This window comes from Tympanuchus pallidicinctus, unplaced genomic scaffold (assembly GCF_026119805.1).
Source record: "Tympanuchus pallidicinctus isolate F22 unplaced genomic scaffold, pur_lepc_1.0 scaffold5, whole genome shotgun sequence".
Taxonomy (NCBI): domain Eukaryota; kingdom Metazoa; phylum Chordata; class Aves; order Galliformes; family Phasianidae; genus Tympanuchus; species Tympanuchus pallidicinctus.
The window spans coordinates 30182030-30326208 of NW_026294769.1; the positions used below are offsets into that span (position 1 = coordinate 30182030).

Consider the following 144179-nt stretch of genomic DNA (forward strand, 5'->3'; position numbering starts at 1 on the left):
TAAATAAAGAATGCCTACTCACTGACACCACACTGCAGTTAATGAGTTTGTTCCCAAATTTTGGGTGACTGTCATTCCTTTGTGAACACCCTGCTCTCTAAATACAGTTCTCACTTCCAAGCAGTTGACACGGTCACAAATTGGCCATAGAAATTACCCAGGGCTTGAAAGCAAGGCTTCGGATTCACCAAGAGTGCTGAATTTTCTGCAGGCTGGGGCTGCTCAGAAAAGACGATGTTGCCTCCTAGGGAAGCATTGGCCCAGTTCTCTGCCAAGAGCTTGCAGACCCGGCGTTTGCAGGGCTTGGACCTGATGGTCCCCAGATGTCCCTTCCAACCCCTACCATTCTGTGATTCTGGGACCACCTGTTCAAGTCAGAGCAGATCCCAGCTGCCTGCTCACATGTAACTACGAGTTATTCCCGATTCAGCCATTCATTCTTAATACTAACGGAGACCTGTATAGAGACCATTTATTCATGCCTTCTAAATGAATGTAGAATGGTCTACAGTCAAGCTGAACTGAAGGCATCCTCTCACGTATTGTAACCTTTGGCGTACCGGGTCTCATCCCAAGCAGATGTAAATCGCTTACAGAGTTTGGGAATGGCGCTAGAGGGTGCTGTGCTGAAAGAGAAGAAACGGTTTGTATCTGCAGGAAAACCTCACCACCATGACAGCTGCTATCTCCTTTTTCCTTTTCTTTCCTCCACTGTCCCTTCGGCTTCCCATGACAGCTTTGTGCTTCTTTCCTTAAGGCGAGGATCAGCTGAGAGATGCTGCTGGTCTCTTTGAATCTTACACAAACTGGCATGAGGAGTACAGAAGTAGAGTTCAATGTGGTGTGTGAACAGCAATGGAAGTACAGATTACCTTGACTACGTTACAGCACTCCACTTTCCTGTGCTGCAAAACCATAGGGGTTTGGGTGCTCTAGATGAGCGCCCAGAAAACAAAGAACAAAGTATCCAAAATACACCTCCAGCATGCAGGATGCTTCCTGCACAGGGCTGAGCAAGGCCCAGAAGGGATTGCCGTAGCTGCTATGTGCAGTGGCATCTCCTGGGGCTGCTGGGGGCCTGGGGCATGGCACTCCCATCACGAAATCCCCTGTTCTGTTTGCCTCCCGTGTCACAGCAATGACAAAGATGCACTGGTAGCAGTGTGACTTCTAACAGAGTGAGCTGTAAAGCGTGAAGGCAGGCTGAAGAGTGACCATCTGGTAGGTGTTCAAAGTTGCATACATAGTATCTCTCATCTCAGTGCCATTGCTTGCCTTTTACAATCAATATGTCCGCAAACACTAATTTTCATTTTTAGTCAAAAAAGCCCTTCTCCTTGCCTACTTGCATTTGTTTGTACCACACATGAAAACGCACCACTGCCATTCAGTGCCTCATGGAGAAGCCCTTTCCTCCCTGCTCTGTAGCCTTGGCAGCTGCTGCTGAAGCCCACCTGTGGGAGAGGCTGCACTCATTTCTTATTGCTCAGGCTCTTTTTTTTTGTTTGTTTGTTTGTTTTGCCTAACTCTTAACTTTATTTTCCTGGTTACTTCAGCAGGAAAAAGGAGGCTTGAAAGAGGGACTGAGAGAACACATTTTTGGCTTTGGATCAACATTAATGAGCATTCAAGGTAATACAATAATGGAAAATTTAAAAAAAATACTGAGTGAATAAGAAAACAATCACAGAATAATCTGGACATCTAATTTACTCACACTGTGTAAACCTACATACCTTCACCTGCATGAACAGAGCCGCATTGACTTATGCCAGCTCTTCTTAGCTTGCTCATTCTATTGATGACTCTGGCACTGAATTCAATGAGGGTGTGCAAAGCACTTCTGTGAGAGAGGAATCAGCAGTGGCACAGATGAAAGAAAAATAAAAGGTGACAAGAGACAAAAAAAAAAAAAAAAAAAAAAAAAAGAAGCAACAAAAAACCCCAGCTGTATTGAAAGTTGCAGGGAATTGCTTTTTTTTCTTCTGGAGAGCAACATTGATATTCAAGTAGTAATTTTTTTTCTCCAAAAATATATCCTCACACAGTTGAGATTACAAGCATTGCTTTTCCGAACACCAGAAACCTGTAAACCTGTGGTGGAATTTGTTATGCAAAATATTCCTGCAGATGGGCCCCTTGCTGAGGGTAAGGAGTGCTAACAGTGGTATAGCGGAGCACACAAACTGTGATTTGCATGTCTAGACTTCTTTATTACAGTACTTTAGTTGCAACCTATCCTAGACAGACAAGTCAACTTCATTTTACACTTCATTACGTCTGGCTTCTTCTTTCCCAAGCAAAATCAGCATTTAGAAAGAACTGTGGAATTCAACCTTGGCACATACCATCACCTGCAGAGCTTTTTAGGGACCTGTAGAATAAGCCCATTTTTAATACAACCCCTCCCTCCTTCCCCTGGTCAGTATTTATTCACAGCAGCTTTTATGTAATCCTTCTCATACTCATACAACATGGAATTACAAGATGGGACAACATCTTTTAGGGAAGGTTAAGAAATCATTCAAAAAAGAGGTAGCAAGTTACAGAAGGTGGAAAAGCAATATAAAAACAAACCGAGGCCGCTGAATGACCTGGCTACAAGGCCTTCTCTATTGCTCTAGATATTTCTCTGTACAGGTATAGGAATACATTGTGTAAGATGCACATGATCACCCTTACTTTTTTTTTTTTATTCTCAGTACACAACAGGAGTTTAAAGCAGGTCATTGCGGTCTCATGTATTGCTTTGCAATCTAACAATGCTGCAAGCAAATCAAGATCTGGAAGTTCATCTTTAGCCTGCCTCACTGGCAGCTCTGGAAATTGCTGATATTATCAATACAGCAAGCTCCATATAGGGGAACTTTCTGAAATTATGTCATCTACTTCTGCTGATCTGCATTTCCCATCACTGAGACCTTTCAAGGGCATACAGTTGCACGCTGTCCCTACCAGCCCACTCTTCTGCAGACCTGAGTGAGACCCAGGGAGATTCCAGAGAGCCTCATGGAATGCACGTGCTGTTTGGTTGTTTTTTTCCTTCTGAGCATGGTTCCTTACACTGGGTTCCTTCCCCTCAAATGAGTGGGATTTCTGCACCAGAAAGGATGAAGCATCTTTACACCAGAACCTTCACAAGCACAAGGCATGCTGGAATCATAAATATAGGCTACTGCAGGCCAGGAGAATAAGGAAACAAAAAACTTGGAATGGTCTTTACTGTTTTACATCGAACAGAAACAAAATGTTCCCCACTCTCTCCTAGGCACTGTGATGCAAATGTACTTTGTGCTAGAGCTCATCGCAGGGTCTTGAACGCTCAGAACCACGTATAAGCTGCAATCAGGAGAAAACACCATGCCAGTCGTTTTCAGAAGAGTCCTTCCATAAATTACTTTATTTCTCATTAAATGAGCACAGAGTCATTACCATATTAATAACAGATATGTTTATTATTACATATCCATCAGTGCGGCTTTCAATACCACTTGAAACATGCAAATCGTCCTAAGGACGAATCAGTTTTCCAGTGCTTCTTATTTAATACACAACTGCAAAGCCATTATAAATTACTGAGGAGGTATTCGGTTAAGAAATAATATAAAATAAAACCATACTGCCCATATAACCATGAATGCATTCCTGCTACAAAGCAAGAGGCTGACAGCATTTACTGACATTCCTGAATTACCTGAAGCTTTTATGTTATATGCTTTTTATTTTTTTTCCCCATTGCCTGCACATTTCTTGCCTTATAAACTAGAACCAGTCTTTCTTTGTAAGAGGAATTCCCATTCAAAGATGGTCTTTAATTTAGAAAATGCATCTAGCATCTACAATACTTCAACCAATCCAAGTTCAGTAAAAACCACTGATAACACAATAGGTTTGTTTAGAGGTTTCCTTTGTTATTTTTTATATTTCTACATTTATTGACATGGCAATCATACAATTAACTCAAATTAAGGCACTAAAACGACAACGTAAAACCCAGTAAAAGTGTTCTAAGAATAATTTACATTTCAAACAGTGCATACATGTTTGTTAACTTAATGTATGTTATCTCTTGAATTTGTAAAGCAGTACAGTATTCAGTTACAGAAATGATGTACCCCAAAATATGCTTCCAAACTCGGTTCTTTTTCCTGTTAGTTTCTAATGCCTCTAATAGTAAAATAATTCAGTATGGCTTGGCAAAAATGCATAGATTAAAGGCAATTACTTGGCTTTCCCCCCCTTTACAAACCTGCTGAATCAGTATTTTGAAAAGCATAAGGTAAGATATTTAACACTTGGATCCGTTCCAAAGTGGGTGATTAGCATTAAGGCTGTTTAGAACTCTGCAGTGAAGGCACTGAAGTTCAAGTGATAAGGCTTCATTTGTAAGCTAGTTCTGCAGTCTTCAAGAGCACAACTGTTGAGTCCTGAAAGCAATTGCAGTCCTTCTCATTGAGAAACCTTCCTCCTCTACTCAGTTTCATATGCTCATCTTGACATAAATATCCCTTTCCGAGGGTAAACAGTCCTCTTCTTTCACTGATATGAAGAAAGTTGGCTGCATTTCATTGTGATTTACAGGCTTTTTTTTCTTTTTATATCCAAAAAAGGCAGCACCTTTTTTTATACACCTAGCTAAGCTTTATTTGCTTTAACTTGCATTACACAGTAATAATTAATCTAATCTACCTTTAGGCAAACCCGCAATTAAACACCCTCAGTGTGCTTTTGTGCCAAAGCAAGGAGGAGACAGTAATAGCAATCTTAACCCTGAAGCCTGTGATAGTTATGTTGGAAGGAACAACAGCCCGTCTGCACTGCTTTGTGTGGTTAAAAAGCTGTTTTTCAGACCGCATCCCATGAGGTTCCATTAAGCACTGTACACGTGGTTAGCTGGAACAAAGAAAAAGAACAGACAATTAATAAAACATACTTTAAAATTTGCTTCATAACATTCTTGCAGGTTTGTTAAGAACTTCCGAGAAGAAATTTTTTTTCCAATTGCCATGTATGATATTAAAAACATACCTACACAACCTTCCCAACTATTCTTCACTTCTGACAACATCAGGTGAACACAGACATCAGACATGATAACGTTACTGCAGCTTTACCAGTAAACTGTTCATAGCACACAAGCATATTTGTGGCAAACATAAGTGGCCTTCGTCCTCTTACAGGACTAGAAAAGGACTAGAGCACGCGCATGCAGTTGCCAAAGCTCATCTGATGCATGGGAAGTCCATTTGAAACATGCATGAATTTCACTGGGTGCCCAAGTCCAAGTACATTACAATAAAATACCTCACCTGTGCTGATACAATGTGTATAAATTAGCCTGCTGTAAACTAGGAAGTGTAGTTTCAGATCTAGACGCAGCACTGCAATTGCCGGCAAGTTCATAATGAAGTTATAATCCATATTTCTTAGTGATTAAGTTATTAAAAAATAAGACTAAGAAATAACTTATGTTCCAAGTTCCCTTTAAAGGGTCTGGTGCAATTCTCCACGATATCACCGCCCATCAACCACAAGGAAAGCCAGATTGGACCTAAATGAAATATCGTAAAACGTTTTAAAGGATGTCTTAAGGTCTGTACCCATCAATGAGACCAGACTGCGCTGTTACCGTCTGCCAAGAGAACAATTTCCACATATTTAGCAAAAGCTATGATCTCATAGAAATCATCACTGCTTCCCTTCTCTCTTCCTCTCACTCCCTAAGTAAAGAGGTCAGGGTCAGAACTGCAGGGTGCAGTGTCTTGATCTACCTGAAAGGACCTCCAGTTTCCCACTTCCATCTTCCTGACTCCAGAGGAGTGCTCCACCCTCTTACCCACCTTCCCTCAGCTCAGGCAGTCACGGCTCTTCCCAGGGGGCTGATTCCACTCACCAGCTCAGTGAACCAAGCCTATGGCTTTTTTGACAGTCAGAACTGTGCATCTTTGTTCAAAGGACCAAAAAGGATCATTTCAAGCACCTACCCAGGAGCAACGATAGGAGAACAGGGAAGGAAGACTGAAAAAGGAAAATTCTCCTTTTAGAGGAGTCGTCCATCATCAGCATCAGCGGAAACAGCCTGCTGGGTTAGCTCAGCTACTGTCCAATCCCAGGTTAGTGCTCAGTATGCAACACCTTCTATATGTGTATGTAATTACATAAACATCAGGAGCACCAGAAGCAGACTTTCCTTAAGCAGGGAATTCTCCCTTCCTAAACATACAGAATATAACGTGCAGTGCTATGCAGGCACAGGGTGGCCACGACACATCGCAGCAGTCGCTAACTGGTTCATCGTCAGCAGCAGCATCAAAACTGTCTGAGGGTTAGAAAACCATCCACAACAAAACGGCACAGAACAAGTTCCTATCTCATCTTTTTCTAATACTTACGTGGTAGGTATCTTTTCCTTATCTGCTCACATTGTCTGCAAACACCACACAAGCCCCATTTTGTTGCAGCTAACCCAGTATCAGCTGCCTCCTTCTGTGCTGGAATGCAGCATGCCGCAAAGCCACCCAAGCAGCTCCTCAAGCACCAGTGAGCTGTGCGGGTGCCCACCTGCCTCCTGCATACATCTCACACGCAGCACAGCCAGGCTGGCAGCACACACGTACCTAGCACTCTTGCTGGCCAACAGCTGAGCCTCTCTAAATTGCTTATGCTCAATATTCCTCTTCCTCCATACTTGGTGCCTACAATACGTAGCAGTAAAACAGAGCTCGCTGTAGATTAATTACATGTTCTGAGAAACTATTTCCATGTTAAACATCAGTAAAAAACAAAATTCCGAGGTCAAACATCAATTACACCAACAAGTTTGCTGAGGGATTCAGGCCAAACTCTTGGAGAGTCACACAATTGTTATCTGTTTGATTCACATTGCAGCCTGCGCTCCAGGATGTTGAAAAGATCAGGATACCGTGTGAGTATTCATTTCTGAGTTGTGAGAATGTGAAATAAAGAAAGGGAACTTTACAAGGGCAAGGTTTGGCAGCACAGGGCAAGAACAAATATACTCAAATAACAGAGAATGATTTCCAAAACGTCAGGATCATTTCAGTGTTGTTTTAGATTAGCCCAATTAATACTGCTTAAAGATGCACATAAATGCCATATTACAATAATTCTTTCCAATTCCATTTCAACTTTTAAAGAGAAACCTATTTTATGTTCCAGGAAAATAGTAAAAATGCACTTTTCTTTTACTGACATCAATCATTCTTTACATTAAAGGCTGAGAAATGTCCCTTACAGACAGAAATGAAGCATAACCTGCAAGCAGGTATTTCAAATAGAGTTTATGCTGAAAATTTCACATCAGTTGATCACATAAGAGCCCCTTTGTAGGAAGTCTCTCATGGCAACTGCAGGGGTGGGTGGCAGCAGAAGGAGGAGCTGAAGTTCTGCTCTAAAGCAGCTGCACAGGACACAAGACAGCGATACACATTTCAGAAAGGAAAAACTAAGATACTAAATGAAAACATTTTCATTGCTTTTCTCCAGTTTTCTGACAGTTCAAGGCCTAAAGTAATATTCCTGGTTAACCTTATCTTAAGGATCTTCACTGAGCATACCTGTAGCCCAAACTATAATCACCTGTGTTTTAGTATGAATTTCAGGAACAAGAAAACCACCACTCTTTGTAGCTTTTCTTTTATACTACTCGCCTCTGAAGGTGCATGCTCCATAATACACTTAATGCCCCCTTGTGCACAGAAGTTTGCATTTAACACACTTCATGCAAGGAATGTTTGGCAGTGCTTCCAAATTGATGTCCTTCAATCCAGAATGACTCTTTCCTTAATTTCCACTTCAAACTGTCCACCTACTGACTTATTCTTGGAGAAAGAAACATGCCATACTGTGTGAGGATGAGGGTTAAAAAAAATGAATTTACCATGTCCTAGCATTAAAAAACCCACAATTTAAACCTGTCTCTGGTTAACGCATACGGTCACAAACAGCTTTACTAACAACTCATGGAACAGTAGAAGACAGGAAATAAGAGAGCAAGGAGAAACGATGAATTCTGTCTATTCCTCTTTCAGGATTTGAGCACAGCTTTAGACAATCTGTTCTACAGTCTTCACTATGGCATTATTTCACAATTTCCTCTCAAATAAGATTTTTACAAACAGATACCTGTGTTTTTTAGTTAAAAAGATCACAGCCTTCATAGTTTCTCACCTCGTTTTTCCAGAAGTATTTTTAACAGCTTTTCGGAATGACTGGTTTGCTGAGGATCTTGTAGACATGGTTCTAGGAGAAGCACGAACAAAAGTAGAAGGCGGGTTCTTAGGGATCTTCTTTACTAAATGAGTTACCCATTTCTTCTGTTCATCTTGACAGGATGCCAGCAACAACATATCTCTTGCTGAAGTTACGTCGTAACTCACTGTGAGTAAAAGGCAGAAGATGAATTCCTTATCAGAATGAGAAATATGACCTACCAGCTGTTCCACCAGACAGCATACCTGGTGGCACCAACATACACACCTGGAATGGTTCATATTTTTAGAAGACAACAACCAGCAGGGGAAATTACAAATATTATTTCAATGTTTGTCTCCGTTAATATTCTTGACTTCAATACTCACATAATGAGACAACTTGCACTGATTTCAGGCTTATGCTAAACAGCTGTGTGGGTACCTCATGACTGACTTCCAGAGCACGTATCCCAAATACTCCATTTCACAGGAGCACAGAGAGGAAACTTTGACCCCAGTCTGTGAAGTGGCTGAAGAACCACTCTTCAAAGGTCTCAGCACAGCTTGGTGATGTGGTCACTGCATTGTCCCCAACTCAGCCAAGTATCAGCTGACAGAAAGAATGGTTCAGGAACCAAGTAGTGGACCAGCATCTGGGCAAAAGCCCTTGTGCTCTCACAGCTGAGCCACATTAGTTACACCAAAGGCCTCCCTGCAAAGACTTTCTCAAAGCTGCCTCTTCATAAGAGGCTGATACCTTTGCATGGTGCAATTAACTCCTCCTTTTTATCCAAGTGGTCTCTATGGCACTTCACATGGCATCTTCGACATTCCAGGGCAGCTGGGGGCTTGAAGACATGCCAAAGAGGTTTGGCACAGGCCTCGCAGTTGGCTGGAAAGTGGTATATTGTTGGAATAAATTCATGGCCTTTATGATTTAGGAAGTTTGTCTTCTCTGCAGGCTGGACTGACTCTACCTCCACATCCTTCCTGCATTCCCCCTCATTAGCATACAAAATCTGAAAAAGGAATACTGCATGTTACTGTTGAAGCACTAAATATTTCTATACAGTTTCTAAAAATCACCGAATGTTTTCTTGAAAAGAACTGAAACAGGAATGACAATTCACTTCCTTTTTACCTGGAATATTTTAGGAATTTCTTCAGTTTCTGCTCTATATACATCTCCTTGAGTTACAGGTCGGACATGGAACAGCTTACTAGATAAAAAGAAAGACCAAACAGAAAATGTGACTATAATAAAATTGCTTTCAAGTTCTTCCAAATCTTGTTTATACAAGCAAAATTACATACTTCAAGGCTGCAATATGGTTTTAGGAATTCACTAATACCTTATAGATCTTGCCTAGTAGAGTTAGTTAGTCTTACCCAAGTAAAACCGAAACATTTCATAGCATGGAAAGAGGATGATGTTACAACAGGTTCAAGACACACTGTGGCAAACTTAGCCGTGAAAAAGGCTTTCCAATTCTTTCTTAGAACACTCCAAAATCTGTACTATTACTAAAAAAGCATACTGATAACCCTGGATGGAAGTACAGTTTGTTGTTGGGTTTCTTTCCCCTTTGTCATGTTATCAATTCAGAAGCAATCAATGCCAGAAGATCATGAAGATCAATCTGGGGCACAAAGTGTTGAAAATACTGTTAAAACTGAAACAAATGTCATCCCACAATGGACAAAGATCTAAGGTCTATCCAGACCAACATTCTCTTTTCAACAGACAGTAGCCATAACAGACGTTTATGAAACGAGAATAAGAAACAGCTCAAAGAGAAAATAATGGTTTGTCCTGTTTACAAGCAAATGGCAGCTTAAGCGCACCCTGATTTGGTGATTCCTTCCTGACCCTTATATTCTTAATCACTGGTAGACTGCTTCGTGCATTTTAAAGCCTTCTTCCAATTACTGCTCTATGAGGTTCTGTAACATTCAGCTGTTCAAACATCATAGCCAATCATGTAAGAGTGATGGGTTTCAGTGATGAAACATCCTTCCTTACGTACAACCAACATACAGGGGAAACTATTTATTGTTCCTCTTTAATAGAAATTGTCTGGAAAATTTAGAAATGCTTTGAGCTTGGTCAACACCAATCTCTCCTCAGACTGCAAGAACAAGTTATGAGGCAAAGGGATGAGACCTAAAACCAGAGAGCCTGTACCTTACTTTGGTGTGCCCCATGATATCACAACCTGCATTAGAAAACAGCTATTTGAAGTAACAGGACAAACCAGTCATTAAAATATCGGGGGGCTGTGCCACAACTTACCACCCATCCCATACTTTAACCAGCACAGATAAAAAGGTAACACCAAGTCACAAAAAGAGAAAGAACAGGCAGGTTCCACTGTTTCTGTCTCTGTCATAATAAGCCTCATCTCTTCTGCAAAAATAGACCAGTGAATGCAGAAAGACCCACACTATCCTGTGATTCAGTTTTTAGCCATAGCAATACAAAAAAACTCTAAAACACAAGATCTTCCATTAAAGATAACAGCATCCTGAAATACATTTTCCAATTAGTACAGGAAATTCAAAATTATTTATGGAATTTTGATTCCAAGATGACAGATCTCTTATCAGCTTGAACACAGTGCTCTCTTGTCAACACAAAGCTAACAGTAACTGTACTTACTCTATGTCTAGTACCATGGATGGATTAGACTGGTCCTTGTCCTTTTCATCATTATAGAACAGTATCTTTTTACTGCTCACCACAACGTACTGGGAAGAGAAAAGGTAAAAACAAGCTAAAATTGAATGCTAAAAAGAAACATTTATCCAGTTGTATTTTCCTAAGAACATGAAAAACCTTTTTTTTTTTTTTTAAACTCAGTCTTTTCAGCTAGTATGAAGTGATATTTAAGTCCTCACCAGAGATACTTCCGACAGCTGAGCAACACTACAGCCACAGTGATTGTGTACTGCCATGGCAGAACTCCACAGTGTCCTTAATGACTTTGGGAGTCTATCCATACAGAACTCAAATTTCACTTGAGACTGCAAAGTTGATATGAAAAATTATTGCAATCCTGAGCAGCTCCTAGAATGCAGAGTATCACTTGTTGATACGCCGCAAACACCTCCTGTAGTCCAGAGACCTGCAGGACTAACTGCTGCTTTGCACCAAATAACTGGTAGCCTGAAGGAGTTAGCAACTGAGCTCAGAATCTGCTTCCTATCTAATGGACTAAAACAACAAGCAGCAAAAGTAAAGCAGCACTAAGAGCGAACAAGTGATAGTCTGATATACATTCCAGATCTAGGAATAAACCGAAACAGTAAAGGAAAAGTTTGCAGAGGAAGAGAAATGAGCATTCTTTTGCAGCATTCCTCTTTCCTCTTTCCCCCAGTATGCCTGCCATCCCCAAAAGCCCATTTATATTGTCCTCAAATTAAAGCACACAGACACCTTCCCAGTGCTGCTCCTAATCACACAGAATTATAAAAACTAGTTCAGATGACAGGAATGACAAAGCACGCTGCCCAGAGAAAACAAGTTTTGTAACCCTACAAGCAAGTAAAGGTCAAATACCTCTAACCTAAGCACTTCCCAGTGAGCTCAGATCTGTAGCATCCACTGCTTGTCACTCTTCACTAGGACCTGCCAGGCCAACGTCTTTGCTACGACTGCCCATAAGCAAAAGCTCAACTATCACCGTGGCAGTCCCCTCCCCTGTAGTTTCAAGCATTTTAGAATATATTAAAGGTATATGTATGAAAAAAAGGATCTAAAAGACTGGTCCAACCATATTCATCTCCACAATCTAGTATAATACAACTCAAAAGTAAGGGGAAATAAGAGAATACACAAACAATTCATCTTGAATTCCAGTTACTGGTAGGTAATTGAATGAGTTTCTGCATGACAGCAGTACTGACTATTCTGTAAATGCTGATCACTCCTCCTTACAAGAGGAGTTTCCTCATTACACAGGAATGAGTCTGACTTCATGATCTGAATATGAAAGTGACCTTAGCAAGTTCACAGGAAAGTGTTTGACACGTGTTCCTCAAGCTGCACATTTCAGCTGAGCACATCTCGACTACTGATCTCAAGCCCTCAGTCAGAAGTCTTTAATACAAAGCTTGATCAAGGTGACTAACTGAAGTCTTCATGGTGCAAGCCTCTTGCAATCTGCCCCAACACAGAAAACATCTGTGCTTGTACTCTTTTGATCTACTTCAACAGAAAGCTGATGCCTTTTTTGCCTTTGAAGTATACAACTCTCCTTTCACAGTAAGAGAACAGCCTTAAAATGACTACTGCTAACAAATGCAAATTCTGATTACAACAGAATTCAGTTATCACACTGCTGACACTGTTTCAGATGCAGTGTAGTTCAGCCAAGAAAATACACACTCCAGTCAATACGGCCCCTCATTCAGCAGCTTGAAACTCAGCTTAACGAATCCTGTCAGCATAATTTGTTTTACAGAGGCAACCACCTATAGCTCAAATGCCCTCAAAGTGCAGGACCTATTTTTTAAACTAGAGGAGCATCAATGGAGTAACTGACTGCAATATCTTGCATGCCTGAAGAAGTTCCAGTCTTTTAGTGGAGAAGCTGAGTTTATCTCAAGTTTATAAATTTAATCATCCAAGGGTGAATGAATATTCTAGAAGACACGTAGGGATGTCTGTAAGATATATTCCAACAGAAAAAGGATGTAATATTTTAGGCAATTAAGAACAGAATGAAGTAATGTGTTTTGTGCCAAAGGAATGCCAAAAGTCTGACAGCAAACTGGATAAATCAATTCTAGAACAATAAAAGTCAGGCAGCCTTAGATATCAAACAAAATTTCTGATACATCTTGCATATCTGTTTTTCTGCTACATCACTTTCTTTCTCTATATATGCAGTATATACACGCTGGAATACTCTCATTACTTTTTTTGCTTCTTAAATATGAGCTGTAAAACCAATTCCACCCTTACTGCATGCCTAAAAACAAAACAAAACAACAACAACAACAACAACATTTTTCAAGGGAGTTAGGGAAGAAAAAAAGAAATCCATCTGTACCTGTTTCTTCCAACCGTGCCGCTTTATATTTCCCTTGTTTGGTATTGAAAGCCAACCTTCAAGCCTTGATTCTAGTTTAAAAAAAAACAAAAACCAGTAAGTAACTGTATATATTTATGTTATTATTTATATTAATTATATATAGTAAAGCAAAATAACACAAAGCAAACTATTACTAGAAAGGAAAATGTACTACATGCAGTAATAGGCAATTACCAATTCAGCAAAGCAGAATAAAAAGCACAGCTGAATAAAAGGAAGATATAAGCATTTATTTCATGCTCCATCACAAGCTAACACTTTATCACACAGTTACTGCAGAATAAAGTGAAGCTGCTTTCCTAGATGTCGACATTTAAACACAATGTACATTGTTTGCAGAGGGTCAGGCCACAGAAAAGACTTGGCTTTGGAAGTGTGTTACAGCTCAAATGGAGGATGATTCAGAAATTTTCAGTGTAAATACCATTTAACACTCACAGGGTCTACATGAAAATATTCAGCAGGAAAATGCAGCGAGTAAATCAGATCCACATTTCCCAAGGGAAACAAAAAGAAGAGTGCACAAGAGCAAGCAAAGCTACACAGGTGTTCCATTACTCACAGAAGATAAGCATAGGAGATAAATAAATAAGGAATGCAGGAAGAATCAACTAGATATCAGGAATAAAAGACAAGCATTTTATTCAGATTTTCAGTGGACAGCTTTTCAAAAATTACTTTAAAATCTTATATTTTGCTATCATGAAATTAGCAATGTAACAATTCTACAGAGAAAGGTCACAAGAAAAACAAGTCTGCCTGACTGACAGCCCCACCTGGCATTAAAACTAGGTATGGAACAAACACAGCTTTCCAACATTATTCCTACAGCATGCAATATTTAAAAGTGGACTATAATAAAGAAATAAGACAGAATCACGTCTTTATCATTTCTCAGCAGACTACAGAAAAGTCTCAAAATACTGGGTAGGGACAGTGAACTGCTCAAATCCTATCTGGAGAAAAGCAGAACCCTTTCCAACCAGAAATCTGCCTGGAACAATTAAGACTTTTCTGCCTCTTCTGCCCGTGTAAGACTTGCATTGAGGGCCTGAGAGGCCCCCCTCTCCTCCTCCCCTCCTCCCAGGTCTTAATAATCCATGGCTTTAGAAATGGAAACATACTGTCTGTAGGCATCACAGCTAATGCTCACCTTATGTTGAGTATTTGGTCCTTGACAATTTAATTTCTGTTTTTAGCATTTTAGAAATATGCTAAAGGTGAAGTCCTCTTTTGAAGAAAAAAAAAAAAAAAACACCAAACCAACCTGATTACCTGCTGCTAATGAACATACTACAGTGGTCCTAAAGGAACACTGCACATTTCGGGTAATTGTGCCCTATGAAAATTTGGAAAGATCCAATAATGACAGATTTTAAAGAAGCATCAGGTACTACGTTGTTTATACAGATACCATGAGGAGGAATATTTTCCTAAGCTCACTTCTATTTCAGTACATCCTGGAAGAAATTTCACATGCAGTAGAAAGTGGGTATGTTATTACAAGTGAATTGGTTGACATTCTTTTCTGCCTACTATAAATCTATTCTAGTGAGCAAATACTATTTGAATGAGAGAGAATTTCTGAACTGTGAATATCATATTGCAGTCAAAAATATTTTCTGAATGTGCTCCTTTTCAGCAACAGCTAACATGAGACTGGAACTAAATGTACTCATGAAAGGGCAGATGAGCTATTCTTGTTCCAGCCTTGCCACAAATGCTCATCTTGAGTAATATTTACAGTGCTTTTTGATTTTCCTTGACGGAGTTAGCTAACAACTGCAAATGCCCATCTGGACATTTTGCCAATATCTGATCCAGACAAATAATATTTATGAGTGTTCTGATTAAGTAATTAAGAAAATATGAGCAACCCAGACTATGAAAAAGATTTTTCCAACTTTGTCTCTAAAAAGCAACAGGAAGGAGTTAGACCTTGAAAATACCTGATGGCCAGCTGGACCCAAACAGAATATGAAGAAAAAACATCTGTGAAAACTATAACTCTTACACTTCTCTCTCAGTGCATATTAGAAGATGGATTTGCATTTTAAACATCTTCATGGCTAATATTCATATTGCCACAATAGTGACTCAGGATGATAAACAGGAGTTCTAACACTAAGTTAGAATTAGAGAAGACAACAACTGCTAATAGTGATTCATGAGCTTTTGTAGGTTTTGAGCTGAGTAATACAGGTGCCTTCAGGAGCAATACAGTATTTTTTCCATGTTAAGGAATTCCTGCTCCTCAAACTCCACCCATAACAACAAAGTGAAAGATTACTCTCTCACTAACTCCTTCCAACCAGCCCTTTCCATTTGAATTCTTACCACATTTTCATTTAAACCTCACCAAGACAGCTGGATCAGACTTTGATAGCTACCTGTAGGAAAATGTCAAGAAGTCATAGCTGTGTCCTGTATTCCAAAAAACTGTTGTCTGAGGTGGTTCATGTTCATTGCTCTATTCTGTCTGTGTAAAATACCATGTAATAATATGCATCAAAATATTCCTTCAGTTAAAACTGCCAGACGACTCAGCTTTAAGTTATCTGAACCTCTGAACAGGTTGCCCATAGATGTGGTAGATGCCCTGTCCTTGCAGACACTCAAGGTCAATCTCGACAGGAATCTGAGCAACCTGACTGAACTGCAGGAGTCCCTGTTCATTGCAGGGGAGTTGGGCTAGATGACCTTTACAGCTCCCTTCCAATTCAAACAATTCTATGATATTGCAATTCAGATGAAAACAACCAATTCAGAACAGGTTAAAGTGTCCCATAATTGTTAGGAAAAAACCCTTGAAGTTCATGCTTGAATTTTGGCTCTGCAAAATACTTTTTACAAGTATTGAGGCTTGGTAAGCCTAGCCAGAAGGAAGAGGCATTCTAAAGGCATAACTGAAATGCACATTATTCCAGCTGCTTCACCAAGGATTCTAACACTGGAGACACTAACTGAAACATGAGTCTAGTTGAAGGCCAGTAACAAGCAGAAGATCCCAGCTCCACTTCTTCTTGACATCTTTACTCCACAATACAGTTTGTTCATTGAGTGCATCTTAAGTAAATACACTGAAAACACAAATCAGTGTGGAGTGACTGACTCACCAAAGAGACAAAGCCATCCAGGGCTGACAAGAATCTCATCAAGTTAAAAAGGAGAAGAGTAGATTCCTACACCTGGGCAGGAACAACCTCACACACTAGGACATAGAGGAGGGCAGGACTTGGGGATCCAAGTGGACACCAAGGCTGTGGAGTTTCCTCCCTGGAATCTTCAGAAGTCACCTGGACATGGTGATGGATGGTGGCCAACTTGCTCTCAGTGTCCTCATTTGAGCAGGAGATGGACCATGAGACCTCCAGAGGTCTCTTCCAGCCTTAACCTATGATTCTGTTATTTCCTCTTTTATGGCATGGGGTATGTACACTTTAAAGACTGGCTTTCTTTTCCTGCTTACAATGCTAAGGTAAATGCTAGTTGAATGCTAGTTTAGTTCTTCTGTGCTCTCTACTTAACTCACAAAAGTGTGAAATATGATCACACTAACATCACAATCTCCTTAAATTACCTCAATTGCTTCTTATTCAAATTCTGATAAACTCAGAGCCTCACTCAAACAAACAAAAAAACCCAACGCATTCTAAGGACAAAATCAAAACATATTTTAAAAACATACATGAGATGTCCTAATAACATAATATTAGTGGTCCTACCTGTATGAAATACTAACATCAGAAGCACAACTGCAGTAAAAGTAAGAGGCATGTGGAAAGAAAAGGGCAAAAAATGAAGGGAAGCGAAAGGTTGGTAAAGTAGAAATTGAGGAGTAAAGAAGACAAAGGGAAAGACTGTAAGAAGTTCCAGTAATCATGCTATTTTAATTAACAGTGATAAAATTATAGCTGATTTGTTACAACTAAGTAAATTTCTGCCCACAAATTCAAAGTGGCAGCTTGGACAGATACTTAAAAATGCACAATTGCAAAGGGAAAACTGGAAACAACATACCATAGCGTGAAGCAGACAAAGAAAGAGCTATAAACTGCTATAAACTTCCCCAGATCTAGCAGAGTGTCACACTGACTTAATATTAATTTTAAGGAAATAGAGAAGATGTTACCAGATGGAGGCAAGCGATGAGGGTTTGTTTTTTTTTCAGTATATTACAAAACAGCCATTTTGCTGAAAATGGTGGAGAAAGTGCTGATTATTACTATCCCTATCTAGGGATATAGAAACGTGAACATACTGATTACACACTGCAAATATTGAGGGGTGGGAAATCACCAATGTTAACAGTGGGCCTCCAAATACAATGTCTGCAACTGAAGCTACATGGGAATCACCAGCTTACATTTGATATTCTTCTAAACTGTTGAATCAGAATACCATACTCTGGTATGCATTATAGACATTTCTACAGTTTGGTGGGTTGTTTTTTTCCCTTCTGCACAGACAAGTGTTGCCACCAGAAGAATGCTACATGACTAACAAACAAGATCAAGGCAAGTTTACACTCAAGATATAAAATGCACTATGGAAATATGCTGGCCCTCTACTGGATTCACTCTACACTGCAAATTGTAGTTACTATGTTCAAACAGCAGTGACAGCTATATTCCTTCCACAAAAGTGGAAAGTTAAGGTAATACTGTGCCGTAAAGTACTTAGAAGACTAAGTGTGAGCAGCTGAGCCATGAAGCTGAAAAATAAATTCAAAAAATACAAGTAGAAACGTGACACAGAAAGATAGTCACAAGGTATTTTCAAGAAGGTAGTGACCTATTTGAAAGACTGGAAGAACAGACCTTCCAAAATTGTGTATATGCACAGAAAACAACTACTTCAAAGACATTTTCCTCTTACCTGAAAGATTTCCATCAATTTCATCTGGCTGTAGACTAGAAACGCTGGTGGAATCCATTCCTTGCTGGAGATCCAAAATTTTCCTTCGTAGTTGTTCTATGTCACTCTCTTTACTATCCAGCTGCATCTGTAGCTCATTCCTATATGTTGATTCTTCTGCTAGTTGCTGTATTTGTATACACATACATCATCACCAAGGTATCAAAAATATGGGAGCAAAGTATTTAAAAACAAAACCTTACTACTTCTTTTTGCCCCAAAATCTCTAGACACTTTTGATAGCACTTACATAAATTATTATCATAAAAATGTTCCTAAAGTCTAGGAAAAAAGGCTAAATATCAAAGACAAAGCAATACATTGAAGTAAAAAATGTTAGTAGAACTTATAACAAAAAATTTAATCTTCCAGAGAAAAACCATATGAATAACATACTACGCAATATTCAGTTTTCATAATGTACCAGTCTCTCCCAAGGTTACCAACTGAGAAAAGAAAATGAATGAGAACAACACAGCTGCACTAAAATTCTAGTCTAGTACATCAGGAACAGAACTCCTTTTCTCAAGTGCACTGAGAGCTGCACGTTTTCCCTGGGCAGAGAGCTTCATAATGTGACAAAAATGAAGATCATTTTACCGCTTGCATTTCATTAAGCTCCTTCTGGTATTTCACTACCATCTGATTGAATTTCTCTTTTTCTTGATTAAGCTCCAGTTGTAGCTTTCGGTTTTCCTTGTCTTTCTTCCTCAAATCTTGCATGCTTGCTTTCTTTCTATCTATTTTAAAATCTTTTCTATTCATGATCTCAGCCAGTTTGTTGACAGCCTGTTACAAGAAACAGATAAGTCAGAAAAGTTATGTATGAAAGCAAGTGTCACATAAACCTTCCAAGTTTATCTAATTGGAGGATTAGCAAAAATGTGCAAGTCTTCATGATCTAAGAACAGAATGGGAGAGGTGTACTTCAATAAATCATTGTAACTAATTCCAAAACTGAAAACATACCCCTAGGGATACATTAAAACGTGTACCTCGGTTACTGTATTTCTCACACCAACACCCAATTCAAATAGCAAAAATGGAGATAAGAGCTTGAAAAAGATAAACTCTCACCCCATTCCAACTTCTCCAATCATCTCCACTTGTTTTTAAAAAGTGTAGACCTCCCAATACCACTGCAATGTAGTTGGTACAGAAAAAGTAATCTCTAGCCCCTGAAAAATACTTCACCAGTATTAATGGTCCTTACTATACTAGTAATAATTCTGAAAAGCCCTCATAATCGATTTTATTTAAACTCTAAATATCAGTACTATACATCATGATTAGCACTTGGGCTGGAGGAATCCCAGGCATCCATTCAGACTGGAAGGAGCAGTCCTTGAGAGCAGCCTTGTGAAGAAGGGGGTCTTGATAGATGAAAAACTTAACATGAGCCAGCAGTGTGCTGTTGCGGCTAGGAAGGCAAATGGCATCCTGGGCTCCATCAAAAGAGGAGTGGCCAGCAAGGACAGGGAAGTGATTGTCCCCTCTACTCTGCTTTTGTGAGGCCCCATCTGGAATACTGCGTCCAAGTGTGGAGCCCCCAGTACAAAAAAGACAGGGAGCTGTTGGAGAGGGTCCAGAAGAGGGCCTCTAGGATGATCAGGGGACTGGAGCACCTCCCCTATAAGGATAGGCTGAGGGAGCTGGGCTTGTTCAGCCTGGAGAAAAGAAGGCTGCGGGGTGACCTCATTGCAGCATTTCAATACCTAAAAGGGAGCCTACAAAGAGGAGGGAAATCAACCCTTTGTGTAGGACAAGGGGAAATGGTTTTAAGTTGAGGGAGGGGAGATTTGGGTTGGATGTCAGGGGAAAATTCTCTACAGAGAGAGTGGTGAGGTACTGGAACAGGCTGCCCAGAGAGGCTGTGGATGCCCCGCTCTTGGAGTTGTTCAAGGCCAGGTTGGATGGGGCCCTGGGCAGCCTGGTCTGGTATTAAATGTGAAGGTTGGTGATCCTGCATGTGGCAGGGGGGTTGGAGATTCGGGATCCTTGAGGTCCCTTCCAACCCTGTGATTCTGTGATTAGCATTAAATTAACAAATCCCAGGCACTAAGAACTAGTTGCACCAAAAAAACAACAACAACAAAAAAAGTTGAAATATATCTGACATGCAACATCATTTTTACTTTATTAGTTACGTAAGACTTATACCTGTGTCTTCAGAGTTCTCTCATTGTTGATACTCTTCTCATATTGCATTCTAATATTGTTAATTTCTTCCTCTTTTTTCAGCTTATATTCTGTTAAAGTAAGATTCAACTTTGAGATTTTAGGACAAGGTAAGTATTCCTAAGCGTAATCACATAAAATTGTACCATTCCATTTCCCCTTATTCCTATTGCATCACCTAAAAAATGATAAATGTTACTGATCTGATAAATGTTACTGGTCTTGTGCTACTACTCCTATTTACCGATGACACCAAGATGAAATACTATAAACAACCTATCTATCCCACCTGCAATCTCCTGATTTTTCTCAGGGTTTCTAAGCATTTTACTGATAAGAATTCTTCCATCAAAGATACAAGCACTTAATGAATAATTTTCAAATACTTAAAACTAATAAACATGATAAAACTAACATATATACATATAAACTGAAAATTTTCTCGCCCAGTCCCTGCAAAATCCCTGCTCTTATAGAAATGCAGAACAAAAGGAAAATATTCCTGCTTACATAGTGTTTAAAACACCATTGACATCTCAACTGATAAGGTCTTTCCTCTTACAGTTAACAGATACTAAAATACATGTTCTGATTACACGTTCCTTGCTCAAATGCAGAATCACAAGCAGCTTCAACAGTGTATTTTCCACTTATTCTGAATGCAAGGAATTAGAATGCAAATCCACCAATAAGAGCATAATTCTAAATTAAAAGCTGTCTTAAGGAAGTATGAAGTATCGATGCTGTCTTACTGCACGTTCCAGAGACAGAATGAAACACTTCATTAAGTACACTGCATGCAAGGTGAAATGAGTGAAACACCACTTTTCCTTAACACTTTCCATTCACTTGAGGTAGGGCTGGCAGAAAGAAGTTGGACAGACAGGGTAAGGAAAAGCTGTACCAGGCAGGCATTCCTGATAATGCCTGCAGTAACCTGCATTCTAACTTGCTTTAAAAACTGAGGCAAGCAGAGGCAGCAGCTCACTTATTTCTGCCTGCTGAAACTGAGATTTTAATTGTTCTTAACAACAGAAAGGCAGCGTATGGGAATGGAACAAATACGGTAGAGTAGCAATTCACATGTAATTTCAAGATGACACATTTCCCATCAAGTCACTTCACCACTATGGAGGACATACAGGAATTTCCCATTTTCATTTTCACCCGTGCTTCAAATTCATTTGTGCTTCATTACAAGTAATTTAAGACTCCTAACTTAAGATGACATACCTTCCTCCTGTTTCTTCATTTTTTCACTGATCTCTGAATTTTCTTTTGTTATTAGATCAACATCTTTGGTTAACGTGCTGTTAGTTTCTTCCAGCTAAATGAAAACAAATACATTTTAAGACAGAGATATTGTCATATTTATAAGATTATTTTCTTAAATATCCTTAATCTGTAGCAGCCTCTTACTTGGGATGTCTTCAGGTGTGTATTAAAGAAAATTGCTTACCTTTCAAAATTGAACTATAAAAATGATACATTTTTTCTAAGTTGCCTTGACATACCAGAAGGTTCTAGAATACAACTGGTCTCACAAAGCATCTTTTTAAAAATCCTCTTTATAAAACTGAAAATACTCTAGCATACAATTAAAAATTCAGTCAAAAATAGATTGCAGTCATTGAATGTGGTGGTTCACAATTAATTTTGTGGCACTTCAGAAAAAACAGTATCCAGAGGGCAGATCCAATGGATCTAGAAAGAAAAGCAGCAGACAGATGATAGAATTCCTGCATTCAAGGCCAGAGAAGATTCAATGAACCAGTTGCTAAATAACTGATGTTTATAATGAAAAACAGGCAAAAATCAGTACGAAAACAAAACTAAATTTTGTCTGAGTCAAAGTATATAGAGGTAAATATTCAAACAGGTTTGCAAAAAAAAAAAAAAAGCAACTGTAAAGAAAAACCATTATGCTTTGAATATGTTAACTGCCAGAAGGCACAATCAAGATCACTTTGCTAGCTACTTAACGAGTATATGTTAAAAGCATAATCAGAGTATTTGAAACCAGGAAGAATACTGACAAGAAGGTACTATTTCTATGCTCTGCTAACACACTCTAAACAGTTTTTAAGAAATTGTTCAATTTTGGAAAGTCAGAGCTCTTAACAGGGCACAGACTGTAGGTGCAGTTAGTATTACTTTTACTGCCTTCTTGTAGAGATCTAACATGTAGCAATGCTAGGAGAAAACTTTCAGTAACTGATCCAAGATTAACAGCCACTTTTCCAATCCCAAGATTCTTAAGAGTATCTGCATACTGCCAAAGGGGACAATGGTGACAGAATAGCAATGCTATATAAATACATATATATATGTGTGTGTGTGTGTGTGTGTGTGTATATATATACATGTGCACACACACACACACACACACAGATTGCTACTTGAAAATTCAGTTACAGACATTTATAAGCATGATATTAATACTCAACAGCTATGCTATAAAGTATCTTCAAAAACTGCAAGGGGAGTGAGAAGGGGTTCTTTTAAATAAATGGTTTAGCAGAGGGAAAAATCTCAAGATTTCCAGGTATATATACATATTTTTAAGATTAAGCAGTTTTACAGTAAGATTCTACAGTACACCATCTAAAGTTTTTCAAAAAACTTACACACATTGAGCAATGACAGGAATCGGCTGGAAAAAGCTTAATAACTGAATTACAGACATTGGCTTCATGTACAGTATGAGCTCATCTCAGATTCTCACCGTCTGCATTTCTTTGGTAGTTCAGACGATGGGATTTAAATGTTTTAATTGTCTGAGTTCAAAGCTCAGATACTTAAATAATCATTAATTATGCCCACAGGACATTACAAATTAAAATAAAAAGATTTTTCCAGTTGGATGATATATTTAGGTACTATTTAGTCATGTAATTTACCCTTCTTATGATGCTGTCCTTATCTGTCATTTCTTGCCTATGTCGTGATGCTGCTTTTTTGCTCTCCTGACTCAATTCAAAATACTGCTCTTCAAGAAGTGCCCGTGCCAACTGTTCCGACTCAGCTTTGGTTTCAGCTAAATCCAGCTGCGTAGTGAGTGTTTCTCTGTAAAAAGGACATTCAGATTTTGCTTTTCTATGCAAAACATTCCGTATTTTCAGGAAAAACAAACAAATGCAAATTATACTGTTCAGTTAGTTATCGTTATCTTAGTTACTTAAAAATTTGATTTTAAAACAGAACTCTGTGTGCATGTTATATTTTGACGAACAAAAAGCTACAGCAGTCAGCTTACTATAGTTCAACTACAATTTCAGTCATCCACAAAAAAACAACCCTTTGGAATTGAAGTTTCACATTATCCTGTCTTTGAGGAATAATGCCTGTATTAGCTGACACGTCACACAGGATTACTGCTCATGTGCACTCAGCTGTTTGAGCAATAAAACTACATAACATTTCTGAAAATGTACAGTGGTTCTAAGGAGGTTCTGGCATGAAGAGTTGCAAATTCTGTCTACGGCTTGACAGGCAGTTTGGCATGCAAGCTGCTCTCACTAGGAGTGCAGGCAGAGCACTCATATGCGCTTGCAAGGAAACCTATGTCAAGCCAGTCTAGCACCCAGGAGTCAAAGGTACCCAGCAACAGGTGACATGGCTCACACTGTGGGAGGAAGATAAAGGCAGCAATACACTGCTGCAGCGTGGGCTTCAGAACAGAGGTCTTTCCTACACTGCAAAATGTCATTTATGCTGTGAAGAAAAAATTGCTATGGAATTCACTGATGTGAAACAACTGTAGCAGATGTGGGCCTTTCTATAAAAGGTAACTATCAAAATATATTTAGAGTTTGTGTTTAATCCCATTTATAAACACATAAAAAACATCTGTAGCAAACACAGGATTGTGATGTAGAGAGAGGGAATAAATCGAATCCATGAAAGCAGGTGATGGAAGAAGTCTCTCCTTCTCTTTTATTTTGTTTGCTTGTTTTTAAGTTGGATACTATTCCTGACAACTTTGCGAAGATACATATTCTACTCTTATATTGTATTTATTACCACATCCTTGTTTTCTTCCTTTCTTATCTGATCAAAACACATCACTTACACTGCAAAAACATTCTCCCTTTAGATTGCTTAGAAATGCTAATGCTAAAGCGCAGTAGGAGAAATTCTGTTGTGTGGGTGAGGCTAAATCCCCTTCCTCATAATAAACAGATATTCGGTAAATTAATAAATTGGAAAAAAAAGCTTAGGATAATTCTTTACTCATTTTCTAACTTTGAAGACAGTGTATCACAACTAACAAAATGTTGAATTAGCATAGCTGGTTTGGTTTTAAGTAATCAGAGTAAGCTAAAGTCAGAATTCAAAGTATTTTCATTATTTTTTCCTTAAATTATCCTCTTGCAGATAGAAATACATTAAATACTAATGAGGATGGTGTAGTAATCAAATCAAAACAGTTTCACAAACAAAAGGACAATAAGTAGAGACTGGAATATTTTTTCCTAAATTTTACATCCTCCAAAATTCCTAGAAGTCAGCACTCTTCTTCCAGCCGTTATGCTTCAAATCCATACAAATATCAATTGCCATATTTATCTGAATTTAAATATGAATTTATCATATTTATCATATTTATTGTCAGCATAGGCAATATCGTGTGTATTTGCCATCTTGCAGAGTGTTACAGAACAGTTCTGAAGCCTGTCTGTTTTTGAAAGAACTAAATATTTCACATCTGATTCTAATCTTCAGAATTTAAAAAGTTAGTATGGAATAACTTATGCTATTGACAGAAACAAAGGGCATACTTCTCATTTTGCAATTCCTGCATTTTTCTTTGAGTTTCTTTATTCTTTTCATCAATTTCTTCCTTCAGTTCCTTAACCTGAGTTTTGTAAAGTGTCTGTAAAAGAAAGCATAAAAATAAAAGAATCATTATTCAAATTCCATACTGTAATTCCTCATGGTTTTGGTACCTGGATGGTTTTAATTTGTCAAACCAACAAATGACAGTACTAGCTTTAATAATAATCCTCTCTTCCACTCCTGCCCAGTATGCTCCCTTCCAGTTACTCTCACATTGGGAAATGCTGTGATTAGGTTAGTTTTCAGTTTTCCAGTCTGGCTTTCTACATAATTGTACAACCACATCCACTGACAAACTGGAAGGCTGGTGTTTGGGCAAGCAGCCTTCTTGGAGACTGGCACCAAACTGCATCCTCCTCTAGCATCACTGCCCCAAAACATCAGTCAAACTGAAGCTTAATCCTGTCCTACACTTTCATCTGTTGTATTCTGTTTGTATCCATGCTCTTAGACTGCAAATTTTATATACAGATTGATTTTGTCTTAACTAATCCAACAGAGGTCTTGTCTATGTGAACGACTTTTGTTCTTAATCACTGTATTAACAACATCAATAATTCAGTACGTTAAAATTTGCAGCAAAGTATTTTGGCCAAGTTTTCAGACTGTATTAACAGTATTTTGTTTAGACTGTAAGCTTGTGAAAAAAAACCAATAAAACACCACACACTGGATTTTTCCCTATTGGCAGTACATTATGTAGAAATGCACAAAAGCCTGGAATGTATGATAAAATCACAGTGACACGCACTGTGGTAAACACCAACATTTTTTTACTGCTCCTCCAAGGAAGAACTGAATTTAAAGAGTTCTTCCGAAAGTAAAATGTATCTGTGTGTAATCACAAATTATTTAAAGTTTTGGCATTACAGAAGTTCTCATCTTACTGTTTCTGTTCAAGAAATGGAACAGACCAGACTCAATCCATGAAATACACATATTGGCTCCGTGGGCTATGCAATAAGGCTCTTCCATACAGTTTGGGGACTGAGGTGCAGAGATGCTATCTTTTTACAAAGATGAGGGAGAAGTGCCAAATACTACCAGATCTACGGTTTTTATACATGTGTATAGTAGATCAATTTCACAGAATATGTTCCAGTAAATATTAAGATTTTGAGCTCTTCATGAAATTTGCATGTGTCAGAAAAATATCTCTATCAAGATAACTAACAAATAACATAACAGATAACAAAGCAACTACTCCACTGAATAATTAAGATAATCGAGTCGTTCATTATACTGTAACAGAAAATTGGACAAGCGAGCAACTAAAAGGGAACATACAAAACAGACAAACAACATGTCAATGTTCACTAATTTATTGTTCATTTTTGCAACTCAAGTAGATTTTGTGAACTGCTGATTTATGTCAGGTTATTGCTGTTCACATTTTAAAAACTTAAATATGCCTAACTATTCAACTAGCCAGTTTCACACAAAAACGCAGCATTCAAAATTCTTTGCAAGGCTTACCGAAAAATACTGCTCTGCTTCAAGCTGATCCTGAAGCTCACGCATTTGACCTTCATTTCCTCTGTACTGTCTTTGAAGGAAAAAAAAAATGGAAATTGTGTAAGCCAGTCAATAACCAATAGCAAAGGCTAGTTCTAACCAGAAGAGTAGTCAAAAATAATTTTATATTTGTGTACGTATTATTTCAAAGATGAAGAGTTTGCTTCATCCTGGTCTTGTGATTTAATTACATACTTTCTTCTAACTGAATAATGATGGCTTTAGCTATGTAAACTAGAATAAAAGTGGTATGCTAAACAGAAATATTGACTGTTGAGTCTTACTTTCAGCTGAAGGAAGCTACGATAGAAGCATGATTAACAAGAAGCATTTCAGTCAGATTAAGAGTCGTAACAAACAGGATATCAGGTAGATAAAGAGGAAAAAGTTGTCAGCCTCCGTGTAATAAGATAAGTTCCATACAATTAAATAAATACCATCACATCTGATCCTTAAGGAAGTCAAATCTCAAAAAAGAGCATCCATGTCCTGATGTTGAACAAGCCAAGATTTACTCTGTATCTCAGCTGATAACAAAAATATTCCGACACTGAAGGCTACATATAGAAATGATAACATGCAGCTAAAAATATTCTTTGTTTAGGAAAAAATGTATCACAGAACATTTCTTCAATTAATAGGAATGAATAAAACAGTATATGTATAATTAAACAATTTTTCCACTTTACCTCAGATTTTCACTTACTTAGCAAGTTGAGCCAACTCAACTTCCAGTAACCTTTTTGCTTCCAATAACGTATTGATTTCTTGTTTCAGTTGCTTCTCAGAACCCTTCAAGTTATCTGCTTCAAAAGCTTGCGCCTTTAATTCATTCTGTGCCATTATTCGCTTATTTGTCTCTTGCTCTAGCTGAAGTGACAGATTCTTTACCTAAATGAGAAATTATTTCAGTTTAGAAGTGTCTGCTGAACAGCCAGTTGTATAAAGTTGAAAGCTTAATTTATGGATTACTCGTCAAACAGTACTGCCTAAATGCTACACATGATATAATATATGAAAATATCCCTAAATTTCCCAGTATTTCAGTCCAAACATCTTATTTCTCATTGCAACTATCCCTTCTTATTTTCTTATTTATAAAGAAAATTCTTAGCAACAAACATTCTACTTACTTCATCCTCCAGTCTTTCCTTTTGCTGAAGAAGGTGTTCCAGTTTCTGCTGAGACTGCTTCAGGTCGAAGTCTAGCATGGAACACTGTTTTTCAGCCTGAACTATTCGATTCTCTGCCTTTTCTCTTGCCGCTCTTTCTTCCTTTACTTTTTTTTCCATTTCTAAACAAGATTAAGGAAAGAAAAACAATGGAAATGAATATGTAGCATCTGCAAGAATCTTTTTATATACACAGTCTTAAATACCCTAATATTTTTCAGACCTATCTGCTCAGCTATTCAGGCTCTTCTGACATTAGATGAACTGGTTAGTGCATAAAGACTTCCTGGCTTTGTTGCAAGCAATATTTTTTTAAGAAATATTAATTTCAGTTTGCATTCAAAGCATCAGAATATTATCATGACAACTGAAAGTAAATAATGAAAGTGAAATCCAAAATGCAGGCTCTTGAAGTGATCACTATGAAATGTTATAAACAAAGTTTAGTTTCCAAGAATGGGTAGTACGGGGAAAGAAAGGATATGGTACCATTCAGATAAGCTTTATGAAAAGTTACAAACTACATGTGCAGACTCCAACAATCTTCACAAAGACCTTATAGTCAACTGGGATGACATGAAACCTCTTTCATTCATGGACATATACATATACAAAAAACTCAAACACTTTAGACAACCTTAACAGAACATCAGTATTTAATAAAGTTACACAGGAATGAATGCTCCAGGAGATCAGTCTTGATAATAAGTTCTTTCAATTCCAGTTAACATTAGCCAACATTATAGGATTCAATGGCATTTTAGAAGCCAAAGAAGGTTCTGAATTGCAAAAGCAGTAAGTTAATCAAAACATTAAAAAGCAATACATTTTCTTACCATGCAGGTATCACATTAAATAAAATCTTTTAAAATTTGTCGTTTTCATTATGTTTAACAATTCTGAACTCTTTGTTTTCACATCAAGGATTAAACACTTGTGTAAGAGTACCACATTATCAGACTGTGCATTTTAAGGTATTGTAGCCAAAATACTATGAGTTATCCCTCCCAAACTTGCAGACTAGACTTACCGCACATTGCAACTGATTTTGCCTCCTCTATTGACTGATGTTTGTCAGTTAATCGAGCTTTAGTCACTTTGTGTTCATTTACTTCCTGTTCTAAGCGGTCTTGTAAAGACTTGAGTTTGTAGTTCAAATCTATCTCCAAATTATTCTTTTCCTAAATATAAGAGAAAAAAAAAAAAGAGCTATAGTAGTTCTATAGTATCTGAGGAAATACTTTCTCCTTTTTCTTTTTTAGTGTTATCTTGTTGCAAAGAAATAATCAGTGTTGCACACTTATAAAGAAAGCCAACCGACTTTGGCTCCATGCCCTGGAGAAAACTTCATTAGTTTTATTTATTACTGTGTAAATTCATAACATAATGAAAACTCTCCACTTGTGTGACTAGTAGTCACCTAAATTGGAAACATTTCTCAATCCCACTGACAACAGTAGAGCAGAAAGGAATTTTTATTACCCTCACCTGCATGCAATTACACTATTTAATTATTAGGAGCCCCAGCGCCTAACCAGTAACTCACAAAACAAGCACAGCAGATGGGCACTGAGAGGCAGGACTTGCCTTTCCATCACTACTTCATGCATTTCCAAGTGAGAAAGATCACTTCTTACAGCTTCCCACATAGGTAATTATCTCTCTGTTTTATTTGGATAGGCCACACAGTACTGCAAGTCTTTATCTGACATCAAAACAGAGAACTAACTACACAGCCTAACTGAAAACATGACGCAGGATTTACTGTTTTTCTTCTTTTTTCTCTACCTTGGGGCAAGGACCAGAGATGCTAGGGGAACATGTTGCTGCTGTTCTCTGGAAAAACTCAAATGGCTCAGCTCTAAGTTGACTAAAAAGGCCCAGCACTGATCCTGCCAAATTAAAATCCAGTAAAAACTAGAAATTTCAATCACAGATTTTACAAAATTTCAATTAGTAGATTTTTAGAAGGCAAGTTTCTGCAGCAGTGGTTAGGCAAACAGAATAAAAATTACTTGCTATTGGCAGAAGCTCTGGATCCTTGACTGATTCATGACAAACATGAATTATACTCCTAAAGCTACAAGTGAGAACAGTTAAGGATTTGTTACACTTACCACTCTGAGCAGACTATAAATTAGTTAGCACTAATTAGTCTATCTTTTTAACAGACTGATTTACAGCAAGGACATAACAGTAACGTTGCTAATTTGAAAATATGCTCAAAGCTTTCAAAGAACATTGGCCTCAACATCATTTTACCATACCTTTTCTGAATGATTAAGCCTATCTTGAGCTTGTTTTCTTTCTGCTTCCACTCTTTCAAGATTATTTTTAAGGTTTTTCAATTCTTCTTGTAAAGTTGTAATCCGAACTGTCAAAAAATAAGTATTATTCAGTATTTGTTACTAAACTTAAAAAGATAATCTTTTCAACCTTCACTGATTTTTGAGACCATTAAACACTTCCAACTTCTTCATATATACAAACACCACACATTGTAAAGGAAATTGACCTTATTAGTTACTGTTAAAAGCAATTCCAAGGGAAAAAAAAATCACATGCAGAACTTGGTATCTGCCTTCCCTATTTTTCAAAATTTCTTTCCATTAATGTTAATTCTGCTTGTGCCAGACAACAAATACCTTTTCTGCTGTTACCTCCAGTAAAGCATAAATAAGGCATATTAACAAAGGCAACCTTACATGGATATACAGTGTTAATGCAGTACGTATTCACCTAACTGACTAGAGCAATCTTCCAAGAACAGATTAAATATTTCTTCCTAGCATCTACCACAAGACCCTATGTGGCATTAGAAGTTTATACACTGAATAGCAATTCATAGTATGCATTTCTAGACTGCAGATTTTGCACTGGTTTCTGCACTGGCAACAGTGCAGAACATTTCACTTAATTTTTAAGTACAGGAAGAAAAGACATGAGATGGAAGAAAAGAACGTCTTCCTGAATGTTATCTTTGTGCATTCAAAATGTGCTTTTAAAACAGCCATGTCAGTGTTTGAAATACACAAAGTTATTCACATGTCACCAGCACATATCTTATTGCATATACCTTATCTGTACACCTTTCAGAATAAAGATCCCTTCCCTGCAAACTCTCAAGTTAGATGAAATCAAAGAGCACATTTGTAAGTGCACAGAAGTCTTCAGCCATTTCGTACTTCTTGCTTGCATTAATAACAGGCTGCACCAGACTACACTCCATAATTTCAGAGGAAATGCACACTAATTAAACCGAAGCAGCTTTTTTATACTTGAAGCACAGTAACTAGGCAGCATGATTCTTGGTATTTCTTAACCTGTACCAGAGAAAGAAAAGGTTGACCTTAAAAACCAAAAAAAGCCCTCAACACCTCTCTCCAGTCTATACAAGTAAGCAGAAGATTGTGCCTCATTGGAAATGATTCTCAATGCTGCCAGCAGATGGATTAAAATGGCAAGTAAGGAAGCAGGCTCTGCTAGCACAGTCACAATCATGAAACAACATTATCTGAATAGCCTAGTACTAAGAATCACAAGTATACATGGTAAAAAGTTCCAAGCATTCAGATGTGTATTCCTAACTATACTTTTCATCTTACTTATGAAGTAATATAGAAACATAAGAAGAAAAACATAAATTTAACAACAAATTAAAAGGTGTGCCAACTTGGCTGTTGTGCCAAGATGGTAAAATGCAATGTTGGGTCTTCTCTAGTACTACCAGCTTTTCATATTCTTTTATTGGTAATGCACTTTTTGCCCCATAATCAGCGGCTTCCCTCAGAATGTTCTTTTTGATATCCTCCCTCCCAAGAGCCACTCAGACACAATCAAATCTTCATGAATTACTCTATTAAATCACACTGCTCACTGACTGGCTTTCCCCTTCTTCATGTAATTGTACTTCATAAGCAGGCTTACAACTTCTAATTATAAAGAAGATTTACCCTGTAGTTCTCCAATCATTTCAGATCCATGACTTCTGTCCCTTCGTTCTGATTCCAAAGCTGCTTGCAGTTGATAATAATCTTTCTCCACCTGCAGTTTTGCGCTTTCTAGAACTCTGCACCTTTCCTGCAGTTCTCTATTCAGTGATTCTACTTGACTTAATGACTTGCTCATTTCTGTGTTACCCTTTCTCAGTCTTACTGCTGTTTCTGATTCTGTCCGTAGCAAATCATTGGCTTCTTCTAGCTGTTAGAGGAAAAATAAAAGAAGATTCTCAAACATGGAAATTTATTTATTGGGAAAAATTTTGTTTTATATGAATGCACAATACTGCTCCTCAGATTTAAGAAATTATGAAAACAGCAAACAAACAACATACTTGTTTTTGTAACTGTGTTATCTTCTCATTTGTAATTTGTGAATGCTGGCTGATTTTTTTCAAGTCTTCCATTTGATCTTTTAGCGTAGAAACTAAAGAGAAATTACACCATTAATAAAGCAGATTAATAAAATTCTTTAGTTTTTAAACAAACACACTCGAACATACAAGTCCACTGACATTTAAGTCTTTTGTTAGCCTTTTTCTTATCACAGAATAATATAATGGTCTGGGTTGAAAAGGACCACAAAGATCACCCAGTTTCAACCCCCTGCTGTGTGCAGGGTTACCAACCTCCAGACCAGGCTGCCCAGAGCCACATCCAGCCTGGCCTTGAATGCCTCCAGGGATGGGGCATCCACAACCTCCTTGGGCAACCTGTTCCAGTGTGTCACCACCTTCTGAGTGAAAAACGTCCTCCTAATATCTGACCTAAACCCTCCCTGTCTCAGTTTAAAACCATTCCCCCTTGTCCTATCACTATCCACCCTCGTAAACAGCCGTACATTTTTAGATCAAATTCCATGTCTGCAGAATAACAACATGCTGTAGAGAACAGAATTTGAGAATAAGACAAAAATAACATCCCGTTAAGACTCAAGAAAAAGCACTCAAAATGTGTGTTCTGCAGCACTTAAGACGTTAACATTGTAAATTATTAAACACACCATCTACCTCATCTGTTTCAATGTTTGGACAATGTGACATACCTTCATTTTCCACATTCCGTCTCTTTTCACTCTCTTGTTCAATTTTTCTTTGATAGTCGTTTATCTTATGCTGCAGTGCCATCTTTTCTTTCTCAATCTGGGACACTGTTAATTCTAGGTTCTTTCTTTGATTTCCCTAAAATTGAATACATTGGAGTTTACATTTTAATGAATGATACCTAAAGCAACATCTCTGCAAATAATCAGACAAGGAAACTGACGCATCATTTTCAGTGGATTCATTTTGGGCTCCCTTGAAAAAAGTTTTTACAAAAGATAACTATTTAAAGCTCCTACATCACAAATTTATCAAATTACTAGAAAAATTTTTGTTAGCACGCTTACATTTAAGTAACCATTAAACCGAATATTAAGATACAACGTAAGGACTCAAGAGAAAATCTGCTGTAGACTATTTTTTAGAATAATTGATATTGATAAATGTCAAAAAACTGCAATGATCAAGTCTAAGTAAAACATTTAGCAGAGGAAACAATTCAAATCAGTGCATCAAGAAAGAAAAAAGATTTTGAAAGTGTGAACAAATAAATACATATTTTCCAAAGCTATGTAATGAAGTGAGATAATTTGGCCTCAAATTTAAACTGAGAAAAAACTTGAATTGTTGAAGTATATCCGTACTCTTCATCCAGCTAAGAATGCTTCAGTGAGAAAATACCTTACCTCTTCATCCAGTTCTTTCATTATCTTGTCAAGCGTTATGTTTGAAGACCTAAAAATGAAATGATTAACAAGGATATATTATGTTTTTCCAGTTAAAAAGTTTCCAGTCATCACTGAAGTGCTGCATTTGAATTAATTCTATTTTGTTGTAAGTAATTAAAAAACAAAGAAAATATTTAATCATTGCAAGAGGTTCATAAAATATCTTAAGTATTTATAACTTCGCTGCAGACTTTAGGTGCCATATTTTGTCCCTAGATCTGAAATGTAAAACAGTAAATACAGAGAGTATCATTAAAATTGGAACATTCTCATGAACTGCTAAGACTACCTCTAGTTTTGAGCTTCCCAGATAACTAAAATGTTTATTTCAATAGTAATCACCTCACTATCACATATAAAACATTTAAGTAGTATTATCCGAAAGTCTCAGTTGAAATAACTTATTTGAACACAGAGAGCAAAGTTAAGCACACTATAAAACTTTCAGTTAATAGATAAAAATCCCAGCGAATACATTTTGGCAACTACAAATCCCTCTTTAGAGAGATAACAAAGAGGACTCAGACAAAGTCATCTGCCAGCTTAACAGTAAGGAGCTATCGCAGCAACGTATCCAATCAACGAAATCTACAGTAAACAACAGGCTGTCTCAGAAAATACACTGTTGTGCTCTGAAAATTTCATTAGTGCTGCAGGAACTGCTGCACTTACTGACTATATTTCAAGCAACATGTGTCCTACTTGTATGAAGAGATCAGAACAAGTGAACAGTGAAGTGGTGGTTAAGTAAGAGACCAAGTCACACAGCATACATTCACACAGGACCATTTTGGTGATCAGTTTCTATTTAAGTGGCTCGTACAGCTACAGAGTTCAGTCCTAAATCTCAAGCATTAATTCTTCCCGTATCCTATGCATAGCGTAGCATTCTGGCTTTACTCAGGCCTTCAGGAAAGGACTTCAAAAAGAAAGCTAACTGAAAGAAAGTAGGTGGAATGACTGAGTAAAAATTTCTAGTTACTACAAAAGAATATTCCCACCTGTTTGATCTTAAGTGTACCTGCAAAAAGTGGGCAAATTTACACAGAGCTACTTCAACATAGCAGAAACAAGACCTCTGGAAAGAAAATCCTTGGTCTCACCTGTCAGTCCCAGGAATTAAAATAAATGGGATTCTATAAAAATTACCATGTATTTAGATAGCAGAGACAATGTTAATAGTCGATAGGTGGTACATTGAGTATTTTACTCTTCCCCAAAAATGTTCTTCATTCCACTAAGGCATCTTAATTCAGAAGAACTAGATAAACTCAAATTTATGAGTGTTCAGAAAATGTTTTAAATGAACACCAATGAAAACAAAGGATTTCCTTGACACTATAATCAAGAAAACCATTCAAATGTTGCTTTGGAATGATTTAAACCTGCACCTGGAACTCCCTTGTAGGAATACAGCACAATAATGTTATTCTGGTAATCCCTAAAGTAGTAATACAGAATTGAAGCGTTAGATACATTAAAATTACACAAAGAAATCAAATTCAAAGTCTCACCTGCACTTTTGCTCCATTTCATCTTTCAGCTGCATTTCATTATGTAGCTGCTCTTCCAAATCATAGATCATCTTCTGCATATTTTCCATCTTTAAATATATATATTTGTACATGAAAGAACACGCATTAAATTCAAAAACTTCAAAAAGGAATTTCAGTATATTCAGAACTACTTAACACTATCACAGTCTACTCACTTTGAATTGAACACTATGTTTTTAAGCTGACTTACTCTTCCCTTTCCTCCAAAAAAATCAAAGTTAGTTACAAGAAAGAATATAAAATTATACACGAGTAAAATTTTAAGTCTGTGTATAGTTCCATCAAAATTAATGGGACAAAGTCAGGTCAGGTACGCCTCGTTTTCCGTATTTTCAGAAGTATTTTGTTAAACCTCAATTCCTTTTTCTAGCATACCCTACTAAATGTATTTTGCAATGCATCTTCAGTTCTCAGTTCAGGAAGCAGAACCAGGCCCATCAGTTATTAGCAGAGGGGAAAATGCTCTTAAATATTAAGTCGAGAGATTTTTTTACAGATAGCCTTGTACTAAGGTTTGAAAATAGTAACAGGCTTCATATGTTAATACAGAATGGTAATTTGCATTTACTGTTTGCCAGCAAAACAAATTCTTGAATTCATTCTTTCCATGCAGTCTCAAAATATCTGCCTTCTACTGGATTTCTGTGCACAATAATCTCACTCCAACATCAGCAAGATCCTCAATTAACAAGATGGTATCAGCTTCAAGGAAGCTCATTAAGTCAAGTCTGTGCTGATTCACTCTAAACTTTTCCACTGATCTTGTAAGGATTTCAGCCTTATTTAGCTTTCCCACATTTCTCTCAGCTGTTCTGAATAGCACAGAGAAAAACTACAGTCCTAATCCAGACTCTCCTCAAAGCAACACATGAAAGCAGTTCTGACACTCGGCTGTCTTATTTCTTCTTCTAACTTCACAAACTCTGATAATTGCCCAATTCCTTTTTGCACAATCTTCCCAGAAAAAGGAGAAACAGAACAGCTCCTCTGATGTCCACCTCTTCCACTTTTTTCCCCCTCAAAACACACCTAAAAAATTAGAACTGCACACTAAAACCATAAAGAGAAGTTCTCCTTCCATTCTTGTTTCATAGCAATAGTAAATGTCCTCAAACAGGACAGTCTTCTGTTTGGTCCTAAACTGAAGACACAGCATGCCTTAACCATATTAAACAAGAAAGCTACCATTGAGATAATTTTTATCTACTTGCAGGCAAGTGTTCCTCTTATTCCTGTTTCCAGTCTTTACTCCTTTCTACTTCAGTAGGAAAAAAGCAATGAGCCCACTTTGGTACTCCCAAGAACCAGACACCCTTTCTCACTTCCTCATTTTTCTTCCATCCATGCTCTGAAGCCGAAGTTTTCAGAGGAACACAGATATGGCAACAAGGGACTAACCAGAAACCACATATTTTATGTACTGACTACTCCACGTTCTATGTATTTACCTCTACCTACCAGAAAGCCTTTAGAGAACAAGGAAACGTTGAACATTGTGTTGAGGGACATGGTTTATTGAGAACTATTGGTCATAGGTGGATGGTTGGACTGGATGATCTTGTAGGTCTTTTCCAACCTTGGTGATTCTGTGATTCTGTGAAATGCTGGAAGTAACAGACTTCTCAGCACCTACAAAGCAGCTTTGGAGAACTAACTACTGGTGTTATATACGACATAGAACCATTCAGAAAAAAAATGGTTGTAGGCAAAAACCACTGTCAACTCAGAGGAAGAGGGAAGGAGAACTGGTGCACAACACATTTATTCCACTGGTATTAACCACTGAGAAACAAAGCCAGACTATTTAAAGGCAAGCTCTCACTCAACCGAAAAGGATCCACAGACAATACACAAAAATAAAGGATCAAGAAACTTTAAGATAATTGCTCATCTACTTCTTGGTTACTCATTTTAACCCATAAAGGAATTACATGCAATGGAGGAACAGTTCTAAAGACTTTAGGTAACTGAAGCATTTCTGTACTGACCCCTCATAGTTTGGACCTCTATTGCTTCTTCTTACTTCTATCTCTGGATACATTTATAGGATTACATTTATCTAATCTTACTGAGCAGTCACATTACATTAGTGCAAGACCACAGGCTTCAAGAGCACTTTTGCACAGTCTGATATCAATAATCTAAATAATACCTTCAGAAAAGCCTGGGTTAATTGTAACTTAATATAAAAGCATTCCCTTGTGTCTTACTCTCTGTTTACGGCAGAGATGCCAAGAAAAATCCCTCTGAAGTTGCCATATTTAATTTATTTTTTAAACCACCGAAGCATTGTGCATCTGCTTTTGCCCCCTGAGCAATGAAGAATATCAAAGATCCAGTGCAAAAATATTTGTTCATCTCCTTAATACCAGAACCACTGAGAGGATTTTAGGGTAGCACTAAATGAAAGTAAATAATCAGATCTTAAAGAGGTTTGAAATTCAGCTAAAAGGATTTCAATTCCATTTTTCTCTGACTTCATGGTCTGATTTTATGAAATTTTACACTCCTGATTTCTGGCATTCAGTCCCTCAGACAAGATGCTCAGTACTATACCATAAATACAGATAGTTTACATTGTGTTATATTTCCAGAATTAATTATTGTGCTAACCATGTGTTAACATTACCGTTTTCATTGCAGCATGTAATGAAAGGAAAAACAGCTGAGAGAGATAAAAATACCCCGTAGTAAAGATTTAACATCCATTTAAACCTCTCTATCACCCACATCCTTCCAGAGCTTCCCCTCCCAGAACTGTTAAAATCACAAGACATTCTAATAGCCCTCACAGTTCAGACAGTGCTCTAGGAATCTTTAGCTAAACAGAGGTTCACACCACAGTGTTTGCAAAGTCCATTTAACTACTATCTTTAAGGTCATCCCAAGCTCAAAGTACATCTTTAAGTATCTACAAATATGTGAAACTCTAGCTCTCTTTTTAATTTTGCCTCACTAACAGTCATACTGTTAGCTGATGAGAAAAGCAAAATTTATGGAAGATAAAAGCAGACGTAAAAAAATCAAAATAGATTAGTGTTTAATAAATTCACTTAGTACAATAAAATAAACTACTAGTTCCCTTGCCTTTTACAAATTGTTAGGAGGTAATACTATATATCACTAAAACACGTATATAACAAGTTTAAGAGAAAAGAGAACATGCATGAACATCACCTCAAAGGAAACGTGCTTCTCTTTGACTCTAAATGGAAATCGTAATAGAACAAAGCACTAACAAAGTAAATCAATCAAAGCCAGTAAGAGTTATTTAGAGTCAACTATCGTTTTTGTCAGCATTTTATACTGGGAAAAAAAAAACCAACTTAAAAATATGAAATGGAATAGCCTACTTTATACCAAAATATACAGAATCCATGCCTGCCTTGCTCCTAAAATAGCAGCTTACCTTCCCGGTAACAAGACTGCCAAGATGCTTAGGAAGCAGTCACCAAAAGAGCTCCTGAACTTTTATGCTCTTTTCTTCAGATAGGTCAGCTGCTATATAAACAAATGCAGCTTCTTGGTGCCCTGAATCTCAAAAGCTTGTGGGGTACCCTTGAGAAGGAGCAGACACCCAAGCTTGGGAATTTTATTCGAAAAAGAGAACTGCTGCATTGCTGCCTCATCTGCCACCTCCCACTTATCCCACAGGAAGCTCCAGTGGGCTGCTGGAAAGCTCAAACTTCCTATCACAAGCAGGTCTGGATGATCCCCATAAAGCCAGTGTACAGCTGGGATAGATACTGCACTCTAAAAATACTGCACAAACACTTCAAAATTTCAAAAGACAAACTCAGCAAATCTCACTTCACATGAAGAATATGCAGCTTCAACCATTTCATTCCCACTCATAAAAGTTAATGTTTTAGGAAGAACTGAAATTCAGTTTTTCCAACAAATTTAACAAGCACAGTTCAATGCCATGTATTGCTCTCCTCTATCTCGAAGCACTAAAACAGAGGCAACTAGAAATCAGTTTATAAGCATACACGGAACAGACTCTCTGGTATATAGTAAAGTTTAAAATCAGTGAGACATACCACACTTTTATCCATACTGGAGCCTGTTCTGTTATCATTGGAATTTTCTGCAGAGACAGATAAATACCTGCAACAACATTTTAAAAGTTATTTTAAGAATTGTTTAAAAGGAAAACGGAAAAACGGAATATAATCACACTAAAAATAGAACCCTCTGATTTTTTTTGTCCCAAAATCTAGATAACCAAATAGTAACATAATCGGATTATTTATCATACTTCAAGATTCAAGCACATTTAATTGAGCAAAAAATAAACCAAAAAACCACACACACAATTAATTGCAAAAATTGGCTTCAAGTAGAAAGAAGAAAGTTGCAGCAGAAGATCTCTTGAAAATAGAATTTCTGCCAAGTATTAATACAACCATTTTTTTAAAAAAAAAACTATTAAAAAAATCTTTGCTTTCCATGGTTACCATACTCTCTCTGGCTTGCATCCCATAAATATTTATTCCAGCACTTCTGAAACAAGTAGTAATGAAGCAAACTGCAGAGATCGTGTGCGCATAACTTCCAACAAAGTCATTAGAAGTTCCACACACAAAGTTGCCCTGGAATGTTATTTCACAGAACTCTTTTCTAAAAATACCACAGATGTCTATTTGTAGTGATTCTAAACAGTCAGGTAAATAAATACAAGTGACTGTCTGATAGTTACTCCTGCATTTGGTGTGATATTCTTGGCCTGATAAATGCTGTAGAGACACATGAATGATTTCTCAACTATATCAGATTGTGTGAGAAAGAAATCCCCAGCACATGAACTAAGGAAGATGGAAGCATCCTCTTTTTTTTTTTGTTGTTCCACATGAAACAAAACCCCTTCAAACTATCAAGGAGGGTAACATCAAAGACATCTGCAAACCAGTCAAATTAAACATCAGGACTGCTTACAGATAACCAAATGACAAAAAGAAAACATGATAGTTCCCTTTAAAAAGGGATTGAGTGTCTCAAGTTCAAGAAGCTATCATAATTTGCACACCAGGGGCTACTGAGCAGGAAAAATATCATACTGAAGCAGTCACAGTACTAGAGAAGAGTAGGAATAACCTCAACCCAGAAGGGAATGCAAAAGCTACAAATTGCTATAAACTGTTCTCAACTAGTATTCCAAAACCTGTGCTATAGGTGAAGTTCAATAATAAAGAATCATGTTTTCTAGTTTTGAATCAATGAGATTACAGCTGTAGAAAATATTTTTTACTAAATACCTTATGACTTCCTTCAGTGACATAAGTCAGATCATCTTCTTATATCCCCATTTCTTTTAACTCTAAGCATATGTCAAATATAACAAAACCAAAGAAAGTGGAAGATGCATGCAGTAAATACACAGTTTAATGTTTGAACTATTTTCAATATAAAAAGGGAATTAAAATTAGGATTACAGGTCTAGCAATTACAAATGGTCATTTCAGACTTTTCAAAACTGTCACAACAGAGTATTACAGGATTCGTATCACTTCCAGAAACTATTTTAGTTCCAATAAGTATACAACCTAACAATAGCACTTAGTGGAAGAGTTCTGTCACGACAGTAAAACAATCTTTTAGTCTCTGAATTCCTGGTACTGTCCCCAACCCAACAAGGAAAGGGGAAGAGAAGAACTTCAGTTATCAAGAGCCATCAGTATGCTATTTCACCTTCTTGATAATATGTTCCAAAGTCTTCCCACAAGTCAAAAATTAAGACATTTTTTTTTCATTATAGACTGAAGTCAAAACAATAGGTAAAATTATATGACTGTTGAACTCACACAAACTGTCTGCAAAGCTTGTTTTTACTACATTAAAAAATCCAACTCACAGCTGAGATGGAAAGAATTTCACCACAAGTTTGGAAAAGTGGTTCCTCTTCTATCCAAGGCTGAATAACAGATTTATTTTTCTTTAAAGCTTTCCTATCCTCAAATGCTAAGTCTAAAAACTAAGTCACATTTCTCTGGCACGTTCTACTAGAAGTCTTAGTCCATTTTAAGTGTGACTGACACCCACGACAATAAAAAGCTGCATTCAAGGTAAGAAAAAGATTTTTTGAATGTAGATATAGCTATCTATAGAGCCTATAATAATAATGAATGTTGAAGTACAAATCAATGTAATTTCAACTGATGTCATTTAAAGTTTTTTAAGGAGCAGCAAAAACTGAAACATAACTATCTCACACTGTAGTTGAATACTCTGAATAAGATAAACTACCACAGATAACAGGGAAAAGAAAAATATTTTCTTTCAAGTGACCCACAGAGAAGTTCAGACATTTTAATTTATCATAATACTACATAAGTGATGTGGAATCCTTGTATAAAACGTAGGAACTTTTCAACAAAAGTGATATTCATATCCCTAATTCGTGATGACATGGATATTTCAGTGCCCTCTAGGCAGCTTTATGGCAGCAACAGATGATAATTATTCTTGCTCAGTTTCTGCTGCACCACACTGCAACATTCTTAGCAGAGAGTTAAGATATTCACAAAATCAGTGTGATATTTAAGATACTGATGACTAGAAATATTAGCTATCAAAGTGTCAAAGTGTAATTTGTTAGGATTCTGACTCATTAGTAAGAAATCTGTTTGGCTTCTATTTATATACTGCTAAGAGTTAAACTGGAGTCTTGACTAGAGAATACATCACCAGATTGCTTGTTTGTACATACCGACGGTTGCTGTAATACGTAAATCCAACAAAAGGAAGCTGGTTGCCCACAAACGCTTTTGGAATGGGAAATGTTTCTTCCTCTCCTTTGTCTTCATCAATATCATCAAAATTACTAGTGTCTATGTCACTACTTAAGTCGGGCACAACTGGTGCTACAGCTAGGAAAAAAGAGGAACAATTATACCGTAATAACCATTTTATCATTCAAGTAAAAGTTAAGAGTTTGGGAGGAATGTCTCTTTGGTTGTCTAAGAAACCTCATTCCTTGCTACAAAGTAAGGAAGACTAAATTCTATTGAAAAGAAATATGGCAGTTGTTTTGCTAACGTGATACATTAGTAAGCCAGATCACAGTGTCTGAGAAAAGCATTATACTTACTGTCCCTGAGAGTCTCCCAAGCCCACTGATCATCTTTGAAGAAAAGATGCCGTTTAATCTCTTCTACGCCATTTCGTCCCAGTCTCACTTCCCTGTGAAGAGGTGCTTTTTTCAGTACAGCATGTACAACATAAATCATTCCAAAAGAAAGATTCACTCTACAGCATATCTCACAACAAAGTGAAAATAATTACCTCTCAAACTAAGGCAAGAAACAGACATATCTCAAAGCTCTCAGATATGAAAATAACTACAGCAACACCACAGGTAACTTCAGAACAAAAATCTGGTTTAAATCTTGTCTACAAGAACTCCTGCTGTTATCATTACAGACAGACTAGACAGCTTTCAAGGAGTTTGTGCCATTGCTTGAATCCCACGTAGTTCAGCAAATGCAACAGTCCCCGTCCTTTGTAGCACTGGGTCTCAAGCGAAGGCTATGCTTATAACACTAAGTAGTATGGGAACAACTGGAGTGCATCTGCAAAATTAGAAAGCCTAACATCCACATTTCATCCAGGGGGCTTCCTTTGGGTTGTCTCTACCCTGATCCTGTGGACTGAATGCCCACTAGCAGCTGGGATTGTATTAGGGATGCTCACAAAATGCACCTTTTGCTTCAGCTTCATCCCAAAGGACCCCCTGCCTCTTATGACACTCCACAACACAGCAGCTGTTACTAAGAAATATTTATAGTCAACCAAGTTTAGAAGGTAGAAGTATTCACAGTAGCAGCACTTCCCTTCCACCACTGTACATGATAGCTACCACAAAGGACAGCAGCAAGCACTGGGGATTCCTCTCCCAGGCTGAGACTGGACAAAGTAAAACTAATGATACCTGCTTGTCCAGTTTGCAGCAACACTGGTTAGTAAGTGCTACTTCACATTAAGCAAAACATTATTTCAAAGTAGACAAAATGACTTAAAAGATTTAAGTAACTGAAGTTCTAAAAGTTTATTGACTAAATTTAAGACATCCTTCCTGTACTTTAAGCAAAAGGCCAACACTTTCTTATGTTGTTGAGACAAACAAAATCCAACTTCCACAAAGGAGAACATTCAATCAAAAGAACTGCATTCAGATTGCATACATCAAACTACAGTAGCATCTAAATTACACTGCGTTCATACCAAGACAATGAAAATTCCACTTGTGCTGAGCAGTTTAGAAACCCATATCAACACATTATACAGAGATACACACACGTTCTTTCAACATGATAGTTTTCCTTAACAAAAGCTTACTTTCATTTTGATTAAAGTTTAAATCTCACCTATCAGTTAAAAAGGCACAAATAAGGTTTTTTGCCTCTTTAGAGATCTCATTGTCATCAGGGAAGGTAAGGGAGTTCTTGTGGTTCATAATCTTACTGTATGTTCCAACCAAAGAATCTGCATAAAAAGGTGTGTCACCTGAAAAAGCAACAAGACAAAAATGAAAACACAGATAAATACTATGGATTTGACGTATAGCATTTGAATTATATACTCAATGAATGTAAGCAACTAACTGAACAACAGGTAAAGACAAGTGTTTGAGAACTGTGCCAGAATATTTCCAAAATATGCTTTATGAGCAATGAAGTCACAATCACAACTTATGGCAGGAAAGTAATACATTAAACAGTCAAAGCAACAGTGGTATTTTAACTTAGAGTTAAGTACTACACTTCATTCTTATTATCCTACTACTCACCTACAAGCATCTCATACAAAAAAACTCCAACTGACCACCAGTCACATTCTCGTCCATAATAACCGTCACCACCCTGGGACTTCAATACTTCAGGAGAGATATAGTCTGGTGTTCCTACAGCTGTATCACATCGTACCATACCTTCCTACAAAGAGAAAAAAAAAAGCCAGGCCCAAATGTAAGAGCCAAAATTGCAAGCCATTTTCAAGAGTACACACAGCCTAAACAATGCTGATAAATCAACATCAACTTTCATTAACAAATGTTCTTCTTGCAATGGGTATTTATACATTTTTAATCACTAACCTACTAAATCCAGAACAAAGCACTGGATTACTTGCTCAAGCAAGTATGAGTGTCTTACATACTGACAGGATTTCGGGTAAACAAGGAAAGCTCCTCTGTTAGTGTAGGAGTCAAACATTCAGGATTTTGCTGTCAAGACCAGCTAAATTAACTTTTTCACTTCCAATCCAATATCCAAAATGCCAGGAAGACTGCAGTGTAGATAAGGCCCTGAAACTTGAATCAGAGACTTCAAATTGAGTAACAGGTCAGAAGAATGTTTTACACTCCTCACCCTCCTGAGAAAGGAGTGGCAGAAGAGCACAGCAATCACACCGGAGATGGCAACTAGAACACTGAAGCAGAAATCACACCACCCTTTCCAGTATTCAGATACTTTCAGAATAAGTCTATACTGTTTCTAGAAATGGATCAGTAGAAAAACTTGTACAAAAATAGATAAATAAGAAATACAACAAAGCAAATGCTGCTTGCGCAGTGAATCCAGAATGCACCTGTATCAAGCTCCTGTCTACATGGAGCAGTTTCTCTTCCACAGAGCTACTTTACTCGTGCTCTTCAACACACAGCTAGCTTTGTTTAGTACAGAACAGAACGCAAAGCATGATTGACACCAGTTTACTTCTTTCACACTAATATACAAAATCCTATGCTTTTACTTCTTTTTGGCACTTAAAGCTTAAGCACTTGAATATTCTTCTGTATTTCAAGAGTTTCCATTGTTAAGAGCAAAATCAGTACCCAAAAATCTGTATTAAGACAAAATTAAGACAAATTATGTGTCTGCTACTGCACTGAAGTGGACTGGTTGTAACTTAAGCCAGCTTTTTCAATTTGTGCACATAGCCTGCATTTCGTTTTTACTGGTGCCTTTTACTTACAGCAAAGCAGCTAAATGAATTATTTATTCAATGCTCCTAGAATAAACTGAAAACATGATGTGTATATTACACAGACTCTATTTGTAAAGTATCATCTCTTTCACATCGCTTTCCTAGTACACAGGTGCAGGTGGACAAACTAATCAACTCTGTGTAGGGAACAACAATGTTCCACACTACTTGAAGTACTTCTTATAACTTCATTATATTCTTCAACTTGTTTCTTTCAGATTCACCTTTTTGCAAGGTCAGAATATGCTAGTAAGTATAATCAGGATTCAACAACTTAGACATCAGCTTTGATTCTTTCATCACTGACAAGCTGGAAGTAATCTCATTCTTTCACACTAACTTTGATAACAAAAACTTGAACAGTCAGAGGGATCAAGAGACAATTAATGGTCTGTCTGAAAGGGTATAGAAGTTGATGCAGTCCCTATTTTCAGAATCATTTTCACATTCTATACTGTAATTTAATAGGATGCATAAAGAATAGTAACAGGAATAGAGGGGAATCTCGGACACCTCTCATCTAAAAAGTTTTCAGTTTATTTTATTTTCACTTTCAGATACACTTTCCTTTTACAAAAAGAAAAGCAAAGTTAAAAACATACGCCTACCTTGTTCATTTTCATACAAGTACCAAAATCCGCTAGTTTTAAATGACCAGCTTTATCTAGCAGCATATTATCAGGCTTCACATCTCTGAAAAGAGAAAAACATTTGTGTTAACTGGTCGATTTAACTGATGAAAACAGTAGCAGTCATCCATTTTTAGATGTAACATAGCAAGGAAAAACAACATGAAAGTATACCATTTCCTCTATTTTTTCCTTCTTAAAGTATCATGCCCTACATGCAGACTGTGGAACTAAACGTTTTAAAAAGTGATAATGACTGTAGGAACACAGTCTCAAGTCAGTGAATTTAACAAATCTGGAAGTTACTCTTGTTCCAAAATAAAATAATAATTAAAAAAACAAAACACTCAGTGGTTTAAAACCCATCTCCATTAAGATCCAGTTCACCTACATAAAAAGAAATGCATCAAATTCCCAGATAATCAGACCTTATCAATCAGACCTTGAGAACACAGCTTTTTTCCCTCCTGCATCACTTCTATTTTCAGGGAACAAATGCACGTCACTTTTTGAAATACGTGTGTGTGTGAACAACTATTTCTCTGGCTTAGAAGCAGCATTGTTGTATGCCCTTTTCCACATGATAATTCTCTTAAAGGAAATTTCCATAAGCTAACTGGTGAAGTTCAAAGTTAATGGTATTAAATATACTGTAGCAGAATAATAGTAAGAAGCTGCAATCAGAAATATAAAATGAGTTTCAGAAGAAAGTACATTTCTGGGACTTCAAAACAACAACTCAGGCCACTACTGTGAAATGAATAGCTCTAGCACTACCTCACCTCAGGGCACACAGTGGAAATGTATCAGTATACACAGAATAATTTTAGTTGGGAGTTTTTCTAACATGCTTAGGCCAACTGCCTGATTAAAGCACAACTAAGGAAATGAGATTAAACTTCAAAGCCACATTCAGGTTCCCCAGGGTTGAATCCAGTCGAGTTTTGTGTTTTTTTCAAGGATGGGGATTTCACAAACTCTCATGAACTCTCTTCCATCATTTGGCCATACTCAAAATATCTCCTAACGAATAACTAAAGATTCACAGACAGGCTGAGGTTGGCAGGGTCCTCTGGCCCTACCCTGGTTCCAACAGGGACACCCAGAGCAGGGAAGATCTTCAAGGAGGAGATTCCACAGGCTCTGGGAAACCTCTGCCAGCACTGTTACCCTTCCTGCAACTTCTGCCATCACTGCCTCTAACCCCATCACTGTGCAATTTCAAGTCTGGCTTTACCTTCTATATGAAGTCTCACTGGGCCGCTGAAGACTGGTGCATTCTGTCTCATGAGAACATTACTTGCAAATAAAAACAGTGCTGACCTCATCAACCTTCTAAGGAATCCCTAGCAACCTGCTGGACTTCATTCTACTGAGCAAAACCCTTTGAGGCCATATTTTAGTATACCTATTCCAGCTACCTCTCCATCACAACTTCATCAAAAGCCTTTAGGTTAGAAGACAAGTTTTACCCCTGGTAAATCCATGCAGGCTGTTCCCAGTCACCTTTTTGTCCATGTGCTTAGAAGCTGTTTCCTGATAATATACTCCATACTATTCCCAGAGACTGTCAATGTGTTGATCAACCTGCAGTCCTCTGATCCTCTTCTCCACTCCTCCCCAGGGAGAAACTCCAGATAGCAGTATCATGACTACCTCCTTCAAAACCTTTGGTGCATCATACTGACCTTAGATTTGTATATGCCCAATTTGCCTACATGGGACACAGCTTGATCTTTCTCTGTCACAGAAATGCTTTAGTCCTCCAGATTATGCCACCAGGGACCTAGGAGGCCTGACAGCAGACCTTACAAGTGAAGGTTGAGGTAAAGATAGCAGCCTCAGCCCTTCCCACTTCCTTTGTCACTACATCAGCCCTCATCTTCATCAGTTTCCATTCACTCCTCAAATTAAAAAAAAACTGTCAGCCCCAAAATATTTTAAAATTTCAGGAAAAGCCAGCAGCACTGCAAATCAACTGCAGTTGTCTGTTTTCTAAAGACTGCAATACACACACACAAATGGTTCTGCCTGACCATTCATTAAATGTGGTATACTGACATCATTAGTGATGTACCACCTACATCCTGTTCAAGCAATGGATTAATAGCTTCATGCTTTGCTTTTTTTCTTTGTACAAAAATGTGTTAAAGCCGATCTGACCAAATTACAAATTGAGAATATATACCATGCCCTTCTCAAACTGTTCCCGTATTTTCTGCTGATAAATTTATTCTTCTACTTCTAGATAACACAGTTAACTAGATAAACAGACAAAAGTTCAAACATCAACAGAGAACATCTCAATTTATCTGACAAGTGACGACACCTGAGGTTAAAAAGATAACATGAAACTAAGCTAAGTTCTTTTTCTCTCTGTCTGTTTTCCATCTGGCCTCTTACAAGAAAATAGGTGGCTGGGAGATTTTCCTAATCGTGTTCAATTTCTTTTTGAATGGGTCACTATTGCCATGTGAGGCTCTAAATCACAGAATCACCAAGGTTGGAAAAGACCTTCAAGATCACCCAGTCCAACCATCCACCTATCACCAACAGCTCTCACTAAACCATGTCCCTCAACACAAAATCCCAAGTTCCTTGAACGTCTCCAGGATTGGTGACTCCACCTCCCTGGGCAGCCCATTCCAGTGCCTAAATGCAGAGCTAAGAGTCAGTAATTACTAATAGTGTGTACTACTATGAAATTCTCCAAACAACTTTCTCTCATGAAGCTGATCATAAAATCATAGAATCACAGAATGGCCTGCGTTAAAAAGGACCACAGTGATCATCTAGTTTCAATCCCCCTGCTATGAGACTGGGTTAAATGTTAATCTAACCACTAGACCAAGTTAAATGAATTAATTTAGGGTCAACTTATTCATGTCACTTTAGGTCTGCATCTCTTGGTAAAGTGGGACCATTTTATTATTCTCTGAACAGAGGAACTGAAAAACTTTATTTTGACTGTATCACCTCAGATCTGTAATTTCTGGTAGCAAGAATTTTTGTAGTTGTTATACAGAATAATATTGAAACAATAGAGAAGAAGAAACATTAGCAATTTTTAAACTATCTTAAACAATTAAATTCTGACAGAATTAAAACACTATGTAAACAATTCTTTTTTTTCACCTGTGTATAAAGCCCATTGAGTGAATTGCATCTAATGCAAGAACAACTTCAGCAGTATAAAATCTTGCCCATTTCTCAGGAACATCATAGTTACTCATTAAATTCACAAGGTCTCCACCAGGCATGTATTCCATGACCATGTAAAGGTAACGATCATCTTGGAATGCATAAAATAACTGTAAAAAGAAAATAAAAGAACAAGTCACCAAATGTTTCAGATATCTTTCATTTTTGCTAGTTGGAAAACCCTGGAATTCTTGTGCCACCTTACTAAGTCAACTGAGTAATGGAATTGCTAGAACTACTGCAGTAACTTTTCACCATCCAGTAGACTTTCTGAAAAGATCTTAATCTCAAGTTAATTTCTGCCAGATTTTTCATTCTTTTATATTACTACGTAAGCAGTAGAGTTCTGCTTCCAGATCACAATCTGGTGCAATAAATATTGAGATAATTTCAAAGAGAGTTCATTGCATAATAGAACGTAATGCTTCCTTTCTCCCTGGAATGACAACTGACAAATATGTAAACATGAAACTACTGTACTGCAAGCATCTTCCTGATTCTATTTGTGTTATCACTAAATATTTATTATTCTATTGTCAGTGTATCCATTGTTTAGAAAGTGAATTCAAATTTAAAACAACCAAAAAAAGCAGTACTTCCCTTACAGTAGTCGATGCTCTGTTCAACACAATTAGTGAACGTAGATTTAAATATGATTCCCTAAACCTTTCAGAAAATCATAAAATATTCTGTTGGACAATCACTCCTAGACAGAAGTGATGTAGTTGCCTGTTTGACTGCGGTAAAACTTGTATGACTTTTAGGTTGCTCTTGAATGATTTTGTTTAATTCTAACTTAACAAAAGAATTTGCATGCTTAAGGGTAAGAACAGTTTAAACGAATGTGTTAACATGCACACGCAAACGTATGATGATAGCTTCAGGCATCCTCCATATTAACTTCAAAGGCAGCACTGCCTCTCCAAACATTGTAATAACACTGAAATGAGGAAGACATAACCAGAGCAGGCAAATATATACAGAAAATGGAATATGCAGAAGCTACATCTTACGCATATTTCTGTTACATGGGCTGCTTCAAAGAATTACTATGGAGCGGGCTCACCAGTTTTAACTTCCATCTGGCAAAGAGTTCTAAGAATAAGCTGAATAGCTTATCTTGCAATTGTTAAAGGAAAGCAGTTCTCAACCAAATGCAATACATGCTATTTGTTGCAAACAGCATTCCTGTTGTAAGTGATGTATTTCTCCAAGAGATCAGTGTAACAAAGAAGGGAATTTAAAAAGCTAAACCATGAAAAAAAGTCATGCAGCACTACAACGGAACTGTTGTACACCAATAATGTTTTTTAAAGGAATCTCACTATACCTGAACAACCCAGGGACTATTAGCAAAAGCCATAATATCCCTTTCTTCCCAGAAGAACGCAGAATCTGATCTTTTTATCATCTCAAATTTGCTCAGAAGTTTCATAGCATACACTCTTCTTGATGATTTATGCCTTACCTATGACAAGAGTTACATACAAAATACATTAGTTTCCCACATTAATACAGGAAGAATATAACTGCATACTTTTCATGCTTCACTCTATTTAATAGATTTCATACGACCCATCATGCTTTCACAGAGAATTACATATTCTACATCTACAAAACAATTAGATGGCACTTTCTGACTTTGCTCTTTAAATACTTGCTAGAACTATCCTACAGCATCCAAAGGCATAACAATCATTTTATGTCTTGCAGGTGAATATCTCTAAAAGGACATGTGGAGGCACCTTTTAAAAACTAGTAAGACAATTAGCATTTGTAGAGATCATTAGCAAACATAAAATTGCTGCTTATGTCTAGTTTCTACCACCAATTCTCAGTTTAATAAAGCAGCACAAACAAGTCTAGTTGCTGATGTAACATCAGCAGCACACATCTCCTCTCATCACTGAAAAACTTCCACAAAACTCCAGTTGTAAGTCCTGAACTGGCAGAAATTCTTTGAGTCCTGAAGAACTGTTTGAGCATCCATAAATACACCAGCAAAGACTGATTTTGTGGATTATGAGTAATATATATTCCACTTAATAGAAGTATGACTTACAGTGCAAAACAGGTGCAGATTGAGAGTACAGAAATTCTCAAAAACATTTCCATGGGATAAAAAGAAATAGATAGGGAGATACAGAAATATGTATTTCCATATATAATATATAATGTATAACATAATGCATATATAACATATATATGTAATATGTGATTTCATCTTCTGAACTCTGCATTCAGAAACAGATGCATCAGCAAATGCTACAGAAGACATTCAAACGTACAGCGACAGAACTTACCAGCTGAACTTCCCCAAATGCCCCTCTGCCAATGACCTTCACCACTTCATAATCTTCAGCTTTCATCCGCAGATCCCTCATTTTATTTACTGTGTCTTTATCTACATGAAAGAAAATTCACATTTCATATGCATCAAATTGATTAAACTCATTCACCTCTTATTTTAATTTTTCAACATTATTGAAAGATAAACTCCTTAAAGAGGGGATTTGGATTTTAACCTACTTCCCTATTGGAAACTTCCCTGCAGAATGCATGACCTCACTCTCATTACTGTAGTAACCAAACCTGACATAAACATAATACAAGAATGATGGTACACTCAAGTTACTGGACATCCTTCACTTGGCATTTTTTTCTAAATATTTTTTTCTAAATAATTATATTACCAAAAAAAAAAAAAAAAAGGAGCTATGTGAAAATCTCGTATCCAGCATGATCTTGCTTGTAAGTACATCAGTTTTAAAAGACTATTTCTGGATAACTATGCAATACATCTGAGAAAATGTTATTAAGTATACATAAGAGACACTTAAACTATTTTTAAAAACCTTTCAGAATTCTGCACTTTCATTATTCATTTTACTGTAAAAAGAAGATTTTAATTTAAAACACGCAGTGGGAATCATGGTAATTATTTATATAAACCTGTCATTCTATAAACTACAATAATTTACCAACTCCCAGTGGGCAGATATTCTAATTCCAAATTTGGTCAAAGATTATAACGGTCTATTTTAATCCATGTGGGTCAACACTGGCATGAGATTACATGGAAAAGCTTCAAGTTTCAGTATTTCTAAAAAGAAGGAACAGATACTAAAATACTTCTAATAAAACAAGTTATACAACATCATTTTACTTTCAAAAATAATATTCTAGACCTAACAGAAAAGCTTGGAAAGAAATACAAGGGAAGAGAAAAGAGAAATGTCAATTCTGTGGTTCATGTTAAAAAAAAAGACTTGGCAGACAACAGAAAACTACCATTTGATTGCAGCATACACTACCATTACCTAAAACGAAAGTGGCATATGTGTAATTAAATCAAGATTTTATTATTTTACAGAAACAAATGCAGTTTTGTTTGAATAAATACTCTATCAAACCACTATGGTGGAGCCATCCCTTACAATGCAATGTGACCCTAGCTGATTTCAACAAACTATGTTCAAACTGTAAATTCTGACAAAATATTTCATACAAGGATCAAAATATTCAGTAATTTAAAATAAAATGCATTGCCTTATTTGCAAATTGCAAAAACTGACCTATGGCAGCAGATGGGTGGGACTGCAGAGAACTGAAGTGCGGCAATTCTTACAGAATCATAGAATCACTGAGGCTGGAAAAGACCTTCAAGATCATCCAGTCCATGATAATGTTTTTCCAATGACTGTTAACTTACTGTCTAAGCATCTCCTAACAGCATGTTCTCTAGAAAATAAAGCAAGCTCTGATTTTATTTGTAATGTAAATGAGCACAATGAAGTTGTACAATAATGGAGTAAACTATTTGGATAGCTAATACTGCAAAAAGATACTTTTTAATGGTTTTCTATTAATCAATAAAACGTGCCTGCATGTCTTAGGTTACATAAAGGAGCTTGTTTATTTATTTAACTCAGAATTTTGAGGTAAACTAGATTTCACCATTCCCTTTAAGGTCACTGCTCACAGGTGCACAGCTTGTTTTCATATTCCAGCAATGACAGCAAAATTACATCTCTAAAAGCAGTCTGAAGCTGAAACAATTTGGTCTGTTCTCTACCCTTAAATTCCTTCAGGTTACATTTTATACAGAATAATTTACACCTACAAGACACTTATTCTCAGACCGTGAACAAACATTTTCCTTTCCTTCACTCATCCCCAAATGCTAAGGCGAAGATCTTCTGAAACTTTCTGACAACTTCACTATTCTTAAAAACTGCATTCAAATTATGTTTTGAAATAAGAATTTCCTTTGCCTAATCCAACTTCTCCTTTCTCCAGCACTTTCACCACACCTTCTCTGCAAATAACTGAGTATACAATATGTGTGCATAACAATGAGTACAAACTCAAACATAGCTTGAACTGTGAGAAGTTTAACATTAGATGTAAGCTGGTTGCTGGAGTGCCTGACTTGCATGCTGAACCACAGACCACATCAAATGGGCTTACACTGGCACAGATAGGAAATGAAATGAAATCCACCCGTTCATTATTGTGACTTAAACCAATTTCAATGAAGTAAAGACAAAAATCAGGTTATTTTAATGAAATTACTTTGCATTTGTCATAAAAGTTGGTTATTACAACATTCAATTACAATGTTTAAGCTTGTAAAAATCTAATAAAACTTAATATAATTCTAAGCTTTGCCCATTCTATCCACAGACAGCAGTATGTCTAGAATCAGGAAAGACCTCTGCCATCATTTCCAGAATTTATCTGTTTGGTAGACTGTAAAAGACTTCGCTCTTAAATGATGTGCTTTTTTTATTTTATTTTACTTTTAGATATGAAAAGCAGGCAGTACTTCTATCAGTAGAATCAACATTATTCATTAAGAATATTATTACTGAGAAGGATATCTTCTTGTGAAAAAATAGAGAGCAATATGATACATAATATGATTTCCTAAGGAGTGAGGGGTTTACAGCACAAGTAGAGAAGCAGCTGAGAGAGCTGGGATTGTTTAGTCTGGAGAAGAGGAGGCTCAGAGGAGACCTCATTGCACTCTACAACTCCTTGAAAGAAGGTTGTGATGAGGAGGGGTTTGGCCTCTTCTCCCAGGCAACAAACAGGACCTGAGGAAATGGCCACAATTGTACCAGAGGAGGTTTAGGTTAGACATGAGGAAAAACTTTTTCTCTTGGAGAGTGGTCAGGCACTGGAATGGCTGCTCAGGGAGGTGGTGGAGTTGCCGGCCCTGGCAGTGATTAAGCGGCATCCGGATGAGGAGCTACAAGATAGGGTTTAGTGGCTTAATGGGTAGTAATGTTGATAGGAGGATGGTTGGACTAGATGATCTATAGGTGCTTTCCAACCTTGTGATTCTATGATAAGAGTAAAATTAACCTGAAGGTATGTGAATTTTGAAATTCTTTCCAAAAAAACCCAACAGGGAACAGAATTAACAAGAAAGCGTAATAGGGCACTGCTATCTCCCAGTTGTAAAATAAGAAAAAAAAACAACAAAATGTTTATAACATTTTCTTCCCTTTTCTTTTTTCTGTCTAGATAATAAAACGGATTATTTTTTACCTGCTAATTCCTTTTAAAATCAAGGAAGCTACCATGGTGACCTAACAATTGTGCATATATAAAAAAAAAAATTTCTAAACTGATAAATATGTAAATACAGCATCTATAGAGTATTGGATAGAGTAAAGAGACCTTTTGTAATATGAAACAAATGCTCCAGTCTGTCAGTGAACACTTCAGTATGATTTCTTGACACTGCACACATTACGTCATTTTACTGCTAATTGCTTTAAGTACATTAGCACATGATATTACATAGCAAGCTACAGGAATCCAAAAGGTTGCCAAGAACAAAGAAAACAGGCCTTTCTCTTTAAAGGTTCTGTGATACTGAATACAACATCACTTACGTTAGCAAACTTGAACATTCATTTGGTGGGGATTAGATTTCTACTAGTAACTGTGTCAGTACTGACTGGTAAATAAACAAATGTGACTATTAGAACACCTTGCACTCAAAATTTCTAAGGACTTCTCAAAGGATTTCAAGATGCAACAACAAATTCTTTTATTTCAGTTGGTATTTCTAATCCCAGTTAGTTAGTAACCACAATATTAAATACTTACACCTGTTTAAGAAGTTATCAATGTTTTTGTTTTTTCGCAAGGCAGGAAAATCCAAGTCATACACCAAAGCATCTAATCCATCCTGAAGAAAAACAATAAAAGCAAAATTAAATGTTTGGGAAAATACACATTCTGCTAGTCAGAGTGATGAGATTAAAATGGCTGTTCTAATCGATTTTCCATACAAACAAAATTATTCACATTTACTTAATGATTCAATTAGCTACTGCACATCTCTAAAGGACAAACAAAATAGCTGTTACTCCTCTTCCAATGGCCAGGGTTGAAACTTCATCTTTGTTCATCTCAAAACAAATACACTTGTACAAATTACTCATCTTCATTAGCTCCACATTTACAGTAGAACTATTTTTTCCTAAACATGAAAACCTTAAATTTTTTTAAGGTTTTCACGTTTAGAAAACCTTCATTAGAACTATGAAAGTTCTAATGAGGTTGATCAATGTTAAGAAATGACAACATACCATGCAGCAAGCATCTAATCACTGAATGGCAACAGGAAAAAAGGTTAATTCCAAGAGTCAGGCCCCCCACCACCCAAACCTCTCCATCTTTTTTAATCACAGCAATGAAGATAATATATTTACAAGGTATGAATTTAATTTTGTGTGAACAAATGCAATTTCACTGATTTTTCACCAAATACGTTGCCATGAACCAAAAAAAAAAAAAAAAAAAAAAAAAAACCCTACATTTTTAAGGTCTTGTTAAGTATAAACAAGCCATAAACTTTGTCTTAAAGTTTATGATCGTCATTTTACAACAGGCATGTATTACGCTTTAGTGGTTTACACCTCCTCAGAGAAAAACTAAACAAAAATGTGTTGGCTGAAAACAACAGATAGAGCATCTAATGAAAAACAATCAAGTATTCTAGGAAGACCTTGTGAATTACACATGTAGCACTCATCAGCCAGGTAACAAGAAAGCTGATGGATAGGAAAGCCGTGGAATACCAACCACTGGGTGCAAGCAAAGCGTGCCAGGAAAGTACTGCTACTTACATGTCCTACTGCCACCTACATGCCCACACCACCTACTACTGACCTGCTGGAGGAAGCTCCTAGATCAGACATCTTTGAACTCATCAGTTTGGATCTGATCAGACCTGGGTTTGGCTGTTGTTTACTTCTATGCAATTATGCGATACACGATTGAAAGTTGATCCATCAGTCCTAACTGCTTTATCCCTCAGGTAACTCTCCTTGAAAAAATACTACAGAGCAAGCTTTCTGAAAGCTTACTTTACAAGAATATTTATTAGAAGAATATGTTTGATGTATATTAAAAAATTGCCTTTGATTCCTCACATCAAATTCCAACCTGTTTATTCCCATCAGTCTATAAGAATTTATAAGCTATGCAAACCAAACACTACCTATCTAAACTATTTATAGGCTTACAATCCTCATTTTAAATTTACTGAGATAGAAATATCTCAGATGTAATGAAAACAAGCAGTAAAATCATGATGGTATTCAAAACCATGGGTAAGGAACTAAAAATACAAGGCTAATCAGAGCTATATTAAAGGCTGGACACTATTCATTTTGTTAATTTCATTGAAACATTGCTAGGTTAAGTTAGCTCTCCATAAGAAGAGGCTTAGCTGGAACTCTAAGAAGCATTACAATGAGAACAAAAAAAATAGTCAAATCAATTATCACAATATTTTCACAGCCCTTAAAGTCAGCTTTTGCATCTTGAGTGTATTAAAGGCCCGTTGTTTTGAACTTATACGGATGAGAAGAAAGGAAAGCAAACAACAACCACAAAGACATACTAATGGATCAGAAATATAAACAAGAGAGTAGGAGGCCAATTACAGCTTGGACTCCAACCAGATTGGGATATAGCGCTAGATCAAATGCAACTTGGTCAGAAATACTTTGTATCCTGCTAAAAGATGCCTTTTTCAAAGATGCACAGTAAACACCCAGAAAAACCACCAGAGAATTTCACCTTTTTGGTAGCTTCAGGAGAGAAACCAACTAAGTATTGACACGCTTCATTTTTTTCCTTCTGGGGCACGAGAACTTTAAAAAGTGACTACAAGAAGCTAAGACTAATGGAAATATTTACACATTTTTAACATCAGTCTTAATTTGCATCATGACTTTTTTCATTCTAAATTAAAATATGACTTTACCCAGAAAAAAAAATTGCTAAGTATTCAAAGTGTCACAGCTTCATTGGTCTGTCAGGTGCATGTGTGCCTTTTAATAAAGTTCCGAAGTCAAGACGAGAGTGGGGAATTCACAGTTAACAAGGCACAGCAAACTTTCAGAATTGTTTAAATCAGAGTGAACCACGGAAATATTCCCTTTCAGATCTTTGAATGAACTCTCTCAAGTAAAGCACTTAAAAAAAAATAAACTTTGCAAGACAAATTCAAACTACTTGATGATCTCATGTTCACGTCAAATCACACTTCAAAATCACACAAGGGACACCTAAAGGTGTTGGAGACAAGTAGCTTCTTACAGCAGTCTCTTTAACAGCAACCCCCCCTTTGCTACAACATCCAGAGAACTAAGAGCTATTTCAAGTGCTACGCTGGAGAAGGAACAGGGAGAAGCAGGCAGGAAGAAGGCAAAGCCCAGCAGAAGAGGCACAGGTGACAGAGACAGGAACATAGGACAGAGTTACAGCGAGAACTGGAGAAACAAGGTCAAGTGAAAGGAGACACAACCATTATTGCTGATAACTGCAAAGAGAACTTGGCTCTCCTGTTTCCATCTTGCTCAGTGTGCCACCTGACCCCCACCTGATACAGACAGGAAGGAATATCTTTCCTTCAAGACCTATGGGAGCCATATCTCCTCCTCTTCAATTACAGTAATCAGATGCTGTTTATTAAAATAAACAAGATGTTTTTGTGATATTGAAACCATACCAATGGGAAAAACCTAGTTTCGATACATATCTTTAAACACAGCACAGCCAGTACATCTCACCAACATTTACAGCCTGGAGGTGTTTTCAACTAAACCTAAGCTCTAAGAGAGTCAACTGGAAGGCCGCTCTGAACTCAAATACTGTCTCCAAAGAGGAGGACAAGGATGTCTAGGATAGAGGACATGAACAAGTCCAGCATATGGCAATGCCTTTTTGGTATATGTCAGAAATCGCATTGCTGTATTTAATAGCAAACTACAATTTTCTTCAGTAATTTTTCCCTCATTGCTCTAAGTGTTTAGCAGTTACAGCATCACATAAATAACTCCACACCCTAAAGGGTACATGAAAGCATACTTCATTTTATGTATTTTGTCACCATGCCTCAGCCACAAAAGTAATGATGACTACCCAGCTCCTCCACCTCAATTTCACACACTTCCATCATTTCCCCTTCAGCCTTTTCCAATTGTCCTTGTACGAATTGTATTTCAAGTCCCACTGTCACCCAATGTTTTGTTTCTCATCCTCCCTTTTTGAACTGGAGGGAAAACCATAAATAGTATTTCAGTTGTGTTCACTCCAAAAGCATAAACTACAGCACAGTATCTCCTGTTTCTGCTCTTCACTAAGTTAATAACTGCATTATCTGAGTAATTGGGACTGCCACTGTGCACTGCACTGATTCTTTTATGCAACCAGGTACTATAAGCCAAATCCAGTTCAACACTCAACAAAGATCAGAGTTTATCATCCCATGCTGAATTTCACCTACTACTTTTAACCATCCAGGCACCAGCAAATAATGACTGTTCCTTTGTTCTGCTTTAAGTTTTCACTACCCTTTTAGCATAAATCCCCTCATTATTCACCACTTTGGATCACTTATTTCTCAGAAATACCACAAGCCTGTTATACACCATTACTGATCTCTCTGTTGAGTGAGCCGATGGCCAACTCTTAATTTATTCACTCATCCACAAACAACCCCATCCGAGAGCAACTTATTTTTGATAAAAATCTGAAATGAAGAGCTTTATCAAATGTTTTTTGTTTGCCTCATACTCGCTAATCCCCTCAAGGATCTATGATACGTCTGCAAAATATGACTTTCTTCCACAAACAGGAGTTAAGGTGCTCCCCATCTTAACACACACGGGCTCATTTGTTCTGTTGCTGGGTCTGGGTGCTCCTGCATTCCCCCCAAGTTGTTTTTTTTTATTTCAAGGAAAGAAGAAAAAATGTTTTACGTTCAACATCTTCCTTACTGCTGTCGAAACAGTTTTAAATAGCAATGTAGAAAAACAGAAAGGTTACACACAAAAATGCTCCACGTCTTAATGAGTCACCATCAAGCAAAAAAAAAAAAAAAAAAAAAAAAAAAAAAAGAGATGGATAAATATTAACCACTCTCAGTTTGTTTGTTTGGTTTTTTTTGTCAATTTGTACAAAGATCTTTTCTAGAACGCTCTAAGGAAGGACTCCAGTATGAAAAATCCTGTATGCATTTTCATTAAGAGGCATGCAGACAGATTTCTTTACTTTCCATTCAGTTTTTCTATACATATAGAAAACAATAACATGTATCATTAGCATACATATTAATTACATATTTTATTAGCTTTGAATTTCATAATTCGATAATTCATAATTGAATTTCAATACATTAATATGTATTATGAATGTCTTTTCATTAAGATTCCTTCACAGTGTGTTTGTTTCCTGCAGTAAGCAGTCCCACGTCAGCTGGTACTGCTCTACTCACAAAGTTTTGACCTCATCCCAAAGCGTTCCCAAATCAAGCTATCACTCCCACCATGACTGCAGTGAGCTGTCTCACTTTGTAAAAACACTCCTTAACCCCAGTATCTGTAATACTGTTTTTATTCAGACATAAGAAATAAACTTTAATGCAATTTTTACAGTGAAATTTAGCGTTAAAATAACTCAAACTCTATCAAGCAAATCCAATGTGGCAAAACACGTTGTCACCACATTTAAGTGACATAAACTCAAACATACATGACCTACATTATCAGGATACAGCCACAGGATTATTTCTAATTTTTATTATTATTTAACTTCATACACATTTTATTACTATGTACCTAATGGAAGTGTATGACAAAAAAAAAATGAATAAACTCAGATGAAGGACAGCTACTGAGACAACTGTTGGTTTATCATTCAGACAACTAAGAAACCTAGTGAGTGTTATCAGCATACAAAAGTTGCATTCCTCGGACCGACTGGCAGTTATCCAATTTTACAGTCTTTGCTACTTTTCCTTTTTTGGAGAGAGCACAGTAAGTCTTCAGAGCAAACAACTCTCACCATCCATATTTTAGTTCCCCACATTGTAACTATTTTCCTGTTTATTTCTATAGTACTAGAGCTTCCTCCCATACTTTAAACCAACAAATCTGACTGAACTTTATCCTCGTGGGTCCATCATAATTTTTCAACATGTCCTACATTACAAAATGTATATACATGATCTGTGCTGAAATGCCAATAGGGACAGTAGCAGGAGAAGTGAGTTTTTATATCCTACCTGCAAACTTGCACAAAAAGTAGTAACTCGACTCCACATGGAAAGAAAAGACATGTTTCTCTGAACTGCATCATCAGATCTTTATATTGTTAAAGGGACCAGGAAAGGCTGGATAAATTGGCAGTCTTGTGAACTTCAGCACAGGCAGATGCCAAGTCCCACACCTGGGGAGGAAATGCTCCTGCCACCGGTACGTGCTGAGCACTGACCAGCTACAAGGCAGCCACTAGCACCCTGGGCTGTGATACCTACAGCATTGCCACCAGGACAGGAGAGGTGATCCCTGCCCACCACTCAGCTCTGGTGAAGTCACACCTGCACTGTTGAACCCAGTTCTGGGGCCCTCCAGAGAGAGCAAATCCAGAAGAAGGCCATATAGGTGACTAACGCACTGTCCTGAGAGGCTGAGAGAGAAAGAGCCAGAGAAATGAAGGCTCATGAAGATCTTATCCACGTGTATGAAACAGAAGGGGATGAAAAAGAGAAACACCAATAGTGGTATCCACTGACAGGGCAGGAGGCAAAGAAATTAAAACATGAGATTTCATCTGAAGAAAAATTAGTGATAAAACACACCTGTAAGTGTGGTCAAACATTGGAACAGGTTGTCCAATATCCCCACAGAGATCCTGAGAATCTAACTGGGCATGATCCCAGGCAGCCTGTTCCAGCTGACTCTGCTTGTGATGGGACGCTGGACTAGACAAGCTGCAGAGTTCCCTTCCAACCTAAATGACCCCATTCTATCTGTAATACAGAAATTTCCCATTTTTTTCATGGCTTCAGTTATGCTTTTGCTTTGCATGAAAAAAGCATTAGGAGTTATCCTCTCCAAACATCCTTAACACCCCATCATTAGCAGGCAGACCCCATTACAAGGCTTAGCTCTGCATACTTCATGTTTCTTCAGCCCTTTAGAAAGCCTTGGAGCCATCTTTGAGCTCCCCTACTGTTTTGTGAAACATCCTGCTGCCAACTGTGTTGATAAGGAAAGACACAAAGCTTTCCATTCTTCTCATGCCCAGCATTATTTCCTCTCCACTTTTATTTTTTTTTTAAATGTATTTTTCACACAGACCTTTATAACCTACTAGTTTCAGGCAATATTCTTCGAAAGCCAACTTTCAGGCCAATAGGACTGCATTTACCCACCTCTAATTAAGTATGTAAAAGACTATACAGTTTTAAATTAATCTTATTTGTTTACATTGCTGCCCAGAGAACACGGAACTGCAATTTAGTACTTCATCTTCAAAGTAGACAAGTGAATGTACACAGAGTTAAGACACTTCACTTAAGAATTTTCATTACACTGTTAGACTAGGCAAAGTACACAAACTGACATGAGCTTGAGTACAAGGCACTTGATTCATGGCACCTTCTTGTTGCTGGCATCTACAACACTACAGAGCTCATTACTTCTTTGTATCTTGCAGCATTCACTGAGCTTTCATAAATTTAAGTCTTTCACAAAGAAATTTTTTCCCAATAAGTAAGGAGTTTAACTCAGTAAAGATTTAAAATCTCAGTAGTAAGATCCTGAAACCTCAAGTCGAGGGTATTGAAAGCAATAACAGTCATTGCCTTCATTACAGGATTTTAAAGATTTTTTCCATAGTGTCAAGTTTTACCTGTAACTCAACTTTGTATAGTTATATGCAAATGTAAGTACTTAATTGGTAACAGTCTTTTTAGCACCCATACTCACATAGAAGAAAATCTTCAGCAGAGGACGACAGACAGGCAGACACAAGCTGTACTGCTCTTTCAAAAGCATGCAGTACTTCGGGGTCCTCGCATTTCAGACATATTTTGGGTTCTACACATTTCAGAGGTTTTGTTGTCCCTGCCAACAAAAACCTCTAACACTATAACAGCACTAATTTCACTACGGTAGGAAATTATAGTGTGATTAGTATTTATTAAACCCAAGCTTAAATTTAATACACTGCTATTTTACTACTTCAATATATCACCTTAATAAAGTTCAGTTAATCTAATATCTTTAAGAACAGCTATAAAACGAGAGAACAGTGTTTTCAGGGAAGATGAAGAAAATATATATACAGACACCAAAATATCACCAAGAACATATTTCAGTCAGATTTATGCAGAAATAAGTGCAACGTGTGTTTGGAAGCAGATGGAAGAGATTGAATGAAAGCAGTAAAAACTAATTGCTGTTAAGTCAAATTATATTATTTCATTTTGTAACGAGAGAGGTCTCTTGATAGCTGTAGCTGATTTCCCTTAAAGAAGTTCACCTGCATGAGTTGCTATGCTGTGGTATGCTCTTTTACAATCTACAGTGCTTCAGTACAGTGCACGGTATGTGCTGCCATCCAGAAGACACCTTACATGCAGAAGAAAAGAGCTGCATAACTATCTGGAAGGCTACACTGGTTTCCTGATACCTCAATGTGCAGAAAATAAAAAGAGATGGTATACACTAGGTTTACATGATTTAACCAAGCTGTATTTGAATTCCCACTAGGATCAAATAATGTGTAAGCACAGCTTCTTAAAACTGCCCTTTCCAATAAAACTATATTGAATGTGCTGAGCACAAATACACTTAAAGCATATTATAGTTAAAGGTCTGACTGGCATTCACACCACCATGGATCCAACGCTGTACAGCAGCTCCAGCACTAAGCAATAGAAGTGCCTCACAGGTCTGGAGCTCCCTGAAACCACAGCAGCCACAGAAATACCTTGGGAAGTGACCTCACATCCTTTTGAGTTATGCAAGTTAGCCTGTTTGCTGAAAATATACCACAAGCCCTGTTCCTGCATCTCAAATGTAAAGTAACCTGGGGGCGGAAACTAAATCTCACCTGCAAAATACATCAGCAAAAGTTGAGATGAGTACTCTTAGTTATCTTCAGAGGACACTCATCCACAGGCAGCACACAGATCTACTGCTTCTGCTTGTACAGTCCATTTGAACATACACACAGCTACCGATTCAGAATAACAGAGTAAACAGTCTGAGAAATACTCATTAGAAAGCAAAAGTAGGATGGATAAAAACACTGCAGATAGAAACACTGGTACACAACTGTCCTTCAATAAAACAGTAAACACAACTGATAAGCCAGAGATATGGAAGGATAAACTGTGCCAGTATCAGTTCAGAAGTCCAAAGGTAACAAACAACTTCAGTCAAGGGAAAGCAACAGTACAACACCTCTATGAAACAGTGACATTTATAGCAAAGGAAACATCCCCCTCTGCAACTGTTACTTGGGAAACCAACCACAGTTTGCCTCTTCAAGCTTTTTCCAGGCAGGTATCCACGCAGTCAGCCTAGAAGCTAACTTCAGCCAGCTGGACAGGATGAGAGCTAGCAGGGTACCATCATGTCCATAAGAAGAAATGTAACGTGTAAGAGGTATTTAATACGCAAAACAACCTTAGATCTTTTAGCTCAACATATTACAAAAATTCTTTCCTAAAACTCTACAATAAGTCAAAACAGTTTTCCTATTAAGAGGTGAAAAGTAGCCATGACAGAAGTCTGGAAATGAAGTTAAAGAGACAATTATGCCAAAAATACTTTCTGGAAACTGAAACCGTGATCTGTAGAATAATATGGTGTCCTCTGCTGTCACACGGACTGCAAAAAGGAGGAAAGTTGAGCACAACTCCCTGAGAGCATCAGCTTTGGGAAGCTTCTGTGGTTGTACGACCCCTGTCAGAGCTCTATCCCCATTTCTGCAGCAGGCATTCCATCACAAGCGATCACACGTCACACAGATATTTGAAATATGCAACTCAATAAAGACTGAGCACTACTTAAGAATTTGTGCATCACTACACAGCTTTATAATGCAAACACCCACAAAGTCCATGGGCTTTTTTTCACCTATCAATAGTAGAAAAACTCCAGCTGCAGTAAAAACGAAAGATTTACGTGTACATAAAACTAATGCTGTTCTGTATTCACTTTTTGTCCATGATGAATATAGCTACAAGAATGATCTTAAAGTTAGCTTGTTTTGTTTTCAGGTAATAAAAGTTTGATGAGATTTATTTTAGATAGAGGCAAGATAATTCTACTGCCAAGCACTGAGATTCTTCAGAATAGACAGGATTTTGCTACTGACAGCAGCAAAGCAGGCAGCAAGCTTTTCACATTTTTAGGACATCTGCACCACTAATACTGAACAAAGCACTTCTGAGAAGAAATTGCTTCTAGATTCTGGCATCCAAAGTGTTAAAAATTTAGAACCTACAAGTATGATCTTACCACTGCCATTAAGAAGCTAAGAAAGAAGTGACAAAGACACCCACTTTATCAAAATCCCCCTCAACAAACAAACGGTAACACAAGGAGTGAAGTAGTAATGCATCTTTGAAATACGTTGGATGCTTATGTGTATTTTCAAGTCACAAACAGCGACTGCTTTCAAGGGTAAAGGCGTCTGCATTCACCAGTGAAGCCAGAAATCTAGCAAGCTCTAAGTACGACTTCACCACTACTTAAGACCAATTTCCTCCAGAACGCTTGTCACTCTGACAACACAGCAGTCATGACAAAAACCCTAAGTGCTTTGGACTGCACATTAAAAAGGGGTGTAACCATTAAGAATTTAAAACCTACATGAAAACATGGTTGCACATTCAAGTAATTACAGACCTGAACTAAAGCTGTCTTCCATAGCTCAGGGTGGCTTTTGCAGATTGGAGTTTCTCACGTGATAATTAGTAGGGGTTTTATTACACATAGCACAGCAAGAATATGTCACTTCACCTGAGATTTTCAATTTCACTTTTTGAAAACTAGAGGAACAGATGCTGTATCAGGAATTCATTTGTACCCAACACTTATTTCTAATCTAGAAAGGGTCCTGATATATTAGGCTTGCAAGCTTGTTTAGGGATTTGTAAATAAGTTTCCTACATTCCTTTCAAACCTTGAGATTTATGCTTGGGAAAACTAAAGTCATTAGCTTCTTATAGCAAGAAAGACAGCATGCCCTGAAATTTTCAGTACAGTTGCTCAAGCCAGAAAGACATTTCAGTGTGGTTGCTCAACCAAGAGACAGACAGCAAAACATTGTAAAATACTGGAATCCAGCTGTTACTATGTTGGGTATTTACACTGAGCTTAAGAACTGCTATTGGAGGGAAATAAAATACTAAAATTCTAAGAAACAGATGAAAAACAGCTCTTCCAACATGTTGCTCCTGATACACTGATATCATAGACCAGTGTACAACATCAACTCCTCTTTAGTACTACTCTCTCCACATATACAGAACACTTCAGAACTTGGGAAAAGCATTCGCCCTGCCAAGAGGATGCAATAGACTAATATATATCCTCCAAAGGCATGATTTTCTTTTAGATTTAGAAAACAAATCTTAGCCCAAGAGAAGAGAGAGCCAGGGATGTCTGGACCACTGCCACTACCATGGAATCTTGTCAAAGTCTCTCCTGCCTGTCCTTACAAGGGAGCAAGGCTGAGCTTGGGCTGATTATGTTAATCTCAACAGGAGATGAGGACAAACCATACTTTAGTCACACCATATAAGCCTGTCATGAAACAGGGCACTCGAACATTACTTCTGCTCCTCCATCTCACAGACTGTTTGCAGTAGCTGTCATTTAGTTTCTCTTTAAGCAGAGAGCAAAACTGATGAAAGCACGTTTTCTAAATAAGCAAGCAAACAAACAAAACAAAAGCTAACTGAAAGGCTATGTGTGAGTTGTGTCAATCTGCTAGATGATTTCTTTCCTAGACACTATGAAAAACATACTACTCACTTACCATCCACATGAAAGGGGGCACTGCATTATCTACTGGCTACAACCAGCGGTGCAAAAGCCACATCCAGCCAGTTCAGGTAATATCTGCTCCTTCCGATTCATGTAAAATCTGCTTTCGTAGGACACCAAGCAAAGCAGGAGCCCAATTCCCTAAATACTAGAAAATACCAGTGAGTGATTACACCAGAACATCATTTACTGAGCACTATCCCCTTGAATTCAGAATTAACTTTCCCTCAGGCCTCCTCCACTTCTCTTGGCAGAAGTCCCTGCTGGACTGCAAAGCCAACTTCTGAACAGCTATATGAAAACAGGTACATGTACACAGTCATTTTAGAAGCAGATGCTTGCTGTCAGTCATGGCCACTTTATAATTGAATATAATTACCTAACCTCAGAATTCATAGACTTAAGTAGAAATTAAGAAAACCATTAAATCTTCTGTGGTATTCAAACAAAATGCACTTGCATGGAAATAACTGTCATTCACAGTTAACTAGATTCTGAAATGCAGCCAAGCAATAGAAGAGTTAAAAAGAAAAAAGAAAAAAAAAAAAAAAAAAAAACAAGCACAATCACTCAAGCTTTAGGAAAGGTCTGGAAATGTGCACATATATGTTCTGTATACATCAGACATACATCCCAAACAGCACTTGAGAATACCCAAAAAAACTGATGTACAATTCTCATTCACACTGCATTGAAATGTTTAGAGCTTTCTCCTTTGCTCCTTCCAATTTGGACATAATGTACACAAGGATGTGAACTGATCCTTTTTTCTTATGATTTCATCTCTCTCTCAACCTACAAAACTGTAACAGGACAAACCTCAATTGCCAAAGTTTATCTTGCTTCACTGAAAAACCTCCTAATCTGGCCATATCCTAGAAGATAACAGTCCAGTATAAGAAACTGTTTTTAAATGAATCTTCAACAAAAATGCAGGTTCAAAAATGACCTTATCACTTACAGTATGCCAGACTACAACTCATTTGAACATATTGCTGTTAAGGAAATAAGAGAAGGCCTGAATATTAACATCAGGAGTCAAACCAAACCCATCTATGAATTAGGTAACTTCTGAAAACCAAAAGAAAAGTTCATTATTGTCCAGAAGACAAGAGGAAGAGATTGGAAAAAGAGCTGAGTGGAACAATTTCAAGTTCTCACATGCTGTTTCTTTACATAAAGGTTAACATTAACAATTGAAAACAGTCTTGTGAAGATCCCATAGTCTGACTCACTGGTTCCAGACATCATCCAATAATGTGAACGTGCTAGAGAGATGTGATTTTTAATAGCCAAAATGCCCAAGACATCAACAACACTGACAGCAGTCATTCCAGTATTAGCCAGAATTTGATATGCACTTTCCAATGAGTCTACTTTGTTGCTAATCATAACATTGCTCCCTGACAAATAAATATGTATATATAAACTACATATAAAATGTACATATAAATGTTCCTCCTGTGGAAGAAGAGATGGGCGACTCAGAAGGAGTACAGAGAAGTTGTTAAGATATGCAGAGAGAAAATCAGAAAGGCAAAAGCCCAGCTTGAACTCAACCTGTCCGCTGGGGTTAAAAGGAACAAGAAACCCTTTTACAAACACATCAATGGTAAGAGGAGGACTCAGGAGAATCTTCATTCTTTACTGGATGAGGCTGGGAATGTGACCACTGAGGATAAGGAAAAGGCAGAGGTTCTGAATGCCTTCTTTACGTCTGTCTTTAAAGGTCACACCAGTTATCTGCAGGGTACTCTGCTCTCTGACCTAGCAGTCTCGACTGAAGTGCAGACAGAACCCCCCGCAATTCAGGAGGACACAGTCAGAGACCTACTACTGCAGCTGGACTGTCACAAGTCCACAGGGCCGGACAGGATTCACCCGAGAGTGCTGAGGGAACTGGCGGAGGTGAGAGCTGAGCCGCTCGCCATTATCTATCAGTGCTCTTTGTTGACTGGTGAAGTCCCAGAAGACTGGACGTTTGCCAGTGTGACTCCCATCTATAAGGGTTGTAAGGAGGATCCGGGGAACTACAGGCCTGTTAGCCTGACTTCAGTGTCAGGGAAGGTTATGGAGCAGATCATCTTGAGGGAGATCACGCGGCACGTGGGGTCAACTGGGGGATCAGGCCTAGCCAGCATGGGTTCACAAAGGGCAGGTCCTGCTTGACCAACCCGACCTTCTACCATCTAGTGACCAGTCTGGTAGATGAGGGAAAGGCTGTTGATGTAGTCTACCTAGACTTCAGCAAGGCCTTTGACGCTGTCTCTCACAGTACCCCAGTGAGCTGGGGGTCGGCCTTTTCTCTCGTGTAACTGGTGATAGCACTAGAGGGAATGGCTTCAAGCTGCGCCAGGGGAGATTCAGGCTGGACGTTAGGAAATACTATTTTTCTGAAAGAGTGGTCAGGCAGTGGAATGGGCTGCACAGGGAGGTGGTGGAGTCACCAACCCTGGAGGTGTTCAAGCAACGTTTGGATTTTGTGCTGAGGGACATGGTTTAGTGAGAACTACTGGAGATAGGTGGATGGTTGGACTGGATTCTGTGATTCTGTAAAAGGTACATTTTAGAAAGCATGCATCTGAATACTACAGCAACTACATGCAGCACATGGGCAGTAGCAGTGTTAGGCACTGATTTACAATAGAGACTCAAGAAGCTGTTGAAGCAAAACTGCCTTGGCCTCACTCTTGATGGCCACCAACCTCAGGATTGTAGCTGCAGATCTGTAACACCCGTCCGATTGTAAAAATGAAATTCTAAAACAAACCTCTGGCATCTTCAAGAGTAAGGATTTGCTGGGAAAAATCTGACTTGAAACTAATCTGGTACTGATATGTGTACTTACATTATGATCCTAATTCTTTGTATTACTACCATACTTAGAAAAAGAGGATTACAGCCTACTTTACTGAAAACTTTGCTCTATGGTAACTCTATTTGGAAAGACCTATACAAGTTGAGCAACTTCTCACCTCAAGTCATCTATCAGCTGGAAGAAAGTTATCATGAGATAAAGCTACTGAGTATGTAAGAAATACTACTTGCTCCTGACCAGTTTGCTAATTTCTCCAGCATGGGAGAGTTCTTAACTCAACTGCAAAATCTGAACTTGCTGGATGAAGTCTTAGGAATGTCCTCCCAGACAATCTTCATCTTCATTGAAACATATTGAATATGACAAACAGTTAACTCTACAGAACCTTTCCACTGCATTTTATTTGTGAATTCAGAGAATTTCAATTTAAAGTTGCCAGTTAGGTATTTCCTAAATGTTTTTCATCATCATAGTTGGAACAGTTCATCTTTTTGTTCATTTAGAAACTAGATCTGAAGTGTAAGCATTCTGTGATTTGGTTTCCTCCATCTGCTTATGCCACCAGATTTATCAACTGTTTCCTTCAGTCTTGGTGGGTTTTTTTTCCTTGTTCAGTTTGGTTGGTTGGAGCAGAGAGAGGGTGGGGAGGATAGGGAGTTGTTTAGGATTTGTTTTGATTGTTTGGGGTTTTTTCCCCATTGACACGATCTGATATTGTGAAATGAATGATACAAAAATTGTGCTGACTAGCATATCACACCCTGCACTCTGCTGTCCCCTCAAACAACTGTGCACACAGTAACCATACAGACCAACTAGCACTGTTGAAAACAGACTGTTGCCCTGATATTCAAAGACTTTTTTTCTAGCTTTGGTCACAAAGCATCAAGAGAAAGGGAAGAGCAAACAGTGAAACACTGCATGCATGTTTTCTCTGAAGCTTGAGATCACAGTGCATTTGATGCCTCTTCAAAATTAAATCAACTACACATTGGCAGAAGGAATTATTTGCATCAAGTTTGCTATTTTGTGAATGGCGTCATAGTATATAGAAAGAAATATGATGGGAATGTTCCTAACAACATCTCAAGTAGGAAATTCCAATTTCACAGCATTGGGAACTACGATTTCTGCTAAGCCTTCTGAAAATTCAATTGAATTTGCAGGATTTATTATTATTATTATTTTAAAAGAAAATGCATGACATTCCGTTAATATAAATACAGAAAAGCTAATCAAGAACATACCAAACATTTTTCTTTTTAGTCAACTTGCATTTAAACATCTCCAGTAATTAATGAAGCTTTCCACAGAAAGACCTTCTGTGGAAACCTGTGAGACAGACTTTAAAAAGTAAAGAAGTCAAGCACTAGCTGCACATGACCTCATTAAAGCAGAAAAACACTGACCACTCAAAATATGATGCTAAGTATTCTTTTGGAAAAAGAATGAACTTAATTACAATCTTTATTACAACCCTCAACAACTATTTAGGTGAATAAAACATTTTACTGATCCCTACCCCTCTGGAAACCATACCAAACAGGAATGGCCTCCCATCATTCTACTGAGCGTCATCAACTGAGCAGCGGATGCTATGGTTTTTCAGTTTAACTGCAGATGAAAATGCATACAACTTCATTTTAACAGTTTCATATACATCACCCAACTCAGACAGGTGGTACTGGACTTTTTCTGTAAAAAGCATCATATCTCTTGAGGCTTATGCTCAGTGTCTCCAAATTCCCTTCCCAAAAAATACAATGAATCCCTACCATAATCTACACAAAGCTTGTAACCAATGACAGCCAGGTTATGAACAGGACAGTTTCCATGCTGTCAAGGAAAACCTTTAGGCATCATAAACATTTATTTCTATAATAACAATGCAAAGCAATTTTAAGCTCATGTATAACATAGTTTAGCACACAAAAATACTAGTTTTCTCTATTAAAGCAATGGCTGGCAGTCAAAACTACACTCAAATACATTATTTTTACCAATTTATCTGGGGTAACTGAAGAGAACAGCTCTAACACAAAATACTTCATCTGAAAGCAATGGCTTCAGGTTAGTTAATTATTGAAATGGTGAAGTGTAATACTGCATCTTCATTAGTATGTTATAAACAGATTCACACCTTCCTTCAGATTTAAAAAGTCTCTGGATTTTATTTTGTCTTTGATATTGGTGCTTGAAACCTGATATCTATTTTTCAAGTATACCATGGTACTACCAGTGTAATTTCCCTGCTTCTTCTATGAGAACAGGCAGTACTTGCCTCAGCACCATCAAACCTACAGCTGGGAAAAATTAGTACTTCCTTATTTTAGAAGCAGGACATAGAAACGAGAACAGCATCTCAGTAAAAGCCTAAAAAACCAGAAAACCCTGACTTAAGTCACCAAAGGCCAATCAAATGACTCCCGTCCCAAAGTTATCTCTAATTATCTTCCTAATTTCTCTGCCTGATGTCCAAACCTTGTATTCATACTGGTATCTTACGGACAAGGCTTCCTTCCAAACAAAGGGTATTCTCATTGTTCTAACCCCTCACCATCACCCCTGATAGTGAAAACTGATTATTCCCAGCTGCAGAACACAAGGTGAAAGCACAAAGGCAAAAGCAAAGTCAGGTACAGCAGTGATGCTCTCCATTGGTTGATACTTCATTTACTAAGTAGGAGGAGGAAGGAAAAAAAAAAGGATCACATGGCACTCCAGCTTTGATTTCAACTTTTGTCTTATTAGGCTTGACATTTGATTGCTACTCAAAGTAGTGAAATGGAATGACCGACTTTGCACAATCTCAAAGTCAAATGAACAGACAGCTATTTTTTCAAAACCAGTAAGAATGAGGAAATGCATGGTTGGCAAATACACCCACTGTGAGAGTAGAAGAGTTATGTTAACTTGAAAGCCTAAGAATTGTCAGTAATGTCAATTCTGCCTAAATGATTTTGTCACCTATGCAAGTATTTTCCCCTCCTCTTATCTAAATATGATTTCTAGTTGAAGAATATTGTATCTTGATAACTCACCTCCCTTCTGCATTAAGAAATCCTGGAATTCTAGAAGCGCTGTTCTGTAGCACACAGAGCACACAGGCATCTTGTCCAACTTAAGCAAAAGCTCTTTTGGCATATACATATTATCAGTTTTTTTCTAGAGGAAGAAAGGAGGGTTAGCTAATAAAATAGCTCGTTTCTATAGCTCCAGGATGGAAAAACTGTACTTCATTAAACCTGAAAGCCATTTATTTATCATGATGCAATTCCAAGGAGAGTAAGACCTACAGGAGACTGAACTAAAGCTCACAGTTCAGTTAGACAAAGTTACAAGTTACTTATAAAAGAAGAGTGTCATTTAACATGGTTATGAAAAAAATTGTGTTGATTTCAACTCCTCTGAAAAAACAGTTAAATATCTAATGAAGACATCAGAGGACTTCTGAAAAGAATTCTTCAGAAACTGACAGTCACATTTCACTTCCCCACACCTGCTCTTCCTAACTCATCACTTAACAAGATGAATTTTTAAATCATACACAATGATTTAACTCTCCTTGCAGAAGAAGGCTTACCATTTTAACAGCTTGTTTCTAACATACACCTCTCTCAGATGTTTTGCTTTCTCTCAAAATATAAGCAATGCAACACAACTGGCAGGCAAGTTTTCTTGTGTGATTTAACTGCAGCAAGACAAGACACAGTTCATCTCTTTTAATACAACTAGCCAGTCTCTCACAAGGCAGCCTGATCTGAAACCTTCAACTGCCTATTCTGGTCAAATCTTAAATTGAAAAATCAAGTTTTCCTTTCCAGGGGAACCACAATCAGAAATTTAGGAGAAAAAAAAAAAAAAAAAATACTTCCCAACTTGCAAATACAAAGTTCTAATTAATCTTTTCATTTATTCCTGTTACATGTTTGTCAAACTGGAATGAAGAAGAGTATATTAAAAAAAAATCCATCTTCTTCCCTGGAATTCCTGGTTCTCTTATTTCCCACAAACTTAGCAAGAACTTTTATTTATATGAAGGTGAACTTAGTAGGTCTGACACCCTTCCTTGTGATTAAGGAAGAGGTTGCCATGCCCAAACAGGAAGGTGAAGTGAAGAACACAGCCATCCAGAGTTTTCCCTGACAGTAACAGTTCAACTGCACTGCATCAGAAGGCAGAAATTTACACAGGATTAAACTGCAGTCACAGTCCCAGAACTGCAGCAGTATAATTCCAGCACTGCAACACTCCACACTTTTTTCTTTATTCTGACATCTCAATCTGCAATCTCTGATTACATCTCATATATTGCATTAAGTAAGATAAAAACCTTTGTTTTGAAAGCCTGAAGACATTTAAGACATTTTGATTTTATAAGCAAAAAGCATGACCCTGAACTGTTTGGAGATGCTATGTTCAGAATTTGTATGAACAGTCTGTGGCGTATGAACAAGGCTGAAAAAAGACAAGAGCCGTTTAGTCAAAGACAAAAACTCTTCCAGGAAGCAAACTAATCTGCTCTCTTCAGAGGAAGCCTTCTTAATGATATCTCCAGTTCCAAATTCAGTGTACTTCATGGGTGGGAGCAATAAAACAAAACACAACACACATACCTTCAATCAACAGCTAAGCTTTCACTCCACAGCCCTTAGTGGGCATTTCACCATTTCTACTGCTACCTACTAGCACTAGCAATGATAGTCCCAGTTTTCAAAAGCTGTTATGATTGTTGCCAATACTAGCAAAGCAAAAATTTCAGGCCTGAATAAGTTTGCAATTTAACTGGCATCATTTTCAGCACTGTGTGTTTACAAGTTGCTTAGAGGATGGTGTGCTCTGAAAAAGAGGTTCAGAGGAGACTTTGTTGCTCTTTACAATTACCTAAAAGGTAACAAGTGATAGAATAAAAGGGAATGGCCTTAAGCTGCTCCAGGGAAGGTACATTTGTTTCCTCAGAAAAAAAAAAATTCTGAGAAATTCCTCTTCAGAAAGAGTGGTGAGGCAGGGGCACAGACTGCCCAAGGAGGTGGTGGAGTCACCATCCCTAGAGGTGTTAAGAAACGTGTGGATGTGGTACTGAAGGACATGGTTAGTGGGCACAGTGGAGAACAGCTCACTGTTGGACTAGATGATCTTAGAGGTCTTTTCCAACCTGACTCTATGAAAAGAAGATATAGAGTATACAGTACTAAGTTACACTCTATACACTAGAACTTCTGTTATTCAGAATGTGAGTGGTCCCCAGGTCAGCGCAAACCATGTCATCAGATTGCTGACAATTGTTTGTTCGACTGCCAATGAATCAGTAGTGGAGCTATTAGTAAGTGGAGCGAAAGGAAGAAGACAACAGCTCACAGAAGATGTATTAGAGAGCAACAAGGTAACAGCCAGGTAGATGGAAGCAGCAGAAAAACTTTTCACAAAGTGAGGATAAATCCCCTCATCTCAACACTGAAAGGATCACTTCTGCATCTACAACTCAGCTGACACCATTTTCTAAGAATTGGTATAACAAAACATCAGCATAGTCAGGAATCATATTAAATAAACGCTTGTGAAGAATTTTCACAGATTTCCACTTCTAGCACCACTAGCAACATCTAACATAAAGATAAATATGCATGGTGCTAGTATTACCTTATTTTCAACATCTCCACATCCAGCCTTACATGTTCTGTGCACCGTGGTGTCCATGATAAAGGCATGGCACAAGTGTAACCAGCACAAACTCTTTGTGTTACTTTCCAGCCCTTTCCTACCTGAAGAATCTCCCCAATCTACTCTTAATCTACCATCCCCTGGCTGGAGAGGCTTCCGCCACCCCCCTTATAACATAGAGTCAAATGTGTTCTAAATATTAAGAGTAGAATAAGCATGCTGGACTGTCACCTACACTACAGAAGATAGCACTTGTTGCACCGACAGCCCACAACAGTCACAGCATCATAGAATGCCTTAGGTTGGAAGGGACCTCAAGGATCATCAAGCTCCAACCCCGTCACAGGCAGGGCTGCCAACCTCCATATCTAATACTAGACCAGGCTGCCCAGGGCCCCATCCAACCTGGCCTTGAACACCTCCAGGGACAGGGCATCCATAACCTCACTGGTCAGCCTCTCTCCTCACTGCCTATCCCCCAGAGGCAAGCTCCTGCCCTACCAGTACTGAAGCCCTTCCTAACCTCCCTCACTGCTTCCCAGAAAGAGTATGATTTATGTGCTGAGACACTGGAAGCACAGAACTCCATAGTACCAGAATCACAAACAATCAGAGAGGCGCTACTAGCTTCTAAGTTTGTTACCAATAGCCATATCCAACCTGCAGCCTACACGTGGTGTGGCACAGCACAGCAGGCAGTGCAGCTACCTCCAACCCCACGTCATCATGGTGGCAGCTCTTCCCACTAAGCAGCCCGGCCCTCAGCGCCAACTGAACCTCAGTGCATTGTGAGCCCCAACTGGGATGAATGAAACCAAGGCACGGGTTGCAGCGCAGTGCCAGCTCAAGTCATGGCCAGTAAGGTTATGAGCTTTGATACACTGGCTAAACACAGTCCTGTGAGCTGCAAAGAAAATGCCACCCTGCTTTCCATTTTAAGTAAGGCAGCTGAGAATAGGTTTTAAGACTGTCAAAAAAAAAAAAAGTCAATTTTTTTGTTTATTTATGACCCCATATGTAGTCAACATAAATATATTACTTACAAAATTTCAAATGGAATGTGTAGCACCACAGTTAAACATGTGACCACGTCTCTCCACCAGACTTCTATGAGCCCTCTCTTACCTGAGAGAAATACTGCTCACTTCACAACCACACCTCACTCATGTCACTGCTTTTTGGCAATATTCGTTAACAGCCGTTTCTAAAGATGAAGTACAGGAAGATTAAAAACTTATCAAAAATCTTTGACAAGCTCCTAGAGAGTTCAGTGGGAATGGCAGCCACTACCATTAAACCAGAGCGATACATTAGTTTCACAAAAACAAGGATGCACACCCCACTAGTTTTATGGCTTTATTGCTCTGTTTTTATATATTTTAATAAAAAAAAAATTAAAAATTAAAAATGTTCTGTTATTTTCTATGCATTAACTATAATGTATATTTAATGAGGGCTGCTCCAAAAGTAATATTTTATCATATTTTATGATGGCAGTGGTATGGCAGTAACGGTACTTTCCCACTACATCCTGTTGCATGTTGTTGCCATGTGACAGATGGCGGCAGAGGGGCAGTCTGACAGAATGGCGTGTGACACGGAAGTACATACATAGCAAAGATGTGTCACCAAATTCCTCCACGCAGATAAAAACTGCACCCACTGACACTCACTGAATGCCTGTAGAGACCAACCAATGTACAGGAGCACACTGAGGCAGCGGGCAGTGCATTTCAGCAGCAGCAACCATGGGTCACCAACACTGGTGCAGATTGTTACAAGCGTGGCATGCAGGTTCTTGCTCATCACTGGTATAAACTTAGAGCTAATGATGATGACTGTATTGAAAAAGAATGTTTTGTAGCCGAGAATGTGTTCTATCAAACAGTGCTATTGTGCTCTTTGTACTGGTTGCTGTTTTCATGCAAATAATTAGGACTAGTTTTGGAGCAACCTTCATATACGCAGCCCAAGACAATTCCTCTTTACTCAGTGCAACCCAGGCTAGCCAAAAGGTTGGACACCATCTATCAGAGCAAGTCATCAATTTTCTTCTTCCCTCTCCAACAGGAAAATTCTACATCTAATCTATCTCATCTGCCATCACAAATTAAACTCAATGAGCTTACCAGCTGTCCTGGTTTCAGCCCAAACAGCACACCAGTGTCCGGTTGTTGCCGTGAGATGGAGGCACACCCAGGGCTGGGCCACTTCATAGGGCAGAGCCACCACCTTCACAGCACAACAGCAGGGGCGGAGCAGAGCCAGCACAGGTGCCAGAATAAAGCCAGTGTAATTCCATACCTGCAACACCACACAGAACTCTAAAGGTGTGGGCGGGTGACCGGGCCAGCTGCTGCTCACCCAGTGGGCTGTGCAGCATCAGGTGGCAAGTAATTGATTGCACTGCAGCTATATATACTGTACCAGTGCTTTTCTGTTCCCATTTTATCTTCTGTCTTAGTAAATAGTTTTTATCTCAAGCCACTAGCTCTTGCCTCCAATTCTCTTCCCCATCCCACCTAGCAGCAGCAGCTGAGTGGTGCTGAGCTGCAGCCAGCTTAATAGCAACTTCTCCATCAGGTAACTTAGTTGCCCTTGTGCACAAAACCTCCAAATCTACAACTCATTACACACGGGAAGTTTCTTTGTGCACATCATTTCTGAAAGGTAAAGATTTGGGCTGCAGAGCCTTACTGACCATGCTAACAAGGCTAAAGCATTCAGACAACTACACATCAAAACCAATGACAACTTTGTCTCAGTGAATTTCATTCTCCACCACACAGCATCAGTGAGGAATTATATTGCTGACAAACAGCAAACTGCAGATTGCCCAGAGATGTCAGTGCCTCCATCCCTGCAGAGTCAAAAGTCACCTGGCTGTTGCTGTGGGCAGATGGCAGGCACTGGGGGTGGCACCAGACCTCACCTCCAACCCCAGCCCTTCTCTGAAGTCACGTAACTGGTCCTCAGCGAAATAATACTCCAGCTGTATACACAGCACTAAAATACTGAAGAGACTGACTTGGAAATCACATCCCAAACTAATCAACTGAGAAAATGAAAACAGCCTAGTTCATTTTTAAGTTTCTTTAAAAATTTCTAAATAAAACAGGAACTTAGAAAATCACCTTCAGATCTTCCTTTCCTTTAAAACTTAAGCCTAGCATCTATCCATCACCACCATGAAACAAATGTCCTGATGATCTTTCCTTCCCTCACACCTTCCCATTTGAAACAGCTACTGTGGCTATCATACAAATCCTGTTTAGCCATCTCCTGACACACAGCTTTCTCTAACACTAAAACAGGGAAATGCCGCCTATTTGAAACCTCCAGCTGAAAAGAGAAGCTTCTAACCTTTCCTTCTTTGGATAGTATAGAGTAGATGTGAGAAACTTAGGTTTGTGTCATTAGGCCTTTCTTTAGCCATTGTTTATTTGCTAAAGAAACCCAACCTTTGGAGAAACAGTATTTTCACAGCAGTCAGTGACTACACAGGAAAATGGCCATTTGTTATTAATCCAGTGTATGCGTGGATATCTAACATCAATAGACATTATCAGGAAGTATTTGTTTTCCTCTGAATATACTTTTACCTTGTCATTCAACTCATCTGAATACCATGTAGCACTATCTGAACAGCACACAGCTTTTAGGAGGAAAAAGAGAAAGACATCATTACTTAAAATTTGTCCAAGCACTAGAATGCAAGAACTTAACTACTTTTTTGTTAATGTTACAATTCATTAATTTGGGAGGGCGGGGGGGAGAACACCACCCATTCCACTTGTGCTGCCAGATCACTTACAAGTTCTGCAGACCAGACACAGCCTAGAAAGACTTAACTTCTCCACTGTCTCCTACAGAAGTTTCCAGGCATCACATCTTTATGTTATCTCAGCCCACATAAATGAAAAAACAAAACTTCACGTTTGCCTCTTTCATTAAGGTCTTCCCATTTCTCCAGTCTAAGGAATCTAAGAGGGAAAGCTGAAACACAGAAATCAACAGCTGGATTTGAGTTAGAGCCTGTAACAGAGATTCGAAGTACTGTCCCCATAACATTGCATTGTATAAATATTTACAGGGAGTGGCAATCTTTCAGTAAGCTAAAAACAATGAGTTACAAGATTTTGAGTATCAGAATAGACTTTGACCTGTGCTTTAATGAGAACGTGGTACTGATCCTGCAGCAATTCTCCCTCAGCAACATGGGAGGCAAACTGGACTGAGCAACTGCTGCTAGTCCAGATCATCTCTGCACACTCTCAACTAAAGACAGACGTCAACATGATGCCACAACACAGTTGAGGCTGTTTGGATATCCATCCACACCAAAAACCTCACAAAAAAAAACCCCAAAAAAACAGTCTGACTAAAGACACGCTATAGGAGAACAAACTGTCTCAGCACAGCAAGACACCAAGATCTCCACACTACTTCTCCTTTTCACAAAGATCACATTTCAGCTCTTGTTCAACCTCTGTTTATCAGGGTGTATGTTTCAGCAGACTGCTAAGGAAGATAGTACTATTTATACTTGTTATATAGCCCAGCTATAACTGGGCGTTGTCTGGAGAGTGCTTACAGTTGTACCAATATTGTCTCATCAGCCTTCTGGCTTTATTTCCGCTTGAACGACTGAACAAATTAAGGTAGAGGCAGAATAGTTTTCAACCACAGTCTGGTTTTATTCTCAAAAAAGGAAGTCCGGCTTTCTACTATCTCCAATGACAACTGCAATTTCTTGATGACAAAGGAGTTTTGATAAATAGCATCAAGTTCAGAAGAAACAGTTCTTTAAATACATGTTTTGGAACCCCTCAAATTCAGAAGCATCCTGCACTGAGTAGTGCAGTATCTCAGTATTCCTCAGTGAGACACCTAAAAGCAGCCACTTTGTTTTCAGATAGTGTTGAAGTACATCCTAGGGAACGTGGTAACAGCCACTATGAGACTACCAGTATCACCTGGTTGTAGAGCTTCTAAAGATTTATTACATTCTCAGTGAGTGGCTCCCAAGCCTATCATCTTCCCCAAAGAAGTCAAAGACTTCCAGACCTGCTGGTTGATTTTCAGTTTGTCCAATGAACAAATTCCATGAGCTCCCATCCTCTTTCCCACCACCTCCAAGAAATGAAAATACTCCACAGCTGCCAGGGAAAGAATTTTATTTACAGAAGTTGTTACTCCAGAAGAGCATTTACACTCTATTAAAAGTTTAGGGGTGGCTTTTCTTTCCTATTCCTCTTGCTGAAACACATCTTAACATCACCCTTCCATTATCATTCTTGATTAAAATTTTTAATAGGAAAAAACTACATGTCCACAGTCTTTATAGTTTTATAAGCAGAGAAGCTGGCTAAGTTAATGATCCTTGTGTAAAAGGTACCATACACTGTGAACAAAATGCTAACATTTTGACAGTCCCACTGCTTTTACTGTTACTCTCTGGAGGTTTGCATAACAGTAAGACAACTCCTGAAGTGCAACCTGAAACGCAAATCCACCAAGTTACCGTTTTTCCAAAGCCAACCTTACAGTTGCACTCTACCTTAACAAGGTAAAATACATTAATCATTGATTTCATATCAACCTGTGTTCATAATTCATAGAGGTAAGAAGGCAGTATTAACCCACAATCATAGCTATAGTCAGAAAGCTTGGACATCTTGTAGACTCAGAATTCTATGTCAGCCAGGAGTCTCATTTTAGATCCTACTGAACAATAAATCCTCCAGATCAAAACAGCTGTACAGACACACCCTAGGAGTGCTGACATTTCGCCTTACCCTGAACTACCTGCAGACTACTTACAGCGCTCTGGAGTTGATGATCTGAAAATGTCCAAATCCTGCTTCTTCTGTGCAGGAGCTTTGTCAGCAACAGAGAAAGCTTCTCAGCATTTTACCACTCAGATTCTAAAAGCATGGTTTCAGAAGTAGTTTTCAAGAGGTTTTTTTTAAAAGCCAAGACCTCCTGAAGTAAAGGTACATTGACTTGCATTCTTTTTTTCATGTTTTTTTCTAACAAATCTCTATACAACATCTGCAGAAGGGCTTTCTAACAATCTTTAAGCAATGGAGAAAAGGAAGCTCCAGTGACAACAGAGATTTAAAACTCCAAATCCCTACATAGGGCAGATGAACATGACTTCACCTGGCCAAGTGTTAGTTAGACACAGGAAAAGGTCCACACTTGTGTATTTTGGGTATAACAAAAATGGAAAGCTCTTAAGACTAAATAAACCAACTCTGTCATACAGTTTTCACTGTTACCAGTTAATTCGAATCCAACCTGCTGAAAACAGCTGATAGACTCGATGTTTTTAAGACTGAGATCATCAAAAGTCTTCATCACCTACTCAAGTAGGTGACTGAATATTCAATACTCCAGCATTCACATAAAACGTAGAAAGACTCTGAAAGTTATCATCAGAGCAAAGACAGCCCCAAAGAGCATTTTCATGAACACTTTTCAAATCAATCACAAGCACAGGCAGCCTCAGGTCAACAAGCCCTCCATCCATACACAAAATTACAGATCTCCCTCCCTACTCTCCAAAAACTGGAAGCACGTGAACTCCAAGGATTTAATTGGGAACACAGAGATGAAAGAAACCTGGTTTTATTCCAAAGTTGTTGGAAAATCATGCTCAGCGAATACTACATTTTACTGCTTAATAACATTAATGGAAAAAAGAGCTCAAGATAAAAAATAGTTACTTACAATGCCCTTAGCTCTATTTATCACAGCTGTGGTGCTCGCAGTACTGGTTATCACACGCCCTTGTGTGACTACTTGACAATCTCACTAGATCTTCTCAAGACTAAAAATCCTATGGCCTGATTTGGAGAAAAGCCCTACACGATGCTGTAGCACATACTTGACAAAGAATGCAGGTTCTGACCTCCTCATGGTTCACTGAAAAAGACCCTGCCTGTGCTTTCCCAGCCCAGTACTAAATCAAGTACGTGGGAAGATGCAGATTTAGTTATGGACAGTTGCAACTTGGAGCCAGTTTGTTTTGTTTTTTTAAAACTCTGCTTTTATTACAATTGCTTATTTTTCTCCATTTTCTCTTATTCTCTTCTCCTTCCTATTCCTCAGCTTTCTGAATTTCCTTCCTGTGTTGTGTAAATTGAAGTTCCATAGTCCCCAGTCTGCCTTTTCTGCCAGCTCTGTTGTCACAACTCTTCTCCCACACCTTCCTGAACCCATAACACACCTTCCTTTGTATCAGGCCTTCCTCCACCTCTTCCTCCAGCCACGTTATTGTTCTCTCACTAGTACACATATAAATTTAGGATACTTTCAGCACACAGAAACTACCTTGGGACATTCACATAGACTCACAAAAAAAATCACAAAACTGCTGTTCAGGTTACTCCATATCTGTACAAGAACTACAGGCTGATCAGGGACTAAGAAGGGCAACATAAGTTCCTTCAAACTAAAGAAACTCCAGCATTTTTAAGCCCACATATCTCAAATACTGGAAGCTGAATTTAAAGCATATAGATGCAAAAAATGACCAAGAGTTAGCTAACACCATTGATGAGAAAATGTGAAAACATTACACGACACCAATTTACGTCTTTTTTCGAAAGAAATAAAGGTTTTTAAGATATAATAATTATCATAAAAATGGATAAACTTCTTTTGTGTCAAGTCTCATCATAAAAAACAATATTTTTATTTACATACCAGGTCTAGAGAGCTGGTACAAGTTTGTCTACCCTAAGGAAATGGGCTCATCTCACAGAAGTACCTCAGGTGCAGACCAAATACACCTAAGCTTTTCTTCCTTTAAAAAATAACCATATAGATTATGAATTTAAATATAAGCCTAGAGCTAAGAACAATGCTTGCAGTGCGATTCGCACTGAAGAGGTGTAGAAGAGGTGTAAGAAGAGGTGTAAAGTACTTTGACTATTTAAGAAAGGGCTACACACTTCAATTCTGCAGAAAAAAAGCCTTAGAACTGAGGAAAGATTTTAAAAAAGAGCGATACAGTAACCAAACACAAAGTTAATCCACCAGATGATTTCCTCAGAAGCACTTTTTAAAATCGGCATTACGGATAATGCTGTCTTACAATAATGAGGGCTAACAATAGTAATAATACTGATGATTATAACATATGAAGCTGCTTTTAAAAGAATACTCAAATATATGCCAAAAACTTCAGAAAACTGATTAAAAAAACCTAACTTTAAAGGTCATTCTTAAGACCAGAGAGGCAAACACAAGTTCAAAACCTAACAGAAGCATGACAGGAAACATCCCACCGAGTTCATTCCCAACTTGACTACAGCTCAGCTCCAAATAGTGACTGATGTAACTAAAAAGGAACTAAATCCTTAAACTGCTGAGATCAAGGAATACAGTTGAAAACTATATCAACTGCACGTTTGCTTTCTGCAGCCTCTTTAGTGCTACTGTGGGAAAACCTCCATAGCAGGACCAACACAAACGCTAGCAGACTGAGCCACAGTTACTGTCCAACTCCAGACACAGTTGTGTATCCTTGACTTCTATCAGTAGATGCCGGGTGTAAAAACACAGGATTTGACAGTGCTGGCTTAAGTCATCACAATGGAGTAAGCAATATCCTAAGCATCATCTCTGTTCTCATCCGCTGTAGTTCAGAGATTAAAGATATGTGAACTAGAACCAAAGCACTAAGCTGCCTGGAAGATGCAGTGCTGTTTTCCTTTGTGGCAACAGCATCTACAAGGTCCTGGTTTGGTCCAGGGAGGCAGGTCTGACCTGTCAGCACCTCGGCATCACCAATCAGCTGAACAGAGAGCATGTTGCCATGAACCTGTGCACAGTCTTTCACGAGATTTTCATCTCTCCACTGCTTTATGCTCAAGCAAGCTACATGCTGAAACCCATGCTACAGAGGATGAAGAATGGCTACTAAGAACTACCCCCTCCTCCAATCCCCTCCCCCAAATGTCAGAGTTCACGCTAGGAACAAACCCCATTGAGTCGTTCTCTTTGAGATAGGAGAAGGGGGAGATGGGGACCCACCTACACACTTCTGAACTTTTATCACTTCCTAGAGAGAAATTCACTAGCTTGGCACAAAAGGGAAACCCACGCCACTTGAGGATATCTTTAGGCATATCCAAGAATCCATCCACAACCCAAACTGGCTGGATTTGGCACATGTTTTGATACTTTTTATAGCCAGAACTGAAGCATCATCCACTTTTGTGCAAGCAACTGTCAAACAGCATTAAGTTTATGCCAGAATGTGTTACGCTTGCTTGCTCATGATGCACTTACGACACTGAAAGCACCAGAGCCATCAGCTGTGGGAAACAGGAAAACAAGTAGCAGGCAGCTGTGAACCTCATACCTAGCACAGCAAGTAGTTCAGCATGCACTAAGCCCCTCTGCTGTGAGTACTGCCCCACCTGCAAGGGCACCTTAATCCTTCAGCTATGTTATTCACAGCATTTTTCTCAGCAAAATGTCAAGAGGGAGAAGTCACGCTGTAGTAAAGTACTAAGCAGTGCCATGGGCAGGACTGCCACTCAGCAGCTCAGCTGCCCATGGCCCCATCCAACCTGGCCTCGAGCACCTTCAGGGATGGGGCACCACAGCTTACATGGGCAGCTGTGCCAGCACCTCACAGCACCTCGCTCAGCGATCAGCAGATCACACCAAAGCTGTCTGCCTCCACTCAGGGCGGGCACAGGACCATGAATCAGGCAGGCACGATGCGATGCCACCTGGAAGGGAAAAAGGGAGAAGGCCCAGGACCCATCGTCACCCCTCACTTACCAGCAAACAGTCCACGTTCACTTCGGATTTGGGATCCTTTAAAGTCCCGTCGATTTTTTCAAACCGAGACTCAAAACTTTCTCCCGTCGACATGTTTCCGACGATTAAAAAGCTTCCCTTATTCCAGATCAAATGTTAAAAAAAAAAAAAAAAAAAAAAAAAAGGATAACATATAAAAATTAAAAACGGAAAAAAAAAAACAAAAAAACAAAGCAACAAAAACAGGAACAAGCACGCACAAGAGAAACCGCAGAGCCTACGCGGGGGTGCGAAGCGCTTCCTGCGCAGTCCCTTCAATCACGGCGGTCTCCGGACGAGTCCCCGCGCCGCACCGAGGGAGCAAAGTGCCGCGGGCGCTCCCGCCGCTCACAGCCCCGCCGCGGCTCTCCGCGCCCTCCCGCCTTCGCGCGGGCCCCCGCGCCGCAGCGGCCTCATTCCCGCGGCCGGGCAGCCGCGCTGGCAGCAGCGTAGCGGTTCCTCCTTCTCGCCCCGCAGCAGCGGCCGGGTCCGGGAAGCGCGTAGGAGCGACGACGAGACGAGGAAAGGGGGATCAGAGAGGCGCAGCGCGAAGCAAAACAACCCGCAAGGCAGGACAGCCCTCCCGGCGCCGCGCCTCAGTGCCTCGGGCTCGCTCCGTCCATGGGCGCAGGTAGCGCGGGGCACGCCGCCCCTCTCCCGGGCCGTGCCAGCAGCGCCCCGCGGGAGCGCTTCAGCGGCCGAGAGGCGATAACGGCATCTTCCTTCCTCTTCTTCTTCGCCGCTCGCCGCCGCTCCTCAACCTGCCGCAGCCCGGGCCGCCCCGGGACCGAGCGGCGTGAGAGGCAGGAAGGAAGGAGGTGGCTCAAGGGGAGGGCAGAGCGCGAGGTCCGGCTGCGAGGGAAGCCGCGAACGGCACCAACATGTCCGCCTTTCCTGTTTGAACGGGTAGGGAGGGGGGGGGCGCCCGCCACGGATGCGCAAGCGCGCACGCGCGGGAGGAAGGAGGCGGAAGGTATGCGCGCGAGAGGCGGGGGCGGCGTTCCTTGTCCGCCGCCCAACGGTCGGTGGGGGCGCGCGCGCGCCGTGCCCGCGGGGCTAGGGAAGGAGATGGGCGGGGCTTGGGGCGGCGGCGCGCGGAGGGCGGGGAGGTCGCGTGCGGAACGGCGGTTACGGGCGGGGCTCCGCCAGCGACGCGTCGCGCAGGTGGCCCTGCGCCGTGCTGCTGCCCACGGGGCTGGGGCAGCGAGGGTGCTTCAATCGCTAGTACTACGTGTTGCTTCCACAGCTGTGGCTGAGAAACAAGGAGTCCATAGCCAAGCACATGGACGTGTCAGCTGTTCCACCATGGATATTCACTGCTTGCTTAAAGAAAGAAGTGCTCCTTGCAGCCTTGATATTAAACAGGGTAAAAATACCCACGGAACGATGCAGAACTTGCCATGGTGCATTTAGGCACCCAGCAGAGTGCAGGCCCAACTCTTCATTGCATGTCAGCAGTTAGAATCGTTAAGACTGGAAAAGACTTCTAAGATCATCTTGTTCGACTATCCACCCACCACCAATAGCACCCACAAATTCATTTCAGCGCCACATCCACATGGTTCTTGTACGCTTCCAGGGATGGTGACTGCAACACGCCCCTGGGCAGCCTGTGCTGCTGCATCACCGCTCATTCTGAGAAGACATTTCTAATATCCAGCCTGAACCTCCCCTGGCACAACTTGAGGCCATTCCTTCTCATCCTATCACAACTTATGTGGGAGAAGATGCTGACCCCCACCTCGCCACAAGCTCTATTCACAGAGTTGTAGAGAGCGATAAGCTCTCCCTTGAGCCTTCTCCAAACTGAATGATCCCAGCTCCCTCAGCCACTCCCTGTAATACCTGTGCTCCTGACTCTCCACAGCTTCACTGCCCTTCTCTGCACATGCTCCAGTGCCCTTGATGTCTGTCTTGTATTGAGGGGCCTGAAAATGTATGCAGTAGTCAAGGCAAGCACTCACTTGCCCAATGCATCTTGCATTGCTTTTTTCAGTGACCCAGCTCCAAAACAACACTCAGAGAGGAGCACCATCCCCTTGGCTTGGCATCTTCCCAGATAGGAGAGCTGGGCACTGGGAAGGCCTGAACTCACACACTGTGAATGATTTTCCCACAATAGCAGTATAGCCCCGTACCTCCTCCAGTGTTCCTCATGAGGGAAGCTGCCGTGTGTGTGCTCAGCTGCATGCAAACAGAGTATATTTTTAACACCTCCATCAGATTGAGCTTTTCTCATGAGTAAGGTAGACTAAAAATGTGTCTGTCTCAAAATGCCACAGAATTTATGTGGGAAGAGCTTCAATGAGCTGTCTAGAAAACTGTGAGCCCTGCTTTGAAAACATCAAAGGGAGCAAAAGAGAAAATAAGTGCTAATTTTAAAAACAGTTATGGCTTAAAAGTGTCTGCTGTGATAAAATGCTCACATTGTAACTCATGAGTGTAATCACAGAATCATCATAGAATCATAGAATGGCCTGGGTTGAAAAGGACCACAATGATCATCCAGTTTCAACCCCCTGCTTTATGCAGGGTCGCCAGCCACCAGACCAGGCTGCCCAGAGCCACATCCAGCCTGGCCTTGAATGCCTCCAGGGATGGGGAATCCCATGTAATGTAATAGATTCTAATCCAGTGGACACTCATTCACATACTTGGCTCTTCAAACATATTTTCACGAGCTGCACTCAGCATGTATCTGTGTGATAAGGAACTTATGTATTTCTAGCAGTGCCCCATTAGAAACCATATGAAGTTCCATCCTAGTTTAGCAGCTATAATGCAGTGAACACATCTTTCTTTGTTTTTGCTTCCTGACAACACACAAACTATACTGGACAATTTCTTCTTCCTGCATTTGCTGTATCCTGTATTTCTGAATGTAGCTATCTTTTGCTGAGTGAAAGGAAATTACTCAGCACACGTATGACCCAGTAACACTGAACTGATGAAGACTGCAAGCCTGAAAAAATCTTTTTTCTCTCTCTTGAAAAGCATGAAGTCTCTAATACTGGAGGATGTGATAAGACTGTGTAAATCACAACAGGTTTCAATAGCTAAGTATTAGCTGGGCCCTCTCTGGACAGGCACTGTTCTCTCCATCCTCACATGAAGAAGCTGAGAAAGACTAAACTAAGGGCCTTGTAAAGCCAAAGGCTGTCTCAATTTCTTAAGTCACCAAGTGTGTACCTTTAAGAATGCTCACAGAAAGAGAGAATAGAAGACTCATTAACTTCTGATGTAACTCTTGACTTACAGGAGTTACACAAGGTAAAAATGATTCTAAATCTTGTTCACCATATTCAGCCAAGTCAGTAATGTGGGATCTGCCCTTCACATTCAGCTTCCTCCTTAGTCAACATGAAACCTAGAACAGTTAAGTCGTGTTACATGAAGCCAGACTTTGGTCCACCACCCTTTTTCCTTGTTTGTCGTACGGTACTGAGTCAGGTTCACCACAACTCAAGCCTTCGGGGCACTTAGCAGCACAGGTCAGTATTTCTTAAAGCTCTCAGGTGAAAGCTGTCGCCAATAAACACCCTCCTTAGGCAAAATGTTTTGCTGTGGCTAAAACTCATCTGCGCACCAGAAAGGCCTTTTGCAGGAGCTCTCAGCATTTCAGGCAAGGACCAATTGTACATCAGCATAACTGAACTGAATTTAGGTAATGAAACACCGACACTGGGCTTAGTGTACCTGCAAAATGTGAAAAAGACCATGTTGAGGATGGATGCTGGTAGCTACAGGTAGCTCCAAGTGACATCGAGAGGCTTCCCTTGCAGGCTGCATGCTGGCAAAGCTCCTGAAGGAATTACAGACTGTAGGTTTAAGTAGTGAATACATTACGAAATTGTACCAGTGGGAGAGAGAAAACAAAGAAAGATTACAGATATCATTCATATTGCCTAGTAAAAGAAAAATAAGGCATTTTGGTTCTCGCAGGATGAGGGAAAATGTAAGAATGAAAACAGAGTAAAAACAGAAGAAAACAGAAATTGCCTAGAGAATAAAAATGACTAGCAAATGAAGACAAATTGGGATATGATCAGTAAAAAGGAGAATTTGGCATGGATATACTCAGTGGAAGTAGTATCTTTCAAACGTCTGCGGATGGTCAAACATAGCAAAATATACGTGTGTAAATGTGTATGTGTCTCTGGCATTAATAGACATGGAGGGCTTCAGTTACATGACTATGCAGCTTGTGTGTGGAGAGTGATGAACGAGAAACAGATCTGGATGTTTATTGTCCTCTTGAATGAGCAAGAAATAGGGGAAAAAAAAAAGAAAAAAGAAAAAAAAAAGTCGCCTTTCAGAAGTGTTGCAGTGGACAGGTTTGGTCAGGATTTGGGGAGGGAGAAGTTTGAGAAGAAACTGTTGCAAGCCAGGAAGCAAACGGAATGTGATGGTCTGCTCCAGTGCAAACACAGATGTGTCTGCTGCTAGCAGACAAGGGCAGAGTTGCATAAACAGCTCAGCATAAGCCTTCCCAAAGCAACTTCTGCTCTATCTGGAAAGGAGGAGAGCTGCGAATCTTTGATAGCAATCCAGTGGGTAAATATCTGGTCACCAGATGGCTCAGGCCAGTGTAGACCGTGACTGCAGTTTTGGCCTGGGCTCCCTTTCCTCTTATGCTTTAAAGGAGTAGAAAAAGCGTGTGACCAATGTATGGCAATAGAGCACAAAGCAATTTTAAATCAAATCAAAACAAAATTTCACTGGAATGCTGAAAGCTTCGTGCCTCAAGAAGGACTGATTCCATGGCAAATCCTGATTTCCCACTGAAGCCACTTGAAAGGTACAGAAAATGTTAAGATGCCAGAAATTCTTCTCTTACCTTGGGAAAAGGCTTTTTATTTTCACTGTCCTGAAGCTTAAAAATACTTTTGGCTTGAAATCTTCAAAAACTCAAACAAATTGAACTCTCAGTCAAAAGAAAAGAAAGAAAGAAAAAAAAAAAGAAGAAAAAAAAAAAAAGGAAAAGAAAACCCCAAACACAAGCCATGGAAAAATTTGGCCTGAATGAAAACAAAGACTTCAGAAAGTTAGGAGTATATTAAAGCAGGAGCTAAAACTTAATGTCCTGATGGCATCACCTAGGATATAAACAACAGAGAATTGTTTCTTTTTTATTCCATGATAAGCAATTACTGTCATTACAGACCTCTTTGTACATTAAGCTATCATGAGTTTGACCTGCTGTTAATTTATTAGCCATGAATCATCTACTACATTAAGAATTGTTCTTGCTATTTCCTCAGTTCCTCTTCTCAGGCTCTCTCTCAGAACAGTTTTCTCCCACCCCACCTTGCACCTACCTGACCACATATACATATCGTATTTCCCGTGGTTGGAGTTTGTCAGTCCTCACTCAAATAGTTGTTCTTCTGAAGACAAAAGTTGAAAAGTAAACTGGGCAGAGTTGAAAAGTAAACTAGCTTTGATTCTCCCTGTTTACCTTATGTATGTTGTCCTAAATATCTGCACCACCTGTAAATGCTTTGCTCTTTTGCTGAAGACTGTGTCAAATCCATAAAAAGCTATGTTTTTGTCTTGGGCCTGGAAAATATTTAACTGTTTCAGACTTTGGCAGATAATTAACTTCTAAATTGCACATTTCATAACTTTGCTGGAATAACTGAAGCTGGCTTCGTGCGACCCTTCTGTAGGGAGAATGGCAGTTGATACTCATCACAATATAAAGTTTTGCAAGACAAGATATAGGTAACTTCTAATATCAAGAAGCTTCATGTGATTGCACGTTTTTTTTCTTGCTTATAGGCTTTAAACTGAAAGCACTCAAGTGAGGTATTAAAAAACAGTTTTTAAAAGCTTTGTCACCAACGAATAATGTGAACTCACTGAGATCACATGAATTATAAATGAATCAGCAGTTTCTGGTGGTTTTTAATAACTAAATGACAGAAGCTGACTTAGTCATTTTGCTGACACTCAGGACGTTTTCAAATTCTTCTGTTCATTTCGTGCCACTATGGATAGCTGACTTACTGTTATTTACACCAGCACTAGCACTCTGTTGTCACGTTTCTGGAGCTCTATTACTCTTAGAGCACATCTGTAAGATTCAAGGGAATGCAGTCTTAAATTACTGAAAGAATTTTCATTTGGTCTTTATCGCAATCCTGTTTTCGTTTGGCCATAATTGTCCAAAGCTATAAATGGAAGCTCTATAGGTGTGATCATAGGCAGAACACGAAGTGTTCCAAAGTGTGAGAATGCCTCCTCAAGTCTAGAATCAAAGGGTTAATCTCGCTTTTTCTTCTCTCCCTCCCCTCCTGAAAGATAAAAGACACTAAGCTTCCTACTTCTTGTTGCAAAACACCATGTTGGGTAATTCAGTTTTGAATACTTGAAAGCCGGTAATTTTATATCAGTTTATCCCATTGTTACACTGATAACTTCAGGTTAGAAGCACTGCCTTAAACTGATTCAGAACACAGACAAAGGCTCATAGCTTCTTCATCTGATGAGAGCAAAACCTGACAAAGTGAAGGACCTAAGGCTCACGTTCTCCTCAGGTCCATCTCAAAAGTGGTGTACACTCAAAGTCATTCCTCCCCAGCAGCAGTTTCTCGGGCAGAGGGAAAAACAAGCCTGTTCAGTCTGCTTCTGCCACGGGTCACCTACTGCCTGTCTGCTGGAGCTGGGGAAGCTCAGAAGTGATCCAAAATACTTGTCTGAACTTCATTTTGTGTGCCCTACATTTTGTCTGCAATCTCTTATTTCTGAAGTGACTATGTTAGAGAGAAGCTTTTTTAAGGGCGGAATTACCTCAAAATCTTCTGTCCGAACCTTGTGCTGCAGTCTCCTGAAAATTCATGTCCGCCCTTCAAAGCAGTTTTGTAATAACACTCATAAAATATCACAGTGGGGTGGCAGGATAGATTAGGCTGTCCTGTAGAGCACTCCATTAAAAAAATTACAAACTGATTGACTCACTCGTGGCCTGTGGCCACAAAAATGCTTGCCAGATCACTCCCCCACAGTGCTGTAGCACCTTTTCCAAAGCAGTGAAAGGTTGGGTGACGAGGAGAGATTTCCTTTGAGTCTTATGGACCAAAGAGGTAGCCATGAATTGCCTAGGCAAAAGTGGTACTTTGCTATGTTCTGTTATTACACATCTATAATCCTTATTCCTCTTTGTGTGGCCAACCTTCATGAAATGTTCAAGAAACTTTTGGATGTTGTGGTGACGGATGTGGCTTAGTGAGAACTATTGGTGATAGGAGAATGGTTGGACTGGATGATCTTGTAGGTCTTTTCCAACCTTGGTGTTTCTGTGATTCTGTGAAACCATGGAGTAGTTCAGTACTAAAGTAAGTGCTTTTCAACAAATTACTGACACCACAAGTACTACATCCAAACCATTATGGAGTCTGGGTTTGTTTGAGTGAAAATACTTTGTGTTTATCTAAGTATTTCCCAGTGCTCCACTGCTGTGGCCATGCCATGACTTCGTACTCATTATGCTATACATGCTGTAAAACATCTACAGTAATTCTGATCACACCAGCACTGCACTTTGCAGATGTGATGGTGCAATGCTGAAGTAGCAGCAGTTGCATTCTCCTACCTCAGGCCTGAAAAAAACATGTGGCAAGACTAGGAGTCTGTCCTTTTACCTACTAACACATTTGCTGAGGAGAGAATTACTGCACTGCACCTGCAGGCTGATGCAGGCTAGTTTCTAGCTAGCTATCTGGGTTACCAAACAGCAGAGAAATCGGTGTCTGGGAACACCTTGTTGCTTGTTAAGCCCCAAAGCCATGTTGCTGCAGCTTTGTGCAGCTGTTCCATCCAGCTGCATTGCACAATCACATCTGTGCTGGCATGGGCTGAGTTCCTGCAGGCACTGTACGGCACAGATAGGACAGCGTCACTGTCCTTACAGGAGGATAAAATGACGGCCACTGCAAAGGAGTGCCAGGAATTGAAAACTGAATACACAGAAGAATTTTTCACTTAAAAAAAACCCCAGGCTCCACAATAGCTTGGCTCCTTGTAATTTTGATACTTTGAGTGCAGCAGTTAAAAATCTAAATCCAACTAATTATGGAAATTCATTCAGTTGTAGCCGTCAGTGGTCACTGATGTTATTTGTGTTGTGGGTAAGAATGGCAAGAATGCCTTGTGGCCAATATTTTTCCTATTTGATGACCATATGTTTATCTTTGGTTAGCTGTTCCCATTTCCTCCTTGAGTCATTCCTGAAAAGCACTGAAATGTTGTAACCTTATCGCTTGTCCAGCAGTAATTGCGTCTGTCTCTAAGTCAGTTTTGCAAACAGCATCTCTCTTGGAAGGTGTACATGTCCTGCATCCTGTCAACTGGAAATGCCCACTGTGCGTAGGACTTGAGTCATGCAAGTTGACAACTTGCTTGGTCTCACTGAAATGGAAGAGGTGCAGTGGAGAGCTATTAAACGCGCCATGATGGTAACACAACACAAGGAGGAAACAGGGAAAATCATAGAATGATGAATCATTTGAATTGGAAGGAACCATTAAAGGCCATCTAGTCAAACTCCCCTGCAATGAACAGGGACACTTACGGCTACGTCAGGTTGCTCAGAGCCCCATGTGCCAGAGGAGACGATCAGCTCTTGGCCAGGTTTGTTGTCTGTAAGCGCCTGAGGCCACTGCGTTGTTCTGAGCACACGCTCTACTGCTGGCTTTGTCACGTCCTGAGCAGGCTGTTGCAAAACACTGTGTGCAGATTCCCCAAAATGACTCATGTCTGCAGGCTAGGATGTCTGCACAGTGGTGCAGGGCTGTGCAGAGAGCATGGCAGCCCACCATCAGTACCGTGCCCATTCATTAAAAACAGATCATTGGATGAGCAAATCAGCCAGGAGCTAGGGGTTCTGCCATGTGAGAGATACATTACTATGTGAAATGTAGTGGTGTCACAGAGGGTATCTGCCCTGAAGACATGGAGAGGGTTTCAGGTTGTGCTCTGAAGGGCCATTCCCCATCAGAACATGTAATGATGGAGCATGACCTGCTGCGTATATCCAAGCCTTTAGCCTTTCCACATTTCTTGGAAAATCTTGTTGCAGTCTACAAGACAAAATCCTACACTGGGAGACATAGCTGCATTACTCATACAACATTTCAAAACTGTGGGTAAACTGGATGGTTTCTTGCGCCTGTAGACATATGACTTCATCCTGTCTATCTTCCTGAGTCTGTATGCCTGTGCTGCCAAATCTGCACAATGACTCCCCATGCTCCAGAGGTAGCTCCACGCTGCCTTATCGCCAGCCGAATGCAAATTCCTGCCTTATCACCTGCTAAGCTGAGGGATCAGTGTGTGCTGAAGTGGAGTTATGGTGTGGGATCTCATGTTTTGTATCCATCAGAAATTAACTGTGTTCAGTTTCAATATTTTATTTCTCAATATTTTATTTCATGAAAACAACAACAAAAAGGGTAGTATAGCAAAACTGAAACCCTCTAAAGCTTAGTATCCTAATACAATTGTGTTTCGATGTCACAGAACCACAGAATGGTTTGGGTTGGAAGGACCTCAAAGCCCACCCAGTCCCACCCTGTGCTGTGGGCAGGGCTGTCATCCAGCAGCCCAGCTGCCCAGGGCCACATCCAACCTGGCCTTGAGTGCCTGCAGGGATGGGGCACCCACAACCTCTCTGAGCAACCTGATCTAGTGCTTTGCTGGCCTCTCAGTTAAAAATTTCCCTTGACAGCTAATCTAAATCTCCAGGCTACCCGTCCAACCTATCTTGAAACATGGACCAAGGAATCCAGCATGTGCACAAGTTGGTGGCTCATGCGAAAGCTGGTAGTGTGATAGCAAAAAGGTAGAAGTGTTTTCCATTTGGTGATTTCTGAGCCTTTCACAGTGCAGTTAGCTGGGCAGTTTAGTCAGGTTATTCACGATGACACTGTCATTAGAGGTGTGCTATTAATTACTGAAACTCTCAGTTTTGATTTTATTGTCACTAAAGTATAATAATAAAATCTTATACAGCCCAGTCCATTTCAAGCCCTACAATTTACACTCACTAAAGTGCTAGGACCAAAACTGCATTCCAAAATTGTCCCATCCTTCTCAGTGCTCTTCCTCTCTGTTTCTGAGCAGCTGTTTCCAAGCCTGTACAGAAAGTAGCATCTGCAAGACTCGGATATTTAAACGTTTATTCTTCTGTCATTGCACCAAAATAAAATAAAACAGAATTACAAAGCAGCTGCGGACAAACTGATATTGAAAAACACTAATACAAAATGAAGCATCTTTCCCAATGGTAACGGTTTCCAGTACTCTGCCTCTGTCCTTCGGATTTAATTAAATCTCTCACAGAAAACAGAATGTGCTGGTACTTGACCTTTGTTTTCATCAGGCACAACACAAAAGGCATTAGAATCAGTGACAATGCACACAAAAACCACAGCACACTCAAGTTGTCATTCAGTGGAACACAATACTCATCCTTTATAGCATCCTTTGTATGGAGAGACCACGGGTTAGGAACTGATTAAAATGAAGCCTTAATCTTCTTTCCTAGGTTGTCTCCTGAAGAACCACGACAGCTGCTCCAAGCTGAGTGCACATCATGCTGTCCACTGGCCCTGCAAAGCGCTGCTGCTAAGGCCATCTCTTTCTCACTGCATAAACTACATGACTCCGTGCTCCTTATTTGGCTTTCCTTCCTGCCCATTACCCCATCCCTTCCCTTGGGACCATCCATAATCTCCCCACTCCCACTCCTGCTCCCCTTTCCCTTCCTCCTAGCCTCCTTATTCTCCACATTCTTGTTTTCCAGCTGCTTTTCCCTGCATCCCTGTCGCTTCTCTTTGCACTCACATGGCTCTTCACAGAGCCACTTCACACTTTCTCTTCTCACAGTAACACTTTTTCTTTCTTTTCTCTCGCAGTGTTTTTGTTTTCTTCTCTACTTTTGTATTAACACGTAGGGACATGAAATTAAGAGTAAGCAGAGCTGTGTTAGTAGTGAAGAGTCACTAATGAAAAAGTGAGTTCCACTTTAATTCTTGCAAAACTCATTGAAACTGATCCAAAAATTAATTCTCTCAGCTAAAATGAAAACTGATGTGAAGCTCATTAAGGAAAAGAACGATGGTAAATGGCTTGAAACCAGTAGAAAAGAGTTGTTGAGTGAGAAGCAGCAGAGAACAATGTGGCTTCTGGTTATGTTAACAAGGGACAATAAGGCACACATTAGATGTGTTCTTTGTATCAGGAGCGTCTCAAGTACTTCCTAAGCCTGAAACCCTTCTTAGCCCTCGTGGGGAAGCCCAGCAGTACAGAAGGATGCTCTCTTCCCACAGTGCCTGTGGGAATTTACTGTGGAAGAAGCAACAAATGCAAGCTAATACATCTGCGGGAAATAATTTAAATGCTATTGTAACTGCTATCCGAATTTGTACCCAACCTCAAAGCCCTCTGCATTCAGCACAAACCACGAAAAAGCTGTTCTGTCCAGTATTTTCATGGTGATCTATTCAGCTATTTCCAGATTGCCTGAACCAAGACCAGCCAGAGTTTGTCAAGTCCGGCAGAGCGTGGCTGTGCCCTTTGTTTCTCTGCCAGACAACTTCCCAGTAAGCACAGAAGCCTCGACAGCCACATCAGATGCTGAGATGGTGGCATGCCACGTTCAAGATGTAGGTCATTTCCCCAGCACCTCGAAGGAGGCGGTGTGCTGCCACTGACATCTCTGGCTTCTCCGCACTGCGTGTTCTCACCACTGTTGTTCTCCTCAGTCTGTCTTCATCCGAGCTTTGACCTCTGAGTGACTTTGAAGTTTACATACGAGAGAAAACAGTTGGGCAGCTGCTAAAACAAGCAAGGAGAGATCAAAGGGTTCCGAAAGAATTAAAAACAAACGACTTTTATCTTTTTCTTTTGCGTTTATCAATACATTAACAGATACAGACAGATGGAGAGATACACAAACATATATTTAAATGGCAAAGTCCAGAAATTACTGTAAAAGAATATTGCTTAGATTGGCATGGCTGAACACTGAAGGATAAGGAAATTAGGAAAATTAGGAAATACCAGATTAAGATTGCTATGCTAATTTATTTCTGCCACTGGGTGTGATTATCCTGTTGTACAGCATGAGGCATGCATCCTGTGGGAAAGTCTGCAGTTCGGTGGTGTCATGGACAAGTCTGTGAGAACACACGTGTGCCAGGCCAGGGACTGAAAAGAGAATTGTAAATCTGCTCCTTTCTGGTGTGTCAAGAACTGGCCCTGTGAGTTAAGTGGTGCTGTGCTACCAAGTGGGGCACAGGAACTGGATGCCCTAGCTTTCTTTCTTAAGGAGAAGAAAGCTGAAGGAGGGCAGTCCCTGCAGCACGGACCAAGAATCCCATAATCTTGCCATTTATTTGGTAACACAAGCTGGGTTTTCAGGCATTTATTCCTTCAGTGTAAGGGTGGAGATGTGATAAGCAGGAATCATTTGATATACATCCTGGAACTGGGAGTCTGGTGAGGAGAAATCAGGTTTCATTTCCTCTACCCTACAAAACTTTCCCAGCCGTTTTCTCTATTAAATCTGCTCCAGAAATGCCACCCCACTTTTGCAGCCTGCTTTCTCCTAACGCTCCGTCGCCCACTGCTGTCGCGGTGTCAACGAGAACCCAGGTCTGTAAAGCAGTGCAGTTGGCGAGCTGTCCTGGCATCCTGCCCTGACCTTTGCTGGAGAAACCAACCAGAGAAAGGCCACGGACATTTCCGGCAGTTAACATTTCAATGAGTCTCACGCAGAAATTCACAGAGCACAGGAAAATAAATGGTCTCTGAGATGAATGGCTTTGCCGTCCAAAGGCAAAAAAATTAAAAAAATTGAAAAAAATTAAAGACGTTAAAAACTTCCCAAAAGATCTTAAACTATCAAGTATCTAAAAGACATTCTACAGATACCATATGAATCACAACTGGAAACAATGCTTTTATTGAAAGTAAAGCTCTAATGCTTCCTCAGAGGTTTCTGTTTTTTGCCAGCATCCCTCTGCCTGCGCAGTGTGAGCTCTGCAGTGCTCGGTGACTTGGGGCAGAGCAACCCAAAGGTGGGCTGTCCTGTCCCTTGGCATCACATATACGGTTACAGTCGTTTCCACAGCCAGCTAATTCAAATCTACTTTTCTATATGCTTAAACAGTGCAAAATTGTCTTTAAAGGAAAACAGTGATTCACTCTAACGTAAAAGGGGGCACATCCTACTAAATGACAGCTCTTTGCATGTCATTTTGCCATTGATATTCCAGTCTCTCATACAGGCCTGTGACCTTAATCAAATACAAAAAGGGCCCTTTTGGACACATGAAAATACATTTCCCTGTGTTTTTGTTTTTTCGTTGTTGTTTTTTTTCTGAAATGCTGAATTTCATTGTTTGTTACAACGGACTTTGTAGAGAAGAGTGTGGCCATAAACAGAAGTAGAATCATCCCTGAGGTATTAGCCTCACAGTTAGAAGCAGTTTGTATACAGCTGTCTTCTCTATCTATCCCTTGGGCATAAAGGCAGTAAAAGAATTCCTAAAGAAGGAAAGGAAATTGCATTGGTCGGGATCAAATTGCAAGTATGCGCAATTGGATGTACTGATGACTGGCCACCAGATATCGCTGCAGAAAGCTTGCCAGCACATTAACTGTCCCAGGAACTGGAATCTGGTGTTTAACAAACATCTCCTAGGTGTAGTTGTGAGATGGAAGTTATGACAGTTGCAAAGATTGCTTGTCTTACTGAATGTGCAATAACGAGCAGTGCTGAGAGAAACCCAGATTTTAAATGAAGATCCCCCCTGCTCGCTAGCATTGGTAGGGATGCTGAATGGATAAGGGAGTTCAGCTTCCCTATGGCTTCAGTATGTTGAGCCAGCACAGGGCTCCAGGTTTTGGGGCTTGAAATGAACTCAGCCTCTAGAGGAGCAGAACAGTTGTGCACATCACAACAAAGCTGAGCTTGTGTACAACAGCTCAGAGCTGTATTTTGCTGTCTGCATAGAAGCTAAAGCACAACCTTTGCACCAGCAGTAAATTCTGAGCATTTTTTGTTTGTTTGTTTTGGAACCAACAGCAGCAGAGCACATTTTGTGTATTCATTCATTTGAAACCTGTCCAATTCCCAATGGAGGAACAAGAAAATGGAAGGATTTGGGGAAGCCTGCAGTACTTGCAGTACATGACAATCACCTCTCCACATTCAGAAGGATAATCTCTGAGCACATAAGCAGTGTTGCTGGTGCTTTCTGTTGTTGTTTTTGAGCTGTCCTAGAGTACACAGGAAAGGATGGTAAGACATGAAGGAGGCACACTGCCAGTTCTGCAAGCTGCCAGTCATCAGCTCACATCTTGAGACACAAGAACCAACTTTATTTACTGTCTTCTGAAGCAAAGACATTCCTCAGCAGTCCACTATGCACACTTCTGGTGAGCAAGATGTCTCTATGCACATCCTAACCTGACATTGATTAGGCAGCTATTCATCACCCCAGCACTGAGCATACATATCCCTCCAAAACAATTCTCACTTTGATTGCTAGAATTTTATCCCAGATATTAAGAAAACTCTGACTAATTGCTGACTGCATGCATCTGCTCTCACGGGAGGAGAAACAGCCTCACAGCAGCCAAATAATTATTTCCTGGAGGGTGAATGATTCTGCCTTTCCCTCTGATATTTCTTCTTTCCACTGGACTGAGAAGAATCCTTCTAAACATGCTATGTTGTAGTCAGTGATGTGGGAATGATACAAATGGGCTTAGCTTCTGCTTTTGGGTGGACAAGGTTAAAAGACCGCATAGGGAATACTCACATTGTCCAACAAAAGTTCCATATACACTCGATTACTGAAGCATGTAGGTGATCAGCAATTCCCATAGGCACCAATGAGCATGTAAGCCCTTTTCCTGTGATATTTCTCTTTTCTATCAATATTCTGTCTGAAATAAAATGCAATAGCTATTCATCACTGTATCATTCTTCATAGTTACAGAAGTAATCCAGCATTAGATGCGTGGGTTTCTTTCTTTCCTGAAAATGTTGCTATATTTGTTATGGTATTCCTTGACAGAATTCTGGGAAACAAAGCTAAGATCAAATAATACTAAATATTATTGGTAAAACAGAAGAACTACTGGACTGCTCTAAGGCTGAGTCTTCACCATGGTTACGTTCAGGCAGCTAGAAGCAGTGTGGGCTCCAAGGCTCTGCATGTTGTGAGGGTGATGAGCACTGGCACTGCTGTCGTGGCCCTTCCATAACTTGCTGCTGGTGAAAGGGGGACACTTGAGTCCCCATACATCTCCACAGAATTCTCCAGGGATCTCAGTGGATCTCTCAGCACCTTTTGCCAAAGCAAGGCTCTGGCAGCATGGAGCTCAGCCTGATGCAGGCTGGATGAGTCCAGCCTGGAGCCCAGCAGCCCAGGGTAAAGGCTCTGTGGAAACATTTTGTTTCTAACACCAGGGAAACATATTGACATTTGTCTTTGATGCTGGTGCCAAGGTACACTTTGGCCATCCCTCTGGGAGGTGAAGAGGGGTGATGGGTATAAAGGTCTTGTGTTTTATCACCATAACTTACCCCATCTTAGATTGCGCAGAACAAAGAGAGGAAAAAGTCATTGCTGCCAGGTTTCTTATTCATCACAAATGACATTCCCTTAGGCTGAAGCAAGGATGAATGAAGGAATCTGAGGTTGAGCAAGAAAATCTGAGGAACCTAGCTGTACTGCTGCAGTAAGAGAGGTGAGCAGAGGAAAAAGGCACTGATCTTAGTCACTTCCCATTCTTCATAGGGCAGAAATACAGAGGAGGTGCCCTAAAGTCCTAGAATAGACTAAGGTCTGAGTTTGTAAACACAGTCTGGATATGTGGCAATCTTCCAGCCTTAAAAGAGGTCAGTGTGCCCACTGTCCTGTTTGCTTTCCTCTAAAGAAGACGTTGGCTTCGGTCAGTCTTTGTGCAGACAAGTTTGGTGACAGTGGCATGGTTGAGGATAGCTGTTGAGTGAAGGACATTTCGTCACTTTGAGCAAAACACTGCTTACCCCTTTCTCACAGCTTGCTTCTGTCATTGGCACTGTGGGATGTGGGTTAGTGGGCATGCTGGGGATGGGCTGGTGGTTAGACTAGATGAACTTAGTGATCTTTTCCAGCCTTTATGATTCCATTGCTACTTCACCATCTCATTTCCCTCATCTTTTCTATTTTCTTACATGTATTTCCAACACGTGCTGGACATTGGCCATAGTAGTTTCTTCTCTCACATGTGCCCTGTTTGCTTTCTTCACAGGCATCAAATCACTCGAGTTTGGGATGGAAATTGCTGCTGTTTGTACAGACAAAATCCCTTTTCTTGGAACAATTTCAAATGAGGGACAGCAGTCAGTGAAATATATGGCTATTTAAAATGTAAAATACCCAGGTCCTTTGCAAAGTTCTTTCTGCCAGTCCTGCAGGAGATGGAGAACAATGAGAAGGGGAGCAGTCACCACCTCCACCAGGTTGCGGCAGCAGAGAAGCCCTGCTCACAGGGGAGATTCCACTGTGGGAATCTCCGGCCCGCTGAAGTTATGCACGCATACGCAGAGCAGACTTGGCAGTCTGAACAGCCCATCCCTTAGGGATATTGATAGATGAATGTAAACTCATTTACTTCGCTTTTTCATTCCAGTCTGCGTGCTTGCACAGTACACTAAGTACACCAGCATCTGGAGTCACTTCGAACAACAGAATAAAGCATTTTCTGGTGCCAGAAGTAGAATTTTGTGCAGTATTTATAACTCGTGAGATGTCAGGAGTTTGGCTACACTTTGTTTTCCACTGTCATGAAAAAAACACCCTAACAAATAAAACAAACCAAAACCTACACAAAAGGATTCTTGTTTTTTGTTTTTTTTTTCCCTTTTTTTCCATAGCTGAACAGCTCTGAACCATTTTGCCTAGGAGCCTTCCAAACTGAAAACGTAAAACCAGCTCCTGAGTTTTCTATAGCACTGTCCCTATTACCATCATCTTCAGTATCCATTAACCGACTCCTCTCCGAAAGCTGAAAACACAAAAGAAGTAAACATCAATTAATGAGGTTTGCACCTGGGGCTGGTAAACAAAGCTGCTCTCCTCTTGAAGGGAAACTGTCTGCTGTGGGTGAGCCAAGCCCAGAACAGTGAGAGCAGGTCTGCCTGGGATAGGCAGTGTGTGCAGAGAACAGGAAAGGCATTTTCATCATTAGGATTTCAGAATCAGCCAGGGAATGGTGAGGAAAAACATCTTTCCTAAATGTGCCTTCCAGTTAGAAAGTGCGTATTTGTCTGTCCCTTCTTTTTGTCATAGTTGGAAGTAGAATTTGATACTAATGCTCTTCTTTATTCCTCCGCACTTTGAGACATTCCAGATCCGTACTTTTGTCACACATTTGTCCAGGGCTTTTGCCTCGAACTGAAAGAATCAAGACTTTGTCTTTGACTCAGAGAATTGAGACATTGTCTGACAAGCAGTGACATGGTGCGTGCTGAACAAAACAAGCCTTTGTGTACCATTGTTATCAAAACATTATAACACCAGGAAGCAGCTACACAAGGACTTTCCTTTGCTATTAACTGCTGCTGTAAGTCTGTAGAAGTTCAGCTCCTCTTACTTTTCAATCCTACTGCAGTAGCCAAATTTTTGGTGAAGAAAGACATAGACTATAAGAGGATAATTTTTTTTTTTTTGCAGAATAGTAATGCATGTATTAAAAGAGCACATTCTCACCTTACGTTCCTTTCATTTCCATGTACCTGTACCTTTGGTGCCCTGGAAGCCCCCACAACATGGCCCCACAAGGTGACAATGCTGCGTGAGCTGCTCGGTGCAAGGAGCATCCTGCAAGGTATCCTTCCTGTTGCCAGGCCCACTCTGCACAGGGCTATGGTCTGAAATAAGAGCGAGCTGTGCAGAATTCAACTTCCCTGGGCTTGCACTGAAGGGTGGGTTTCCTTCTTCTGTTCTTGTGGTGCTCAGGTGGTGTGAGGATCGGTGCCACAGCAAGCAGTGGAACTAAACCAACACCACACCACCAATACCAACAAAGGAGAATCAGGCTGTAGGTCTGCAAAACATCCATCCCATCACAGGCTTTTATTGCTGCAAAAATCTTTGTATTAGGTGACTTCAAAAGTCATAAAGCCCCTAATTGTGCATGCAGCCTACCAGCAATGCACTGCTGATGTATAAATGCGCGTAGACAGTTCACAAATACACTCAGCCTGGGCTTAAATTTAGCATCAGCCACACAAAAGATATCTTTATAGCTAAGAATGGTGGGAAGACAGTTCTCATTCCAGAACAGATGAACAAGTCATTTTTTCACTGATCCTGGATTTGGCTGACCCGCCTTAAATGTGACCTAAGACATTTCTTAGTGCTTTGGAAATTGCATCTACGTACTTGGGCTGGAGATGCCACAGTCAGAAAAAAAACAGTAGCGATGCTATTTTAAAAATTCTGCTGTTCCTTTTTAAAATAGAACACTGAAATGTAAGTTTTCCTATAGCTGTAATCTTTCAGGCTAAGCAAACTCGAGTGATTTCAAAAGCAATGGGAACACGGAGTCACTTGAGGCCAGCCAGGAAAGAATTAACTATTTGTTCTTTCCCAGGAAAACACTGCTTCGTGTTATTATGGTCAAAAAAATTCTGCTTGTAAACTAGAATATAAAATACAAATGTAAATGATATTAAAAATAGAAATTAAAATAAAGCTCATAAGCTTTTTCTTAAAAGACAGCAAAAGGAAAGAAAATACAGCAGCAGTGGTCTCAGTGGTGTGCAAGCAGCACTGACAGATGTTCAGCTGTGTGTTTGCACAGGGCCTTTCAGGAGAGTGGGACTTTGCCAGTGACAACTGTCACTGGGAAGCCAGTGTCAAGGGGAGGCTGATAGGAGCTATGAATGCTTTTCAGCAGCAGGAGGCTGTGAGCCACGCACTCTGCGAGCTTGTCCTGACGCTCCCACCAGCACTGCAGACTCTCAAGCCTTCTCCTGATAACATATGACCCCAATCTTCAGATTTAAAGGGAAAAAGTCACCTTCCAACAGCAGGACTTGCTTGAATACTGAGCATGACTAGGATGGATCCTTGTTTAATGCTTGTTTTGTACCAGACAACCAGTCGATGTTTTATGAGCTGATGTGTTAGGTGATTTTAGGTCATACCTTTTATGCCCATGCCAAATACCACCAAAACATTGAAAAAGACCAGACATATGTACAGAGGATAGCCTGGCCTTTGGGATTTGTTTAGCTGCAGGATGGGCTCACAGCCAGAAGACTCACCTCTGAGCATCACTCATCCCACAGATAAAGTCTCTCAGAGGAGGACTCTGCCTTCATGCATCCTGTCAGCTGAAGCTCAGGGCTGCTGATTTCAACAGACTCAGCTCCCATTTGTCCAGAAGTTGGACATCTTTTGGCAAGTTAAATTAGATTTGATATGAGGAAGAAATGCTTTACTGAGAGGGCGGTGAGGCGCTGGCACAGCTGCCCATGTAAGCTGTGGTGCCCCATCCCTGCAGGCACTCAAGGCCAGACTGGATGGGGCCCTGGGCAGCTGAGCTGCTGGGTGGCAGCCCTGCCCATGGCACGGGGTGGGACTGGGTGGGCTTGGAGGTCCCTTCCAACCCAAACCATTCTATGAAGATTAGTTTTTTTGAAACATTTTAAGTATGGGAATAGCACAGAAAAACAAACAAATCCTAAGTGGCTTCCAAGTTGGTGGAGTAATGATAGCTTGGAACAGGCAGGGCTTGGTCTATGCAGTCTGAGAACCATACTGGGAAGCTGAGATCAACACTTGGGCTTTGAAAGCACCAACCATCTTCTGTTTGTTTGTATCTACATCTATGCTGGGATAAACAGCTCTCGGTAGAAGAAAATGCAGTTTGTTTCAGCATTTCAGCCAAAGGACAGCAACTGCAACAACGAGGCACTCCCTTCCCTACCTTAAAAGCCAACACAAGATCAGTCCTGAGGTTGAAACATCTTCCAGCTGTGCTAATTTGGCAGGTCAGAGCTGCTGCTGGGCCACGTGTTGTGCAATGCTGTGGACATTTTACAGCTTGAGCATTTTTGTCTCATTGATTACAGAATAGAAATGATTTGGGCACACTGTGGTGATGTGGCAAAGCCCTTGTTGAGAAATGAGGCTCTCCATGGTGTAACTGCCGTGTGTGGTCAGTGGGCAGACCAGGCACTGGGAAACCTTTAGTCTCAGGCCATCTGAATAGCTCAGCGGTGCTTTCTGGAACATTTCCAGTTCCTGAGTGGTCAAAAAATGTGTCATATAAATATTTAATGGCATTTTAACTCACATATCCATGAGTGTGCATTGTTTCCAGGAAAAAAACACGAAGATTTGATGTAAAAAAGCTTTGGTGGTATGGAAGTACTGTGAGTGCAGTGAATACTCTGCAGATACAGCTTATAGCAGCTCTGCGTGTTGGTGTTGACAAAACCAGAAGGAGATGTGTCCAACATCCTCAAGATTTCCACACGTTGATCAGGCCCTGAGGAACCCTTGTCAGCAAAACTCTGTTCTTTGGCTTTAGAAATAGTGCCTGCAATATATAAACTATTCTAAAGAGCAATTTTTCAAGGCTAAGCCAAGTGTACATTTATTGCATGATTAAACAATAGTAAAGATAAGTTAGGAAAGAACAATGTGTTTTATTTAGGTAGTGCCACTTGATCAACGCAGGCATGGTTTTCTGATCCTCACAGGGGTCCAAAGCACATGGTGAGTATTTTTTTCACTTTTTACTATCTTGCCATAGTTATACAGCAGTGAAAGTCAGTGTAGTCCCTGATATGCGGACAACTGAGAAACAAGGCACTTCTCAGCATTTAATTCTGCTGTTATGTCTTTGGCAGAGCTGCACCAAGCAATTCTGCCATTTGAGTTCAGTTTTTTCTGCCAGCGATGCTTGACTTCTGTTGTAAAATACTCAGATTATGGAATCATAGATTCACCAAGGTTGGAAAAGACTTCCAAGATCATCCAGTCCAACCATTCATCTATCACCAATATTTCCCACTGACCAATGTCCCTTAGTACAACATCTGAACATTTCCTGAACACATCCATGGATGGTGACTCCACCACCTCCCTGGGCAGCCTGTGCTGCTGCCCTACCACTCTTTCAAAGGAGAAACATCCAACCAGAATACTTTAAAATCCGGGTTTGAAATGTGCAACAGAAAGGCTAATCATTTGTTTGGTACCTTTTACCAGAAAATCTTTCCTGCTTGAAGGGTAAAAAAGTAGTGTCTTCATCCTTGCTTCTTTTCGCTTTTCAAGTACTTCTAAATTTTCATTTGGGGGTTTGGTTCTAAAAACCAACTTAAATATGCCACAGTTATGTTTGTGAATGATCCCCAGCCAACTAGTTCAATGAAATTGCTTAGCATTTTCCAGTATTGCTAAGAGATTTCTTACACTCTTCTCCTAAAATGTGGGTAATGGCTATTTTGCACAGTACAATGCAAAAGGCACAGGGCCAGTGATCAGATAAGAAACACAGAGAGAAAAAAAATGAATACATTTTAAATACCTACAATCTCAGGACACAGAAGATTTAGCTTTAGGATGTGTAGTATCAGAACAACAGCTTGCAGACACATCCTCTAAAATGTTTTGGTGAGAAATGGTGGTTGGACTAGACAATCTTAGAGGCCTGTTCCAATCTTAATGACTCTGTGATTTTAGCTGAAATATGTTTGAAGCAATGTTAACTCTGTGCAGGTGGGCTTGTGGCTTGTTCTGATACTGTCAGTGCTTGAGCTTTAATGGATCTCCCCGTATGCTGGGCCTCATCACCAGTGTCCTTCGGTGGGATATTCAAGTCAGAGCCCCTTCAGTCTCCGTGCTGCAGCCACTCCTTGCTGCCTCCTACTTTGCCTCCGAGTCCCGTGTTTTACTTTCATCCTCCCCGCCGTATCAGCCCCGTGCTTTCTTTGAGAGCGGGCCGGCTACGAGCAGAGCACGAAGACCCGAGCGGAGCGGCGTGGGCGCGGCGTGGGCAGGCACCGCTGGGCGGCAGTGCGGGGCCGGGCCGGGCGCGGAGCAGCGCTCACCCGACTTGAGCGCATCGGAGCGCTGCGTGCCTTTCTTTGGGAGACACCGACGTTGTTAGGAAGCCGTGAGCATCTGTTTGAAAGCCACTAAATATTTCGAGATGAAAATCATCATCATGTGTTCAGGTGATTTCCTTCTACGATAAGGTTACGTGATTGGTGGATGAAAAGAAGGCAAAAAGACCGCTAAGAACATTTATTCCAACCATCAGCCCACCCCACTGACCTCCCACTGACCACCATGACCACTGACCACATCCCTCTGTGCCACATCCACATAACTCTATAACACCTCCAGGAATGGTGACTCCCTCACCTCCCTGGGCAGCCTGTGCCACAGCCTCACCGCTCTGATAAGAAATTTCTTCTAATATGCAACCTGAACTTCCCCTAGAGCAACTTACTGCCATCCCTCTTGTCCTATCACTGTTACCTGGGAGAAGAGGCCGATCTCCACCTCACCACAATCTCCTTTCAGGAGCAGTTGCTGGTGATCTGGAGGCAGGGGCAGAGTGTATCCTCTGCTCCATCAAGTTTGGTGACACGTGAAGCTGGGAAGTGCTGCTGACTCCCTGGAGGGCTGCGAGGCCTTTCAGGGGCATCAAGATACATTGCAGCATTGGACAATCATCAGTGGCACAAAGTGCAGCAAAGGAAAACGCCACGTGCTGAGCCTGGGATGGAGCAGCGCTGCGCTGGGGACAGACTGAGGAGCAGCTCAGCAGGAAGCTGGGGCTGCTGGTGCCAGCAGCTCAGTGTGAGCAGCAGTGTGCCTGGCAGCCAAGAGGGCAAAATGCATTGTGGGGTGCATTAAGCACAGCGCAGGCAGCTGGTCAAAAGAGGTGACTCTCCTGCTATACTTGGTGTGGACTCACTTGGAATATCACGTGCAGTACCGGTCTCCAAAGTTTAAAAAGGATGACAAAGTCATTGAAAGCATCCAGATAAGGGCAACAAAGCAGGGCTGGGAGGCATTTCCTGTGAAATGCCATGGATATCAGGCTGTCCAGTCTGGAAAAGAGGTTGAGAGGCAACCTTGCTGCTCTCTACAGCTCCTAGAGGAGGGGAAGCAGAGAGAGGTGCTGGGCTCTGCTCCTGGAAACCAATGGCAGGAGGGGAAAGGCAGAGAACTCCAGGGAAGGCTACTGGGGAACTGGGGCACTGGGGAACATCTCTTTACCCTTTGGGGGATCAAAGCCTGGAACAGGCTTTCTAGAGAGATGGTTGGTGCCCCATGCCTGTCGGTGTTCAAGGCATTTTGTCAGTGCCCTCACTGTGCTTTAGCTTTTTGAACTGCACGGTGGTTCGATGTGATGATCTTTGAAGACTACACTACACTACTCTGTCCTATCCTATCCTATCCTATCCTATCCTATCCTATCCTATCCCATTCCATTCCATTCTAAAGCCATTATATGTCTTTTTAAAAATCATGCACTTATGTGAACTGGAAATCTTTTGTGGGATTAGGACATCCTTGGTGCTGCTTGCTTATGAGAGCATCCAGTCACCCTCACTCTAGCATTTCCATATGGAGCCGGCCAAGAAGGGCAGCCAGTGGTGATCCAACCTCGTGGCTGCCAAAGATCTCACTGCTGGCATTGGCTGACAATGTCCCATTCCAAGAGCAGTGGATGAAGAGAAGTGGGAAAAGATGAATGGCAGCCCTGCTGTACTGAATGTAGTGCTGGCACTTAATGCCAACTACAGTGACTCATGATTGGTCGAAGCAAACAGAGATCCAGTTTTGTTGTTTAAGAATCTCTTCAACTGGAATCTCTCTCAGGTGAGCTACGGAGGCAGTGAGGCCTCAGGAAGACTTGCTTCATACCCACATGTATGGGCTGAGCAATAGTGCAATGCAATGCAGTGTGCTGCATGCATCTTAATCCACTGAGATGGTTGAAAAAAGCAAGCTATGTCTGGCCACATGGCTGGTGAGAAAGCAGATGCCTCAAAAGGCTCAAACAACAGCTGCTGCTATCAGGCATCCTAAAATTGGAAAACTTGTACCATTAGTATCCTTGAAGTTTCAAACAGCTTACTGAAGAACACTGTGAGCCACTAAATGCCACTTTCAGAAGAACTGGAAGTCTAAGGGATCTCCAGGGACGGAGAAAGAAGGGCACCCTGGAACAGTGTTTTGAAAGGTGTGCAAGAGAGCCCAGGCCATTTCAGGCTATGGACTATTCACCATTATGCTGGCTATGAGCCTATGGATGTTCATAGTCTAACAAGAATGTTGGCCAAAATGCCTGTGTTATTAGATCACAAAATAAAAAGAAATAGAGGCTATTTATGCCAACTGGCATGGATTTACAGAAAGTAGATTATGCTGAGCTAACGTGCTATGAGGAGTAAGAGCTTACTTCATAAAAACAGTTCTGTTCATATAGTAAATGCCTATAAAGCACGAGGCTTTTGTTGTGCACAATTATTTGGCCAAGAAGTTGTAGAAAATTAATTGACTGGATGGTTCAGAAACTGGTTAACCCAATTTTTAATCTGAATGTGACACAATGAGCCATTGACCAGAGGGGTGTTAAGGAGGGGAGCACCATGGGAGTTGTTTACTGGCCAATGCCCATTTTAATTTGTGATACAGAAGAAAACAAAGCCATCATATTGCCACAGACATGAATACCAGAGGAACTGAAATGAAAATAGGTCACTGATGTAATCAGCACTAAACAGAAAGCAAGCATGTGATGTATTAGTTTATTACAGGTAAACATGAAGCTCTATGTCTAGAAACAGAGAATGAATGCCACCGCAGTAAGATGGAAACTAGATTCTGAAGCTCTGGAAATGATTCAGAAAAGAAGGACATAGGAGCTGAACAGAAACTCCCACTGCAAGAGGGACCTAAATGATGATGAAATCTTCAGATATGCAGGCAGAGGAGACAGGAGCTGGGTTAACAGAGAACCTCACCACGATGCTGAAATACTGGGTCTAGTTCTCCTGGGCTCAGGATGTTGTTGAATGACCAGGGGAAAAGTTGGTTTAATCCTGCTGCACAAAACCCAGACAGAGCACATGAGAAGGCACTTCTGATGCTCCAAGGGACTTCACTTATGGCCAAGAAAGTGGTGTAAATTAGGGGCTAGCATGATACAATTTGAGAAAGCAAAGGGTTTTTATTTTATCTGAAAGACTGTTTTCTGAGAAGTATCAGATTTTTTTTCCTGGAACCATTCAATGTACCTGAATTTTGTTCATAGGTGTAACTAAGTACACGTGAAGTCAGGGTCTGCAAATCTTTCCCCTTGGATGGAAATCATGCCCTTTACAATAGTCATCCTAAATATGTAAACCTTTATATATTTCTGAGGTCCAGAATTAATGTTTGAAGATGTTTTTAATTGGAATTCTGAAAATAGCACAGTAAAAGACATTATAAAGTTTGCCCCCCATTTATTTAGTCCCTCTGGCACTCCCAGGAAAGGAGAAGCAGGGAGAAAGGGGTGAGCATGTAACTGAGTAGTGCAACCAGCACTCAGTGCCTGTTACATTGCCTTCCATTCATTCAGGCTTGCTTGTTTTGCTACAGTGGCTCCATACAAGCATCTTGGAAACAAAATCTGTTAAGAATTTGTGCTTTTTCCAAGAGTTTCTTCAACCTCAAGCACCCCTCCCTCCGCCCTCACATTTTGCTGTTGGACTGCTTTCCCACAGAGCAGGTAAAGCCAGTGCTTCTGTGTGTCTGTGTATTTACATCTATGCAAGCCATCCACATCTTCACACTTCATTGTTGTTAGTTTTTTCATGTTAGCTACAACAGCAGAGTTGATATTGCTGGGAAGCTGAAAGCACCTAAAACTGTCCCATCTTCTTTACTGAGGCCGTACACAGTTGCTTACTGAAAGAAGAAAGGGAGAGCACCTACTCCAGCCCCTCTGCTCAGACCAGGGCCGAGCTCTAAATGTGCCCCCGGATGGGGAATCATTGGTCTCTCTGGGCAGCCAGAGGCACTGAAGTCTTTCTTCCCTAGCTTCCTGGTGGAATTTCCCTTCTTGTTCCCCAGCAGGTAAGTGCTTGCAGTAGGAAGGGGAGTGCTCAATCATGATGTGATGAAGGACAAGCTTCTTTGCGGGGAGGTGGCCTCACATTCTTCAGCTTGCTTTTGGTCCAACTCCTTGCTCAGCAACCCCACTCCAGTGAAACCAGATAGGTTGTGAATGGAAGCACTACTCCCAGTCAGCTGGCAGTGAAAAGAACAGGTAGTAGGCCAAAGCATTTGATGAAGCCAGAGAAGACTGTTTCAACCAGTAACAAGTGCTGTGTTTGCCCGTCTCCATTTCTTGTCCATCCACACATGGCAAAAACAATTTCATTAATTTCTGGTTCCCTCCCTTGTAGTATCTCTTGAAGGATTTTATAAGCCACTCCTAGCATCCACTTTCAGCTCTCACTGTCAATAGATTTCCTTCCTGAAACCTTCCACTCACAGTGTACTTTTCTCCTCACCCTCAGTTTTATTTGGAAATCAATACCTTAAAGTCTTGTGATTTTCCAGTTTCCTTCTGCATAACATTCAAGTCCCTGGTGCTGACAATCAGAGCAGATGTAGAGAGGACCCAGACACCAGGAGCAGAGATATCTGGCGACACTAAAAGCAAAGGAAGAAGGAAATACAGACGATTGGGATTACCAATCTGAAAGCAGCCCTTCTGTAGAAGCAGAAGTTTCCTTTATGTGGTTAAATATTTTATTTCAAGTTTATAAATTGATAAATGTCACAAGCAGACATAGTAAGAGACATAGCTGGCTTTTTGTTACTTCAGATGAACAAAAACTCTTGTAAGCAAACTAGAAAACCCAGAGGAATTTGTTTTGCATAACCTGGACCTACCCTTTCTCTGGAGCTGCTGGAACAGAGGCTGCTCTACACAGTAAATACATAATAATTAAATGAATGGAGATTAACTGGTAACGTAATTCTTAATTAGAGTTTTATGTTGGAAATAATCAACAGCATTAATGACTATAGTTTCTGTAGCCATAGGGATTTTCTTTGTCCTTACAGCTGCTTTTAGCAAATTTCTACTCAGCAGTGCAAACAGCCAGATTTCCTTCCCTCCAGATGGCAATAGCAATCTGCTCTCTGTCTCATCAGCAGGAGGTACCAAGAAACCTGTAAAAGAAACCCAATGACCCAATATGTAAATAAGAAAGGATCTGAAACTTCACATTGTAGTCATGAGGATCCCACACTGCCAGAGCCAGGACTGAGGGTTATTCTGGCTGCTGCAGGTGCTCAGATAAACAGATAGAGCAAGTTAGCACAGCAGCCTTCCCTGCTGACAAACCTGAATCTGAATCCCATCGTGGATTGCTGGCAAATTGCACGTGGGGACCCTCCACTGGATGTGCTACTCTGATGACCACAGAAGACAGATGGGAATTAAAAATCTGTACAGTGCATGGCTAGCAAATTTTCCTCACTGACTGCGTGTTTGGTAGCACCGTATATGCTGAATACAGAGAGCTGGTGCATGATACCAACTCTTACAGAACAACCAATTTCCCTGATCCCTAAGTAAAACGTAACTCGGAATTTAAACCCAAATTTTTCTTGTGCATTAAACAAAATTGACATCTCAGGAGAATTACTCATAGGAGAATAACAGGGATAGTAGGAAGATAAAAGCATATGTAATCAATACAAGATTACTCATATACAGATTTATTTCTGCGAATAGGACTGTAGTCATACAGACACTGCAGCATTTAACACTGTGGTTTTTTCTGGTTGAAAAACAAGAGCCAGCCGGGAGCAAGCAGCTAAAACCCTCAGTGCCTGCACACCTGCACAGTGCAGGTTAAGGCAGCTCAATGTGAGGACCCCAGGAGCTCCCCACGGAGGCGTGGTGGCTGCTAGACGTGTTTCTGGAGCTCTGGAGGAAGCTATGGCTATGGGAAAGGCATGTCATGCCCTGCGGCACATGCCTACCTGGCTTTCTGTGCTTGGAGACAACCCAGCCAAGGTGTGTCTGCATTCACACTCATGTAAAACCTCTTAGGAAGTCGGGGAATTTGTAAATATGGGAGTAGGCAGGCTCAGAGATCTGCCTCCAGAAGACTGTGAGAGAGGTCTGCTCCCAAGAGCACCTGTGCCTGTTAGGACACTGTGAACGCCGCACTAGCTCCGCTCAGCAGCTCAGCTTCTCATTGGGATAAGGCCTACTGTGACGTGCATGGAGCCAGTAGGAAACTGGGAGGGAACAGACTGTTAGTTCTGGCAGCTACACAGGTCTGGGAGTTTGCTGTAAGCTACTTTAAGCAGGAATTTTGTCTGTGTAAAGACAGCAGTGACAAAACCAAGCATGGTTGGGCTTGTCCAGCCTCCGCCGCCTCGTCTTAAAAATATTTTCCATCTCAGAAAACCCAAAAAGCTCAAACGCACCTCTGACCTTTTGGCAACAAAACAAAATGAAGTCGCAAACCAAGAGGAAAATGTGATGCCCTGAATAGATAAACTTCCACAGATTATAGGCTGCAGAAAAAAAAAAAAGTCAATCCATTTTTAAAATGCTAACAATGCTTTGCAGTATGAATGTTAACACACAAATACTGTAATTGTGGCATTTTAGGTTTATACCTTTAAAATGCCCAGTTTCCACGCCTTGGCTCCACAATGGATTCAGGGCCATTTTCTACACTTAGTGTTACATTCTTGATAGTTCATGCACCTACAAAGAGCAAATAACTGATTACAGGCAGCAAAAATAAAACGGCAAGTCAGCTCACTGCTATTCTGCATGTAGTTGCAGAGCAAATATCCAACAAGCATTAGCCAGCACCGATGCATTTACTTTGATGAGATTCACTGCTTTTACCAATAAAAACTGCAACAAGTGCTGCAAATTTGGAATTTAAATGAGATTTACCACTGAAACAAACCAAACCATCTAACCAACTCCCCCAAAAAACAAAAACAACAAGACAACAACAAAGCAAGCTTTTGTGAGGTCAGAATTTAACAGCTAATATGAAAGTACTTTTCTCATCTCTGACGAGCAAGCCAGGGGACAGATCTTCAGAGAAGACCTGTGAGTGCTTCTACTGTGTGCATCAGAGAACAACAGTGGGAATGTTTTAGATATGTGCACCATGTGATCAGTGGTATGACAGGAGAATGGCTGCACTCACCTGATAGCTATGTTGTAGAGGTGTGCAGGCTCAGTGTGGTCTTCAAGCTCCCTAGAAGTCAAAGAAGAGAATTGGGGAGAGGGTGTGCATTCCAAAGGTGTTCAATTCAGAACAGGATGAAACCAGAGTTGACAAGTTACTTTCATTGTGTAAGTAAAGACAGATGAGGCTAAAATTTCAAGTGGCTGCAAGTTAGACATCTCTACCTCCTCTCTAAGTAAGCCTTATTTAAAAGGATTATTTCACTCTAGAGAGTAAAATAGAGTTTGATTAGATTATGTGTTTAGCAGTAGAGGAATACTGGTGTCCTATCCGTGTTTTCAAAGACAGGTGAAAACTACTTACATTTCAATCAGCCACATTCTAGTATATCTTTTTTACTACACAGCTTAATTACAAATAAATAAATAAATAAATAAATAATCAGAAATACTCATGAATTTTGAAAATGAATGATAAAAGCAAACTGTATACCAAAAAAAACCCCAAACCATAAAGCCTCTGTAAAGGCTCAGCTATGAGAAATGGTAGCTTACACAGTTTTAACACAAAACTTGATTTTTCACAGTACTTCTCTCAGTCTAAGAAATGGGAAGCCCTTTTGCATTGCCTTATCTGAAACAAAGTTGAATTTTATAAACGATACAGAGAAGCATTGTTACTGAGTCTCTTGTGCAGTACAGGAGCAAAATGCTCTTCCTTTTCAAAGAAAAACTTAAATTTAGGCAGGATAATGCCTTTTACCTTTTGGTGGCACAGTCTGCTGTTAGGTCTATGCTTCTGAGAAAAGGAAAAAGCATCCTACTGTGTCTAGAAGAGTACTGTTGTGAGCCTGTAAACAAGAGTTGATATTGCAATACCAAGTATTTTACAGAAAGCTCTGGAAAAAATGAGAAGTTGGCTGTAATTCCCACTGAGACTGACATTCTAGTGATTAGCTTCAGAGCTTCTATGTAACCACCTTTTTCTTTTTGTGACATGATTATCTCTGAACGTGCTCATTCTGCAAACTCCTATCAAGATCAGGAAGGAACAGTCTTTGTGTGCCACTGGTGCTACAGTGAAACTACCAGGAGAGTTCCGTTCTTGGAAATGTTCAAGGCCAGGATGAACGGGGCTTTGGGCACCCTGATCTAGTGGAAGGTGCCTCTGCTCATGGCAGGTGGCTGGAACTAGATGTTCCTTAAAGCCCTTTTTAATCCTAGATAGATGACATTGGAATTAAAGCAGTGGCTGATCAAGAGACTTGAATTCTGCTCCTAGCTCTGCCCTAAATGGTACCGTTTTTCTGCAGTAAACCCATTTAATTTTATACACTCCAGCTCCCCATCTTCAGCATTGCTTCTGTTTCATCCTAAACATCTGTTTAGATGTCCATTTAGAAGAAGCATTCTTCAGGGAATAGCTAATCTGGATTGTGCCCATTTCATCAGTGCCTCGACTTTAAACATACCCAACAGAACTTTACAGTATCACAACCAGAGAAGGAATAATTCATGACAATAATAAAAGAAAAAGGTATACTAAATCATAAGAGACCATTGTGATTCACACAGAAAAATGAAAGTTACACAGAAGGCTCGATCAGAATTACCCATCAGGATAGTGGGACTTGCTATGGCCCCAACAAAGGTAGTCAAAGCAAAGTTTGCCATCAGTTTTTACATCTGCAAGACTGGGTCTGTGGAATTCAGACACCTTTCTCAGATAAAGCTTAATATCAACAGTTTGGTAGGTTGGATCAAATAAAACCTTCATACTAATATTTCTAGGAAAAAAATTATTGCTTCCAGTATGTGGGACATTCATAGCTCATGAATATCAAAAAAATAAAGCAGAGTTCCCTTTTGTTGCTATTTGTATTTGTTTCATTTCTTGAAACCTGACTTCTGAAGTTGGAAATGTTGAGTCACCAGCAAATGTAACAGGCAAGACAAATATAAAATACAAGCTCTGGTTCAGGATGATCTAAGATGAACAGACTGCTTTCACTAAAAATAAAATATATTGAAAAGTTTGAAAGTTGTTGAAAATTGTTGAGAAGTTTGCACTCATAGCTAGAAAGGGGAGAACTGGCAATTCCTACTAGCCACAATATTAAACATAGTACATTTAACGGGATCTTATTCCTATTGCTCTTTAAACCAGAGATCTCAAGGAAAGTGAAGAGATACTTAAAGGCAGGGGCAAATGAAATCTATTGTGAGGGCTCAAGACTGAAGTATACCTATCAACATCTGGAGTTCCATTGGGCCCCATCAATCCTTGCACAAACTATAACATCATAGTTAGTTCTTAGGCAGTCTTTTCTAACAGAAGTTAGTACAGGTAATGGTGTCCTACTTTGTGACTGTGAACATGTCTAAAACCCAACAATAAATGACGAAGTTGCCTAGTCAGGGATCAGAAAACACTAAGCCAGGTGCCTTTTTGATACTGACTCTTTACATCAGTATTAATTCACATTGCATCCCAAAGTGAGACTCTAATCTCTGTGTGGGCGCATGGCTGCTTGTCAGTAATTCCCAGTGATTGACTCCAGTTTCTCACTGCCTGAAGTTGCACTTTCTTGTTCCCTCAAATGTTCTTTTGTCCTCGCTGCTTGTATGCTTCCCCAACTGTGTGGTCTCTCTTTCACTCAGCAGCTGCTTTGGCATTCTATGTCTTCTATTTCAGTTATGTGAGTGGCTCCACACATTCGTGCTGTGAATATCATTACTTCAAATCCTGAAAGACTTTAGCGTCCCAAAATGTTCTTGTTACAGATTTTATCCCACCATCTGATGTACAATATGGCATGCAGATGGCACAGATGAAACCACCCTACAAGCTGTAAATTTTAACACGCAAAATGGAAAGTCAGAAGAAAACATATAATGAATGTTTCTTCCTTTAAAAAAAGAAGTCCAAATAAAAAAAAAAAAATAATTATTATATGTAAGCAACCAAAAAAAAATCATGCAGTAGTAAAGTAAAAGTAAAATTAAAGTAAAATTAAGCAGGGATTGATTTAGGCATAACTAAGTCGTCTAGGTTAGAATGACAGCATGCTATAGCAGGTATCTTACAAGCACCTTGATACGCTTTCAAATCTCTCATGAGCTTTTTAAAGCAATGATTATATTACTGTCTGAATCTGTCCAGAGTAACATGGCAACATTAGGTTAGAGGGCTGACACTGATATTGCTCAATTTCTTCGTATTTTGAAGCATGTTGATATCTACAACATACAAGTGAACATGCTAGAACAGCAGTCTAAACTCTTTAGCAACGATCAACTTGCAAGTTTCCAGGAAATAAAGTGTACCATTTAGAACCATTTAGAGGCAAAGCTGCAAAGCTTTAGGACTTGGCCTAAAAGCCTGATCTGACTTAGCAGATTCTCTTGAACTCCACTTTGGCTAAAGTTTTAGCCATCTATTGTGAAGGGTCATATTTTAACAACTTTGCAAATACACAGAAACCAGATCGGGCTAATGGAGGCATGTCTTCAGTAACCCACAGCTGAAGCATAGCTCTAAGCAATTCAAGTATGTGAACAGTCCATTACTTAACAGCTACTCTGTTCCTGAGAACTGTAGCATGGGAGCATATGGAAGGTCGTGGGACACGGTTGTAGCCAAAGAAGCTGGCAGAAAAAAAACATGTATACAGAAGTATGTACTCACATGGGTGCATACAAAGCAGTGAGGTACATTTGCGTATATTTGTTGCATGTCAAGGCTTTTCCCTGGCGTGTTTGTTTCAAAGATTGCCTACCAACTTGTCCCAACCTTCGGTCTCCAACATACCTACACAGATGTGCGCATGCATTTCTACAGCCTCAGCTGTTCCTCATCAGTGAAAGGAACCACAAATCAGCTCATTGTAAAAAAGCAGTGCTCAACTCAAGGTAAAACAAAACAGAACCAATAGTGAAAAAAAGCCTCCTTAATGTCTACTAGAGAGTGATTAATAAATAAAAAGGTTAACCTTGTTGAATAATCACAGACATCTACATAATCTGTTAGACAGAAACCCATTGCTTGTTGCTGGAGCATGCAGAAGTAGTGCAGTGCCATGCCATCTCTGAGCAATCTCTACCCTCTCCAAGAGGTAGGGACAGTTTTTTTCTCTACTCCCTTTTGATGTAAAATTCTCATTATTTGTGGTAATGAGGGCACTAGCTATAAAGCTGGAACTCAACATTTCAGCAAGCAAAGACAAAAGAAAAGGATGTGAGAAAATACTGAACACCTGATGCCTCTCAATGTCACACAGCAACAAGTTGCTGGCAAATAAAAACAAAACTACCACTTTCTTTTGTTACTGTGATGTTTATCTTTTCTTCAGCTGTTGAGTCATAAAGGTGAGACGCTGTATAAGCTTTTAATGCTTATGGTCTTGAGGGAAAAAAAAGGTTCAGGAATATACTTTGAAAAGGGGAAAATGAAAAAGAGGAGGTGGTGACTTGCATGGTAGCTTACTCAAAGGTAAAAGGAGGAAAAGGTGAAATCATTTTTCTGCCGTTTTCAATGGCTGTTTACCCTCCGAGTGCCCTGCTGCATTTCCAGCCCCCTACCCACGCTCCAACTAAATCTGACCTTCGTCTTTATGCACACTAGGAGTTCAAACCCCAGTGTGCACAAACTCCACAAAGACTGTCACCCCTTACAGCCTGAAATGTTCCAGAACGTTCTCTGTCCATTGCCTTCAATACACTCAGGTCCTCTCAGCTGTCTGCCTTGCCCTGGCCCTGTTCAGTTTAATCTCCTCACAAGTACGCTCACGGTGCTCTTTTCTGTTCTGCTTCCGGCACCCTCCCAGCTCACTCAGCTCTTCCAGTTCCTACCTTACCACTTGTGAGCTACCTCAATCTCTAACCAACTCCAAAACAAGATGTGAGCTGAACCTTCTGATGATAAACCATGCTCATACCACTGCCTCTCATGAAGGAAATTGCACATTGCCCAGTGCCATCTTCTGCCTTCTCCATCAAGTCCAACTCCTGGCTCCACACAGGGCTGCCCAAAATCTAACCCTATGTCTGAGAGCATGGTCCAAACGCTCCTTGAACTCCAGCACTGTGCCCGCAGCCCTGTGCAGCCCGTCCCATGCCCACCGCCCTGTGCTACAGCACCTGTCCCTCATTCCCAGCTGCCCTCCCCTCACACATCTCCATGCCGTTCCCTCTGGCCCTGCCACTGCCACACAGAGCAGAGCTGAGCGCTGCCCCTCCGCTCCCTGCGAGGAGCTGCAGCCGCCATCAGGCCTCCCCTCAGCTCCGCTGCTCTGAGCACACCCTCAGTCTCCGCCGACCCCCGGTCCCCGCTGTCAGAGCAGCGCAGGAGGGGCGGCACCTGCGGGACCGCCCCCTTCTCCTCCCTCCCTTGCCCTCCTCTCCCCTCCTCTCTTCCCAGTGGAGAGCGAGAGAGACCGAGACCCGCAGGGAGACGGCGGCGGGGCTGCCGAGTGGCGCTGCTCGCAGCGAGGGGGCGGCTTTGGGGAGGGGGGAAAAAAAGAAAAAAAAGTGAGGGAGGTGTGGAAGGAAAGCGTTCAAGTCCCGCTCTCCTTGCCCGGCGAGGTAAGGCAGCGGTTCGGGGCTCCCTTCGCGTTCTCGCCTCTTCTCGGGAAGGGCACAAAGGTAGCGGTGCGGAACTCGGCGCCACTCGCCCCGCCGTCGCTGTCACCGGCGGCTGCCAATGCGCTGCCCCGGGCGGGCTCCGGGCCGGGGACGGCGAGCGGCGTCCGTGGGAGAGCAGCGCTCGGAGCGCCGTGCGCCACAGCCGGCGGAGGTGGGCGGGGTGCGGGGGGGTGCAGGTGGCTCCGGCGGAGGGCGGCGGGCAAGGAGCTCGGCTTGCGGCGTTGCCGCGCGGGCTGCCGCCGGCAGGGGGCTCCCCCCGCTGCGGGAGGCTCGGCTGTGGGCGCGGGGTGCTGCGGAGGGCCGGGCCGGGCCGGCGCGTCTCGGCGCGGGGCTGAGGAGCGGTGCTGAGGGCGCGGTGCCGCTCGGCGGATTTGAGGTGGGAGGCCCGAGCTGCGAGGGCCTGAGCGCAGGAGGGGGAAAAAACCCACCACCAACAAAACGGCTCAAGTAGATATCGCTGCTCGAAAGCAGCTGACAGATTTATTAGCTGCGCCTCCCGCTCTCGGAAGCGTCTGGAAAGCAGTGAGACTTTGCCCTTCCAAACGCTGCTTGGCTCCTTTCTGAAGCGTCCGAAAGGTGAAAACTTTCTTTAAGCCGTCGGGTTGTGTCCACTGGTTGCCGTTTGGCTAGGCCACAGGGCTGCCCGCATTCTGCCGCGTTAGAATCATCGATGGGCAAATGCATTTAAAGTGCAGAATGCTTCTGACCTACCGAGCCAAAAAAATGCTCCCTGCTCCTTTTTCTGGGTAATTTTCTCCTTTAATCACCCCGAAGATGTGACACTGTAAGTATGACTGTGTTTGGCTTCCTTTGACGCTTGCGACTTTGCCACCGAGTGACGCTTTTGGTCCTGAAGTGATACTTCAGATTCTCCGTGTGCCGTCAATGCTTTGTTATAAAGAGCTTTTTTTAAAGATTGCAATAAAGGCCCTTGGAGAATAAAGCGGACTTTATTTCTTGACGTCTTAGGAATAAATGAAGCATACGTTTTCCTTTGTGTGAATGAGGGAAGGCAGTAGGTGCCTGTTTCAGTTCAGGATGTAGCTCTGTGTGTGACAAGGGGAGGACGGCTCAGAGCTCTCCGTGCTGTTAAACACTGGATGCTTCACTGGGTTTGGCTTTTCTCTCTGGTTGGCCATACCAAAGAAAAATAAGTCTGTTTGTGTGAAACAAATCTTGCCCAAGATCTTTAACAAAAGAAGTTTAGTTATAAAAGCCCTGCGTGTACACACTGGTACTTTTTGTTAGTTGCTTTTGGCTGGAGGGACGTAGCAACAACAACAAGTAGCAATGATGTTTTGAAAAGGCAGGTTGTAAGCCTAGGATGTGAGATTAAAGGGAATAGGAAACCCAAATACAGAGCTTTTAGTAGGTTGGTTCAATACGTGATGCTTTGTAAGATCTCATGACGGCATCACAGTGTGAAAAGTTGGTTTAGAATTCAGTAAAGCAGGTTGGTTCAAGGTCTTCTCCAAAGCATCCCTACTGGCATTGATATTTGATGGTTCAGTGACTCATATGTCAAGTATTTCATAGTTACAAGGAAGGAGAAAGTTTGGAAAGTAATTAATTGCTGTAGGAAATAGGGAATGAAAGGGTTTTGAGGGGAAATCTGAAAAAAATCTCTGTACTGCAAAGCCTACTACATTACAAATGCTGGGCTGTTCGTTCTCTGAAAAGCTTGACTTGGCATAATGTCAAAAATGTATTCTGGAAAACCTTATTAGTGACAGCTTAAACATGATTTGATGAATTTCTCTATAATTTTCTGTGTTTTTAGGAAAATTTAAGGGGCTGTAAGGATTTTACTGAGGGATGTATCCTGCTGTTTCTTTCATATCTGAGTGGTTTTTAAAAGTGCTTTTATGTCCTGTGTGGTTCTGTACCATATGTTTTGTATTTAATTCTTTGAGTGACCACTGAAGTGCAGCCAACATTGGGTGAATGTGGCAGCTGTTAACTAGTGCTTAGCAATGGGGCACGATGATCAAGAGGGGAAGTGAAGAAGAGTACCATGTCTAATTGAAACTACAGGGGGCGGTTAGGTAAGTAGGATGTAAGTAACAAAACCTGGAGCTTGGACGTGATATTAAGGCATCACGTCTTTACTCTTGTAAAAAGGGTGATGAAATAGTGTAGAAAACAGCTCAGCTTTTTGGTTTCAGAACTCAGTCATGTAGCCTCTTTGATTTGTTTGCATTTTGCTGGTACTTGCATGATCATTTCTTGTGCATGGCACAAAAGATGTGTTTTCCTTTGCTTCAGAAACAGAATTGTGAAGGCTGTTGAGAAGGCTGCCAATTGAAAGGGTAATAAGCCTTGACATTTTGACAATGTCTTCTAGAGAATTAGTCATGTGAACTAGACTTCATTAGAAACAATAACTGATTAAGATATCTTGGATATTCTGAAACATAATACAGTGGCAATCATAAAACGACACTAAATTTTTACCACTAATTGGCATGGTGGTTATGTTTTGTTTTGTTTTTTTTTTTAATAAGTATCACTGACTCTCCTCAAATCATGTCTTCTCATGATGTCCCTTAAAAATGTTTTTCCTAATATAGTCAGCTTTGCTTCTTTTTTTTTTAATCCCCAACCTAACCTCATCTGGTTTCATGCTTTACTCTGTGTACACTAACGTGCACATTAATGTGGTGATTTTGTCTTGTATATTGCAAACACATCCTCCTACTGAGAACTCTGAAAATACCAATTCTCTCCTTATCATGTGAAGGAAAATGAATTTTCATTTAGTCATGACTCGTTTGCAATTTTGAGCATGGTTTATATAGCTCATGGTAATGAATTTGAACTAGCAAATAGGTAGTGAAATCTACCCAAAAATAAGGAGTTATGTTGTGAAGGTGCTTATAGTGGTGAATTATCTAGTAATGTTAGACTCCTACCATTTTAATAAAATAAATGCTCAAACAAACCAAAAAAACAACCACCAAAGAAGACAACAACAAAGCCTCTGCAGAATGTCTGCTGGAGAAACCTGCAGGTGACAGAAAATTCAAACAGTGTTTATTCGTGGCAGTAGCAGCCACATTTTCTACTCTGCTATGGTTGGCTTGGGTGTCTCAAGTAGAAGTATGGAGTTCTTCTTAGAAATGACTCTAAAATATAATTACTTTTGCTTTGAGTGACTCCTGGAACTGTGTCAGCTGGTTTGTGCTGTTTTATGTGGGCACGCTGTGATGTCCAGCTTCTGTGGAATTCTTCTGGGACCTGAGGCCATTGAGAATTGTGTAGATGAGTATTTTAATCGAAATATATTTCATGTAATTCCCACTGAGCTGGCATTTTAACTTCCATAGCACTGTAGAGGTTTAATTAAAAAAAGAAAACAAAACCAAACCACACGCTGTCTGAAGACATTACAGTGGGTTTGTCGAGTGCTTTGGTTAATTTGCATTTAATCAATGTGTATATATATTTAATTGCAAATATGGTACTAAACAAAATGTTGATAAAACAGAACAGACTTTAAGAACTGTATGCGGTGACATAAAATCACCAGAACAGTGGGATAGGTAGGGAACTGCTTAAGTCAGTATGACAAGATCTATAATAGGAACCTTCATTTAATATTCCCCAGGTAAGATTTCAGAGATGTTATTCTGAAGTAGTTTTTCAAACTGATGGTGCTATGAACAACAAAACTGTGTGGGCAGGCTTAAGATACTGTTACTTAAGAGATTACCAGACATCTGTCACAGTGGTTCCATGAACAACGCTGGAGTGACTGGTTTTATAAAATGCTGTAGAAGGGTGCCCCGGTTCTTCATCTCCATCACGGTCTCCAGTAGCTCTGTTCAAGGTGTTTGGTGTGATCTGAGCAGAGCCCTCAGAGGCAAGTGAAGGTAGTTCCTGAATATAACTAGCTTTAAAATTAAAGCTCAACCGTGCATCTTGCCAAAAGTAATAGGACTTTCCTGGAACATACAGGGTGAAGTTGTTAAGGTTAGTTAGAGAAAGCTGTTCTCAATAGCTTAGTGCAGCTGGTTTCTATGCCGTGAGGAATCTGGGCACCTACCTCTTCTACACTGGAGTCACTGGTGAAAAAGGGATATTCAGATTGTGAGAAGCATTATTGTTACCTCTTAATGTAACTGATGTCTCAGGATGAGGATCAAATGCAGCAAAACCTTGTGCTGGCTGTTGGTGATCTGTGGATCTCCATAACCAGTCCTGAGTGCAGTGGCTTTCTGCTGTTGCTATATACCTTGCTACTTCTTGTTCTCTGCTTGCTGTTTCTTTGGTGTGCAGCTGCATCTCAGTCTTGCTGTTCAGGAGATCGTGCCATCTGCTTTTACTGCACCTGTTTCTGCCTCACTTAATCTCCCTGTGGCTTGTCAGCAAACCCTCCAAATTCTGTCTTCCTTTAGAGCCTTACATGGCATAAGTCTTCTCACACTTTCAGTCCATGTTGAGAATAGCCATTTTGTGAAGGAAGCTTCATCTTGTAGCTTCTTTAAACCACTTCCATGGAATCAAGTTCTTAGTTCAACTGAGAGATATTCTTGAACACCAGGAGTTGAATCTTGATTTTTCTACTGCTACCATGCCCTTCACTGCATTGATAAAAGGTTAACAGCTTCCTGCCAAGGCCAACTATGATGGATGTGACTTCTAAGAATGTGGGGGTTTCCTAGTGTTGTCAAAAATGCTTTCTAAAATTTATTTGTAGGGATAAGCTGTTCAAAAGTTGCCATTACTCTTCCTATCTTAATCTCTTTGAGGGGAAATTCTGGTCTTGAGGACAGTAAGAAATTAGATGTAGTGGGTCAGCGGTGGGTACCAGCTCACAGAGGTGCAATTTTAAAGAAGACCTAAAGGGAGAGGGCAAAGGCATCCGAGAGGACTTCAGTGCCCAGGACAGACGTATGCAGAAGCACTGCTGAAGTATTTAGAAGCAGAATAACAAGCATAATGTGAATAATACATGCATTCTCATAGTCCTAGCTGCAGCAGTTTCAGCAAATCGTGAAGCGTAGCTTTCTGCCAGTTTTGTTTTGTTTTGTTTGGAGACTCAGCTCTCCTTTTCAAGTCTCTTAAGGAGAGGGAAGACGGCTTTGCTGCCAGATTGTTGTTTTTTTCCTTCTCCCTCTAGGTCTGCAGTCACGATTTTAGCAGATGTGGGAGGCAACCTGGATTTCAAAGGCATCAAGATGAAAACATGTTAGCTGTTGGAAGCTTTTGTGTTGAGTTGCGGAATCTTTCAAAATGAAACAGCAGGACATGTAAATGCACAGATTTTTTTTTGTTTTGCAGCATTAATTTAGTAATACCCTTATTACTTAGGGACCCAGTGTCATAATGGCTTGATGTCTTAATGGGTCGTAGTGTTCACTTTCTTTGTTCAGTGGTTGCTTTGTTAAGATGGCTTCTGCTGGTATGAATGCAGAGAGTATGTTCATGGTGGTGCTTGTTGTGTGAATAGGCCAGGAGTTGTTAATGTGTAGTAGAAATACCATGAGAAATATTTGAAGTTGTATGCCTCAGAAATTCTTAAATAAAAACCATCACTAAAAAAGCTTCAATTTTCAAAAGCAGATGTGACCTTGAGCCAGAAAAGCCTGGGAGGGAGCGTTCTTCTGGCTGTTCTCAGCTCTCATAATGACCAGTGACGTGGTTGTTTCCTTGTATTGCCTTATGCCTAATGGCTGTGCAGATAGATGCTTGGTTCTCCTATGTGGCTCAGCTGTCTGGCTTTCTGTCAGGCCTGATTTTGGGGTGATACTTGTGGATTTGGTGTAGGAAGAAGATATGTTTGTGGTAAGGGTAAAGCGCTCTCCCCCATGACATGGTGAAGGTTTGCGTCTCCATTTGCTGTAATAAACCCATTTGTGATTATGTGCTGTGATGTTCTGTGTGCCACCAGAATTTCTCTTGATGGGAAAAAAAAAGCAAATCTGCATCATCTGTGTGTGCAGGACAGCTGGAAACTCCTCCTAATGTTGTTGCTTTGATGTCTGTTTGAAGGGAAAAATAAGGTTTGCTTTCTATCACAGTGTTTAAAGGATGCTGTCCCAGCAGTGTAATAAATGAGAGCTGGATCTGGAACTTGCATTCAGTGGAAGGCAGTGTTCTTCCAGATGTGTTTTAATTGAATTGTCCCGTGAAAATGGGCTCACCTTGGAATTCAGTAACATGCAGTTCAGGGGCTTCCAGTTGAAAAAGAGAGGAATGCAGCAGATGCTGCATAGTTCTGATATTGTGATGGCTGATGATACTGATATCTTGAGGCTTGTGTTCTCTACTGTGATTTACTGCATAAACAAATACAGGATGAACCTCTGTGTGTAACCTTGACACATGACTGGATCTTTGCTTTGTAGTTCATTAGTCGTTTATCCAAATTGCAGTAACTGTGTATTGGGAAACAGATTAAACATAAATAATGAAACATCACCTCTTTTTTTCTTTCTTTTTAACCTGAGGGAAAGATGAATTTTTGTGCCTCTGAAATTTTATTTTTAAGAAATAGAACTTCAATTCTAGTCCCCCTGACAATAACTGAGAGCCTTTACATCTAAATTTGTCAGGTTAAGAAGTCAAAACTGTTGATGCATGTCAGCCACAAACCAAAAGACATCAAAGCAGTGTTTTGTTTTCACAGTATTTCCAGTTTGGCCAAGCTTTCTGTGTGATGTTGGGCTGCATGACCTTTAGAGGTCCCTTCCAGCCTGAATTATTCTGTTTCTTGGAAAGTAGGGAGGTACAAAAAAACCTCACAGAACTGGCCAGTGTTACCAGTTGGTTAGATGCAACTTCTGAAACAATTTATCTGGTCTCACAACTTTGAAAAGGGTACCTGAGGAGCAGGCTATCAGCAGCATGGACTATTCTGGTAACCTTCTTTCTGCTTGCTGTCCTTCTGAGTGTTATTCAGCTCTGGGCTAGATGTACTTTCTATGTGTGATTAGAAATGCATACTGTTTTCATATCCAGTTGTATACATAAATGGAGAGATACTTCGAGTTATTGCTGCAGGTTTGGTTGTGCTGCTTCATGAGAACCTAGAAGTGTGGTGGTGGTTGTGGCACTGCTGCTCATACATCAGTAGGAAGGTTATGGTGTACAAGTTTCAGTACTCCGTAGGAGGCTGTTCTGCTTGATTTGGGTGGAAGATCAAGCGCCAGAGGAAAATAATGATACCCACTGCACTGACTTTGATGCATTGTCTAAAAACAGTCTTTCTAGGTTAATGTTCATAATTCAACATTTTACTTCAGAGAAACTGCAAATAAGCCCAGTAACGTATTTCTAATCCTTTTCTGGACTAAAATCACGCATAAGGAAGAGAGATTTGCTTATTTCAGCTGGTCACTTCTACAGTTTTAGTCATCGGTGAGGTTTGAGAAATGCTGTTCTCTATAATTTCCCCTTGTGCATATTTCTAGGAACTGAGTTGTGTGTGTGCCCATACGTTTCATTTTTCAGCATGTTTTGATGTTTATGCGGTGGTTCAGAATACGGGTTGAAGTTTCAGTCTAGCTGAACGTATTCCAGCAGCCAAGTGTGGGAAGAAGGGATTTGCGCTTCTTAGTTCCAGTCGTGAAAAGAGGAGTGGTTGTCACTCCTGCTCCAAATGGTTATCTGAATAAACTGTGGGAAGTTGAGTTTTTATTAAAAATCAAAATAGCAACAAAGCAAAGAAACAAAAGCAACAGCAACAAAAAACCACCAGCAAGGGAAAAAGGGGAGAAGATCTGGAAATTGGCAATTAGAGATGGGATGTTTTTCAAGATATGCAGTTTTAGAAAGAAGTTGACCTGCCAGTTATGAGGGCTAGAGCAGAGGTGTTAAGATTCCTAACCAATTCTTTTTCCCAAAGGAGGGAGAATGAGTGTATTCCAGGCTAATGCTTGGAAGGAGGCTGGCCTCAGGATGTGTTCATTAAAACGACTCTGTCCTCCATGTTCCAAAGTGCAGTTTGTGCTGAGGGGAACTGACAAATCTCTCATTTAAAAAATGCATGTTGAAAATTAAATTTATTCTCTGTGTTGTCAGAGTGCCTTTCTGGTCTGGAATAAGTCCCATAAACTGTTTCTTTCAGCCAGTGTGCAGAGATAAGAGAATACACTGGTGACTCTTCCTGCGTCCAGACTATCATTATATGTACTGGGAAAAACAAGAGCCACTGCAAACATTTAGGGACAAAATAATGTAAGGGAACTGTCTTCTGCAGTGTGTTGGTGTCAAACTGATGAGTAAATGGTTCAAGACAGTGTCCCTTATTATCCATAAGAGGGTTATTATTCAGATTGTGATTTTCTTTTCTTTGAAAATGAGGCTTGCAGTAATCTGTCTGACATCATTATTGGCTTCCCTTTACCTGATGCTCTGTTATTCCTCCTAACTTTCTACAGCTAGACTGATTTTTATTTAACAGAGTTTCTGGTCACTGTTCTTTACTCTTCTATTTTCATTTCCTTGTTTCACTGGAGAAAAGCACTTGTGATTTCAATAAATAAGAATTTGTATTCAACTGATCATAGAATCACAGAATGGCCTGGGTTGAAAAGGACCACAAAGATCACCCAGTTTCTACCCCCTGCTATGTGCAGGGTCACCAACCAGCAGATCAGGCTGCCCAGAGCCACATCTAGCCTGGCCCTGAATGCCTCCAGGGATGGGGCATCCACAGCCTCCTTGGGCAACCTGTTCCAGTGTGTCACTACTCTGTGTGAAAAACTTCCTCCTAATATCCAATCTAAACCTTCCCTGTCTTGGTTCAAGACCATTCCCCCTTGTCCTATCACTCTTCACCCTCACAAACATCCGTTTCCCTTCCTGCTGATATTTGGGTTCTACTTGTACTACTAGTATATTACTTTCTTTTGAAAAGATAATTGTTTTGTATCAGACTAGAGGAGGTGAAGAATGATTTAGTTCAAGATAAAGAGTAGAACTATGTATTTTATGTCATGGCAGTGCCATGTTAAGGATACCAGTTTGTGAGTATAAGAGGAAAACTTAGGAAACGATGATAAATATTTATGTAAAGCTATGGCATAGGGTTTGTTAATGTGATGGATTGTGTAGTAGTGCAGAAAGGGGCTTCTGTTGCAAGGGCGTTTTTCAAAGCATTTACACTGATGCTTAGAAGAAACAAAGACATTGCAGCCCATAATTCATTTAATGTGCTACAGACAAATTGCAAACACGCATTAGAGGAAAAACTGTAGGTTTTTTGTCTTTTTTAGCCAAATTCTCAGTGTATTAGAAGAATTCTTATATCCATTTCTGAATAACGCTAGGTAACTTCATCACCTGTTTGATGAGAGAGAATAGCTTAATAAAAAAGTGATTTCAGCTACAAGACTCTTAGTAATCAGTTATGAGGCAAGGGAAATCAGCTGAAAAAATGTTGAATCTGGTCATAAATTTAAGTGAATGACATTTTACTTTCACTTCAGTGCTCTGAGTCATTATATGATATGGACTGTGGTCCTCAGAAGAGTTTTGCTTCCACATTCTGCAGAAAATGTGCAGCTCCTCTATGCCTCTGTTGCTGCCTCAATAAAATGGGGATGATGTGGTGATACTAGGAGGCTTTTAAAGTGCTGTACGGCAGTAATGATAAGGTGTTACGATTTTCTGTGACCAAGCCTAGGGGTCCTTAATTCAACAGTCCTGTCGTGACCTTGGGTCACTGTGCATCATGCTGCTGTCATGAAGCTGTGGACATATTAGACCACAAATTTTGTTCCTGGCATATGCCTGAACAGTTATTAATTTGCCTTTTGTGTTCAAATCTTCTGTTTAATTTGAATTAGCTTAGCTGTAATTGGAGTTAAAATGCCTTGGTCTCTGGTTTCTCTGTGAGGTCAGGGTGCTACGTGTGTACTGCCTGCCGGCTGTCCCCACTGACGCTGTTTTGCAGCAAAATGGACTCTAAAGTCCAAGGCCCTTTGTCAGCGAAGCAGACTGTGTTTACCCATGGCAGTGTTGCTGCTCATTATCTACATCGTTGTCAAATGGTTATATAAAATAAAGAGGGACGGGGGGCCAGGCTGTGTCTGCGAGGAGGGCTCTGGATTGCTAAAGAGCAAATGCAGCCCTTGCAGGCTGCAGGCTGACACAGCCTTTCCCCTTGCTCAGAGAAAGACTCGTTTTATTCTTGGTGGTTTGTTTTTTTTGGGGGGGTGGTTTTTTGTTGTTTTTTTTGGCCATATATTTTAGTAGTCTGAGTATGGTAATCCAGGCTCCAGTTTATATAGAATGGTTAGTTACCCAGCTTATTGCTGAAGCGACGTTTTTTCTTTCGTGTTTAATTTCTGCAAGGGTTGTAATTGTAAACCTTATTTTATTGTTTTTATTGCAGATTATTCTTAGTAGGATTACCTTTAACTACATCTCCTTTGAGGCCTGCCTGTCTGTCACCCATTTATATAACACGAGGTCACACACACCAGTTTGTTCTTTCAGACAATTCAGAGCCGCTGTTTCTTACTCTGTTCCACTCCTCTCGCTCTGTACTCCCTACAGAAAGACACTGTGGCTTTCTGCCCCTGGGAAGGAGATTCTACAGATATTTTCCAGTACCCCAGGTCGCTCATTCTGACCTAGGCTGGTTGCTGCACTGTGAATGCTCAGAGCAATCGGATTGTGTGCAGGCTGTACGCTGCCCTTTCTCAGGTGTCCAGTGAGGCCCAGCCCAGCCTGGGCCCTAATCCTGCCCCGGAGCCTGCAGGCTGCCCTCCTGCTTACACCCATGCCCGCTGCCCTCGTGCATTGCCCCTGAGCAGAATAAGCCCTCCTGCACTGCATCTCTCCCTTGAAAAGTAACTCAAGGCACAAACGTAGCGCCCCAGTGGACTGAAATGTGTGTGTATCGGGGAGGAGGGGAATAACGAGTAGGGGAAGATTTATGCCTTCCTTTGCGCTGTTGCTTGGTAACAGAAAATGCCTCTTAAGCCTATTTTTGGTGAGAGGAGGGGTGAAACTTGATTCAGTGACCATCTGTCCCAAGCCAGTTGATTTCCTGTTGAGCTGTCCTTTGTTTCTGTCAAACAATTGATTGTTACCCTTTGCAGATAAGGATACTGTTGGTGACATTGCCCTGAATCAGCAGGTTGGCTTGTGGAGACCACAAATCAGACTTACCACTTTTTTTTTTCCTTAAACGTTTTGGGTTTTTGGTGTTTCTGAGGCCATTAACCGTGGTTTTTATTCATCTGTATTGCTCCCTCTTTCTTCTTATTGATTTATTTTCCTTTTTGGGGAATGTCCATCAGTACAGTGTTAGAGTGGCACAAATTTAATTGAAATATATTTTTTTTTCAAGAAGTAATAATGCTCTTTAGGTAGTGTGAAGTCATTGGGAAAAAACCAGTTTTGGCTGCATAACCTTTTTGGCAGTGATGGGGGCAGAAGTTAACTGAAGTCATTATTGAAGAAATCCCTGCTGTTTCTTTGAAACAAAACTAAAGGTTTCTGTGTGTTTTTTTTCTTTTCTTTTTTTTTTTTTTTTTAGTTACAAATGAAATATTTGCTATTGTTCTTGCTTAATTGTTAGAAAATCATTCTCTGTTTGAGTATCTCCTGATGTTTGCTTAGTTAGTAATAGATAGATTTAAACTCTGATTAGATTATTTTTGTCATCTTTATTTATATTGCAAAAGCCCATATTTTTCCTTTAGGTTTATGCACACAGGGTATAAGGCATGTGCTCTGTAGCCACCTTTATTGATTAAGCATTCGCATTCTGTTCTTCTTCCTGCCTTGAATTATAACGTTCAGAGAAGAGGGCAATGCTTCGGTTATCAGCTGAAAAAAGAGTAAGGAATGTGTATCCAGAGAGACAAGTAATATCTGCGAAAGCTGAAGATACGTTGTCTGGAGCTTTTCAACTTTGCCTTGGATATGTATTGAATTAGGATCTTTTTGAGCTAGTAGCAAGGTACCTGCTAAACACTGATTTTAGTGGATGTTGTGTCAGGCATACTTGTGGGTTTTCGTTACTTCCTTTTTGAAGTTGCATGAGATGATTAAAATCTGTGACTTTGCTTAATAAGAGTTTCATATCAAACCATGTCAGTGAGTCTGTGGTTAGCCGTGTGATAGCACTGTGGCTTACTTGCAGATTAGCCACCTTTGTATCTTCCTTTTTGTTGGCTGTTTATAAACCTGAACCTCAGCCTTTTCCCCCTGTTGTTTTGTTGTTTGTTTGCCATATGCTATGATCTGGTATAGGAAGTGATCCACTTGAAAAGAACTTTTTCTAGGTTAGTTTTTCAGATGTATAAGTTCCTTGATCCAACACGCCAAGCTGAGGTGTGTGATGCAGTGATATGTGTGACTGGATGTAATCTTTTTTTCATTAGTTCACGGCGAATGTATTGAGCTGTTTACGCATATGAAGTTTCTGCTAAGTAGAGAAATACTGCATTAGGATTAGTTTGGGAATTTTGTTAATCGGATAGATGTACAGACAGTTTTTGTTAAACTAATTGGACAAGTATATTTGCTGCTTTCAGCCTTTCTTGTGCTAGAGATGAGTAGACAACATCAAGATATCTTTTAGCCATTTTATACTGTCTTGAAAATCCAAAAACATTTGTGTAACTGTGTAAATTAGGTTGTTGTTTGGGGCTAGGGAGTTGAAACTTTGCAGGGAGGGAGCTGTTCTGAATTGTCTCGAACTGATTCTTTTTCCTCATACCTGCAGAAATGAATTTATTTGAAGGGGGGAAAAATTAAGAGAGCTTGAGAACTTTCTTTCAGGCTTGAAAATCCTGTCCCATGTGTTTTTTCAGGCATAGAATAGCTATTTTTCTGGCAAAGAGTAGTTATTTTTATGTTGCTAAGCTGTATAGCCCAAACTGCAGGGAACAGACTGAAGGTCCAGTTCTCTCAAGCAGGTCAGTCAGTGGTGCACGCAAATGACAGAGCAGTTAGGATTCTGGTTTGCACCTATCTCCATGCTTTCCTGAGTTGTGTGGTGCTGCATTTCTTCCATTAAAACAGATCTCACGTGTCCTTTGTTCACAGATAAAAGCAGCTGCAGATCTGCTGTTCAGAGGGCGCAGCACCTGTGGCTTACCTTACATGCAGGAGAGCAGTAATTTGAGAAGCAGGTAGGAGACTGGCATCTGCTTGCATTCCCCTTCTCATGTTGCTGTTGCAAGGATGCAATTATTTATGTATGTCTCTTGCCTTTTGAATGCAGTCAACCAGAGTCTGAGCCGTGCGTTTCAGTGCTGGAGCATTCTGCTCTGCTTTTCTTTGAGGAAGGGACACACGTGGGGTAGGGTTTTGAGTGGTAGGGTCGTGATCAAGTTGCTTTTCCATAGTGGATGAACTGATGTTAGCTCCTTGCATATGTCATTGTTATAATGATCCTATTGCAACTCAGCCACCATTTACAGAACCAGTAGTGGTGCTGTCCTTGATAAAAGTTTGAGAAATCTTTCTTTCCTGCCATATAAAGGCCTACTTGTGGTATGCAGGAGAGAGTGGTCACTGTGAATTCTTGCTGTGAGAAGAATGGTGCTGTCCTATCCTCTCCAGCCCATACCGCTGTTTACAAAACCATGTGCATCAAAGGTGAAAGTGCCAAGCTTCTCTTCTTCCTGGAAGGTGTGGCTACCTGTACCAGTGGTAGGCTTTTCCAAGGGGAAGTAACTAAAAAAAAGATTTTTATGGAATGTTTCTTTTTCCAGCAAATAGTTTTCTGCTGAAGCTTATCTTTGGAAAGAAAAAGAAGAAAGAAGCGTGAGCTTAAGGGAGATATGGTCAGCTACTTAATCATCTGTCACAGCCTTCTGCCTTAGAGGCTATTCCACAGGTGAATGGTTGCCTTCAGAATAGATCTGGCCCTTGGGCATGCTGACTGTGCTTATCCTCCAGTCTTCGCTTTGTATTGGCTTGATTGCTGACTGAGCTGCTCCTCATGGACCATCTCTGCTAGCTTAATTCACATTTCGTTTTAGGGTACTCAGTTTTCTGAAAGCAGGAGAATAGTCCATACGATCAGTCCTGCCCTGCATTGTGGTTCATCTCACGTGCTCCTTGATAGATGGTGAGAATGCTTAGTAGTGAGCAGCAATCTTTGGGAGATTTTCTGGAACTGCTTGGAACAGCTGCCTTATTATCGTTTGTAGTGAGAGAGAAGAATCCATAGAGAAGCTTTGTAGGGTTTAGATGAAATCAACTGATTTAAGTTCACTTTCATTTCTGCTTCTTCAGAGAAGAATCATTTGTAGAGCTGGAAGAGAATCTGCTGTTTTTGATGGGGGGAGCCTTTCGTGGGTTTGCTAGGCAGGGGAGGGTGCTCTTACCCTGTTTGGTAGGCAGGCAGGGCTGTGCCAGGCAGTGCCTGTAAAACCAGTCTGAAGGTATGAAGTGATATTAGAGATTGGAGGGAAAATTGGGGAGCAATAGAGTTCCTGGTAATTTATGCAAACTTGTACCTGGTTTCAATAATATAAATACATTTTGTATGATAAATAAATCCATTTATTTAAATATTTTAGGAAGCCTTTAAAATTATTTTTTAGAACTTGTGGTTTCCCTAAGATCCTTTTCTCCTTAATAGTGATTATGTTTATTTTGCCTCATTTACAGTCAGAGAACTGAGTGACTGAAAAAGGAAGGGACTAATTGACCTGAAAATTGGACTTCTGAGGCCTAAGCTAATGTCTCAAACCTGAGGCGACCTTCTTTGTGTCTGTGGCAGGAGAAAATGTGTTCTTTTAGAATCTGCTGCCTCACTGTTCTTATGAATGCAGTAACCATTGTGGAGCTGAGCTTGTTTCTGGACACCTGATGGCATTCAAGAGGAGGGAAATAGCAAGCCTTTTTTGTATCTGCAAAAGATGTGAATGGATAATGAAATATTCTTCCATATATAATGACTAGTGGGCTTTCATTGAGGTATTCTTTTTGATTTAACTTGGAAGTTGAAGCTGCCTGGAGAAATACTGCTGTTTTGCTGTGTGATTAGGAGATCTAGTCTGTTCAGGCAGCCATCGAGGGTATAAACTCCATGTTTCTGAATACTTTGTGTGATTCTAAAATTAGGTGTTGCCACAGTGCAACACCTAATAGGTACTCATCCTGTATGTTTGTAAATGACTGCAGAAGGCTGCAAATAAATGGAGGCATTGGTTTTGTGTTTATCAATGGTGTTTTGAAATGGCAATTTCTTTGAATGAAAGCAGATAAAATGGAATGTACCAGTTTGAGGGGAGGTGAGCAAGTGTATGGGGTGATTAGACCAATCTCTCTGAACTGCTGTTACCTTCCAGTTTTTTCTCATGTAAAGATTTGTCATCACATGATGACCATGTGGGTCTTGTTTACTTCTGTTTTTTCCCTCACTGAGGAAAAAATGTTCTTTCCTTTTCTCTGTTTTTCTCACTGCAGCACCGCTACGCTTTATCATCATACCAAGGAAGTTGATCAAGCTTTTAGAGAAAACTTAGTTTTGATTAACAGGATGTTTTTGTTGGCTGTACTGTTGCTTGTTTGTAACTTGTAGTTGATTCCACAGTCTTCTTTTGAGGAGAATTAGCTGACTTTCTTGGGTTTTCTGAATGTGTTGGTGTTGTACTTGCAGAGGAAGAAACTGCATGAAGCTGTGGGTATAAAGTTGGAGGTGCTTTTGGTGTGCTATGGGCTGGCTCTAACATAATCCAGATGGTTGAGTTTCTGCTTATTTTTTCTGACATCTTTGCCTGGAGTTTTTTCAGATTGTTTTCCCAAGTGACCAGATACCAGCAAGGGGATGGTCTTGGAGTTAAGCCGGCTCAAAGCATTGGCTGGAGGATCTTTGTTCTGATCCGTCTTGACCACAAAGTTCCTAACAGACCCTGAGGGTCGGGCGTTTGGAACTCAGTTGTTGTTGTGATCTTTTTTTTTTTTTTTTTCCATTTCTTTCTTCCATGAGTAAAAGGAGCAGCTAAATTCTCCTTAGTGTTTGTGTTGAATTAACACTCCCGTTAAAGCCTGTAAATAAACTGTGAGGTTACCAAAATGTCCTGAGCAGATATCTTGGCTTATTTTTCTTGCAGTACATTTGTTTAAAGTAAATTCTCTATTAAGTCACAGAGAAGTGGCTCTTTGTTTTACCCCTCGTTTTGGAATGCTATTTATTAGTGATTTCCAGGGGGGTCAGAAACATAAATAATGTTCGTTTCAAGGTTTGTTGGGTGCAAATGGTGGGGGGTTCACACTGCAGAGAGCTGTTTTGTTTGGTGTGGCTAATCAGGAGTGAGGCTGGAATTGCTCATAGCTGTCATTCAGGTTTTGTTTCAAAGTCCAAGGGCCTACTGGGAAAAACAAAAAGCTAATGAAAGCTGACTGTATTTCAGCCCAAACCCTCTGGAATCTAAAATGATGTCCTGACACTCAGTGTATTCTTATTCTACTGCATTCCCTTGGTTACTAAGGTAACAGGTTTTTAGAGGCTTTACATCTTCATTGTCAAGTATTTGCTACACTTATTGTTGCTGTTTGCAGATTAGGGCAATTTAAACAATGCCTTTTGAAATGGGGACGAAAAAATACAAAAAGAAATATAGTAGAAATAGATGTAATGAATCAATTACCTTCTCCCGTTTAAATTTTCAGTGCTGCTTCTCAGAGGCTTCATACAGAATGTAACATTGGTTTAGTGATTGGATTTTAGGCATGGAGGAATTTCCTTTTTTTTTGTTGTTTTTTTTTTTTTTTTTCCCCTCTCTTTTGAGGTGTATTCATTAGAGGACTCCTTGAATATAGATGTTAAGGGTATCACTTTGTAACTTCGTGCCTTTTCCTAACAACAGAGTTGTCCTGAAGAAACTGAGGTTTGGATTTACATCAGGGTGTTGTTTTTCTAATTAAAATACATCTGAGACAGTCATCTGAATTTCACAAGCTGTACTACTGCTACATCACTGCATCGGTGAAATCATACTTTAAAAATGAAGCATCCAGGGATAAATAGGAGAAGACTTTTGTGTGTGTTTAACAACATACCAGAACTCTAGCCCAGGTTGCTCTGTTGGTGCTCCTCTAGTCTGCACTCATTTAGCTAGAGCAGAAACATGCTTGTTTACATCTTTCCTGGAAAGCTGGATTGTGGCAGATGTGATCAGACTTACTTTAAATGCATCTTCTAGAAAATTATGTTTTTTATTGTCTTATTTTTTACTGGCTTTTAGAAAGCAGCAAACATCTTCTTTCCATATCTGTGATAAGAGAGCTATTAAAAAAAAACAAGTTGGTGCAGTGTTAACTCTTGAAACTACTGAGGACTTTACATTAAGCTGATTTATGCGTTGGCTGTTAGGTGCGTAATTTTAAGGTCTGTGTCGTAAAATCTTCCTTCTGTAAAATATAGATAATGCCAAGATATGAGTTAGGAGGAAAAACTGCAGGTCTTAGCCCATGTGTATGAAGAACTTTGGAGGACTGTGATGCTGTGTATGTAAGATTATGTGTCCAGATCATGACGTACAAAAGGTAAGTTTGGAGCTCTCCCTGTTAGTGATTTTCAGATATTTTGGTTTTGATAAAGTTTTAATCATATCACTAGATAATTATCATCATACATATAAGCTTTAATTAAAAAAAAAAAAAAAAGAAGAAACTTCTTGCATTTATATGAAGCAAGCTAGTGCTCTGATTGTATTTTTGTAACGTAGTTGAAATAATTGCCATTTTGTAAGAATGATGGAGTTTAAATATTGTTTCACTGATGGTTTTTGGTGTGGTTTCTTTTATTCCCTGCACTCTCCTTTCCTCCTAAACAGCTTTTGCTCTTTGCCTGTTGCAGTTTAAATGCTTTTAAAGCAGCATAGTGCCCCACTATACGGCTGCTTACAGCTCTTGTTGCAGGAAATATGGTGTAAACGGAGTTTGAAGAGTCAGGGAAGACTTTCTAGCTGTTGTTAGAGCTCCTATTGATTAACAGAATATTGCTCTGTGCATCTCAAATCAATCACATTTGTGATTTCCTCTTTGCTAATAAACGAGTTTGAATATTTTCATTTAACTAACTGAACAGCTTATGTTTCATTCACATATGCAGTCTGGGCTCATCTTTAGTTCTGCACTAGCATTTCTACCTCTGCATAAAAACCCTTGCTTAAGCAGTGTTGGTTTGGTTTTTTTTTTTGTAAATAAAATCTAATTTTAAACCGTATTATCTACAAGCCAGATTCTGTTTCAGAATAAGTAATCCTACCAGATAATTTCTAGAAATAGGCAGCACTTTTCCAGTGGTGAAAGCAGTCTTTTTCATCTATCTTTAAAGTGATTATTCTGATGTAGCTGTATTATAAAGACTGGGGTTTCTGTGAGACAGAATGTATGAAGTGGGTTTGAGATTGAGTTTGGGATGCAGCGTTTTATATCTCTCCATGCTGCAGTCTCAAGCATTATACCTCAGTGTTGTGCACAACCCAACCCAGACCGAATGCAGTATGGTGTATGCTAAATCCTTCTTGCTTGTCATAGAGACAGTGTTTTTAGCTGAGAACAGTCTTACCATATTTGGCAAGATGCAGGTTTTGTGTGTCCTTGAAGTGAGGCCATAGCCTTACACTCCAGAGCCATTTGCCCACGCATAAGCAGTAGCTGTGGGTGAGATCCCCTTACTGCTGAAATGATTCACTAACTCACTGCGACTATGCCCTTGCATTGTGTTTTTTATAAAGGTTGGCTATATAAAGACAATGTTTTTGCTGCTTGTTTGCTGCTGAATATAATTTCTTTGGAAACACAAGCTAGAGGCCGTGTTGGACACCATTTTGTGAATGGTGCCGGCCTTGGCTTGGGCTTAATGAGATAAATAGCTGAGTGTGCTACAGCCTCCCTACTGCTGTTACAGCAGGAGGTAGCTGTCCTAAAGGAGACAGGGCTTAGGGGCTGATGTGTGGATTCTCCAAACACAGAGCAGATTACGCCATAAAAAGGAGGAGGCAGACCTGAAGGGGTAAAGCTGAAGGCAGGCTGAAGTACTCCCTGAGATGAAGGACAGAAGGGTTTTGGCAAGCATCTAACACAAATCATCGTTTTAAAGTGTTTGTAGGGAAGTCTTTAATTTGATTAGGTTGTTTCCTTAATAGTTCTGCATGTGTGATTGGTGCTTTGGCCTGGACAAAGGTGTGATTCAGTATAAGAACAGCTGTGAACAAATGAAGGCGACTTCCTCTCTTTATAATAAGCTACTTATAAATAAGACTTAAGTGTTTAAAAAGCTAATTAAGGGAATGATAAGAAATAGGGTATGCAAAGAAAAAATATACTTCTTTGCCATAAGACTTCAAGTTTGAATAAACAGTTTTATGTTTGTGATTGTTTTTACTGTTGCCGTTGCAGGGCTGCTTATAGTTAAACTTTCCCTCTTTGTAAAGCTTTTGAGTTTCGAAGGTAGTAGTATTCAGCATATGGCCTTTGTAAGGTTACTGGGACGGCTTGTAAATTCCTTAGTTTGGAGGGGGGAAAAAAAAGGTGACCAAATTGTTAAGGCTCTAAGCACTGGCTTGGATGCAAAAGAGTCTGCAAGAATTTGTTTGTTTTAAATAGAAACTTCTTATTGCTGTTTTACAAACTTGAAGCAGTCGTTGTCAGTCACTGTGGCAGAGGGCTGTTACACCTCCTAGCAGGCCTTTTTTCTGTTTTAAAATAGTTGTTTTCCTTCCCTGCCAGAAGGGCGATGAATGTTAACCCATCACCAGTGTACAGAGGCTCCCAGAGGAGATTGGATGGACTTCACTATAGGGAATGGGGAAAGTTTCTTGGTGCTTTGTGTGCGCTCTGTCATTCCAGATATAACCGTGCAGCTCAACAGAGCCCTGCTTTTTGTCAATGGAAACAAACCTTCTTTCCCTCTTTGGCTCCCCATCCAATAAGCAGGAGTAAGTCTTGTGCAAAAATAGATCTTCATATTATTTTTTTTCAATTCTAACTTTTTTTTTTAAAGCAAGTTTTTTATTTCTAATAAAAGTCTTCGTTGCCTTTTTTTTTTTCTTCTGATGTTTGTTTTTTTTTCTTTAAAAACAATTTTTGTGCTTTAATCAGACTGCATCATAATCTCTAATCAGGAAATAAAAGGAGGAAATACAAATGTTCCTAGCAATCTGTGATAGCTACCAAAAAAAAATAAAAAGGCTCCTAGCAGCAGGGAGAAACTGTCACAGTGAGAGATTAGTAAGCATAGAGAACCTGTATTTAGGGAAAGAAAGGAAGGAGAATGGTCAGTGCAAGTGAGGCTGACTGAAATACTGCTTTTGTTTCTGGAAAAAACAAGGAGTAGGAAAAAGGAAACAAAAGCAAATTTATCAATAACATTCTGTGCAGTTAAGACTCGTATTCCTTTCTCTGTCATCCTACATTTTTGTTTTTGTATCTATTACCTGATTTTGAGCAGTTCTAGGGAGAAAGTCAGTAGGCAAAGGGTAGATGATATTGCATGGCTGTGGCTGAACTGTGAGTTGAAGTAGTCTTCCTGGCAGCACATCGATCCTCTGGTGCTGTCCCCTGTGCAAGGGCACTCAGATACTTGCTGCTGTCTGACAGCGCTGGCTTTTCAGAAAAATGCCCAACTTTGCCTTTGAAGAAAATGTGAGTGCCTGGATCTGGAAACTACATATTTGCTTAGGCCTGGTTATGCAAACACACTTCAAATGCAGCATAAGAGAACATTTTCTTACTCTGTGGAAGTTACAGTCTGAATTAAAATAAATGAACAGGGAAAAAAAAAAAAAAGGCAGTAATAGAAACCCCATTTGGCTTAGGGTAAATTCACAGTAAACCTAGTATACGGTTAAATGGAAGGGCTTTACTTTATATAGAAATCTGTGGTCTGTGTTTAAAACAAATGTAACCTTTTTGTCCTAACAAAGGCAGTCTTTCATTTCAACAAGAAACAAGGAGAATCAGTGTGTCACCAAAAGGCAAATGTTACCTGTATGGTGAGCACATAATATATTGTGTGATGCAGAGTCGCAGAGCAAGACATACAATATTTTGGACAGGGAAAGCCTGAGGATAGAATTTTTCACTCTTGCTCCATGCTGGCCTGTTTAGCTCCTGGACTACCTCTCTCTCAAGTTTGAATCGAGTGCCAATCCATTCAATTAGGAATCTCACTCCCTAGTTTCTGAATGCTTACACAAATTAACTGACTCTTCAGCCAGTTGCCTTTGGTACAGGAATGAGAAAGGATAATTATTCTGAAAATTTACAATAATAATAATTAAAAAGCAAGAAACCAAAAGCACTACTCTGTTATTTTCTTTGCTGAATTTCACCTTTTGCTTTCAGTCCTTAATGAATTGATGGGTCAGATAGTACCTATGGATATTACAGGAGCTGCTCTTATAAAAATGGAGGTTGTCTTCTGCGTGAGAGTTGCTATAAACCATATACCAGCACATATAGTACAGCATCTGTGGTGTACTAGCTGAACAGCTTGATCTTTTCCTCTTTTCGTTTTACCCATACCGACTCTATAGTTTTCTTTTGAATTGAAAGTTTAAAAAGTGAAACAAAACTTTTCTAAATATTGTATCCCTATAGATTAGTGTATATGCGCAGTTTATCTCAACAGCATTCAACCAAAAGCATGTGTTCTTTGATTTATAAGATTTTTTTTTTTTTTTGGTAATGTATGCTAAAATGGCTTAGTTTAGAAAACTGAAAGCAAGTTGGTTTTTGTTAGCACAGTTGCAGGCCATATTTGAAGGAAAAATTGTTCTCGTTTGTGTGGAAAACGTGACCAATGTGAAATGCTGCTTTTCTGCCAATGTTCTAGGTTTAAATTCCTTCTGACAGCTCCTCTATCATGATAGTCTTAAGAAAGAAATGTATCCAATGGAAACCTTTCTCTATAACACAAATATTTTTGATAAACTGTGATGTTAGTGCTGTCATAAGCTTTTACATTCATTCAAGGCATGAAGTGTAGGTTCTCATCAAGACGATGATCAGTGTTGATATTGGAGGAGATTCCAGTAGGTGCTGTGTGTGTTTTTAGAAATGTGTGCAGTGTTTCTATGTAAATGTGTCTAGAGCTATGTAACTAACAGTGCCAACTCTTACAGTAAATTTGAGAACGGAATTTTGCGACTTCTGTTTTTATTTAATTAGTTATTTTGATGGAAGGTGCTCAAACGCTGTTATTTTTAAATAGCAGTCAGAATGATTTACATGCCTTTGGATCTTTCAGCCACACAGTTAATTAGATTGTATTTATCTCAGTAATATCCAGGTGTGGTTGAGTGCCAGAGAAAAGAGCTGTAGTTTGAATGCCAGCTCTCTGAAACTGTTGACTTTTTTCGCAGTCTAGAAAGTTCAGCTTTCTGATGCTTCAAAATAATTATTCCCATGGGAAGAGCTTGTTTGCCTGAACAATTAGGCAGCCTAGTTAGTGATGTATCCCCATTGACGAAGATGACAATGGTGAAGAAACACAGACATAATAGAATCAAGCAATAAACTGTATACCTGGCATGCTAGCAGCTGTTTAAAATGGCTTATATTACCAAACACGAAAAATCTTAAGGGAAAGTGTTGTGTATCACAGTCCACACTGAAGAAAAATGGAATGGAATGTAAGAATATTCTTTGTCTTTGAAGTGTTTTTTTCTTATTTTTTTCTAATGGATCATAGAAATGATTTGAGAACCTTTTGCAGGCTGCAAAATTTTATCCATATTCATATATGTATGAATGTATATATTGTGAAATCAATATTATATATATATATATTATGAATTGACTTAGTTCATCAGCATGATGAAGAGGATTGGAGAGGTGGAACAACCTACCCTATTATCTGTGGAGAGCAGCGTTTCAGTGAATCATTAACATCATTTCTAAATTAAGAAAATTCTTAAAGAATGTCTCATTATCAGCATGGCAGCTCTAAAAATCTGGAGAGGATGTGAAGGCCATCCAATAAATCTAAATTAAATCATATATTGAGTAATATCGTCTTTGTTATTTAATGCTTTAATAGAAAAGTGATTCAACATTCTAGTATATTCAGAAAATTCAAATGAAATGCATGTAATATTAATTAATTACACAATGTTTTTCAAATATGATTTAACCCTTGAGTTTTAAAAATGTGGAGTGTTACAGTTTCTAGTTTGATACTGGTTGAATACCCTTTTGGGAGTGCATGTGCTGCTGTTCACCTCGGTAGTGCTGTAGCAGTGTGAAACAGGGGCCAAATAAATACAGAAGACTGGTTGCAGCTGACTTTGGTTTGCAAAAAGGGATACAGTGGAAACCAGGAGGCCAAAGGGGTTGTCTTCCATCTGTGCTGAAGATGCAAAGTCATGCTATCTAAAGGAGAAGAAAGATGACATTGCCCTTTAGCCTTGGTTTAATGTAGGTCACTTGGGTCACCAGATGACATGACTTTAATGGCCAAACTGCTTTTAACAATTGCCTTGGGCAGTGTTTAATTTTAGTGATCTTTTGCCAGCCTTCAGGAGAAAGGAGAGGAAAATTCCACCTTATCTTCTGGTTTTCACACAGTGCACACTCAGCTGTTTCTGTGATCTTTTATGACTGGTCAGTATAGAGCAACATGTGTTGATGTGATTATCCACATATGAGAAATGTCATTACTTCCAAGCTGCTGGAAAGCTGTCAGAACGGTTATTAATTTTTTTTTTTCTCACCCCATTTTGTTGCTGATAAAAGCCTAAAGGACTGAGTAGGCAGAAAAAATGTCTTCATATCATCTTTGTAATTGCTTGTCAGGTTCTCTTCCTAAAAGACAGTTAACACTCTATTATTATTTTTTTTAAGATATCTATATTATACAGAAAATATATTTGTGTCTGATAACTTCATATACTCTTTAGTGCTGAAATTTTTCTACTGAACATATTACTTTGTGAACATTTTTTTACTGTGGATTGAAGATACTATATGGCTAAATACAACATTGCTTTATAATATATCTTGGGCTGAGTTCACTAAAAAGTTTGTCAGCATTCTTGGGCTCTTTATATGCAGAATTTCTAGTCAGCTTGGGTTGACCTACAATTTACTATCCTGCTTTCATGTGTAATATTTCTGTTAGTGTTATGAAGCACTATAACAACTAATTGTATACCATAAAAACAGATAAGGAACAGTAGAGCTGAATTCCTATTGCCCTATATCTTTTTTTGTCCTAGGGATGGACTAGGATAGTGGTACAGGGGATAAACAGTGTTCCTTCTCAGAAATGCCTCATATGTCTTGGAAGGCGCATGTGCGTATTTCCATTCTGTGTAGATGCTTTTGTTGAGTTATTGCTCAGAAACACTGTCCCAGTGTTGTAATGGAGAGTGTGATTAACATGCTAGCTTAAAGGACTGTAGTGATTGGAAAAAAAAAAAGATAAAAGCAAATGTTACTAAAGAAAAAAAAGAAGAGAATAAAGCAGAAAACATGATTCTGCCATTCATCTTTAGTGTATCAAATTACTGAACGTCATATGCAGTTTGTCTCCCTTTCCCTTTTATGCAATAACAGGTATTAACACTGGGGAAAAAAAACACAG

General features: G+C 39.9%; 2 protein-coding genes and 1 long non-coding RNA gene across 19 annotated transcripts in view; 1 reads left to right on the top strand and 2 right to left on the bottom strand.

The window, feature by feature from the left end:
• Positions 1 to 3367: 3367 nt before the first annotated feature.
• Positions 3368 to 85654, bottom strand: ROCK1 (Rho associated coiled-coil containing protein kinase 1). Of its 3 annotated transcripts, XM_052704552.1 has the most exons (35): positions 84976 to 85653; positions 84737 to 84853; positions 55196 to 55277; positions 51376 to 51476; positions 50403 to 50540; positions 49007 to 49182; positions 45851 to 45935; positions 44044 to 44188; positions 43622 to 43760; positions 42346 to 42437; positions 41965 to 42124; positions 39299 to 39365; positions 35214 to 35302; positions 33658 to 33706; positions 32974 to 33109; positions 32264 to 32355; positions 31884 to 32130; positions 30198 to 30304; positions 28961 to 29111; positions 27892 to 28052; positions 27465 to 27649; positions 26720 to 26789; positions 25186 to 25280; positions 23305 to 23470; positions 21638 to 21731; positions 20387 to 20475; positions 18827 to 19015; positions 18188 to 18353; positions 13268 to 13338; positions 10873 to 10961; positions 9355 to 9433; positions 8971 to 9232; positions 8191 to 8398; positions 6618 to 6695; positions 3368 to 4893 (listed from the first exon to the last, which is right to left on the bottom strand). In XM_052704552.1, the coding sequence occupies exons 2-35, from the start codon at positions 84827 to 84829 to the stop codon at positions 4890 to 4892; spliced, it is 4155 nt and encodes a 1384-aa protein (XP_052560512.1). In that variant the 5' UTR covers positions 84830 to 84853; positions 84976 to 85653; the 3' UTR covers positions 3368 to 4889. The 3 variants fall into 3 exon arrangements, with proteins under 3 accessions (XP_052560512.1, XP_052560513.1, XP_052560514.1); XM_052704553.1 differs by lacking the exon at positions 6618 to 6695 and having other exon boundaries at positions 84976 to 85652; XM_052704554.1 differs by lacking the exons at positions 3368 to 4893; positions 6618 to 6695; positions 8191 to 8398; ... (2 more) ...; positions 10873 to 10961; positions 13268 to 13338 and adding an exon at positions 13460 to 13920 and having other exon boundaries at positions 84976 to 85654.
• Positions 85655 to 108161: 22507 nt separating this feature from the next.
• LOC128091428 (uncharacterized) lies at positions 108162 to 118961 on the bottom strand. 2 transcript variants are annotated; one of them, XR_008211408.1, is made up of 4 exons: positions 114039 to 118961; positions 113488 to 113578; positions 113293 to 113382; positions 111503 to 112020 (listed from the first exon to the last, which is right to left on the bottom strand). It is a non-coding gene; the product is annotated as an uncharacterized LOC128091428 (long non-coding RNA). The 2 variants fall into 2 exon arrangements; XR_008211409.1 differs by lacking the exons at positions 111503 to 112020; positions 113293 to 113382 and adding an exon at positions 108162 to 111495.
• Positions 118962 to 119445: 484 nt separating this feature from the next.
• Positions 119446 to 144179, top strand: part of GREB1L (GREB1 like retinoic acid receptor coactivator) — a 127858-nt gene continuing 103124 nt past the window's right edge. For 5 of the 14 annotated variants that reach the window (XM_052704548.1, XM_052704547.1, XM_052704551.1 and 2 more), the window contains exons 1-2: positions 119447 to 119602; positions 132674 to 132759. The gene's annotated coding sequence lies outside the window, so the exon portion shown is untranslated. Of the gene's footprint in view, positions 119603 to 119998; positions 120239 to 126413; positions 126525 to 132673; positions 132760 to 137023; positions 137132 to 144179 lie in introns of those variants that run through there. The other 9 variants (XM_052704537.1, XM_052704545.1, XM_052704543.1 and 6 more) reach the window with 6 other exon arrangements.

Excerpts from the sequence above, each read along its gene's own strand:
- ROCK1 (XM_052704552.1), bottom strand. The coding sequence starts at position 84,829 with ATGTCGACGGGAGAAAGTTTTGAGTCTCGGTTTGAAAAAATCGACGGG. Across the intron at positions 42,125-42,345 it reads TTGGGAGACTCTCAGGGACA|CTGTAGCACCAGTTGTGCCC; the intron begins GTAAGTATAATG and ends CTTTTTTCCTAG. Across the intron at positions 10,962-13,267 it reads GGCACGGTTGGAAGAAACAG|TACGTTGTGGTGAGCAGTAA; the intron begins GTACAGATGGAT and ends TTCTCTTCCCAG.